The sequence below is a fragment of the Heptranchias perlo genome, chromosome 13 (genome assembly GCF_035084215.1).
Source record: "Heptranchias perlo isolate sHepPer1 chromosome 13, sHepPer1.hap1, whole genome shotgun sequence".
In the NCBI taxonomy this organism is placed as follows: Eukaryota; Metazoa; Chordata; class Chondrichthyes; order Hexanchiformes; family Hexanchidae; genus Heptranchias; species Heptranchias perlo.
In genome coordinates, this window is record NC_090337.1 from 64,514,772 (window position 1) to 64,658,950 (window position 144,179).

The 144,179-nt window shown below is 45.5% G+C and overlaps 3 protein-coding genes and 1 long non-coding RNA gene across 5 annotated transcripts in view; 1 reads left to right on the plus strand and 3 right to left on the minus strand.

Annotated features, from left to right (window-relative positions):
- The window catches only part of ubxn7 (UBX domain protein 7), a 106,618-nt gene extending 81,441 nt beyond the window's left edge, over window positions 1-25,177 (minus strand). The window contains exons 1-2 of the mRNA XM_067995598.1: window positions 25,060-25,177; window positions 15,584-15,731 (exon numbers count right to left, since the gene is read on the minus strand). Coding sequence (XP_067851699.1) covers window positions 15,584-15,731; window positions 25,060-25,138 — 227 coding nt within the window. The 5' untranslated portion in view covers window positions 25,139-25,177. The remainder of the gene's footprint in view (window positions 1-15,583; window positions 15,732-25,059) is intronic.
- An 8,740-nt stretch (window positions 25,178-33,917) lies between these two features.
- LOC137331657 (E3 ubiquitin-protein ligase rnf168-like) lies at window positions 33,918-61,350 on the minus strand. Its single transcript, XM_067995599.1, has 6 exons — window positions 60,835-61,350; window positions 60,227-60,303; window positions 51,973-52,149; window positions 47,560-47,696; window positions 38,662-38,734; window positions 33,918-35,561 (listed from the first exon to the last, which is right to left on the minus strand). Exons 1-6 carry the CDS (start codon window positions 61,157-61,159, stop codon window positions 34,389-34,391), a joined length of 1,962 nt encoding a protein of 653 aa, XP_067851700.1. The 5' UTR covers window positions 61,160-61,350; the 3' UTR covers window positions 33,918-34,388.
- A 4,585-nt stretch (window positions 61,351-65,935) lies between these two features.
- On the minus strand, window positions 65,936-85,608 carry LOC137331658 (single-pass membrane and coiled-coil domain-containing protein 1-like). Its single transcript, XM_067995600.1, has 3 exons — window positions 85,250-85,608; window positions 76,221-76,370; window positions 65,936-66,693 (listed from the first exon to the last, which is right to left on the minus strand). The coding sequence occupies exons 1-3, from the start codon at window positions 85,381-85,383 to the stop codon at window positions 66,246-66,248; spliced, it is 732 nt and encodes a 243-aa protein (XP_067851701.1). The 5' UTR covers window positions 85,384-85,608; the 3' UTR covers window positions 65,936-66,245.
- Window positions 85,609-86,978: 1,370 nt separating this feature from the next.
- LOC137331660 (uncharacterized) lies at window positions 86,979-93,665 on the plus strand. 2 transcript variants are annotated; one of them, XR_010965531.1, is made up of 2 exons: window positions 86,979-88,427; window positions 89,017-93,665. It is a non-coding gene; the product is annotated as an uncharacterized lncRNA (long non-coding RNA). The 2 variants fall into 2 exon arrangements; XR_010965532.1 differs by having other exon boundaries at window positions 86,979-88,341.
- Window positions 93,666-144,179: the final 50,514 nt, after the last annotated feature.

Genomic DNA, 144,179 nt, shown 5'->3' on the forward strand with positions numbered 1-144,179 from the left:
GTCTTCCTATAGCGGATACAAGTACCCCTACAGTGGTGCAGTAAGCGGCTCACGGTCCAGAGAAGTGTTCTTGTTCCCCAGAACAGCAAGAGCCAGCCTGGTTCAGTTGGTAGCACTCTCGCCCAAGTCAGAAGGTTGGGGGTTCAAACCCTACTCCAGAACTTGAGCACATCATCTAGGCTAACACTCCAGTGCAGTACTGAGGAAGTGCTGCATTGTCGGTAGTCCGAACAACAAGGAGCTACAAAACAAAGTTAGCAAAACAACACCACTAGTTCAATCTTTTACTTTTTGAAGTGATGTTTAATTTTTCCACACACATGAACACTTTGGTAGAAAATCATTCAGCAGCAAGGAATTACACCAAACACACTGGCAGGTTACCTAACCAGCAAGGAAACTAAATAAATCGCAGGGGTACCAATCTCTCTTTAGACAGATGTGAGAGATCGTCTCAGTCTCACACTATGCAAAGAGCGCCCCCATGTGCAAATTTTCAGTTCTCTTCTACGAGTGAAGGACAAAGGGGGCAGCAGGTTTGGGGTGGGAGTCATACAGCACTACATGTGTAATTGTGGAGGGTGGTGTGGGATCAGTCAGTGGGTCTGGGAGGGTTTTTGGGGTGGCTGGGCTCTAGCACCATTCATGGGGGGTGTGAGAGAGAGAGGTAGGAGCATTCAAAGGAGATCTGAAAACTTGGAGAACCCAGGAAGAGGAGGGGGTGTGGGAGAACTGGTAGACACTGGAATCTGTGGATAGTCAAGGAGGGGATGGGAGCAAAAAGCAGTAGTGCTGGAAGATGCAGTGTGGGGAATAGTAGGAGTATGGGACCAGGTGGGGTGTTGGAGAAGTGGGTTGGACTAGAGCTGGGATATAATGGGGGTGGCATAAGAACATAAGAAATAGGAGCAGGAGTAGGCCATACGGCCCCTCAAGCCTGCTCCGCCATTCAATAAGATCATGGCTGATCTTCAACCTCAATTCCACTTTACTGCCCAATTCCCATATCCCTTGATTTCCCTAGAGTCCATAAATCTATCTATCTATCTCAGCCTTGAATATACTAAACGACTCAGCATCCACAGCCCTCTAGGGTAGAAAATTCCAAAGATTCACAACCTTCTGAGTGAAGAAATTCCTCATCTCAGTCTTAAATGGCCAACCCCTTATCCTGAGACTACGCCTTCTAGTTCTAGACTCTCTAGCCAGGGGAAACAACCTCTCAGCCTCTACCTTGTCAAGCCCCCTCAGAATCTTATATGTTTCACCTCTCATTCTAAACTCTGGAGTGTATAGGCCCATTCTAGTCAATCTCTCCTCATTGGACAACCCTCTCACCCCAGGAATTAATCTGGTGAACCTTTATTGCATATTGTATATCTTTCCTTAGATAAGGAGACCAAAACTGTACTCCAGGTGAGGTCTCACCGAAGTCTTGTAGAATTGTTGTAAGACTTCCTTACTCTTGTACTCCAAGCCCTTGCAATAAAGGCCAACATGTCATTTGCAGCACCAAGAGTAATGGTGATATGAAGAGTTAGGTATGAAGCTGGAAACAGACCAGGATTATAAGTCCAGGTCTGGGAGCAGACTCTGGCTGGGATTACAACTGAGGTGCTGTGGCGGGAAGCAGAAACGACAGACAGCAGGCAAGAAGCGCCAGAGAAGGCACGGCTGAAAAAGCTTTGAAGATTTTTTTTATTGGGAAGCGGGCTGGAGCCGATTAAAGTGAGGCCATTACATCTCCGGAGTGGTAGGGATGGTCACACCTAATTTTGTTGGAAGAGTGGAACAAAATATATAATAACCCAGCTCTCTCCTCCTATTACACTCTCTCTCAAGTTACACTGCAGCAACTCGCCAAAGTTTCTTCGACAGCGCCACCCAAACCCGCAACATCTACCAACTAGAAGGACAAGGGCAGCAGGCACATGGGAACAACAGCACCTGCATGTTCCCCTCCAAGTCACACACCATCCCAACTTGGAAATATATCGCCGTTCCTTCATCGTCGCTGGGTCAAAATCCTGGAACTCCCTACCTAATAGCACTGTGGGAGAACCTTCACCACACGGACTGCAGCGGTTCAAGGCGGCAGCTCACCACCACCTTCTCAACGGCAATTAGGGATGGGCAATAAATCCTGGCCTTGCCAGCGATGCCCACATCCCATAAATTAATTTTAAAAATTCTTTTCCGCTGTAACTTTTAAAAAAGTTTTTCTGTTTTTTCTCTTTCTGTATGGCTATCACAACTTTTCACATTATATCACTTGGTCAAACTCTTTGCTCATTGTTTCTAGTTCTTTTGTCAATTATCTTAAATCTGTGTCCCCTGGTTACCAAGCCTCCTGCCAGTGGAAATGGTTTCTACTTATTTACTCTATCAAAACCCATCATAATTTTGAACACCTCTATTAAATCTCCCTTAACCTTTTTTTTTTAAAAAGGAGAACAACCCCTGTATCTCTCATCTCTCCATATAACTGAAGTCCTTCATCCCTGGTATCATTCTGATAAATCTCCCCTGCACCCTCTCTAAGGCTGTGATAGCCATTCCAAAGTGTGGTGCCCAGAATTGGAAGCCTAATTAGTGATTTATATAAGTTTAGCATAACTTCTTTGTTTTTGTATTCTGCCTCTACTTATAAAGCTATAGATTCCACATGTTTATTTTTTAAGTAGCTTTATCAGCTTGTCCTGCTACCTTTGAAAAATTATGTATGTGAACCCCCAGGTCGGTCTCTTCCTGCACGTCTTTTAAAATTGTACCATTTAGTTTATATTGCCTCTCTTCATTCTTCCTCCCAAAAATTTATCACTTCACACTTCTCTGCATTAAATTGCATCTGCCATGTGTCTGCCCATTTCACCAGTCTATATATGTCCTCCTAAACTCTGCTACAATGGTCCTCACTGTTTACTACATTTACAAATTTTGTGTCATCTGCAAACTTTGAAATTGTGCTCTATATATCCAAGTCCAGGTCATTAATATATATATCAAGAAGATACCAGATTAAATGTAAGAGATTTAGGATTGAGAGCAGAAGAAACTTTTTTTAAAAAAAGAGGGTTGTGAAGTTGTGGAATGCACTACTGGAGTTAGTGACTGAAGCCGAGACTATGTCAAGTTTTAAGAATAGGTTAGATAGGTGGTTGAAAGGAAGGTTAAGGCACACGGGATTAGGACGACTGCTCGCACGGAGGATAAATACCAGCACGGACTGGTTGGGCAAAAAGGCCTGTTTCTGTGTTGTAACTTCTATGTAATTCCTGAGGTGGTGGGGGGGGGTGCGCAAGAAGAGAGACGGGAATACGGGGAGTCTGCTTTGAACAGTAAATAAACGCAAGTTGGCTTTCATGAACATAAATTTCACCAATAAGCAACCCAACTTTCTGACTGGGTGAACTGTGTACAATGGCCTAACAAATTGAAGTTTGAGCTTTATATTGATTAGTTGTTTTTTTTATACAAAAAAACTTTTATCTTCAAAGCCTCAAAAATGTGTTTCCTATTGTTGTGCTGCCAGTAATTTTTCAACACTTGGAAAGGGAAGAATTTGAGGGGACAGGACTTAAAACAGTCAGATAAACAAATCTATAAGTTGTAGGCACAAATGCATGCTAGAGCTCTGGTCTGCTACCTTGTTGGGTCTCTTCAGATGATTTGTGTTGTCTTTTTGAACTCCGATGAACTCAAGACTCAGGCTTGGAACTCAAGACTCAAGTTGAAAACAAGCCTCCAGTGGAAAGCAAAGTGGAAGACTTTTCCAACTGGAAAAATATTTAGGTAAGTGTAATAATTTATACTGTAAATTTTAATTTTTAAATATATTTATGTTACAAGCTTTATTCCAGGCAGTAGGTGCTCATCCTAGTGGAGAAGTCAAGATGAAAGTGACTTTCAAAAAATATTGAGCGATTTGATTTCTTCTCCTTTCTTTTATTGGTAGATTTTGCTGACTACCAGTTGGACGCTTATCTACCTATAATCCTCACATTTGATTTGTACATTCTCTAACACTTGTGAGTTGCTTCTGTTTTATGAAAATTAAGTTTGAGCAAATCAGGCACAAGTGTGATAACAGAACCTTTTATAAAAATTTATATTTATTCATTTCCCGTGGCATTGCTCATGGTAAGTCAGAGGATATGATGCTTTATAATGACAAAAGTGTTATACCATGAAACTTGCATAGAAACGTAGGAACAGGAGTAGGCCATTCGGCCACTTGAGCCTTTTCCGCCATTCAAATTAGATCATGGCTAATCTGTATTTTATCTCCATCTACCCGCCGTGGTTCCGTAACCCTTAATACCCTTGCTTAACAAAAATCTATCAATCTAAGTTATGAAATTTCAATTTGAAACTTAAGTAAGAATCAGCAATAGGTTTCAAAGTGCTTGCGTTTTGCCCTTCTTAACTTTCCTAACTTTGAAAGAAGTTTCATGCTGATTTTTAACAGCTGCTCATACAGTCTGCATACCTGCACTTACCAGTTGTTATAGTAACCAGCGAGAGATTTCCTTTAAGTATTAGGTGGGCTGAGCGAGGGATTGAAGGAGGCATAGTGGTAGAGGGTGGGGAGTTGAAAGGAGGCAAAGCTGAATGAGATGAGAATGAAAGAGCTGTGCAAGGCCTGAAAATGACCAAAAGGATAAGAACACAAGCATTTTCAAACTGGGAAGTACTTGGTACAAAGCACTTGGGAAAGGCAGCCCAAGAAGCACTCAGGTTGGACAGATGAGCAAACAGATTAAACCAGTAAGGACTCGAGTCCTGGGTGAGTGAGCAATCAGATGGGCCAGCTGCCAGTTGGGATGAGGTGTGGTGGAGCAAGGCCTTTACAGCATGGCCCACTGTTGCTCAAGTTGATCCTATCTTAAGTCCTTCTTGGCGACCGGGCAATGAAAGGCTTTGAGTAGGTCAGGGAGCTACAGAGCACACAAGGAGCAGGTCAGGTCATCAGAACTTCAGCAGAGTTGCTGGATGGGAGCCTAAATTAAGAGGGGTGTGCCATGAATATCTTTGGCTGCAGCAAAATAGAAGGAACAAAAGCATTCGCAAGAACAACTTGCATTTATATAGCAGCTTTAATGTAGTAAAACGTCCCAAGGTGCTTCACAGGAGCATTATCAAACAAAATTTGACACCAAGCCACATAAGGAGGTATTGGGATAGGTGACCAAAAGCTTGGCCAAAGAGGTTGGTTTTAAGGAATGTCTTAAAGGAGGGTAGAGAAGTAGAGAGGCGGTTTAGGGAGGGAATTGCAGAGCTCAGGGCCTAGGCAGCTAAAGGCATGGCCGCCAATGGTGGAGCGAAGGAAATTGGGGATGCGCAAGAGGCCAGAATTGGGGGAGCGCAGAGATCTTGTAGGGCATGAGGAGGTTACAGAGATAGGGAGGGGCGAGGCCACGGAGGGATTTGAAAACAAGGATGAGAATTTGAAAATCGAGGCATTGCCGGACCAGGAGCCAATGTAGGTCAGCGAGCACAGAGGTGATGGGTGATCGGGCCTTGGTGAGTGTTAGGATATGGTAGCACAGTTTTGGATGAGCTCAAGCTTACAGAAAGTGCAAGGTGGGAACCTGGCAAGGAGAGCATTGGAATAGTCAAGTCTAGAGGTAACAAAGGCATGGATGAGGGTTTTAGCAGCAGATAAGCTGAGGCAGGGACAGAGATGGGCGATGTTACAGAGGTGATGGAGAGGATATGGATTTGGAAGCTCAGCTCAGGGTCAAATAGGACGCCAAGGTTGCAAACAGTCTGGTTCAGCCTCAGGTAGTGACCAGGGAGAGGGATGAAATCAATGGCGAGGGAACGGAGTTTATGGCAGGGACTGACAACAATGGCTTCAGTCTTCCCAATATTTAATTGGAGAAAATTTCTGCTCATCCAATACTGGATATCGGACAAGCAGCATGACAAATCAGAGGCAGTGGAGGTTCTGAAAGAGGCGGTGGTGAGTTGGAGCTGGGGGTAATCAGCATACATGTGGGACCTCACAAAAGCATTTGCAAGAACAACTTGCATTTATAAAGTGGCTTTAACGTAGTAAAACGTCCCAAGGTGCTTCACAGAAGATGTGGGAGTCAGACGTCTGAGAGTGGCGGTGACGGCGGAGGAGGAGGAGGAGGAGAGCGGCCTATAAAAGAGGCGAGAGTCAGAGGCCCAAGAGCAGCAGCAGCGGAGGAGAGCAGGAGAGCGGACTATAAAAGAGGTGGGAGTCAGAGGCTCAGAGAGCAGCAGCGACAGTGGAGGAGCGCAGGACGGCGCGAGAGTCAGGGAGAAAAAACACAAAGTAACGTCGGCTCAAGGGAAACAGCTGATTGGTGAGTAACTGGTGATTGTTTTTTCTAAGTCTTTAGTTTATTTTTGTTAAGTTTAGTTACTAATCTAATAAATAGAGGCACGGCAGGGCACCTCGGTCCCATCGAGCTCACATCCTATGCCATGTGGGAACCCCAGGACACATCATGCATCCTGAACAACCATAGGTGCAGGAAGTGTCGTCAGCTGAAGGAGCTCGAGTTCCAGAGCTTGAGCAGCAGCTGGCGTCACTACAGTGCATCCGTGAGGCTGAGAGCGACATGGATAGCACGTTTCAGGAGATGGTCACCTGCAGCTTAAGAGAGTGCAGGCAGAGGGAGATTGGGTTACTACTAGACAGATAAGAAGGACCAGCAGGTAGTGCAGGAGTCCCCTGAGTGCATTTCACTCTCTAACCGGTATTGAATTCTGCTGAGGGAGAGGGTTCCTCTGGGGAGTGCAGCCAGAGCCAAGTCCATAGCACCATGGGTGGCTCAGCTGTACCGGAGGGGGGAGGAGGAAGGTCAGGAGAGCAATAGTGATAGGGGATTCTATAGTTGGAGGAACAGACAGGCGTTTCTGCGCCTGCAGACATGATCCCGGGATGGTTTGTTGCCTCCTTGTTGCCAGGGTCAAGGATGTCACTGAGCGGCTGCAGAACATTCTGAAAGGGGAGGGTGAACAGCCAGAGGTTGTGGTCCATATTGGTATAGGTAGAAAGAGGGATGAGGTACTGCAGGCAGATTTGAAGGAGCTAGGAAAGAGATTAAAAAGCAGGACCTCAAAAGGTAGTAATCTCCGGATTACTTCCAGTGCCATGCTCTAGTATCGAAATAGGAGGATACAGCAGATGAATGCGTGGCTGGAGAGATGGTGCAGGAGGGAGGGCTTTAGATTCCTGGGGCATTGAGACCTATTCTGGGGGAGGTGGGACCTATTCTGGGGGAGGTGGGACCTATTCTGGGGGAGGTGGGACCTATTCTGGGGGAGGTGGGACCTATTCAGGTTGCACCTCAACACAGCTGGGAGAAAGGTTTGCTAGTGCTGCGGGGGAGGGTTTAAACTAATTTGACAGGAGGATGGGCACCAGGATGTAGCATGAGAAAGGAGAAACAAGGTGCACAAAGGATTGGGAGAGAGATAGCACTAGAGTAAGAAATTGTGCGGTATTAGATAGGAACAGTCTAAGAGAGAATACAAGAAGGTCGAAGATAGGTTTACAGTGCATGTGTGTTAATTGTGTACTAAATATTCCTGGATACAAGAGTTCAGGAAAGATAGGGAAGAAAGGGGGGGTGGTGGCAGTATTGATTAAGGAGAATATTGCAATGTTGGAGAGAGAGGATTCCTGGAGGGGTCAAGGACAGAATCTGTTTGGTTAGAGTTAAGAAACAACAGAGGTGCCATCACACTACTGGGTGTATTCTATAGGCCACCAACTAGTGTGAAGGATATAGAGGAACAAATCTGCAGGGAAATTACAGAGAGGTGCAAGAGCTATAGAGTAGTGATAATGGGGGACTTCAACTATCCTAATATAGACTGGGATAGTAATAGTGTAAAGGGCAAAGAGGGAGAGGAATTTTTGAAGTATGTTCAGGAGAACTTTCTTGACCAGCACTCACTGCATAAAAAAATGTTTCCTCATATTGCCTCTGGTTCTTTTGCCAATCACCTTAAATCTGTGTCATTTGGTTACTGACCCTTCTGCCACGGGAAACAGTTTCTTCTTATTTACTCCATCAAAACCGTTAATGATTTTGAACATTATCAAATCTCCTCTTAATCGTCTCTGTTCTAAGGAGAACAATCACAGCTTCTCTACTCTCTCCACATAACTGAAGTCCTTCATCCCCAGTACCCTTCTAGTAAATCTCTTCTGTACCTTCTCTAAGACCTTGACATCCTTCCTAAAATGTGGAGCCCAGAACTGAACACAATATTCCAGCAGAAGCCCAATACCCCCGGGGAGGAGCGGGAGCCGGGCGCCCCGGGGAGGAGCGGGAGCCGGGCGCCCCGGGGAGGAGCGGGAGCCGGGCGCCCCGGGGAGGAGCGGGAGCCGGGCGCCCCGGGGAGGAGCGGGAGCCGGGCGCCCCGGGGAGGAGCGGGAGCCGGGCGCCCCGGGGAGGAGCGGGAGCCGGGCGCCCCGGGGAGGAGCGGGAGCCGGGCGCCCCGGGGAGGAGCGGGAGCCGGGCGCCCCGGGGAGGAGCGGGAGCCGGGCGCCCCGGGGAGGAGCGGGAGCCGGGCGCCCCGGGGAGGAGCGGGAGCCGGGCGCCATGAAATCAAAAACAAAAAAAAAATCAAGGAGCAACGTCACAGGACAACAGGTAAGTGATTGGTTGGTGACTATTACCTTTTTTTTGCTCTTTAAGCTAGAGCAGTGGTTTAAACTAAGAGCTGGGAAACTTTAACCTATTACTTTATTAAATTAATAACTTAAATTAGATAAACTAATTAGTTAATAAAAACTAAAAGTAATTGAGTGAATAAAAACGTACCTAATTAAATAAATAAAAGTTAGATTGGGATGGCAGGGCAGATGCTGTGCCATAAATGCAGCATGTGGGAATTGGTGGAGGCCAGAGAGATCCCGAGCAACCATATTTGCAGTAAACATCTACAGCTCAGAGTTGTTGAGCTAGAGTCCGAGCTGCAGACATTGCGATGCATCAGAGAGAGGGAAAGAGTTATCTGGACGCTTCGATCCAGGAGGCAGCCACACCCCTTAGATTAGGTAGTAGTTTAGAGTTGGTCAGCGGCCAGGGACAGGAGGATGTGACTGTGAGTCAGGCAGGTATGGGGATGCAATGATGGAGGTGCCTCAGCCTTTGACCTTGTCCAAAAGGTACGTGGTACTTGCTACCTGTATGGATGAGATCAAAGACTGCAGGGAGGATGGGCAAAGTGACCACAGCACTGTGGCACAGAACGCCATTCAAGTGGGGGGAGTAAAAAGGAATGTGGTAGCGGTAGGGGACAGGGGGACAGATACTGTTCTCTGCAGCCACCACCAGGAATCCCGAAGTCAGTGTTGCCTGCCGGGTGCCAGAGTTAAGGATATCTCCTCGCAGCTGGAAAAGAACTTGGAGCACGAAGGGGAGGATCCAGTTGTCATGGTCCACATAGGAACAAACGACATAGGTAGAACTAAGAATGAGATTCTGCTGAGGGAATTTGAGCAAGGGTCTAAATTAATAAGCAGAAACTCAAAAGTAATAATCTCTAGATTACTACCTGAGCCACGCACACATTGGCATAGGGTCAAACAGATCAGAGTGTTAAATGCATGGCTCAAAGAGTGGAGTGGGAGACAGGGGTTTTGATTTATGGGGCACTGGCACCAATACTGGGGAAAGAGGGAGCTGTTTCGTTGGGACGGGCTTCACTTAAACTGGGCTGGGACCAGTGTCCCGGTGAATCGAATAACTAGCGCTGTGGATAGGATATTAAACTAAAAAAAAGGTGGTGGGTGGGTTCTGGTGAGGGGAAATTTAGAAATCTAAAGAGAAAAGTTAAGGCAATAGAGCAGTGTAGCAATTTGGGTAAAGATAAGCAGACTGTGACAGGAAGGGACAGGGAGTTTAACTGTAATAGTGCATCAGCGAATAAGGTCAAATCAGGGAAAAATGGTAACAAGTTAAAATTAAAGATGCTTTATCTGAATGCACGAAGCATTCATAACAAGATTAGAAGAACTAATGGCACAAATAGAGATAAATGGATTTGATCTAGTAGCCATTACAGAGACGTGATTTCAAAGTGACCAAGGTTGGGAACTAAATATTCCAGGGTACTTGATGTTTCGAAAAGACAGACAAAATGGAAAAGGAGGGTGGGTAGCCCTGATAATAAAGGATGACATAAGGATGGTAGTGAGAAAGGACCCTGGCTCAGAAGATCAGGAAGTAGAATCAGTATGGGTGGAGATAAGAAATAACAAGGGGCAGAAGACATTGGTAGGAGTAGTTTATAAGCCCCCTAACAGTAGCAAGACTGTTGGATAGAGTATTAATCAAGAAATAATAGGAGCTTGTAACAAAGGTAATGCAGTAATCGTGGGGGACTTTAATCTTCATATAGACTGGACAAATCAAATTGGCAAAGGCAGTTTGGAGGACGAGTCCATGGAATGTATTTGAGACAGTTTCCTAGAACAATGCGTTGTGGAGCCAATCAGGGAACAGGTTATTTTAGACCTTGTCTTTTGTAATGAGACGGGGTTAATTAGTAATCTCATAGTAAGGGATCCTCTGGGGGAAGAGTGATCACAATACAATTGAATTTCAGTTGAGTTTGAGAGTGACATACTTGCGTCCGAAACTAGAGTCTTAAACTTCAATAAAGCCAATTACATAGGTATGAGAGGCGAGCTAGCTAAGGTAGATTGGGAAATTAGATTAAAAGGTAGATAAGTAATGGCAAACATTTAAAGAAATATTTCAATATTCTTAACGAATATACATTCCATTGAGCAATAAAAACTTCACGGGAAAAGTTATCCATTTTATGAAAGGGAAATCATGTTTGACAAATCTAATAGAGTTTTTTGAAGATGTAACTAGCAGGGTAGATAAAGGTGAACCAGTGGATGTAGCGTATTTGGATTTTCAAAACACATTCGATAAGGTACCACACAAAAGGTTGTTACACAAGATAAGGGCTCATGGGGTTGGGGTAATATATTAGCATGGATAGAGGATTGGTTAACAGACAGGAAACAGAGAGTAGGAATAAACAGGTCATTTTCGGTTGGCAGGCTGTAACTAGTGGGGTGCTGCAAGGATCAGTGCTTGGGCACTGTTTACAATCCATATTAACGATTTAGATGAAGGGACCGAGTGTAACGTGTCCAAGATTGTTGGCGATACAAAGCTAAGTGGTAAAGTAAGCTGTGAGGAGGACACAGATTCTGCAAGGCGATAAAGACAGATTAAGTGATGGGCAAGGTGGTGGCAGGTGGAGTATATTGTGGGGAAATGTGAGGTTATTTACTTTGGTGGAAGAATAGAAAAACAGAATATTTTTAAAATGGTAATAAACTATTAAATGTTGGTGTTCAGAGAGATTTGGGTGTCCTTGTACATGAAACACAGAAAGTTAACATGCAGGTACAGCAAGTAATTAGGAAGGCAAATGGTATGTTCGCCTTTATTGCAAGGGGGTTGGAGTATAACAGTAAGGAAGTCTTTCTACAATTGTACAGGGCTTTGGCAAGACCATACTTGGAGTACTGTGTACAGTTTTGGTCTCCTTATCTAAGGAAGGATATACTTGCCTTTGGGGTGGTGCAACAAAGGTTCACTGGATTGATTCCTGGGATGAGAGGGTTGTCCTATGAGGAGAAATTAAGTAAAATGGGCCTATATTCTCTAGAGTTTAGAAGAATCTCATTGAATCACATAAAATTCTTTGAGGGCTTGACAGGTTAGATGATGTGAGGATGTTTCCCCTGGCTGGAGGGTCTAGAACTAGAGGCCATATTTTCAGGATAAGAGGTCGGCCATTTAAGACTGAAATAAGGAGGAATTTCTTCACTCAGAGGGTTGTGAATCTTTGGAATTCTCTACTCCAGAGGGCTGTGGGTGCTCAGTAATTGAGTATATTCAAGACTGAAATCGATATATTTTTGGACTCTAAGGGAATCAAGGGATATGGGGTTTGGGCGGGAAAGTGGAGTTGAAAATGGAGTTAAAAAATCAGCCATGATCTTATTGAATGGCGGAGTACGCTTGAGGGGCCTTATGGCCTACTCCTGCTCCTATTTCTTATAAACTTATAATTTAGCATAACTGCCTTGCTTTTGTACTGTTAATAAAACCCAGGATCCCATATACTTTTTTTTTTAAAAAGCAGCCTTCTCAACTTGTCCTGCCACTTTCAAAGATTTGTGTACATATACCCCAGGTCTCTCTGTTCCTGTACCCCCTTTAAAATTGTACCATTTAATGTCCACCTCAATGTTTGCCAAACCTCCTCCTTTTGTGCAGTCATCAAATTTGGAGATTGCACTCTCTGTCGCCAAGTCTAAATTTTCGATCTATACACTGGAAACAAAAAAATTAACCCAGTATTGATTCCTGAGATACACCACTTCCAACCCTTCTTCAGTCCAAGCAACATCCATTTACCCTAACTCTGTTTCTATTATCATTTCACTCCACAGTTATTAATGAATCTAACTTTCCAATTTTGTTTTAAATGCTTTGTGCATTCACATACATAACACTCAATCCCGACTCCAATTTTTTTGGAAAGTTGACCTGTATTCTTTTTCCTGGTTTTCCAGTTACATTTTTTCATAATCTTTGCCCCTTCCAATAACAATGTTTTTAATCTCTTTTTACCTCATAGCTCGTTTCTTTCCCTTTCTCCTCTCCTAATATTTTCTCAATTTATTCAGCTACTCCTTTTGCTTCTACTCCAATAACTATTAATCCAGCTCTCCCTTTTGAGTCTCAAACTTAGACTTGCCCCACTATATCTATTTAAATCCTCCTCCACTGCTCTATTTACCCTCTCTACAAGGACATTGGTGCCATTTCGGTCCAGGTGAAGGTCATTCCTTATTCTAGAAATTGCTCCAATGCCTGAAGAATCTGAAACCTTTGCTCCTGCTCAAGCCATGCAGCCACATTGACCTTCTTAATTCTCCTCTCCTTAACCTTCTATCATGTAGCACATGAAAGTCTGAAGATGTACCACTGTTGAGGTTTTGTTTCTCAATCTAGTTACTAACTCCTTAAACTGTCATTGTTTCTAACATGGATTACGACTCTGGCTACTTCTCCTCCTTTCCAGAAGCTTTTTTCACACACTCCCTGATGCTCTTCACTCTGGCACAAGGAAGCCAACATACCATTGGGATCTTATGGTCATAACTGAAAAAAAGGACTGCCAATATCTCACTACCATCGCTCTCCTAATCATATTGCTCCAGTGTCACAATGCTGCTCAGGATCATACTCCTGAGTCGCTGTCACTGTCCAACACTGTTGGACAGTTCCAGTAACTTAGGGGTTCCATACACCAGTGTCTCCCTCTGCGATCCCTGTGGATAATCACCCACTTCTTCCTTTCAGCATTATCCCAGTGTCCTGAACTGTCTAGCATTGCCTCTTGGATGACCACATTCTGCAGAGCATTATCTGGAAACTATTCATCTTCTCTGATGCTGCAGTGCGTGGCCAATTATTCCTCGAGGACAAAGATGCTCTGCTCCAATTTTCTTACACAAGTACAAATGGGCTGCCCCAGAATACTCTGAGAATCCATGATGGTCCACAGACATCACAAGGGTTCCCTGCACTGCCATGCCTTTCTGCCTACCTTAAAAGAAATGCAGATAGTGTTGGCCTAAACTCCCACTAGCACCAAAGTCTCGCAAGATCATAGGAACATTGGAACAGGAATAGGCCAATCAGCCCCTCGTGCCTGCTCCGCCATTTGATAAGATCATGGCTGATCTGTGATCTAACTCCATATACCTGCCTTTGGCCCATATCCCTTAATACCTTTGGTTGCCAAAAAGCTATCTATCTCAGATTTAAATTTAGCAATTGAGCTAGTATCAATTGCCGTTTGCGGAAGAGAGTTCCAAACTTCTATCACCCTGTGTGTGTAGAAATGTTTTCTAATCTCACTCCTGAAAGGTCTGGCTCTAATTTTTAGACCGTGCCCCCTACTCCTAAAATCCCCAACCAGCGGAAATAGTTTCTCTCTATCCACCCTATCTGTTCCCCTTAATATCTTATTAACTTCGATCAGATCACCCCTTAACCTTCTAAACTCTAGAGAATACAACCCCAATTTGTGTAATCTCTCCTCGTAACTTAACCCTTGAAGTCCGGGTATCATTCTAATAAACCTATGCTGCACTCCCTCCAAGGCCAATATGTCCTTCTGAAGGTACGGTGCCCAGAACTGCTCACAGTACTCCAGGTGCGGTCTAACCAGGGTTTTGTGTAGCTGCAGCATAACTTCTGGCCCCTTGTACTCCAGTCCTCTAGATATAAAGGCCAGCATTCCATTAGCCTTATTGATTATTTTCTGCACCTGTTCATGACACTTCAATGATCTATGTACCTGAATCCCTAAGTCCCTTTGGACATCTACTATTTTTAACTTTTTACCATTTAGAAAGTACCCTGTTCTATCCTTTTTTGATCCAAAGTGGATGACCTCACATTTGTCTACATTGAATTCCATTTGCCATAGTTTTGCCCATTCACCTAATCTATCAATATCGCTTTGTAATTTTATGTTTTCATCTACACTGCTTACAATGCCACCAATCTTTGTGTCATCGGCAAACTTAGATATGAGACTTTCTATGCTTTCATCTAAGTCGTTAATAAATATTGTGAATAATTGAGGCACCAAGACAGATCCCTGCGGGACTCCACTAGTCACATCTTGCCAATGTGAGTACCTACCCATTATCCCTACTCTCTGTCACCTTTCGCTCAGCCAACTTCCTAACCAAGTCCGTACTTTTCCCTCAATTCCATGGGCTTCTCTTACTCAATCTCCTCTTACTCACTTCACACAAGTACTAATTTTGGGGGGGGGGGGGGGCAATCTTGTTCAATGGCACCTCACGGGTGAACTCTCAGTGGCTAAATTCCATACTCTTCTGGTCTCTCGCAGCTCAATTCAAACTTATAACGTCTTAATGTACAGGATAGCCCAATTGCCACAGGAAAATAAATTGCCAGAGGACAGCTAATCAAATATCTTTTGTCATGGTGGCATGATATCATAATATCTGAGATTAAATGTCACAGTCTTCAGGCCTGTCTCGCTCCATTGTCGGCAGTGCAGTCTTTCAAGTGAGTCCTTAAACTGAGGCCCCACCTGCTTGTTCAGGCGAACATAAAAAGTTCCAACAACAGTATTCTAAGAGCCTCATAGTTCTGGTATCCTGGCCAACAATCTTTCCTCAACCAACACCACCAAAAACAGTTGAACTGGTCATTTATCTCATTTGTGGGACTTTTCTGTGTGCAAGTTGGCTGCTGCATTTGCCTACATATCAGTGACAACACTTAAAAAAAAAAGTACTTTATTGCATGTGAAGTGTCCCAAGGATGTGATTAAAGCATCATATAAATGCAAGTTCATTCTTTCTTATGGCCCAGAGTTGTATATATGGCCTGTGAGGTGCAGGGGTGGGTGGGGGAGTAACTCTGCATGCCAGGCCTAAGAATCTAAACCTGCACAATAATTTAACTAAACAGATTATACTGTATTAAAAAAAAACAGCAGAACATACTGTGGAGGCGGTCTACTCGCTGATGTTCCTGCTGTACTGGTACTGGGCTCTTCAGCTATTCCACCACCATCCAAGTACATCGTGACAGCCATCTCCAGATTGTTGCTGCATGCTTCTAATATGTGCTTCCCCACACTTTCACTGGCTCCTAAATCACATAAAAACTTATTAGAGAACTCAAAGTATCTGCCACATACATGCCGTTTAACTGCTTAAAAGTATACAGGCTGTTGAACCTATACAAATGTAATCCACTTCATTTTAGTGTTGCCACTATGTCAAGTGTGCAATTGTTACAAATACACTATCGAGGAAGAATACAAACCGATGACATTCTTGATGAACTATGAGTATCACACATCTCAAATTGCCACCAGGAGACCTGTAAGCACCAGTACTCACCCCAACATTATGTACAGTTGAATCTTCATATCAAATCTTGCCAAGGACCCTGAACCTAAATTGCACTGAATTTTATTCTGATGTATCAAAGTCTCCTCAATCCTGCTATCAGGCTGCCTACTTTTGCCACAGGTCGAGCACAATTTTCTGTATTCAGAAATCTGGCCCAACATTATTGAAATCAGATTCTATGGTGCTGACTCCAGTGCCAGTACCTAGCTCTTCTCTAACTCCCACAATGCGAAACCGGGAGTCAGATCAGTCGGAGTTCTTCCTAGGATGCGTTTGTCAGTTTGAGTTTGGCACATCCAATGGCATAACATGCTAAATCCAATCACTGTTAGCCATGCCAAATTCAGGCAAGTTAACCCAGTAGCACTGGAATAGCAACCGTTTCCACTCTTGGCCTCACACTGACTGGAGGTCAAAAAGAGAAGAGCAGGAGATTGACACTGGAGTTAAGAGTCTTGCAGGAAGCTACCACATTATTGATGTAAGGGTACATTTAGGAATATAGGTACGGTATTGTAACTGTAGAAAATGCAGGCAGCCTGACAGAATGCGGCACTGGAGCTGGGCTGTGCAGAAGAAATCTCCTTACACCGTAGCCTCGATATATTGAAAGTTTTGCCAGTTCCCTTGGCCTTTGATATAGATAGGCTTCACTGGTACCACTGTACATTTAAAAAAAAACTAGTCCACACTTGTAACTTCCCCATCCCTAGGTCTCCTTGCAGAATTCCCCATTTGAGAAAACAAACGTGTGATCTACTCCTGTCACATCTCCCATGAATAATATTGATCTGCGTTGATTCAGCCATAGATTTCCCCCCCTCTACTGTGGGGAAGCACTTGGCATCTTCAACAAACGCCACAGTCACGATTAGCAAACCTGCCCTAAAGGGAAGAGCCTATCCTGTCTGTCTCCACGCAGCCAAAGTATGCACGACTCCCACATCACATGCAACATTCATAAGCCACACAGCATTCGTGAAGACAGGCCACACGCATGCCCATTGTAGATGAATGCACTCGGCATACACAAAATGCTGCATTCTGTGTGGCTAGCATGTACAAGTACTGCACACCAATGACAAATATACCTCTCACAGGACATAGCAGTTGCATTCATGTACACTTCCACTCTACGAATATATCAGTCTACATATGCATGCTAGAACATACACATCCTTAGCATCAGTGAATGCGACTCTAGACATACACAGAAGATACAATTGGCAAATCTGACAAGCACAACATACACAAGTACCGCAAGACGCACACACAGATACTGAGGTGCATATACATTGGGTACATAGTACACTTCAATATACTGGCAAATGATACTCAATTAAACAGTATAATGATATATTATTATAGCAATTTAAAAATGGTAACGCTTGGTGGATGTCTGAGAGTAGCCTCTTGCAAGGGGGATGGGGGGGGGGGGGGGGGGGGGGGGGGGGGGGAGAACCAGAGCAAATCCACATCTCTGTCTAGTAGGTAGATACCGCTTCAAAGGGAGTTGCCTGAACTCTCGACATGGATTGCTTAACAAGTGTTCAAGACAAGAAGCACTATCCATATTGGCTGTTTTACCCAAGGTGGAGGGCTCTCAGCCATTGTAGCAGTGCTGCTTTGCTCGAAGGGGAAGCATTGTGATGTTGAATTGGGTTCATGCTCATAGGATAAATCTGATAGTACATTAACTCATTAGAGACACTCAACACAATTTCAGGAAAGGAAGGTAGTGTCTTATGAACTTCATTGAGTTTTTGAAGAAGTTACTAAGTTAGTGGATGAGGGCATTCCTTTGATAAGGTACCTCACACTAGGTTACTTCATAAAATAGAATCTTGTTGTATCAGTGGGAATTTGATACGCTGGATTAGGAATTAGCTCCAATCCCACAGCCAAAAGATTGGAGTCAATGGTTGTGGATCAGCCTGGAGGCAGGTTACTAATGGTGTCCTCCAGGGATTAGGGAAGGATACTGAAAGTGATTGCAAGAGAAAAGGATCTAGGTGTTATTGTGCACAGATCACTGAAGATTCATGACAATGCAGAGAAGCTGTAGCTAAAGTAAACAGGTTATCATAGAAAGTTACAGAGGCCATTCAGCCCATCCTGTCCGTGCTGGCTGAAAGAGCTATCCAGCTTAATCCCACTTTCCAGCACTTGGTCCGTAGCCCTGTAGATTACGGCACTTCAAGTGCACATCCAAATACTTTTTAAATGAGTTGAGGGTTTCTGCCTCTACCACCCTTTCAGGCAGTGAGTTCCAGACCCCCACCACCCTCGGTGAAAAAAATTCTCCTCAGAAACCCTCTAATCCTTCTACCAATTACTTTAAATCCAAGCCCCCTGGTCACTGACCCTTCTGCTAAGGGAAACAGGTCCTCCATATCCACTCTATCTAGTCCAGTCATAATTTTATATACCTCAATGAAATCTCCCCTCAGCCTCCTTTGTTTCAAAGAAAACAACCCCAGCCTATTCAATCTTTTCTCGCAGCTAAAATTCTCCAGCCCTGGCAACATCCTTGTAAATCTCCTCTGTACCCTCTCTAGTGCAATCACATCTTTCCTGTAATGTGGTGACCAGAACTGTACGCAGTACTCAAGCTGCAGCCTAACCAATGTTTTGTACAATTCTAGCATAACCTCCCTGCTCTTATATTCTATGCCTCAGCTAATAAAGGAAAGTATCCTGTATGCTTTTTCAACATGTCCTGCTACCTTCAGGGATCTGTGGACATGCACTCCAAGGTCCCTCTGTTTCTCTACACCTCTCGCATCCTCCTATTTATTGTGTACTCCCTTGCCTTGTTTGCCCTCCCCAAATGCATTACCTCACGCTTCTCTGGATTGAATTCCATTTGCCACTTTTCTGCCCACCTGACCAGTCCACTGATATCTTCCTGCAGTCTACAGCTTTCCTCCTCATATGAACCACTCAGCCAACTTTTGTATCATCTACAAACTCCTTGATCAAGCCCCCCTACATTCAAGTCCAAATTATTAAAATATACCACAAAAAGCAAGGGACCTAATACTGAGCCTTGCAGAACCCCACTGGAAACACCCGACCATTAGCCTTTGCTTCCTGCCACTGAGCCAATTTTGGATCCAAATAGCCACTCTCCCTTGGATCCCATGGCCTTTTACTTTTTTGACCAGTCTGCCATGTGGGACCTTGTCAAAAGCCTTGTTAAAATCCATGTACATTACATAAAGCGCATTATCCTCATCAACCCTCCTTGTTACCTACTCAAAAAATTCAATCAAGTTAGTCAGACACGACCTTCCCTTAACAAATCTATGATTAGTCCTTGATTAACCCGTGCCTTTCCAAATGACGATTTATGCTGTCCCTCAGAATTGATTCCAATAATTTAATTCCAATGCAAGGAATCTAGTGAATAAGGCAGATGAGCTGAGGGCACAGATAGACATGTGGAAGTTTGATATCTTAGCTATTACTGAAACATGTCTTAAAGAGGGGCAGGAATGGCAGCTCAACAGGGTTTTCAGACGAGATAGAGTGGGGGATAAAAAAAAGAGGGAGGGATGGCAATATTGGTTAAAGAAATAATTACAGCTGTGAGGAGGAATGATATGTTAAGACGGATCAAATGAGGCCATATGGGTTGAGCTTAAGAACAAAAAAGGGACAATCACGCTGCTGGGAGTGTACTATAGACCTCCAGTCAGAGGGAGATAGAAGAGCAAATATGGAGGAAAATTTCTGAGAAGTGCAAAAACAACAGGGCAGTAATAGTAGGGGATTTCAACTACCCTAATATTAACTGAGATACAAGCAGTGTAAAAGGTATAGAGGGCGCAGAATTCTTAAATTGCATTTAGGAGAACTTTTTTAGCCAGTACGCAGCAAGCCCAACAAGAGGGGGAGCAGTTCTGGACATGGTTTTAGGGAATGAAACTGGGCAGATGGATGGACTATCAGTGGGAGAGCATTTTGGTGGTAGTGATCATAATTCATTTAGATTTAGCATTGTTATGGAAAAGGACAAAGATAGAAACAGGAGTAAAAGTTCTCAATTGGGGAAAGGCCAATTTTACTAAGCTGAGAAGTGATTTAGCAAGAGATAACTGGAAACAGCTACTTCAAGGTAAATTAGTGTCAGCAGTGGGAGGCTTTCAAGGGAGATTGTGAGGGTTCAGAACAAACATGTCCCCACAAAGAAAAAGGATGAGACTACCAAATCAAGAGCCCCCAAATGACAAGGAGCATACAGGGTAGGATACAGCAAAAAGGGGAAGCTTACGTCAGATATTGAGAGCTCAATACTGCAGAAAACCTAGAGAAGTATAGAAAGTGCAGGGGTGAAATTAGAAAGGTAATTAGGAAAGCAAAGAGAGGGCATGAAAAAATACTGGCAAGTAAAATCAAGGAAAACCCAAAGATGTTTTATAAATACATTAAGGGTATTGGATTGAATGAATAGAACCACTCAGTACAAATCAAAGGAAAAATCTGTTGTTCTATAGGTAGTTGGTTAGACCGCATCTAGCGTATTGCATCCAGTTTTGGTCCCCTCACATGGTGGATAATATAGTGGCCTTGGAAAATGTTCAGAGGAGAGCCACAAGAATTATTGCTAGCTTAAAGAATCGTAGTTACTCAGAAAGGCTTAAAGAGCTGGGTCAATTTACTTTAGAGCAGTGCAGACTTAAGAGGCAACTTAATAGAGGTATATGAAATAACGAAAGGGCTGGATTGCGTGCATATTAACAGATTATCTCAGTTTGGCAGATTGGGGAGGACCAGGGGACGTGCATTTAAACCATGCAAAAGTAGGAATAGGTTAGATATTAGGCGGTTCTTCTTTTCCCAGAGAGTCGCAAGCTTCTGGAATATACTGTCAGCTGGTGTGATGGGTGCTGATTCTCTGTATGCCTTCAAGAGGGAGCTGGACCAGTTCTTGACTGGGGCAGAGATCACGTCAGATAGAAGGTAATTAGATTAACAGATATTGTACACGTGGTCAATATGATCTCCTGGACAGGTTTCAATCGCCTGAGGGGGGGGGGGGGTAGTCGGAGAGGAATTTTCCAGTTTGTTTTCTCTAATTGGCCCTGGGTTTTTTGCCTCTCCCAGAAGATTACATGGCTGTGGGAGGTAGGAAGTGTTGTCATGATGCTCCTGCCATCAAGTGTGGGGCAGGCTTGATGGACCAGCTGGTCTTTTCCTGCTTGTCATTTTCATATGCTCGTATGTAGGATAAGGGTTGTTGCACCAGAGGGAATTGGGGGATTGAACTTGGCAGGCTTTTGATGACTGTAATTTAGGAGGCAGCACTAACACCACACTGGGGTAACTACTAGGGTTCTGAGCTAGGAAGTTGCACTACTGCACTAGCCCCACAATGGTGATGTTAAGGGTGTGGGGCAGGAGGCGAAATAAATCCCACACTCAATCAAATGCTGCACCAATTCCCTGGGTGGGGAGGATTAAGACTACACCTCTCATAGTGGGGGGAGGGGAACTGCAGTAGCCCCACACTGAGGGAGTGGGTTCCACTAATGCCAGAGTCTAGGGGGATGGCCTTCAGTAACCCCAGAGGCTATACTAACTCCACACTGTGGCTTTGTAGGGGAGGGGGGGAGGGGGTGCTGTTAAAACCGCACTCTGTCAGGGAGGGAAGTGGAGGGGCTGTGATAATCCTACACTGGATCACCGAAGGGGGGTGGAGGGCAGTACTAACACCACACTGCGTTGGGTGGGGAGGGGAGGAGGGGCGCACAGTACTAACCCCACACTGCATCTCGTGGGGGGGCTGTACTCACCCCACACCGGGTCGGGGGGGCTGTACTCACCCCACACCGGGTCGGAGTGGGGGGGCTGTACTCACCCCACACCCGGGTCGGGGGGGAGGCTGTACTCACCCCACACCGGGTCGGAGGGGGGGGGGGGGCTCTACTCACCCCACACCGGGTCGGGGGGGGGGGGGGGGGCTCTACTCACCCCACACCGGGTCGGAGGGGGGGGGGGGGGCTCTACTCACCCCACACCGGGTCGGAGGTTGGGGGGGGGGGGGGGTGCTGTACTCACCCCACACTGGAGGAGGGGGGGGGCTGTACTCACCCCACAACGGGTCGGAGCTGTACTCACCACACACCGGGTCGGGGGGCTGTACTCACCCCACACCGGGTCGGGGGGCTGTACTCACCCCACACCGGGTCGGGGGGCTGTACTCACCCCACACCGGGTCGGGGGGCTGTACTCACCCCACACCGGGTCGGGGGGCTGTACTCACCCCACACCGGGTCGGGGGGCTGTACTCACCCCACACCGGGTCGGGGGGCTGTACTCACCCCACACCGGGTCGGGGGGCTGTACTCACCCCACACCGGGTCGGGGGGCTGTACTCACCCCACACCGGGTCGGGGGGCTGTACTCACCCCACACCGGGTCGGGGGGCTGTACTCACCCCACACCGGGTCGGGGGGCTGTACTCACCCCACACCGGGTCGGGGGGCTGTACTCACCCCACACCGGGTCGGGGGGCTGTACTCACCCCACACCGGGTCGGGGGGCTGTACTCACCCCACACCGGGTCGGGGGGCTGTACTCACCCCACACCGGGTCGGGGGGCTGTACTCACCCCACACCGGGTCGGGGGGCTGTACTCACCCCACACCGGGTCGGGGGGCTGTACTCACCCCACACCGGGTCGGGGGGCTGTACTCACCCCACACCGGGTCGGGGGGCTGTACTCACCCCACACCGGGTCGGGGGGCTGTACTCACCCCACACCGGGTCGGGGGGCTGTACTCACCCCACACCGGGTCGGGGGGCTGTACTCACCCCACACCGGGTCGGGGGGCTGTACTCACCCCACACCGGGTCGGGGGGCTGTACTCACCCCACACCGGGTCGGGGGGCTGTACTCACCCCACACCGGGTCGGGGGGCTGTACTCACCCCACACCGGGTCGGGGGGCTGTACTCACCCCACACCGGGTCGGGGGGCTGTACTCACCCCACACCGGGTCGGGGGGCTGTACTCACCCCACACCGGGTCGGGGGGCTGTACTCACCCCACACCGGGTCGGGGGGCTGTACTCACCCCACACCGGGTCGGGGGGCTGTACTCACCCCACACCGGGTCGGGGGGCTGTACTCACCCCACACCGGGTCGGGGGGCTGTACTCACCCCACACCGGGTCGGGGGGCTGTACTCACCCCACACCGGGTCGGGGGGCTGTACTCACCCCACACCGGGTCGGGGGGCTGTACTCACCCCACACCGGGTCGGGGGGCTGTACTCACCCCACACCGGGTCGGGGGGCTGTACTCACCCCACACCGGGTCGGGGGGCTGTACTCACCCCACACCGGGTCGGGGGGCTGTACTCACCCCACACCGGGTCGGGGGGCTGTACTCACCCCACACCGGGTCGGGGGGCTGTACTCACCCCACACCGGGTCGGGGGGCTGTACTCACCCCACACCGGGTCGGGGGGCTGTACTCACCCCACACCGGGTCGGGGGGCTGTACTCACCCCACACCGGGTCGGGGGGCTGTACTCACCCCACACCGGGTCGGGGGGCTGTACTCACCCCACACCGGGTCGGGGGGCTGTACTCACCCCACACCGGGTCGGGGGGCTGTACTCACCCCACACCGGGTCGGGGGGCTGTACTCACCCCACACCGGGTCGGGGGGCTGTACTCACCCCACACCGGGTCGGGGGGCTGTACTCACCCCACACCGGGTCGGGGGGCTGTACTCACCCCACACCGGGTCGGGGGGCTGTACTCACCCCACACCGGGTCGGGGGGCTGTACTCACCCCACACCGGGTCGGGGGGGGGGGGCTGTACTCACCCCACACCGGGTCGGGGGGGGGGGGCTGTACTCACCCCACACCGGGTCGGGGGGGGGGGGCTGTACTCACCCCACACCGGGTCGGGGGGGGGGGGGCTGTACTCACCCCACACCGGGTCGGGGGGGGGGGGGCTGTACTCACCCCACACCGGGTCGGGGGGGGGGGGCTGTACTCACCCCACACCGGGTCGGGGGGGGGGGGGCTGTACTCACCCCACACCGGGTCGGGGGGGGGGGGGCTGTACTCACCCCACACCGGGTCGGGGGGGGGGGCTGTACTCACCCCACACCGGGTCGGGGGGGGGGGCTGTACTCACCCCACACCGGGTCGGGGGGGGGGGCTGTACTCACCCCACACCGAGTCGGGGGGGGGGGGGCTGTACTCACCCCACACCGAGTCGGGGGGGGGGTTGTACTCACCCCACACCGGGTCGGGGGGGGGGGGGGGGGGGCTGTACTCACCCCACACCGGGTCGGGGGGGGGGGCTGTACTCACCCCACACCGGGTCGGGGGGGGGGCTGTACTCACCCCACACCGGGTCGGGGGGGCTGTACTCACCCCACACCGGGTCGGGGGGGGGGGGGGCTGTACACACCCCACACCGGGTCAGGGGGGGGGGGGGGGGGGCTGTACTCACCCCACACCGGGTCGGGGGGGCTGTACTCACCCCACACCGGGTCGGGGGGGGGGGGGGCTGTACTCACCCCACACCGGGTCGGGGGGGGCTGTACTCACCCCACACCGGGTCGGGGGGGGGGGGGGGCTGTACTCACCCCACACCGGGTCGGGGGGGAATGTACTAACCCCACACTGGAGATGGGGGGGGAATGTACTAACCTCACACTGGAGGAGGGGGGGAATGTACTAACCCCACACTGGAGGAGGGGGGGGGGGTTTATGTACCAATCCTGAGCAAAGGGAGGCGGGGACATTGGCCCCACACAGGGTTCGTCGGGACAGGCCGTTTCCGAATACCCCCTCGGCCCGCACTCCATCTAAAAGCAGCAGCAATACTTGCGGCCCGTGATACTCCTCTCCTCCCCTCACCCCACCCACAGGGCAGATCAGGCGTGCCCCGGTCCCCCGGCAATGCCCTCCTCCCGCCTACTCTCTGGCCCAGGCACCCAGCCCCATCCCTCCGGGCTTGATTCGTCTCTCCCCTCTCAGGGCGGTCCCGCGATCCCCAGCCCGGCCGCTCCCGCCGGTCCCTCAGGTGTTTACCTGTAATGGCCGTAAACTGCCGAATTAACCCCTGCAGCGCCGACCCGGCCGACCCCGCTCCATCACCAATCGCCGCCATCTTACACCGAGCGCCCACGCAGGCGCACTCCCTGCAACAAACACAACCTCTCACCTCGGCTCCTGCCGTGACATCAGCCGCTCGCAGCCGATTGGCCGATAGCGAGCGGCAACCGACATCAAGCTCAGGAGAGCCGGCCGCAATGTACCTCGGGAGTCATAGGCCAGTACAGGCCTGCGCTTGCGCACTTGCAATGTGTGCTGATTTGAGCCCTTCCGGCGACATATTTAGTCAAGGCATGTAAACCTTAGCTGCTATCCATTTAAAGAAGCGCTCTCTCATTGTTTGCAAATCAGCAACGATTATCGGTATCGTGATTTTTGGCGAGGTGTTCGCGATGACGTTAGCACGTAAAATCCTTTTTGCGTGATGTTAAGAGCAATTTAAAACTCCCGTTACTTTAGCAGCCAATCAGGGTGTTTTACTTTCGATTTGCAACATACAAAGTGTTGGAAATTGACCAAAGTGTCAGGGAATGTTGGGCCCAACCTAGTGTCTTGCACAGTATTTAATACTTTGGCCTGGACATTTGAAGCAATTAATTTCAATATTTAGGACTTTCTTTGGAGAAGAGCGAAACATGAGTTTGAAAAGTATACAGGCATTTTGGTCAACTCTCATTCAATTTTGGTCCAACCCCATTGCGATGTTTAAGAGTCTCCAAAGCAAGTTACTGAGAAATTCACACCGATGGCATTTGTTTCCCCACTGGAAAGCCCAATCTCCAGGCACGCTAACTCAGGAATCTAGTAAAAGTTGACGAACAGCTTCACAAATGCTGATAACTCAAAAAAAATCTGACAAGACAAACAGCAGTGAAAGAGGATTATGACCCGGGCCACTGATTTACAGTGATCAAATAAGTCCTGCTGTTATCAGTGTTTTGCGGGTCACATTCTGCAAAGTTTTTCTGTGAAAACTGAAACTCAATAGCCTAGCTTATGACATGAAAATAAGAAGTTACTATGAGAGTGCAGCGGGACATAAATGTGTTATAATTTAAGCTGTAGATGTAGCCTCACTTGTAAGGAAATACTAAATGAATTTAGATATTTCTGAAGAGAGGCGTGAGCACTGAAGGGAGATTTGTTTTCTGGAGAAGTCTGAGGGAATGCACGTCCAGGAAATGCAAGACAGATAAATAGTGTCCACCATAATGATTATCTTTTGCACAAGAATTAAAATGTGCTCTTTTGTTTATCTGCTCCTACCTTTAGTTTAATTTTTTTAAATTAGACTCTTATAGCAGTGCCCCTAATGTGTTATATCATGCAATGCAAAGTGTACCAACTGTTTAATACAGATCCTTATTTGAGGGGCTTTGACAAAGAAGTATGCCCCATCTAGGCTAGACACCTCACAGCTTGATCCTGGATTTTGGATATGTGCCAGAGGAAGCCTTCAATAGTATGCCTAGAAGTTCTGAACCATGGAGAACAGTTTGAATGTAAAAGCTTAATCTGCATTGAGACTTTGAAGAAAGACAAAGACAAAAGTGCCCCTCGCTGCCTTCTCATTTTGATCCCCAAGAGCTGAGTTCAACTGAAGTTTGCATCCACCAGGACTGCCAACTATCAATATGGAACAGATGGCCTTTCCACCTTCTAACCAATATTTTTGTGTTCACTTTCTGACAATCATACTACTGTAACACCACTATATCCCACTGGTTAGCCCATTGTTCAAGATGGTGAGTAGATCACACTGGATCTCCAGTTGAAGCCAGCAACACATTATCATCAGGAAAGAGGAGCATGCAACTATTTCAGGAACATAAGAAATGGCAGGAGTAGGCCATACAGCCCCTCAAGCCTGTTCTGCCATTCAGTCAGATCATGGCTGATCTTCAACCTCAACTCCACTTCCCTACCCGATCCCCATATCCCTTGCTGCCCCTAGAATCCAAAAATCTATCTCAGCCTTGAATATACTCAATGACTCAGCATCCGATATGCTGGAATACCCAGAACAGATAGTCCAAGGCTAAGATCCCATTCAAGACATCAATGTTGAAGACATCGAATAAGATAGGTGCCAGTGGGTAACTTTACCTCACTCCTCTTTAAAGGAACAATAGGTTCAGTGACTCTTCCAGAGACCCTGACACAGATTTTGAAGTTGACAGAACCTCGCTAAAGCCCAAGATCTGGTCATATAATCCCATAACTTCCAGCTTCTTCATGAAGGCTGATGAGGTACTTGATTGAGAAGGCTAAAAGATTTAGTAGAGATTTTTTAAATTATAAAAGGGTTTTGATAGAATGAATAGGGAAAGATTATTTTCTCTGGTTGGAGGAGTCATCAATTCAAAAGCAAGGAGAGGGGTTGGGAAAAATTTCTTTACCCAGAGGGTTGTTGGAGCACAGAATGCTTGACCACAGGGAGTGTTCGAGGTAGGGACCATTTCATCTTTTAAGGAAACTTTGAATAGATTTGAAGCAGAGGACTATGGGGAAAAAAGCAGGGCAATGGGTTTACTCTAGATTTAGATTGCTCTAGCGAAAGGTCAGCGGCCATAATGGTTTGTTTGGGCTCATGTTATAAACCTCTGATTCTTCTAAAAAAAAGTTTAAAATAAGCAAAAGATAAAGCTGCTCCTCGCAAAAAAGCTCCATTTAATAAAACTGCCTTTTCAATAAATGGAAAAAATAGCATCAACCATTTCTTTAAATGGCTATTATGGGGCAATAGAAGTGTTTAAAGTTATGAAAGGATGGGTCACAGTAGATAGAAGCAAACTGTTTCCAAGTAGTTGAGGGGTCAAGAACAAGGAGTCTTAAATACAAGTTTAATTGTGACATTTAGAACAGTGGGCAGGAGAAACTTCTTCACACACAGATTGTTAAGCCTGGAATTCTCTTCGGGGCTAGTGATTGAGGCAGAAAGTATAACATTCAAAATTGGATTGGATAGGTGTACGAAGGAAGAGGTTGAAAAGAGATGGGAACAGGGTGGGTGAATGTGATTAGAATTATTTGCTCACATGAAGGGTTATCGTTAACAGACTAGTTGGGCTGAATAGCCTGTTTATCACTTCAATGTGAGTGCAATGCCACCAGCCTCCTGCTCATGGACACACCATATTCCATGGAACAGTGGTTCCAGCAGTTAGGAGGTGCAGAACTTCAGCAGCTGCTGCTTGCCTCTCTGCAATCCAATGATGATAGACACCAAGCCCCAGGTACGAGTGTGCGCTCTCACACTCAGTCCTCAGGTAACTGCTTCCAGCAGCTCTCAAGTCTGACTGTCCTCAGCAGCTTGGCAATGAATATCTGCTTTCAAGGTGGTGGAAGGGCATTTCCAGGACAGCCTCCCCACTCTCTTCCCCAGAGCCCTGCAAATTGTTCCTTTTCAAGTATTCATCCAATTCCCTTTTGAAAGTTATTATTCAATCTGCTTCCACCACCCTTGCAGGCATTGCATTCCAGATCCTAACAACTCGCTGTGTAAAAATCTCATCTCCCCTCATTTACCCAATTATTTTAAATCAATCAGTGTCCTCTGCTTACCAACCCACCTGCCAGTGGAAAGTTTCTCTTCATTTATCTTTTAAAATCCCTAGTTGTTAGGCATTTAATTGGAAGTTGTTTTTGCAGAACATTAAACTTCTTGTAAAAACTGGCAGCTATGCAGTGGCATTGCTCATGCTAATCTAGTTGAGCTCAAAATAAGATGCTTCAACTTATATTTCAAAATTAAATCCCAGTTAGGAAATAATGTAGGAGAACCTGAATTTCAAAATCCTATGGCCTCAAATTGAGAAACAGCAAATATTGAAAAAAGTTAATTTATATCTATAATATTAAAATTCATATATGGTCCACTGAAAACTGCTATGTATACATTTCCTCTATTAACTTACCTACTGACAATACAGGGAAATGTGACATTTTAATAGGAGCTCCAGTGTTAATTTAATAACTTAACTATATGGTTCTCTGTAACATCCATTAGAGCCTGCTGATCCAGAGGTAGGTGGTAATCAGCAAGGAAACCTCCTGCTGATTACCACCTACCGTCCTCCCTCAGCTGATGAATCAGTCCTCCTCCATGTTGAACACCACTTGGAGGAAGCACTGAGGGTAGCAAGGGCACAGAATGTACTCTGGGTGGGGGACTTCAATGTCCATCACCAAGAGTGGCTCGGTAGCACCACTACTGACCGAGCTGGCCGAGTCCTGAAGGACATAGCTGCTAGACTGGGCCTGCGGCAGGTGGTGAGCGAACCAACACAAGGGAAAAACTTACTTGACCTCGTCCTCACCAATCTACCTGTCGCAAATGCATCTGTCCATGACAGTATTGGGAGGAGTGACCACCGCACAGTCCTCGTGGAGATGAAATCCCGTCTTCGCACTGAGGACACCATCCAACGTGTTGTGTGGCACTACCACCGTGCTAAATGGGATAGATTCAGAACAGATCTAGCAGCTCAAAACTGGGCATCCATGAGGCGCTGTGGGCCATCAGCAGCAGCAGAATTGTATTCCAGCACAATCTGTAACCTCATGGCCCGGCATATTCCTCACTCTACCATTACCAACAAGCCAGGGGATCAACCCTGGTTCAATGAGGAGTGCAGAAGAGCATGCCAGGAGCAGCACCAGGCGTACCTAAAAATGAGGTACTAACCTGGTGAAGCTACAACTCAGGACTACATGCATGCTAAACAGCGGAAGCAACATGCTATAGACAGAGCTAAGCGATTCCACAACCAACGGATCAGATCAAAGCTCTGCAGTCCTGCCACATCCAGTCGTGAATGGTGGTGGACAATTAAACAACTAACGGGAGGAGGAGGCTCTGCAAACATTCCCATTCTCAATGATGGCGGAGTCCAGCACGTGAGTGCAAAAGACAAGGCTGAAGCGTTTGCAACCATCTTCAGCCAGAAGTGCCGAGTGGATAATCCATCTCAGCCTCCTCCCGATATCCCCACCATCACGGAAGCCAGTCTTCGGCCAATTCGATTCACTCCACGTGATATCAGGAAACGGCTGAGTGCACTGGATACAGCAAAGGCTATGGGCCCTGACAACATCCCGGCTGTAGTGCTGAAGACTTGTGCTCCAGAACTAGCTGCGCCTCTAGCCAAGCTGTTCCAGCACAGCTACAACACTGGCATCCACCCGACAATGTGGAAAATTGCCCAGGCATGTCCTGTCCACAAAAAGCAGGACAAATCCAATCCGGCCAATTACCGCCCCATCAGTCTACTCTCAATCATCAGCAAAGTGATGGAAGGTGTCGTCGACAGTGCTATCAAGCGGCACTTACTCACCAATAACCTGCTCACCGATGCTCAGTTTGGGTTCCGCCAGGACCACTCTGCTCCAGACCTCATTACAGCCTTGGTCCAAACATGGACAAAAGAGCTGAATTCCAGAGGTGAGGTGAGAGTGACTGCCCTTGACATCAAGGCAGCATTTGACCGAGTGTGGCACCAAGGAGCCCTAGTAAAATTGAAGTCAATGGGAATCAGGGGGAAAACTCTCCAGTGGCTGGAGTCATACCTAGCACAAAGGAAGATGGTAGTGGTTGTTGGAGGCCAATCATCTCAGCCCCAGGGCATTGCTGCAGGAGTTCCTCAGGGCAGTGTCCAAGGCCCAACCATCTTCAGCTGCTTCATCAATGACCTTCCCTCCATCATAAGGTCAGAAATGGGGATGTTCGCTGATGACTGCACAGTGTTCAGTTCCATTCGCAACCCCTCAGATAATGAAGCAGTCCGAGCCTGCATGCAGCAAGACCTGGACAACATCCAGGCTTGGGCTGATAAGTGGCAAGTAACATTCGCACCAGATAAGTGCCAGGCAATGACCATCTCCAACAAGAGAGAGTCTAACCACCTCCCCTTGACATTCAACGGCATTACCATCGCCGAATCCCCCACCATCAACATCCTGGGGGTCACCATTGACCAGAAACTTAACTGGACCAGCCATATAAATACTGTGGCTACAAGAGCAGGTCAGAGGCTGGGTATTCTGTGGCGAGTGACTCACCTCCTGACTCCCCAAAGCCTTTCCACCATCGACAAGGCACAAGTCAGGAGTGTGATGGAATACTCTCCACTCGCCTGGATGAGTGCAGCTCCAACAACACTCAAGAAGTTCGACACCATCCAAGATAAAGCAGCCCACTTGATTGGCACCCCATCCACCACCCTAAACATTCACTCCCTTCACCACCGGCGCACTGTGGCTGCAGTGTGCACCATCCACAGGATGCACTGCAGCAACTCGCCAAGGCTTCTTCGACAGCACCTCCCAAACCCGCGACCTCTACCACCTAGAAGGACAAGAGCAGCAGGCGCATGGGAACAACACCACCTGCACGTTCCCCTCCAAGTCACACACCATCCCGACTTGGAAATATATCGCCGTTCCTTCATTGTCGCTGGGTCAAAATCCTGGAACTCCCTTCCTAACAGCACTGTGGGAGAACCGTCACCACACGGACTGCAGCGGTTCAAGAAGGCGGCTCACCACCACCTTCTCGAGGGCAATTATGGATGGGCAATAAATGCTGGCCTTGCCAGCGACGCCCACATCCCGTGAACGAATATATTAAAAAAAAAATCTGTTGCTGTGAGCATTAGAACTTAAGTTCTTAAATTGAAAAGTTCATTAATATAACCTACCTGTGTCAGTGAGAGCACCAGCCATGACTTATCATCTGCACTAGGCCCTAGCCCTTCTACTGGCTCCGGTAATTGCAGGCTGCTCCACTGGTCATTTCCGACGGCCTGTCCTTGCTTCCTTTCTGACCGAGCATGGCCCAGCCCCAAGTCTTTGTGTGCCCCGCATTGCTCCATTGGCCATTTTGCAGGCCCAATACCAATCTATTCCTCTGTGTGGCCTGATCCCAAAAACTGTGGCCCACCCACTGCCAGCCAGTTCTGCAGCTCTCCTAACTTTTCGTGAACACAATGGCCCCTCTGTGTGCGACAAATGGTGTCAAAATAGCTACAGATGAAATGGAAAGAGACCAGTCTTAGCAGACTCTACGCTAAATACATCCAACCAATACACAGCAATCAACAAAGCTAAATGAATGTTGAACTACATAGTTAAAACAGTTCAATACAATTCAGAGAAAGTCATGACAAGCACTGGAAGCAGTGTGGAGAACGACCATGAGGCTGTTCCCTGGTGTCAGAAGTCTCAGATATAAGACTTGGACTAAGGCTTTTCAGCCTGGAAAGGTATATGAGAAGTTCATTAATTTAACCTACCTTTGTCAGTAGAGGTACACAAAATAGTAAAAGGTAAATCTCCAACATTACTTTAAATTAAATTGTGGAAGTAGGACAAGGTGACCAGTTCAAACTAGTAAAAGATAACTTTAGGGCTGATATCAGGAAGTTCTTCTTCACACAGTGATCAACATATGGAATAGACTCCCAGATAAGAGTGGAGGTGAAACCCCCTAGATGCATTTAAGAAACAATTAGATACTGCAATGTGAGCATTGTCGGGTTTTTTCTGGATGGATTAACTAATATGGGCCAAATGGTCTTCTATAATTATCTTATGAAAGTTCATTTGAAAAGCTGCTTCCTGACTTTCACTGGGAGCCAAGTTTTGAAATGAGCAGGCAGGATTCCCTAAAAGGCTTCCCCATGACATGGGAAATCCCTGTTATCTAATATGGTTCCAGTTTTAACAGGGCATCCACCTGAGAACACCACACGATCCCACTTCAAAACCAGGTTCCTGCTGAGGGCCAGAAACAAGCTTTTGAATTACAAACCTCAAATTCCCTTACCTACTGGGGCAGCACATTATTTAAACTACTGTTCCCCAAGTCTGAAACTGCAAAGGCAATTTAATGTTCCCAATTCCCCACCTTGGGCACGCGCTCCTTTACACCCCTCACACTTGTCCTGCTACCACCTTTGTCCCAAGCACTTGTGCCTTCCCACCTCTTGCCCTTTCATTCTTTCTCCTACTGCCACCTGCCCCAGGTGCCCAACCCTCACCCTTTCACTCCCCACCTATCTAGCTGAGCACGCAGACAGAGCCTTGGTGTTAACATCTCATCTGAAAGATAGCGCCCGAGAGCACAACACTCCCTCAGTACTGAACTGAAGTATCACCCTCGATTACGTGTTCAAGTATCTTGAGTGGAACTTGAATCCACAATCTTCTGATTCAGGAGAAAGTTCTACCAGAGCCAAGGCTAACACTTCAGTTGTGGCAGGGAGTCCACATATGGGATGTTGATCAGCCTTTCCTCTCTTTGGGTGCCAACAAGCCTGTGTTTCTCCAGCAGTTTGTATTTCAGATTTCCATCATTTCCAGTTTTTCTCACCCATCCACTCCCAATTTTTCACCTTGTTCTGGCTTTTTCAAAACAAAAAAACTGTTTGGGCATTAAACCAATTACCTTTTTTTCCTCCTTCCCCTCCAGTGTTTGTTTTGTTCGGTTCCAGGATCTACACCGTTAATATTAACCTGTTCTCGTCACTAAAGCTGACAGAGCTATTGTGTAATTCCAGCAATTGTCTTTATTTAAGAATTCCAGAAGGTGTAGTTTTTTCCTTTTCTTTATTATTCAAACTACTTTTTTTTCCCCACCCCAAAAACAAACATCTCCATAGGAATAAGCCCATCCACTTAAAAACAGAAGGCACAAGTTACAGATGGAGGCAGTCAAGCTACATTAAATTTCAGCTTCTTTTAAACGATGGAATATAATACAAATATAAAGTACTGAACAAGAGTATACTGAACTAAGTTGTTTAGGTTCTGTAATGAAACAGAATATTTCTCCATTTTTAATATAATTGGATTTATTAGATTACATGAACCAAATCATATGTTAAACTGCATTAAATTCTGGACACAAGTAAATCAGAGCCATTACTGCATGTTTTCATTTCGCTATTGCAGTGCCCTGAAGACAGACCACTCGGCTTAAAAAGGAATTAGGAATCCCAACAGAAATTTATCTTCGTTTACAAGTGTTTATAGAGAAAAGCTAGTGTAAACATGAAGGTCACAAATCTTCTCAATTGTACAACCTTGTTATAACATTAACAGAAACGACTGCTCCAATAAATTTAAAGGAGGATTTGAAGCTCGATGTAGTCTACAGCAAAGCTTCAGAATGTTGGATAACTGCATTTAGACAAACAGGGTGAGAATCTGGCAAAGAAGAGGCTTATGAAGAACTCTAAGCCACATCAAACAAACCAATGAAGCACTAACAGTCTAAATGGTGGATGAATTTTGGCCCAAGCCTGTTATTTAGTGGCATGTTTCTGGAACATTTCAACGATAGTCTGTTGTTTATTACTGTTTGTCAGTTCATCGACAGGAATCAATGCTGCAGAGTTGCCGTCTGTGCAATTAAGTGGTCTCTGACGTAGGGCCATTCGATTTTTAGCTTCGCTTGCTGGGTGTTGCCTGATTCTACTTTTCCGTCTGCTTGTTGTAGGTGAAGAATCTGTGAGCGTTGTTTGCTTCTTACCTAGTTTGGAGGGGTTGCACTGTGATCGCCACAAGCTTTTAGAAGTTCGACGGCCCTTTCGTGTCTCCAATGGGTTTTGGTTTTTAGCTAGAACCCTTTTCTCACAATTTGTGGGAGGTGATTTGTTGGTCCGAAGCAGATATGCATCAGGTGATCCTCTTGTTCTGTTAACAGTCTGCATCTCCTTGTCAAGTTCTTTCTGTATTTGTAATGCTAACAGTCTGTCCTGCTCTTCCATCCTCTGCTTTTCAAATTGTTTTTTCTCCCATTCTGAGAGTTGATCTTCATGAAAGATTCCATGAGAAAGTGGAGTGGTTTCACTGGGCTCATTATGGACATTAGGACAAACTTTTTTCTTTTTAACAGTGAAGCAAGTTTCTCCGTCTACTTCAGAGGAAGTCCACATTTTTCTTTTCACAACCGTTTTCAATTTAATGGGAATTTGGTTCACAATCTTGTGTTTTGTGCCTTGATCTTGGATTGGCTTTTGCAATGCAACTCCCTCATCACAGTGTACTTCTGCGCAGTCTATACTACGAGAACCACAATGGCTTGTACTAGTGTGCGCATAATCAAGTTTATGACTTAAAATTGGCACTATCGCAGAATCCAACAAATCATTTTCACCATTACTATTAATGGAATTTACCTTCAATTCTGTAAGTGGTACATCTTCCTTGCACCTCTCTCTGCCCTTCCGCACACTGCTGCAAACTCCCGCCATCTCATTTTCGTTGTCCTCTGGGTTGTGCTCGCCTATTTGCTGACAATCTGTGATGGCTGCAGTGGGAGTTCCTTCAATACATTGGGCTAACACTGACTCGGCTGAACTGGAGACTGGCTCCTGCTCCTCTTCATCTTCACAACGAAAAGCACAAGTATTTGCAAATGAACCACTGTTTTCTTGAAACGAAATTATGCCATCTGCATCAGTACATTTGCTCTCCTGAATAAAAAAAATTAGAACTTGAGTTAATACAGTACAATATTTTAACACAATTGTACACAATATCTTATTCTATGCCTCAGCTGAATGTTCTCACTGGTTTTGTTTTAACATCTGATCTTAAGTTGTGTATATAGACTTTCAAAGGCATTTGATAAAGTACCACATAATAGACTTGTTAGCAAAATTGAAGTCTGTGGTGTTAAAGGGGCAGTGGCAGCATGCATACTAAATTGGCTAAGGGACAGAATGCAGAGTAGTGGTGAACGGTTGTTTTTCAGACTGGAGCGGTCCTAATACGGATCCCTGATGTTCTCCAGGGATCCGTATTAGGACCGCTGCTCTTTTTGATTAATATATGGATGAGCTGGACTTGGGTATACAGTGCAGTTTGCAGATGACACAAAACTCGGAAATGTAGTGAACAGTGAGGAGGCTAGTAACAGAGTTTAGGAGAACATAGACTGGTGATGCAATTTTTAAAAAATTATTCGTTCATGGGATGTGGGCGTCGCTGGCGAGGCCGGCATTTGTTGCCCATCCCTAATTGCCCTTGAGAAGATGGTGGTGAGCCGCCGCCTTGAACTGCTGCAGTCCGTATGGTGACGGTTCTCCCACAGTGCTGTTAGGAAGGGAGTTCCAGGATTTTGACCCAGCGACGATATATTTCCAAGTCGGGATGGTGTGTGACTTGGAGGGGAACATGCAGGTGGTGTTGTTCCCATGTGCCTGCTGCTCTTGTCCTTCTAGGTGGTAGAGGTCGCAGGTTTGGGAGGTGCTGTCGAAGAACACTTGGCAAGTTGCTGCAGTGCATCCTGTGGATGGTGCACACTGCAGCCACTGTGCGCCGGTGAAGGAGTGAATGTTTAGGGTGGTGGATGGGGTCCCAATCAAGCGGGCTGCTTTGTCTTGGATGGTATCAAGCTTCTTGAGTGTTGTTGGAGCTGCACTCATCCAGGCAAGTGGAGAGTATTCCATCACACTCCTGACTTGTGCCTTGTAGATGGGGGAAAAGGCTTTGGGGAGACAGGAGGTGAGTCACTCGCCACAGAATACCCAACCTCTGACCTGCTCTTGTAGCCACAGTATTTATATGGCTGGTCCAGTTAAGTTTCTGGTCAATGGTGACCCTCAGGATGTTGATGGTGGGGGATTCAGCGATGGTAATGCTGTTGAATGTCATGATGTTGAATGTCAAGGGGAGGTAGTTAGACTCTCTCTCGTTGGAGATGGTCATTGCCTGGCACGAATGTTGCTGGTCACTTATCAGCCCAAGCCTGGATGTTGACCAGGTCTTGCTGCATGTGGGCTCGGACTGATTCATTATTTGAGGGGTTGCGAATGGAACTGAACACTGTGCAATCATCAGCGAACAGCCCCATTTCTGACCTTATGATGGAGGGAAGGTCATTGATGAAGCAGCTGAAGGTGGTTGGGCCTTGGACACTGCCCTGAGGAACTCCTGCAGCAATGTCCTGGGGCTGAGATGATTGACCTCCAACAACCACTACCAACTTCCTTTGTGCTAGGTACGACTCCAGCCCTGGAGAGTTTTCCTCGATTCCCATTGACTTCAATTTTACTAGGGCTCCTTGGTGCCACACTCAATCAAATGCTGCCTTGATGTCAAGGGTAGTCACTCTCACCTCTGGAATTCAGCTCTTTTGTCCACGTTCGGATCAAGGCTGTAATGAGGTCTGGAGCAGAGTGGTCCTGGCGGAACCCAAACTGAGCATCGGTGAGCAGGTTATTAGTAAGTGCCGCTTGATGGAAGGTGTCATCGACACCTTCCATCACTTTGCTGATGATTGAGAGTAGACTGATGGGGCGGTAATTGGCCGGATTGGATTTGTCCTGCTTTTTGTGGACAGGACATACCTGGGCAATTTTCCACATTGGTCGGGTAGATGCAGTATTGTAACTGTACTGGAACAGTTTGGCTAGAGGCGCAGCTAGTTCTGGAGCACAAGTCTTCAGCACTACAGCCGGGATCTTGTTGGGGCCCATAGCCTTTGCTGTATCCAGTGCACTCAGCCATTTCTTGATATCACGTGGAGTGAATTGAATTGGCTGAAGACTGGCTTCTGTGATGGTGGGTATATCGGGAGGAGGCAGAGATGGATCATCCACTCGGCACTTCTGGCTGAAAATGGTTGCAAACGCCTTGGCTTTTGCACTCACGTGCTGGACTCCGCCATCATTGAGGATGGGGATGTTTACAGAAGCTCCTCCTCCCGTTAATTGTCCACCACCATTTCTACCACAAACCAAAAAAAAGTAACGCTTTAGAAAGATAACACTGGGACATGGAGTTTGAAGGCACTCAAACTACTGTTACGCTACCTATTTTTATTGTTCCACTTTAGGAAAAGTAACCCTCATTGTCATTCTCCTTTTACTTTTCAATCTGGAGGCAGTTTTACTGGGCTACATTGTGCAATATGGAGATCAAATTGTAATTAGAGCACAAACGTTGGAGACCGACTCCCCATGTTCACTCTTCAGGAATTGATGGCCTTAACCCGAAGTCAGCTTTGTAGAACCACATTTTTGAGAGTTTGTTGGTCCCACAAAGAGACAATAGAGCGGTGCCATTGGCTGCACTTAAACGTACAAGATCCTCTTTAGACACCTGCTTTTCTCCCCTTACTATCTTGAACTCAGGAGTGAAAACTTCCCTGCTGTGAAAGGAACTCTGCCATCCCCTAGTAGGTGGCCTCCTGACCATGCACAAGGCAAGATGTGCCATCTTAGAAGTTACACCTAGTATTGCTTTCAGGTTTTGCTAGCATTTCTAGAAATGTTTCAGCATCATCTCCATTTACTTACTAGACACTTTCCCAATCAAGGGGATAGGTTATCACGTTGGTGGCAACCCACTGAGAAATCAGATACCAACTCATAACAGTAAGGCACTCAGACCTGCCACCACTAAACCAGAGAAGGTAACTGCAATAGACCCGAATTTGCAACAGGAAACTATTGCAATTCTAGGGCCCACATATAATATGGGAGTTTGCCCCCTCCATTAAATTAAAATTGCATGCAAAAGCTACACTGCATAAGAATTGTTAAACTAATCTATCTCAAAAACACTTACTGTAGCAGAAGCACTGCTCCTCTGTCTACTGGTTTCAGCTATTTGATACTTTTGTGAAATGGGAGATAAGTACCTAAAGAGGAAAAAAAATTAAAATGAAATAATATTTCTAGTAACTCAAGCTGGTACTGTAAGAGTACTAGTTTTAGAACAAATAGCAGCAATGTAAACTTGCAGCAGAATTAATGCCAGTGTAAACACCCCACTTAACTAGCAGAAGGTACTGTTACCAGAGCAAGATTTCTTAAATAAACTTATAAGCTTAAACGTATAAATTTGTGGTCATAAATGTGGCATCTACATACGACAACAAACTTGAGAAATAAGCAATGTCATTCTCTCTAATAAGAATCTTACTACATCTTGCACTTATCTAGCACTCTTATTGTAGGAAAACATCCCGAGGCACTTACAGAAGCGAAATCACACAAAAATCAACGCTCATCCAAAGGAGATACTAGAAGGGACAAGTAAAAGCTGGATAAAAGAGGTGCGTTTAAGGAGTCTTAAAGGAGGAGATTGAAATGAAGAGGCAGAGGGGCTTAGGGAAGGAATTCCAGAGCTACGGGCCTAGACAGCTGAAGGCACGGTCACCAATGGTTTGGCAACAGGAGTGGTAGATGACCAAGAGGTCAGAGTTGGAGGAATGCAAAATTCTCAAAAGGTTGTAGAGCTGGTGGAGTTTAGGGATTGGGAGGGGCGAGGCCATAAAGGATTTGAACGAGGATGAGAATTTTAAATTGGATAGTTTGGGGTTCGGGACTTGGTGCGTTAGCATACAGGCAGCAGAGTTTTAAATGATCTGAAGTTTTTGGAGTGGAGGATGGGAGGCCTGCCCGAAGAGCACTGGAATAGTCGAGTCCGGAGGTGACAAAGGCATAGATGAGGCTTTGACAGCCGAGGGGCAGAGGCATGGCCAGAGACGGGCAATGTTAGAGGTGGAAGTAGGCAGTCTTTCTGATGGAAGGGATATGGGGTCAGAAGCTCAGCTCTGGGTCAAATAGGACACCAATGTTGTGAACAATCGGCTTCAACCTAAGACAGTGGCCGGGGAGCCGGATAGAATCGGTGGCAAGCGCCGTAGACAATGGCGTTGGTCTTGCTAATGTTTAACCGGAAATAGTGTCTCATTCAGGACTGGACGTTAGACAAGCAACGTGACAACAAGCAGTTGAGAGAGGTGGTGGGGCAGTCGAGAGGTGTTGCAGAGGATGAGAGCTAGGTGTCGTCAGTGTATAAATGGAACTGGATGCCATGCCTTCGGATGATGTCACCAAGGGGAAGTACATTGATGAGAAATAGGAGAGGTCTAAGGATAGATTCTTGGAGGAGGTAACTGTGCTGGAGATGCACTGGCTACAATTCAATAGGTAAGAGTGAAACCAAGCAAGGGCAATCCCATTCAGCTGGACATATTAAAGTCAACAAATAAGCATTTCTTTTCACAAGCTTAGAGATTACATTAAGGAAGTCAAAATTGAATTGTGCTTTTTTTTAAAAAAAAAATTACAACTAATTTTTAGTCAAATCGAAAGCAGATTAAGTCACACCACCAGGTGCACTTTTTGGCTTTAATCTTTGTTCAGTTCCACACAAGTACCAGGCAATGACCATCTCCAAGAGAAAGCCTAACCAACTCCCCATGACTTTCAATGGCATTACCATAGCTTAATCTCTCATCAACATTCTGGGGATCGCCATGGACCAGCCACAAACGATATAGCTATTAGAGCAGGTGAGAAGCTGGGTATTCTACAGTGAGTAGCTCATCTCTTGACTCCCCAGAGTCTTTCCACCATCCACAAATCAGGAATGTGATGCAATACTCTCCACTTGCCTGGATGGGTGCAGCTGCAACACTCAAACTCAAAACCATCCTGGACAAAGTAGACCACTTGAACGGCATTTCATCCACTAGCCTAAATATCCACCACTGACGTACTGCGATTGCAATGTGTCCTAAAGGATGCACTGCAGCAACTTGCCATGGCTTCTTCAGAAGTACCTCCCAAACCCATTACCTCCAACACAGAGGACAAGGGCAGCAGGTGCAAGGGAACACCATCACCTCCAAGTTCCCTTTCAAGTCACACACCATCCTGACTTGGACATATATCGCATATCATCGTCACTAGGTCAAAATACCGAAACTCCATACCTAACAGCATTGTGGGGGCACCTTCACCACATTGACTGCAGCGGTGCAAGGCAGCAGCTCACCACCTTCTCAAGAGCAACTAGCGATAGGCAATAAATACCAGCCTTGCCAGTGACACTGCCACCCCAAGAATGAATTTAAAAATTACAAATGACATCCTGCAGATAGGACACACTGCAAACGCAGTGTTGGATGTTTAGGCTAGTGGATGAAGTGCCGATCAAGCGGACTACTTTATCCTAGATGGTGTTGAATTTGAGACATCCTTCTCAACCTCTCTGCAGCCTTTGACAAAGTCAACCACACCATCCTCCTCCAATGCTTCTCCTCCGTTGCCCAGCTCAATGGCACTATCCTCGCATGGTTCCTCTCTTACTTATCTACTCATAGCCAGGTCATCTCCAGCAATGGCTTCTTTTCCCACCCCTCAAACCATGACCTCAGGAGTCCCCCAAGGATCTACCCTTGGCCTCCTCCTCATTTACATGCTTCCCCTTGGCAACTTCACCCAAAGACATGGGTCCAGATTCCACAGGTACACTGATACCCAGCTCTACCTCCCAACTATCTCTCAATCCCTCCACTGTCTATCATCCTTGTTCAACATCCAGTCTTCGATGGGAGGCATAATTTCCACCAGTTGAATATTGTCAAGACTAACACCATTATCTTTGGGCCCTGCCACAAACCCCATACCCTCGTCACTGATTCCACCCCCCTCCCCGGCAAGTCTTTGGTTGAAAGCGACTGTTCACAACCTTGGCGTCCTTTTTGACTCCAAGCTTCCAACTCCATATTCTCTCCATCACAAGGACCATCCACTTCCACCTCCGTAACACTGCCCACCTCAGTACAGCTGCTACTGGAATTCACATTCATGCCATTGTCACCTCTAGACCTGAATATTCCAATGCTCTCCTAAGCAGCCTTCTATCCTCCATAAACTTCAGTTCATTCAAAACTCTGCTGCATGTACCCTATCTCTTGCTCACACCTCATCTCTCTGCTTGATGACCTATTTTGGCTCCCGACCCCACCAGCACCTCCAATTTAAAATTCTCATTTTTAAATCCCTTCACTGCCTTACCTCCCAATCGCTGTAACCTTCTCCAGCCCTACAGCTCTGCATCCCTCTAACTTTGACCTCTTGTTGCAAAAGGAATGGAGGGGTGCACACCATTGGTGGCCGTGCTTTCAGCCTTCTAGGCAATAAGCTCCAGAATGCACTCCCTAAACCTCTGCGCCTCACTTTCCTCCTTTAAGATCCTTCTTAAAGACCAATTCTATGACCAAGATTTATCACCCCTCCTAATATCTCCTTCTGGGCTCGGCATAGATTTTTGTCTGATTACGCTTCTATGAAGCGCCTTGATACTATTTTCTACATTAAAGGCACTATATAAGCACGAGTTGTTGATTCTAGTTCCAATTTATAGTTACAGATACGAACAAAATTCTGTCCAGATGGTGCTGTCTTCTATGGATCAACCACTGTTCAGGCAAAAGGAGGTGGAGCCCAAACAAGTCGTCGACTTCTATGTTGATCTTCAATTCCTGGACAGTGCACACACACTGTTCATTGCTGCTTAGAACAAGTTACCCATCCTATTCCTAAACTTAGTCCTGTGGCATATGTTGGCTTCCCACCTCATGTGTCTTTTCTGATCACACTGTGCTCACAAGTCAGATTTTTAAAAAAGTCTATGTTGGAGCAGGATAAGCATCAGTAGACACACTGCACTGCATCTGCCATGACCTCAACGTTTCATACAACCTAACAGGTTTGAACATTACTATAAATTTGAGGAAACAAACTGCTCATAAATCTCACTTGAGCAAAAGAAAAATGAGAAACGCTTTATGGAACCGGCAGCCACATCTTTAAAAAAAACAGTACCCAAAATGATTTTCCCTCATTCGCAACCCAAGCTTACTTTAGTTTTATGTTGAAGGTGCAGGAATGAAAACAAGAACTTAAGAAACAGGAGTAGGCCATATGACCACTCGAGCCTGCTCCGCCATTCAAGATCGTGGCTGATCTACCTCAACTCCACCAATCCCATATCCCTTGATTCCCTTAGTGTCCAAAAATCTACTGATCTCAATCTTGAATATACTCAACAACTAAGTATCAACAGCCCTCTGGGGTAGCGTTCCAAAGATTCACAACCCTGAGTGAAGAAATTTTTCCTCATCTCAGTCCTAAGTGGCCAACCTCTTATCTTGAGGACTATGACCCCTGGTTCTAGACTCTCCAGCCAGGGGAAACAGCCTCTCAGCATCGACCCTGTCAAACCCTCTAAGAATTTTATGTTTCAATGAGATCACCTCTCATTCTTCTAAACTCCAGAGAATAAAGGCCCATTCTATTCAATTTCTCCTCATAAGACAACCCTCTCATTCCAGGAATCAATCTTTTTGTTTTAATTCGTTAATGGGATGTGGGTGTTGCTGACAAGGCTAGCGTTTATTGCCCATCCCTAATTGCTCGAGAAAGTGGTGGTGAGCCACCTTCTTGAACCGTTGCAGTCCGTGTGGTGAAGGTTCTCCCACAGTGCTGTTAGGTACGGAGTTCCAGGATGTTGACCCAGGGACGATGAAGGACCGGCGATATTTCCAAGTCGGGATAGTGTGTGACTTGGAGGGGAACGTGCAGGCGGTGTTCCCATTTGCCTGCTGCCCTTGTCCTTCCAGGTGGTAGAGGTCGCAGGTTTGGGAGGTGCTGTCAAAGAAGCCTCGGCGAGTTGCTGCAGTGCGTCCTGCAAATGGTACACACTGCATCCACGGTGCACCGGTGGTGAAGGGAGTGAATGTTTAGGGTGGTGGATGGGGTGCCAATCAAGCGGGCTGCTTTGTCCTGGATGGTGTCGAGCTTCAAGTGTTGTTGGAGCTGCACTCATCCAGGCAAGTGGAGAGTATTCCATCACACTCCTGACTTGTGCCTTGTAGATGGTGGAAAGGCTTTGGGGAGTCAGGTGAGTCACAGCCACAGAATACCCAGCCTCTGACCTGCTCTTACAGCCACAGTATTTATGTGGCTGGTCCAGTTAAGTTTCTGGTCAATGGTGACCCCAGGGATGTTGATGGTGGGGGATTCGGCGATGGTAATGCAATTAAATGTCACGGGGAGGTGGTTAGACACTTGCTTATTGGAGCTGGTCATTGCCTGGCACGAATGTTACTTGCCACATATCAGCCCAAGCCTGGATGTTGTCCAGGTCTTGCTGCATACGGGTACGGACTGCTTTATTATCTGAAGGCTTGCGAATGGAACTGAAAACTCTGCAATCATCAGCGAACATCCCCATTTCTGACCTTATGATGGAGGGAAGGTCATTGAAGAAGCAGCTGAAATGGTTGAGCCAAGGACACTGCCCTGAGGAAATCCTGGGGCTGAGATAATTGGCCTCCAACCACTACCATCTTCCTTTGTGCTAGGTATGACTCCAGCCACTGGAGAGTTTTCCCCCTGATTCCCATTGACTTCAATTTTACTAGGGCTCCTTGGTGCCACACTCGGTCAAATGCTGCCTTGATGTCAAGGGCAGTCACTCTCACCTCTGGAATTCAGCTCTTCTGTCTATGTTTGGACCAAGACTGTAATGAGGTCTGGAGTCGAGTGGTCCTGACGGAACCCAAATTAAGCATCGGTGAGCAGGTTATTGGTTAGTGCCGCTTGATAGCACTGTCGACGACACCTTCCATCACTTTGCTGATGATCGAGAGTAGACTGATGGGGCGGTAATTGGCCGGATTGGATTTGTCCTGCTTTTTGTGGACAGGACATACCTGGGCAATTTTCCACATTGTCGGGTAGATGCCAGTGTTGTAACTGTACTGGAACAGTTTGGCTAGTTCTGGAGCACAAGTCTTCAGCACTACAGCCAGGATGTTGTCAGGGCCCATAGCCTTTGTTGTATCCAGTGCACTCAGCCGTTTCTTGATATCACGTGGAGTGAATCGAATCGGCTGAAGACTGGCTTCTATGATGGTGGGTATATCGGGAGGAGGCCGAGATGGATCATCCACTCGACACTTCTAGCTGAAGATGGTTGCAAACGCTTTAGCCTTGTCTTTTGCACTCACGTGCTGGGCTCTGCCATCATTGAGGAGGGGGATGTTTACAGAGCCTCCTCCTCCTGTTATGACTGGATGTGGCAGGACTGCAGAACTTTGATCTGATCCGTTGGCTGTGGAATCGCTTAGCTCTGTCTATAGCATGTTGCTTCCGCTGTTTAGCATGCACGTTGTCCTGTGTTGTAGCTTCACCAGGTTAGCACCTCATTTTTAGGTACGCCTGGTGCTGCTCCTAGCATGCTCTTCTACACTCCTCGTTGAATCCCTGGCTTATTGGTAATGGTAGAGTGAGGAATATGCCGGGCCACGAGGTTAGAGATTGTGCTGGAATACAATTCTGTTGCTGCTGATGGCCCACAACATTTCATGGATGCCCAGTTTTGAGCTGCTAGATCTGTTCTGAATCTATCCCATTTAGCACGGTGATAGTGCCACACAACACATTGGATGGTGTCCTCAGTACGAAGATGGGACTCCATCTCCATGAGGACTGTACGGTGGTCACTCCTACCAATACTGCCATGGACAGATGCATTTGCAACAGGTAGATTGGTGAGGACGAGGTCAAGTAGGTTTTTCCCTCGTGTTGGTTCGCTCACCACCTGTCGCAGGCCCAATCTGGCAGCTATGTCCTTCAGGACTCGGCCAGCTCAGTCAGTACTCTTGGTGATGGACATTGTACATTCTGTACCCTTGCTACCCTCAGTGCTTCCTCCAAGTGGTGCTCAACATGGAGGAGGACTGATTCATCAGCTGAGGGAAGACGGTAGGTGGTGATCAGCAGGAGGTTTCCTTGCCCATGTTTGACCTGTGCCATGAGATTTCATGGGTTCGGAGTCAATGTTGAGGACTCCCAGGGCCACTCCCTCCTGACTGTATATCACTGTACCGACACCTCTGGTTGCTCTGTCCTGCCGGTGGGACAGGACATACCCAGGGATGGTGATGGAAGAGTCTGGGATGTTGGCTGAAAGGTATGATTCTGTGAGTATGGCTATGTCAGGCTGTTGCTTAACTAGTCTGTGGGACAACTCTCCCAATTTTGGCACAAGTCCCCAGATGTTCGCGAGGAGGACTTGCAGGGTCGACTGGGCTTGGTTTGCCTTTGTCGTGTCCGGTGCCTAGTGGTCCGATGCCAGGTGGTCCGTCCGGTTTTATTCTTATTATGACTTTTCGTAGCGAGATTTTACAACCGAGTGGCTTGCTCGGCCATTTCAGAGGGCAATTAAGAATCAACCACATCGTTTTGGGTCAGGAGTCACATATCGGCCAGACTGGGTAAGGGCAGCAGGTTTCCTTCCCTAAAAGGACATTAGTGAACCAAATGGGTTCACTAATATTACCCCCAACCCCATGAGCCCTTACCTTTTGTAACAACTTTTTATCTGGCACCTTATCAAATGCCTTTTGAAAATCCAAATATAGTACATCCACTGGCTCCCCCTTTATCTACCCTGTTAGCTACACCCTCAAAAAACTAAATTTGTCAAACACGACATCCCTTTCATAAAACCGTGTTGACTCTGCCTAATCATATTATGATTTTCTAAGTGCCCTGTTACTACATCCTTATTAGATTCTAGCATTTTCCCTACTACTGATGTCAGGCTAACTGGCCTATAATTCCCCCTTTTCCCTCTCCCTCCTTTCTTGAATAGCAGGGTTATATTTGCTACCATCCAATCCACAGGGACCGTTCTAGAATCTAGGGAATTCTGGAAGATCAAAATCAATGCATCCACCTCTTTTAGAACCCTAGGATGTAGGCCTTCAGGTCCAGAGGATGTGTCGTCTTTTAGTCCCATTATTTTCTCCAGTACTTTTTCTTTACTAGTCTAAGTTCCTCACTCATTAGACCCTTGGCTCCCCGCTATTTCCGATATGTTTTTTGTGTCTTCAACTGGGAAGACAGATGCAAAATACTTGTTTAATGTCTCTGCCATTTGCTTATTCCACATTATAATTTCTCCTGTTCCTGCTTCTAAGGGACCCATTTTTACTTTCGCTAATCTCTTCCTTTTTACATACTTGTAGAAGCTCTTACAATCTATTTACATATTTCTTGCTAGTTTACTCTAATATTCTATTTTCTCCCTCTATCAATTTGCCAATTTCTAAAACCCTCCTAATCCTCAGGCTTTTTTTCTCTATTTGGCAACATTGTAAGCATCTTCTTTTAATCCAATACTAGCCTTAACTTCTCTAGTTAGCCACGGTTGGATCATTTTCCCTGTGGAGTTTTTATTCCTCAAGGGAATGTATATTCGTTGAGAATTATGAATGATTTCTTTAAATGTTCACCGTTGCTTTTCTACAGTCATATCTTTCAATATAATTTCCCAATCTACTGTAGCCAACTCACCCCTCATAGCTACATAATTGGCCTTGTTCAAATTTAAGACCTTAGTTTTGGACTTAGCTACATCACTCCCAAACTCATTATGATCACTCTGCCCCAGAGAACCCTTAACTACAAGATTACTGATTAACCCTGTCTCATTGCACGATACTAGATCTAAAATAGCCTGTTCCCTAGTTGATTCCTTTACATGTTCTAGAAAACTGTCTTGAATGAGTTCCATGAACTCGTCCTCCAAACTACTGAATGAAGAAGAATGATCCCGATGTAGTTGGGTTAGTGATCCCTTTGTACCTCTATTTACCTTTGTATATCTCCTGTATGGCTGGGGTTGTGTGCAGTCAATTTGATTCCCTTGGTGACTGATGAAGAATTGGGTTTTGAGGAAATTTGTCTTGTACGACTGCTCAAGCTTTCTGGAAGCGTCTTAGATAGTGAAATCTGCAGAGAAACAACAGACATCTATAAAGGAAATATAAAATCACAAAAATGTTTACAGCTGCACACTTCATTTCATCAGTGGTTGGGAATAATTCCCTTCCTACTTATTTATATAGCTCATGTTGCAGATTTAGACTTTAAACAGCAGCTAGCCACACTGTTTGAAGGTCAAACTTGACTGTGTCATGAAAATGTTTCTGGGTCCATGTCCCTTGGGCTCATACACTAAGAATCATCAATGTGGACAGTTCTGGAGTTTGCAAATGCAATTCACTCAATAAGTTAGCCTTAACACTACCACTTGAGACAGTTATATACTGGTGCAAAAGTAGAGCAGCTCAAGAACAACATTGCAAGAGATTTAGCTGCAACTGTCTCAAAGAATTTTGTATCAAGCACCGCAGATATGACTGCTGACAATCAGCCCTAGGATACATGCATAATGTTGAGGCTGTATCTTCACCGCTATAAGAGCGAGCATTTGAGGCTGCTGGTTTTGAAACAGTCTAGTGGTAGTGAAACAATGGCCAGAAGTGTCTGGAATCAAGCAACAAAAAGACCCTGCAGCAGCTAAGTTGGGATTCCCCCCCTCCCCAAAACTGATTAGGAACCCTAGAAAATCTAGGACCTTCTGGACCATTGGTCTGAGGGTGCTTAGAGAAGCACCCAGTCTAAATATGCACAGATGTGAAGTGACACAGTTGAAGAAAGGTTCCACTTTGCAAATGTTAGACCATACAATAGAGCAGTGGTTATGGCACTGGGCTAGCAACCCAAAAGGTCAGGAGTTCTGAGCCAACCATGACAAGTTGTGAAGCTAGCAGCAGAAAAATCATTCACTGAAATCTTGAGGTTTCATGTATGAGTTTACCCTGTAGGCTTAGTAAATTGCAATCTTCAATTTGCAGAATATACTAGAGAAAAAACTGCTTCCTTCCTGAAAAGAATTTATTTAATTTATCTAAGGTAAGCTGACTTACAATTTCTCAAACAGCTTTAGTGGAGAATCACATAAGTAGTGGAAGAGTAAAACATGGGAAAATGGCAGAGGTTGACAAATCCAATTAATCGAGGGCACAGTTCTGGTTCAAAGGATGAATCTCGGGGAGAACACTTGTGGCGCAGTCATGGAGACTGCAGATGATCGTGATTTGAGACTGCCAATTGTGTTGTGACTGCAGACGTAGACATGATCTCTCATTACCTAAGCCTGATCGTAGTGAATGGAACCCAAAGGGGCTACACCACAAAGGATGTTTCTCATTATAGTGCATCCATGCCCGATACAAGATTAGCAGCACAAAGGCAGAATTGCTCGCATGGAGGGACTGGGGGAGGGGAACCAGAGTTTGGCTACAATACTTTACATATGGGGTGCAAGTGAGCATGTCATTGACCATGCCCTTCTAGGCTTTTAATGGGAATGGTGTAGATACCAAGAGAGTTATGGCCAAATCTTAGCGAAGAGGATGCCAGGGCTGGACAAAGAGGTGCAAGTTTAATTAATTCAGCACAGGTAGCCGCTGACTACATGGGCTTCTTCCACCAAACAGGAGTCAGGAAGCCAACACGGTTTCAGGCAGAGGTTTTGCAGGGTCTGCTCTGAACACAGTGGAGGTGTGCAGAGTGGTGGCAAGTTAAGGGCCAAATGACTTTAGCGATTTGACTGTCCAAGGGAGCCTGGATATTACAAGCCAAGTGGGAACATAAGAGGTACCAGTAGCTGACCTCAGCACAGCTACTGGAGATAGTCAGAGAGAAAGCTCATACTTCACTGCCCAGTCCAAATTTAAAAAGACACTTTTTCTAGAGAACAAGTTTTTGGCCATACAGGGATGCACGATGTGGCCTGATTAAAGAATATCTCCAGCCTGGGACAGTGACTTTGATTGAGAGTTGTTTGAGTTCTTTTGAGAAGAGGGGAGGTTCACTAATTGGTTGGAGCTCTATGTGATGGATAGTTTGTGGTCCAAGACTTTTAACAATATTATATAACAGGCTACAACCAGCACCAGTTTTCAGTGAATAGTCAGCGAGAACCTCGCAGCCAATACAGAGTTGTTGGCATTTTAGAGTGAGTTCAAGATTAGCAACGGGAATTTAGTCTAGATTGTGGCTCCAGCAAGTAAACTTCTGATCAGAGACTATATTTAGAGAGAAAGCAAATTGCATCTTCACTATGTCAGGGGACATTAAGAAATATATATTTCACTGTTTCCTATTTGTTCCTCTATTAAAACCACTCATTGGTCCAAAGTATATAGAAAGAACGTGCATCAAGTCCACTTTCAAGGAGAATCATGTAGTGGTGTATAAGCAAGAATTCTCTTGTTATGATGCCTGGGTCTCACTTGTATGAGAAAAAGTGTGCTCCAGGTCATAGAGGATGCAAGGTCTACTTACACGAGTGGCTAGTGCAGCTATAATTGAGAAAATATCTAGTGTAATAACCTAAAAACACAACAGAGCTTCTGAGGGAATGTTCTTGGCCAGCGATCCCTCCTGTAGTAGGCTGAAGCCAAGCCTGCAACTCTAGAAATTGACACGTCCTGCTGCTTAACATAGAACAGATTACGCAAGACAACAAGTTGCATTTATACACCATCTTTAATGTAGAAAACATTCCAAGGTGTTTTAGAGAAGTGAGAAAAAATGGGCACCAAGCCAAAGAAGCAAATATTAGGAAGGGTGACCAAAAGCATGGTTTTAATGGAAAAGAGGGAGGTGGAGAGGCATAGCAGTTTGGAAAGGGACTTCCAGAGTGTTAGGCCTAGGCATCTGAAGGCATAGCCACCAGTGGGAGGTGTGCCTTTTCTACCTCCAGCAGAGATCCTCTGCTACACTTAGATAGGTGTTAGAGGAGGATCGTGGGGTCGACTGTGTCAGAAGCCTCAGAAGTAGAGGGGGGATAATGCACCAGTCACAGAAAATGTATTGCAACTTTGGTTAGAGCTGTTTTGGTGCTGTGGGAGAGGGGAAAACCTAATGATTGGAGAGATTGAAACAGGGAATTGAGACAGAAATGGGCACAGATCTGATTGGCAACACATTCAAGGACTTTGAACATCTAAATATTTTACCTCTTCAATCATCGAAACTGGCAATGACCACGGACAAATCAACCAGAATGTTATCCACTGAGGCACCAGTGCTATTAACACAGGCGCAAATCCTGAACTTTAAAAATAAAACGAATTTCAGTTTGAAAGCTATGTACTTGAAGGTTGTGAGTTCAAGTCCCACTCCAGGGACTGAGTTTAAAAAAAAAATCTAGGCTGACACTTGCAGTCGGAGGTGCCATCTTTCGGATGAGACGTTAAACCGAGGCCCTGTCTGCCCTCTCAGGTGGGTGTAAAAGATCCCATGGCACTATCTCAAAGAAAAGCCAGGGAGTTCTCCCTGGTGTCCTGGCCAATATTTATCCCTCAACCAACATCACTAAAACAAATTAGCTGGTCATTATCACAGTGCTGTTTGTGGGATCTTGCAGTGTGCATATTGGTTCCTTACATTACAACAGTGACTACACTTCAAAAAGTACTTCATTGGATTGTAAAGTGCTTTGGGACATCCTGAAAGGCACTATATAAATGCAAGTTTTTTTAAAAACTCTGCCCAAAGTTAAAATGTTTATGAAAATTGCACTCCATGCTGGGACAGTCGCTTCTCTTTCAGGTTCCCTGTGATCTAACAAATACATTCACTTCAACATACAAAAATGACAAGAGCAGCTGGCCCATCGAGTCTGCCTCATACACTCAATGCAACGAAGCATCATGATCTCCAATGGACCCCATCCATCAGTAGCCATGCAATTTCCTGGCAGAAGCAAAATGATTATTAAAAAAAAACCTAGGTCAATTGAGGGGGGAAAAAAATTCAGGGAATTCCTCTCCAACCCTTGAAAGCAATCAAAACGAGTTCCAGGAGACCAATACTCCACATATCTTTTGCATGCTGTGATATTAGCCTCAGACAGGCACTCGTCCAGCTTTCTTCTGAATGTTTGCAGCAAATCTGCACTTCGTGCATAAGGCGGCAACTTCTTCCAAAGGTTGATGACCCTCTGCGAAAAGATAAACTTCCTGACTTCTAACCCACTTCTATGCTTATGCAACATTCTGAACATTGACCTTGAAATGCATTATGGAGGCACTTCTAAATCAATCTCTTTTCTTAAGTAACAATGTATTCCTTTAGCTTAATGAAAATCCGTGAACTAATTGAGACTTATCAGCACACACCATGAAAGCAGACAAGCGCATCTGTTACTTACTATTTCCTCACTCAGCATCTTAGCTAGTTTTTCATCTCTTTTCAACTGTTCATCCATTTCTTTCCTCTGCTGTTCCATATGCACTTCTTGCTCCTGTTCCTCTGCCAATAGCTTCTGAATGAATTCTTCACTGGCTCGGTGTTCCTCCTCTTCACGAGCATGACGTTCTGCCTTCAACTGTGAAGTAAATCCAGTGTTTAGCATATCTCATTATCTACAGCTGAAGAAACTGTATCCAGATTCTAATCTTGCCATTATGGATCTACCACAAGCAATTATGAACCCTTTCATAAACTCTCTCATTGGTGCTGGTTACTAAGAGGGCAAATACCTATCAGTGCACCTTTAGTAATCTGCACCAATTAATATCCCAGAAATTTTAAATAACCTTACAAAAGCAGATTCAACCATGTTCATTAAGAGAGTTTAATAACTTATTGGTCATTTAAAAAAGTGTATTAGATGGAAAAAAGGCAAAACATTTTTTTTTAAATGGTGGAAAAGTAGAAATCCTCAAGAAAGCTCAGCCCTACTTGACAAATTAGCATCCTGTCTTCGACAAAGGCTAAACAGTAGAATTTGCTTTTAGTAAGTCACCACTTAGAGTGATCGGGCACATATATGGATTAAATCCTATTAAACAAAACCCATTTGTATTTAGGAGGTCTTTCCCTCCCCCGCCCCCTATCCATTATACTGATCAGTATAAGACAATTATGCTGATCGGTTTCTGCTGGGATGAATTCTTTGTAAAAGGGAAGGAGATAAAACACCTAGATTAAATTCAAATGTAATGGGATTGCCTGTTCTCAGTTCTCTTCACTGGCATTTAAGCAACACTCAGAGCAAGCAATTCAGTTAGATTTAAATTGAACTTTTAGGCATCTTTCCCTTCATCAATTTTTAATATTATTCCAGCTTTAATTAAATGAATTTGATCTTTTGCACAAGAAAACATATTGGATGGTGTACCCGCAGTTCCTGCAGTGCAACAGCAGTTTGAATTCCTGATGCGCTGCTCAAACTGTGCAGCTGCCACCTTCAGATGTAATGATCACTTGGGGCCTGTCCAAAATCAATTGGTAATGAAAAAGTGTTTAAATATTTTTAACATAATAGTATTAGATGGAAAAAAGGCTAAACATTTTTTTTTTAAATGATGGAAAAGTAGAAATCCTCAAGAAAGCTCAGCCCTAGTCAACAAATTAGAATCATGTCTTCGACAAAGGCTAAACAGCAGAATTTGCTTTTAACAAGTCACTGCTTATTTTTTTTAATATTCATTCACGGGATGTGGGCGTCGCTGGCAAGGCCGGCATTTATTGCCCATCCCTAATTGCCCTTGAGAAGGTGGTGGTGAGCCGCCTTCTTGAACCGCTGCAGTCCGTGTGGTGACGGTTCTCCCACAGTGCTGTTAGGAAGGGAGTTCCAGGATTTTGACCCAGTGACAATGAAGGAACGGCGATATATTTCCAAGTCGGGATAGTGTGTGACTTGGAGGGGAACGTGCAGGTGGTGTTGTTATAGTGATTGGGCACATGTACCACTGTATCTATCCAGCAATGAAGTACTGTACCCCTATTCTTTTGTTCTTGAACTTCTATATATAGTTGAAGGCAATGCAGAAGGGTGGCCATTTCTCCCCTCTTCTTCTGATGGCATTAACTCCTTACTGAGATACAGTTTCACAATACTGGGCACTCATCTAAATAACCATTCTCTATGTGAACCAAGAAAGTGGGTATTGCAGGTACTCAACTCAGGTGACATGACAGCCAAGTGATCCTGACCCCACACAGGCATGCTCAAGGGACACTGGATAGCGATTAAGAGCAGCAATTCTGACTGATTTTTTAAACTCCCCTGCTACTGCTACAATGGAGATTAGCTATCACAGCACAGATTGAGAGTTGAATCTAGGACCACTGGTGTCCACTGTGGCTCAGTGGATAACACTCGCCTCCGAGTCAGAAAGACACGGGTTCAAGCTCCACTCCAGAGATTTGAGCACAAAATCTAGGCTGACATTCCAAGTGCAGCACTGAGGGAGTGCTGCACCGTCGGAAGTGCTGTCTTTCGGATGAGACGTTAAACCGAGGCCCTGTCTGCCCTTTCAGGTGGACGTAAACGATCCCACGGCTCTATTTCGAAGATCAGGAGTTACCCCCAGTATCCTGGCCAATATTTATCCCTCAACCAACATTAAAAAGATTATCTGGTCATTGTCACACTTTGTGGGAGCTTGCTGTGTGCAAATTGACTGCCGCGTTTCCTACATTACAATGACTACACTTCAACAAGTACTTCATTGGCTGTAAAGAGCTTCAGGACATCCTGAGATTGTGAAAACCACTATATACACATGCAAGTCTTTCGTCCTTTCCGGTCTGTATAGCTCAGCTACTCACTGCCTTAAACAGCTAAGTCATTGGGAGGAGTAGACTGGCTGATGAGGATATTTGTTAACGTTCACCTTCTGACTGGGCTTTCCAATTTTCATGCCTTTTAAATGCAGACGAAGTGTCAAGAGTTAATGCCCAGCACAAAACCAGAACATCAACAGAACTGCTCCATTTCTCTACCATAAGATAAAGCAGAAGTTTGCACCAAAATCAAACTGGTAACCCGACACCAGGCTTTTGTGACGCAAATGGTACAAAAGATTCTCACGTGATATGGCATCCACAAGATTTGACAACAAGCGGCAGTAATTAGTCTTCAATTGACTTTGATCTTCTCGAAGATAAACACAGTGCTATGTTCCAGAGATGCCCCCGTACCAGATAACTGGCATTAAAAAAGCCTGCTGGTTTGTCAACTTTTCCCAAGATCAAGCTTTTGAAGGAAAGGTACAACATCCTGCACCCAATCTTGATTCAGCTAATTATGTAAAGTTTTAAACAATTTTACAACACCAAGTTATAGTCCAGCAATTTTATTTTAAATTCACAAGCTTTCGGAGATTTTCTCCTTCCTCAGGCAAATGTTTCAAGATCTCCTTGAAGCCTACGCATTTATACATATTGAACAATAAAACATGGTGTTTACAGACTGCCCCTGCAACTGCCCGTTGCCAAGGCAATCACCGTGTTCAGACAGAGAGGTGTTACCTGCAGAACCTCCGAATACACATTCAACAAAAAAACAAACAGGGAAAAAAAACAGAGAAAAAAAAAACACAGAGAGAGGCAGAAACATCCGGAAGGCAGAGAGAGCCAGCAAATGACCCATTATATTAAAAACAGATAACATTTGTTCGCTGGTGGGGTAACGTGTAGCGTGACATGAACCCAAGATCCCGGTTGAGGCCGTCCTCATGGGTGCGGAACTTGGCTATCAATTTCTGCTCGACAATTTTGCGTTGTCGTGTGTCTCGAAGGCCGCCTTGGAGTACGCTTACCCGAAGGTCGGTGGATGAATGTCCATGACTGCTGAAGTGTTCCCCGACTGGGAGGGAACCCTCCTGTTTGGCGATTGTTGCGCGGTGTCCGTTCATCCGTTGTCGCAGCGTCTGCATGGTCTCGCCAATGTACCATGCTCTGGGGCATCCTTTCCTGCAACGTATGAGGTAGACAACGTTGGCTGAGTCACAGGAGTATGAACCATGCACCTGGTGGGTGGTGTCATCTCGTGTGATGGTGGTATCTGTGTCGATGATCTGGCATGTCTTGCAGAGGTTACCGTGGCAGGGTTGTGTGGCGTCGTGGACGCTGTTCTCTTGAAAGCTAGGTAGTTTGCTGCGAACGATGGTCTGTTTGAGGTTGGGTGGCTGTTTAAAGGCGAGTAGTGGAGGTGTGGGGATGGCCATAGCGAGGTGTTTGTCCTCATTGATGACATGTTGAAGGCTGCGGAGAACATGGCGTAGTTTCTCCGCTCCGGGGAAGTACTGGACGACAAAGGGTACTCTGTTGGTTGCGTCCCGTGTTAGTCTCCTGAGGAGGTCTATGCGATTTTTTGCTGTGGCCCGTCGGAACTGTCGATCGATGAGTCGAGCGTCATATCCCGTTCTTACTAGGGCGTCTTTCAGCGTCTGTAGGTGTCCATCGCGTTCCTCCTCGTCTGAGCAGACCCTGTGTATTCGCAGGGCCTGTCCATAGGGGATGGCCTCTTTGACGTGGTTAGGGTGGAAGCTGGAAAAGTGGAGCATCGTGAGGTTGTCCGTGGGCTTGCGGTAGAGTGAGGTGCTGAGGTGCCCGTCTTTGATGGAGATTCGTGTGTCCAAGAAAGAAACTGATTCTGAGGAGTAGTCCATGGTGAGCTTGATGGTGGGATGGAACTTGTTGATGTTATCGTGTAGTCTCTTTAGTGATTCCTTGCCGTGGGTCCATAGAAAGAAAATGTCGTCGATGTATCTGGTGTATAGTGTTGGTTGGAGGTCTTGTGCAGTGAAGAAGTCCTGCTCGAACTTGTGCATGAAAATGTTGGCGTATTGGGGTGCGAATTTGGTCCCCATGGCTGTTCCGTGTGTTTGGGTAAAGAACTGGTTATCGAAGGTGAAGACATTGTGATCCATAGGCAACGGAACTACGCTGCCTACATGAAAACCAAGAGCAGGAAGCTTGAGAAACTCGGCATCACCACCAGCAACGACCAAGCTTCCCCTGGTACCACGGTTGCAACCACAGGGAAGTCTATTGTCAATTTATCCGACCACACCCTTCAACCAGACGAAATCGAAGTTCTCAGCCGAGGGCTCAATTTCTGCCCCACTACCAAAATGGACCCCACTAGTCTCGCGGCGGACACAGAGGAATTCATCAGGAGAATGAGGCTCCGGGAATTCTACCACAAACCCCAAGATTTCAGCAGCGAACCCAATGAGACAATCGACGATCCGGAACAGCAGACAGAGGGATCCGCGGTACAGCAACCGAAGAGGAAAGAGTCAAACTGGACTCCTCCGGAGGGTCGCTGCCCTCAGCTGGACATGTATGCTCAAGCTGTCAGGAAATGCGTCAATGCCAGATTCATCAGCCGCACTCAGAAGACAGTCCAGAATGTCACCCGAGCACAACGCAACGCCATCAACGCTCTCAAGACCAACCGCAACATCGTCATCAAACCAGCGGACAAAGGAGGAGCCATAGTCATACAGAACAGAACAGACTATTGCAAAGAAGCATACCGACAACTGGACAACCAGGAACACTACAGACGGTTACCCGCAGATCCGACCAAAGAACACACCCACCAGCTCAACAAACTGATCAAGACCTTCGATCCAGACCTTCAAAGCATCCTACGCATTCTCATCCCACGTAATCCCCGCGTGGGAGACTTCTACTGCCTCCCAAAGATACACAAAGCCAACACACCCGGACGTCCCATCGTATCAGGCAACGGAACCCTGTGTGAGAACCTCTCTGGATACATCGAGGGCATCCTGAAACCCATCGTACAGGGAACCCCCAGCTTCTGTCGTGACACTACAGACTTCCTACAAAAACTCAGTACCCACGGACCAGTTGAACCAGGAACACTTCTCACCACGATGGACGTCTCGGCACTATACACCAGTATCCCCCACGATGACGGCATCGCTGCGACAGCATCAATACTCAACACCAACAACAGCCAATCTCCGGAAGCCATCCTACAACTCATCCGCTTCATCCTGGATCACAATGTCTTCACCTTCGATAACCAGTTCTTTACCCAAACACACGGAACAGCCATGGGGACCAAATTCGCACCCCAATACGCCAACATTTTCATGCACAAGTTCGAGCAGGACTTCTTCACTGCACAAGACCTCCAACCAACACTATACACCAGATACATCGACGACATTTTCTTTCTATGGACCCACGGCAAGGAATCACTAAAGAGACTACACGATAACATCAACAAGTTCCATCCCACCATCAAGCTCACCATGGACTACTCCTCAGAATCAGTTTCTTTCTTGGACACACGAATCTCCATCAAAGACGGGCACCTCAGCACCTCACTCTACCGCAAGCCCACGGACAACCTCACGATGCTCCACTTTTCCAGCTTCCACCCTAACCACGTCAAAGAGGCCATCCCCTATGGACAGGCCCTGCGAATACACAGGGTCTGCTCAGACGAGGAGGAACGCGATGGACACCTACAGACGCTGAAAGACGCCCTAGTAAGAACGGGATATGACGCTCGACTCATCGATCGACAGTTCCGACGGGCCACAGCAAAAAATCGCATAGACCTCCTCAGGAGACTAACACGGGACGCAACCAACAGAGTACCCTTTGTCGTCCAGTACTTCCCCGGAGCGGAGAAACTACGCCATGTTCTCCGCAGCCTTCAACATGTCATCAATGAGGACAAACACCTCGCTATGGCCATCCCCACACCTCCACTACTCGCCTTTAAACAGCCACCCAACCTCAAACAGACCATCGTTCGCAGCAAACTACCTAGCTTTCAAGAGAACAGCGTCCACGACGCCACACAACCCTGCCACGGTAACCTCTGCAAGACATGCCAGATCATCGACACAGATACCACCATCACACGAGATGACACCACCCACCAGGTGCATGGTTCATACTCCTGTGACTCAGCCAACGTTGTCTACCTCATACGTTGCAGGAAAGGATGCCCCAGAGCATGGTACATTGGCGAGACCATGCAGACGCTGCGACAACGGATGAACGGACACCGCGCAACAATCGCCAAACAGGAGGGTTCCCTCCCAGTCGGGGAACACTTCAGCAGTCATGGACATTCATCCACCGACCTTCGGGTAAGCGTACTCCAAGGCGGCCTTCGAGACACACGACAACGCAAAATTGTCGAGCAGAAATTGATAGCCAAGTTCCGCACCCATGAGGACGGCCTCAACCGGGATCTTGGGTTCATGTCACGCTACACGTTACCCCACCAGCGAACAAATGTTATCTGTTTTTAATATAATGGGTCATTTGCTGGCTCTCTCTGCCTTCCGGATGTTTCTGCCTCTCTCTGTGTTTTTTTTTTCTCTGTTTTTTTTCCCTGTTTGTTTTTTTGTTGAATGTGTATTCGGAGGTTCTGCAGGTAACACCTCTCTGTCTGAACACGGTGATTGCCTTGGCAACGGGCAGTTGCAGGGGCAGTCTGTAAACACCATGTTTTATTGTTCAATATGTATAAATGCGTAGGCTTCAAGGAGATCTTGAAACATTTGCCTGAGGAAGGAGAAAATCTCCGAAAGCTTGTGAATTTAAAATAAAATTGCTGGACTATAACTTGGTGTTGTAAAATTGTTTACAATTGTCAACCCCAGTCCATCACCGGCATCTCCACATTATGTAAAGTTTGGCCTCGGATTTCAGATGACTTTTCAACAAGTGTAGTTAACATCACTACTTATCTAGGAGGTATAGCTTGATGGCACGTTTCTGGATTTTTGAAGGTTTCCCAACACAGAATAGACTTGGGAATTGTTTTAAGTGTCATGTTTTATAACAGTGAATTTTCTCATGTTTTAATAACAAAACATAGGCTGCCGGTTTTGAAGATGTGAATTAAACAAGCCAGTTTGGGAATGTCATGGCTCCCTGTATTTCAAACAAAGAAAATGAAAGTTAATTGTCTCATTAGTCAGGATGGTCACTATTTATTGAGAACAGGAGATAGTTTCTTTAAACCCATACCCACAAAAGTACGGGGCGTGAACAAGTAGCCAGGTTTATTTATAGGCCTACTGGCGAATCATTGAATGGGGAAGTCGGAGGGACAGCCCTCCCACTTGCTGGGAAGACAGCAGAAAAAGACGTACAGCCAGCTATATAGATGTGGGGAGGAAGCCTGGCCTAGCAATGGGAACCTCACTCATCTCAAGCCCATAGCCAGTCACTTAAGTGAGCCCGCTAACAGAGAAAGTGTGGCGTATTTTTATTATTCTCCTAAGAGGTGAAAAAACAATTGATAAAACCAGAGAATTTTTTCCCTGAATTTAAAAGATAGGATACTATGGATTTTTTGCTCATCTAAACACTACAATCAACAATATTCAATCCACAGATATTTCCACAATCAAAACAGGATTGTAGCCGTAGGATACTGAGAGCATTTGCTGATTCTATCTACATGTAGCTGTATCCTTCAGCTCCCCTAACAGAGTCTGATGAGGTTTCTATATACCAGTGGTCAGTAGAGACCATGCAAGGACGATTCACACTAATGCATACAAATTTTCCAGTCTTCCACTCAACTGCACAAACATAGAACTATATTTCTCTAGGTAGATTTGTTCTGCACAGAATAGAAATCTACAGGTTCTACTTCTCACCTTACTGATCTGTTCTTCAAACTCCTGTCGAACTTCACCAGGTTTGCATAGTTGAGGTGGTGGGCACAATCTGACAACTTAGAAAAGAATGGGTGGGTCAATTTTCCAGTGCATTACTGATTGATGCAAACATTTCCACCAATCCCCGGGATTCTTGTTCATTATTACAGCTGTGACCATGCTATAAAGTCTACATCAAAAACCAATGGGTTTTTAGTTTGAAAAATGAGCAAGTGGCACCAACTGTCTGTTATAGGTTTGACAAATTAAGAGGGAAGAACTGGTTACTATCCATAAAGCATTAATTCTCAACTATATTATCCAATGTCTATACACTAAACTTAAAAAAAAAATTAAGTTTGGCCAAATTTATTGTTTAGGTGGGGGGGAGAGGGGAGGGGGGGAGAGGGGAGGGGAGGGGGGGGGGGGAGAGAGGGGAGGGGGGGGGGAGGGGAGAAAGGGGGGGGTAGGAGAAAGGGGAGGGGGGAGAAAGAGGCCTCGTTCCCACTGCCGATGATACCTGTCACTCAAAGCTCTCCCTCCTCTCCACACACCCCGCCTGCAGCTCCGCGCTGATTTTACTTCCATTCTTTCCGGCTCTCACTCACCCTCGCTCGGCTCCTCGCTCCTGTGGTGGGGGAACTGCCGCCGGATTCGCTCCTCCAGCCGTGTGTCGACCAGGCTGCCGGCTCGGGCCTGCGCCCGCGCCCAGTTGGACAGTCGGCGGCGGCAGAGCGGGCAGCTCAGGTTGCTGATCTCCACCGTCTGCTGGAAGCAGCCCCGGCACAGCGAGTGTCCGCACGGCGGCGTCACCGGCTCCACCAGCAGCTCCTGGCAAATCGGGCACAAGCACTCGGCCAGGCAGAGCGGTGGATCCGGATCCGAGGCCGGTGCTTTGGGCTCCGCTAGGCCGCTCCGTTTCTTTCGCCCCATTGCGGCGGTTCGAGCTCCGGTTTAGTCTCGTTTGGGAGCGGCTTCACGCCACAGTTGTTGCCATCCCGCCGGACCCCATTTGATTTCCCCCTTCACTTTGCTCAGCCCAGCTGAGGGGCGAGGTCCCCGCGGGCTTTCTTTGAACTACCAAGTTCTCCCGCTCTCGAGCGCAAATGAACTCTGCGCCTGCGCATTCCTGAACTGCGCTCGCCCGCACTGCGCCTGCGCGCGCTCGACCCCAGCAATTCGCACTGCGCCTGCGCGCGCTCGACCCCAGCAATTCACACTGCGCCTGCGCGCCGATAACCGGCGCCCTCCAGCAACCACTCGCAGTGCGGCTGCGCGCTCCGAACGTGCAGCCGTTCATCGACGTTTTTTTAAATGGTCTCCAAACCAACCGACTCGAAAATTATCTTTGCTCAAAATGGAATAGTTGCCAACTTTCTGCTTTTTGAGCAGATGTCAGATATTTTAGGGCCCGTTTGTGCTGTTGGCTCCTAAAATAGCGCTCCTGCCTGAATTTGCCCCATAAAGCATAGTGAGAGGCTTCTTTCTTTCATTCAATCTCGAGATGTGGGCGTAGCTGGCAAGGCCTGCATTTAGTACCCATCCCTAGTGGAGCTCCAGAAGGTGGTGTGGTCCTTCTTGAACCGCTGCAGTCCGTGAGGTGAAGGCACTCCCATAGTGCTGTTAGGTCGGGAGTTCCAGGATTTTGAGGAATCTTACAACACCAGGTTATAGTCCAACAGTTTTATTTGAAAATCACAAGCTTTCGGAGATTATCTCCTTCGTCAGGTGAGTGAGTGAAAGAGAGGTTCTCAAATCGCATATCTTATATTAGGCTGGGACACCATCACACCAATCAAAGGTGTCGTTGGTGTTCAGACAGGTTAGCCACAGAAAACAGTAGGTCCCAGTATACTGAATACACATTGGGTCAAATTACACAGAGAAAGAGACCCGAAAGGCAGAGAGAGAATTTCCAGTTGTATTAAAAACAGATAACTTTTTTTTCTGCTGGTGGGTTTACGTGTAGCGTGACATGAACCCAAGATCCTGGTTGAGGCCGTCCTCATGGGTGCGGAACTTGGCTATCAATTTCTGCTCGCCGATTTTGCGTTGTCGTGTGTCTCGAAGGCCGCCTTGGAGAATGCTTACCCAAAGATCGGTGGCTGAATGTCCTTGACTGCTAAAGTGTTCCCCGACTGGGAGGGAACCCTCCTGTCTGGCGATTGTTGCGCGGTGTCCGTTCATCCGTTGTCGCAGTGTCTGCATGGTCTCGCCAATGTACCATGCTCTGGGGTATCCTTTCCTGCAACGTATGAGTTAGACAATGTTGGCCGAGTCACAGGAGTATGAACCACGTACCTGGTGGGTGGTGTCCTCTCATGTGATGGTGGTATCTGTGTCGATGATCTGGCATGTCTTGCAGAGGTTGCCGTGGCAGGGTTGTGTGGTGTCGTGGACGCTGTTCTCCTGAAAGCTGGGTAATTTGCTGCGAACGATAGTCTGTTTGAGGTTGGGTGGCTGTTTGAAGGCGAGTAGTGGAGGCATGGGGATGGCCTTAGCGAGGTATTCGTCGTCATCGATGACATGTTGAAGGCTGCGGAGAACATGGCATAGTTTCTCCGCTCCGGGGAAGTACTGGACGACGAAGGGTACTCTGTTGGTTGCGTCCCGTGATTGTCTTCTGAGGAGGTCTATGCGATTCTTCGCTGTGGCCCGTCGGAACTGCCGATCGACAAGTCGAGCGTCATATCCCGTTCTTACGAGGGCGTCTTTCAGCGTCTGTAGGTGTCCATCGCGTTCCTCCTCGTCTGAGCAGATCCTGTGTATTCGCAGGGCCTGTCCATAGGGGATGGCCTCTTTGACGTGGTTAGGGTGGAAGCTGGAAAAGTGGAGCATCGTGTAGTTGCCCGTGGGCTTGCGGTAGAGTGAGGTGCTGAGGTGCCCGTCTTTGATGGAGATTTGTGTGTCCAAGAAAGAAACCGATTCTGAGGAGTAGTCCATGGTGAGTTTGATGGTGGGATGGAACTTGTTGATGTTATCGTGTAGTCTCGTCAGTGATTCTTCGCCGTGGGTCCATAGGAAGAAAATGTCGTCGATGTATCTGGTGTATAGCGTTGGTTGGAGGTCCTGTGCAGTGAAGACTCAGCGACGACGAAGGAATGGCGATATATGTTCAAGTCAGGATGTTGTATGTCTTGGAAATGATGGCGTTCCCCTGCAACTGCTGCCCTTGCCCTTGCCCTTCTCAGTATTGATGGTCACGAATTTGGGAGATGCTGCTGAAGAAGCTGCTGCAGTGCATCCTATAGAGATGATACACTGAAGCCACAGTACATCGGTGGTGGAGGGAGTGGACGTTTAAGCTAATTCTTCTGCACATAATGCAGGAGGCGAGTCACTATGCTTTCTAGGAAGAATTCCGCGAGAAGCCAGGAAAGTTATTTTAGGACCAGTCCACAAACAGCACAAACTGGCAGGCCTGTGAGCCCATAGCACTGGTGTACAGAGGCAAACTGGTGCTCCAATTTAATCTCTGCTGCACAATGAGTTCAGGGGATGTGTCAGGCTGCAGGCAGACCACGGAACTGAAGCAAATTAACAGCTCAGCTGTTTAGGTCTATTGGCGCGAAGTTCATGAGCAATTTATTGTGTCATGAATTTGCTTTCAAGAGTAATCTATTGAGCACATTACAATGTAGAGAATTTTAAAAATAAATGACTTCTTAGAGCATGGTTTGCAAGGCAAAAGATGCAGCATGATCTTGGGTAGTTGGGACACACTGCACCAAAATTAGTTCTTTCCACTACACTTGTCAGCATCCAAACCAGCACCTTCTTTCCCAACTCAGACCATTTTGCTTCTGGATCATGTTGAGTCTAGCTTCTGGAAGGACATATGAGGATTTTGTTGTTCTTAGTTGACTTCATCCAGCTGTAATAAGCACCTTTAATGTTTCTAGTCCAGGGAGCCTTCAATTGCATGACTCACCATAACTTTTTAACTCTTCCCCTTCCCTGACTCAGAGTGCTGGATAATTAAGGATGTAGGTAAAAGTTTTTTGTCAAAACACAAGAAATGTAAGTATTTCACCAGGTCATATGCTGCGGATCACTCAGAAGCATCATGTCGTGCATCTCCGATAATTCCAGCAATTTGCTGATCCCTATTATGCTCGATCCTAACCTGTTAGACCCATTTACATGTTGCTGCGTTAAACAGGAAATCTATCATTTTGAAAGAACTCCACTGTGGCTCTTATATATAATATTCACTCTCTACTGGTGTCAGCCATGGTTCAGTGGGAGCTCTCCCTTTGAGTCAGAGGGTTGTGGGTTCAAGCCCCATTCTAGAGACTTGAGCACAAAATCTAGACTCATACTGAGGGAATGGTGCACTGTCAGAGGTGCCGTCTTTCAGATAAGATTTTAAACTGAGGCCCCCTCTGTCCTCTCAGGTGGACGTTAAAGATCCTGTACCACTGTTCAAAGAAAAGGAGGTGAGTTCTCCCCAATGTCCTGGCCAACATTTATCCCTCAACCAACACCTAAAACAGATAATCTGGTCATTTATTTCATCGCTGTTTGTGGGACCTTCTGTGCAAATTGGCTGCCGCGTTTCCAACTGTGATTCATTGGCTATAAAGTGCTTTGGGATGTCCTGAAGTTGTGAAATAGTCTATAAATGCAAGTTCATTCTTTATTTAATAAGTTAAACCAGTATAGGGACTGCTGCAGCCTGCATTGTGGAGTACCTGTGCTATGAGAGGGGTCCTGGATGCTTCATGTGTCTGAGATAACCACATTTGCAGCAAGTCTCTCCAATCTCTTGCACTCAAAGCTTGTTTCTTTCTGAGTTTTAGGTGCAGCTGGTGACATTTCATCACATTTGGGAGGCTGAAGGCTTCCACAAATGTACATTCCAGGAGGTGTTCACCCCACAGGCAGAGTGAGTTAGTGAAGAAGGGAAATAGGGTGAGGAGAGTAGACAGGAGCTCTTCAAAGATCTCCCTCAACCGTGCTGAATTGACAAACAAGACATTCAATACCCAATACCAGTGATATGACAACAACTTGGAGGAGGAATTCCAGCAGAAAACCCACAGCACTACAGAGTAAGGGGTTGCCAAAAAAAGGCAAGTGAAGTACAGAAACACAGTAGTAACAAAGGATTCCATAGTCAGGGGAATAGACAGGCACTTTTGCATTCACAACCAAGAGTCCCAAATGTTCATCTGTAATACCTTCCAGTTCTGAGGGGTCCTGTACCTAAAACATTTCATGGTCTCTCAACAAAAGCTGCCTGACCTGGTGAGCATTGCCAGCATTTTCTGTTTTTGCTTCAGACTTCTAGCATCTGCAGTATTTTTATTTCTGTAATAAAGTTGAGCCTGCTGAGACTCACCTGAAAATGTGCAGTGTATAAATCTATGTCAGGTGTGGTCTATCTAAACGGGTGTCAGCACAGCGTGTGATTGGTGCTGAGTACCCGTGAATAATCAGCTTGCCTTCTGCTTTCGATAAGCACTTTCATTTGTGTTACAACCGAGGCCTGCAAGAATTTAGAAAAGGGGGAGGGCTTATCCAACACAGTAGTGTCATTGACCTGAAACATTAACTCTTTCTTTTTCCACAGATGCTGCCTGACTTGCTCAGTATTTCCAGCATTTTCTGTTTTTCTTTCAGATTTCCAGCATCTGCAGTATTTTGCTTTTGACAATAGTGTGGCGAATCTGCCCTGAACCAGAGAGAAAGCGAGAGAAAGAAAGATTAAATACCAGATTTTTACTGCCTCACTTGAAATCAAAACTGGATTCATAAGTCTGAAGCGCAGAGAATCCTTAGATTAGATTAATCTACGGTACAAAGCAAACAAAATAACACGATTAGCTTCCCAATCCTGGTTATGAGATTCCAGAGGGAGTTTCACTTTTATATCTTATACAGGCCAATCTTGCCTATTTTGCAAAGAATCAGTGACTTGATTTTATTAACACAAAGCAAAGCTTGATATTACAATGTGGAACAATGAAGCCAATCCCATAACAGGGAGGTTTGAGTTGTGCATGTACCCTGATCTTCACTTTGGTCCAGACTCCCTCTGTGTGTTTGCTGTAGTAGCACTTTGTTGCTCAGTTGCCACCATACCACTTTCCTTCTCTGCCAACTGCACAATATGGAGGAGACAGTGCTGTAGAATGCGGCTGGACACGGCTCTGTTTAACACCTCTTGGACGTTCTGATTGTACCTCTTTCTTTCCAGGGGTGGGTAATACTCAGCCTCATTGCAGTGAGTCACAAAGAATGCGCAGAGAGCCTTTACATCGGAGTCGCTCAGACCGAACTCCGGGAGCACACTCGTCCACGTGGCCTCAAGCTCCGTATCCCAAATTTTCCTTCTCAGGATAGAAGACAGAGTGGGCAGAATGCTGGCAAAACCTGGCTGTTTCTCCAACACACGAGAATGCAAAGACTGAAGCATGTCAACAACATAACTGAAGAATAAGTTGACTTCCACAAGTGTGAACCTATTAGGTGCAGAACAAAGAAGAGTAAGCTGTGTACCGGTGGATATCAAGGAGTTTAGAACACCAACACTGTTAAATAGACTGAAAACTGGGTTAAAAGTACTGACCCTCACCTTTGGAGACCCAGGTTCAAGTCTAGCTCAAGGAAAATTAAACACATGGGCCTAGAAATTTGATCGCGCAGCGCCCGTTTTTTGGGTGCTAACCGGCCTCCTAAGCCTCCAAGATGGCGGGCAGGGACACTCATTACTAGACGGAAGTGCACCGCCCGCCATATTGGTGTAGGCACCTCCACTGGCGTCAGGAGCACCCGTTGCAACTATGTCAAAAGGTGAACAGGTTATTTAAATTAAGTCCTGCGCTTCTTACGGTACTCATTTGCGATTTTGGTCTGCCCCTGCTCTTGACTCGACACACGCCGGACTCGCCCAGCAACACGTGGCGTAAACGGGCACGTTGTTGGTTTGTTATTTCAGGTTGCTGGTTAACTTCTGGCTGTTTCTTGGTGTGTTTTATCACTCTAGAAAGTTCACTTTGTCTAAAGAGAGCAAGATTTTGCTGCCTCATTGGTAGTTTCACTGCAGTCATGGGTGGTCTGGTAGGGCTGCCTTCGGGACTGGAGGATGAGGGGGAGCAGCAAGGTAGACAGGAGAGAACAGGAGCAGCTGCTGCAATGGAGGGGGAGGGGGGGCTCAGCGCAGGAGGCCACACCCACAGCGGATATTCATGGAGCACTTCTCCTACATTAACTTCACTGAGGAGCAATGACTGAGGTGACTTTGCTTCACCAAGGAGGCTGTCACCGAGCTATGTCACCTGCTGCAGCCACAACTCGAGCCTCGCACCAGGGCCTGGACAGCACTGCCTGTGGCCGTCAAGGTCAAAGTGGCCCTTACTTTTATGCCATGCGCTCCTTTCAGGCTGAAACAGATGACATCAGCAATATCTCACAGTTTGCAGTCCACCGCTGTACCAGGGAGGTCACCGAGGCTCTCAACACCAGGAGGAACAGCTACATCACTTTCCCCATGGACAAAGCGAAGCAGGACAAGAGAGCACTAGGCTTCACCCGCATGGCAGTTTTCCCCATGGTGCAAGGTCTCATAGACTGCACCCACGTTGCCTTAAGCGCTCCCTATCGCCAGCTTGGCATCTTTATCAATCGACAAGGATTCCACTCCCTTGACATACAGCTGGTTTGCGACCGTCCTGCACGTCTGTGCCCGGTATCCTGGCAGCAGTCACGACTCTTTCATCCTGTACCAGTCCTCCGTGCCACCTTAGTTCTAACCGGGCCACCTACTAGGTGACAATGGCTATCGCCTCCAGACATTGCTCATGAGTCCTGTCAGGAACCCGGGCACAGCTGCAGAGCAGGCCTACAACCAGAGCCTTGCCAACACATGAAACGTGATCGAGCAGACAGTCAGCCTGCCCAAACAACGCTTCCGCTACCTGGACCATTCCTGAGGAGTTTTGCAGTGAACCCCTGAGCGGGTATCCAGATTTGTGGTCGTCTGCTGCTTAACTTTGCCATCATGAGGGACCTGCCCTTACCAACAACTGGGCAGTAAGAAGTCCAGTATGAAAACGAGAAGCAGGAGGAGGGACAGGAGCAGCATTGACTGCCAGTGCCAGAGGTCTGAGAGAGCAGCTCAGTGAAGAGTGCTTCACCTAAACCATCCCTCCCACCCCTTATACACCAACAGTCTCACAGCCCTTATCACCACCATCCTTACTACCACCATCCCATTGCTATCCTTCAGTCCAGCCTTAATGGCCTTACCATCGCTTCATTAGAAAGATAAACACTGACACCAAATCAGGATTAAAAAACAAATTTATCAAACAAATATTGTCACAGTATATGTCTTCATTAAAAAAATAATTATGAATCACTCTTGGGAAAGCCCTTAATGCCTGTCTTGTGTGCTCGTTTATCTATCCTGGTGCTCTATGAAATGTTTCCCCAGTAGCTACAGCTTGGGAGGTGGGAGGCTGCTCAGCTTCCATTGAGGATGCTTCAGATGGCCGCAGTGGACGACTTCGAGCAGCTCTGGGCCGAGAGGATCCTCCTCTAACATTGCCTCTAAAGTCCCTGTGGTGCCAGTATCTAAGTTGGTGCTTGTGAGATTGAGTCATGGTTCAACTTCAGGAAGGCTGGCCTCCTTTTCCTGCACTGGCACAGGGGCTTCCACATCTTCAGCACCAAGGGTCAGCTTGTGGTGTGAAGGGAGAGCGGAGAGAGAGAAGTAGCTGCTGAAAGCATTTGCAGTTTGTCATGAAGAGTGTGTACGGTGAGTTAGAAGTAATAATGGAAAAAGAGGATACGGTGTGAAGAAACCCTGTGTGACATCTCCTCCAGCGTTGCCAGTCACCATGGCCATGATTCTTCCCCTGTCCGTGATGGCCAGCAGTTTATCTTTGAGGGGGGAAGAGTGTGTGGCAGACGGGCTTGGCCTCCTTCCCTGGCAGCTTCCTGACACTTACTCCAAAGCTCTTGATGCCTTGCAGAAGGACCCCGCACGTGCAGCTGGTGGACTCCTCCACAGTTGCCACCATGTCAGAAATGACTCCAACAATCTTTCATGCTCTGAAAGCAGCCATCATTTAAACGCTGCCCCCCCCCCAAAGATCTGGACCCCTGTTGCCAGTAGCTACAAAAGGAGGTGGCATCACCCTCCGACAAGAGACCCCTCTGCCTCCTCCATCACCTGCCCTTGCTCACTTGTGCATCTATAGTGCTACCTTCAAACTCATGATCTAGATCCTCTGGGGTGGATCGACCTGGGCTGGTGCTTGCCAAATCACAAGGGTGTGATGTGACATGTGATGCTTGGTTGGTGTGTGGACTTTGGAGGGCCCCACTCTTGGTTCATCTGCCATACCTGCAGAGACATGAATACCTTTGCAGGCAGCAACACTGGACGAGCAGATTGCTGTTTGCTCTTTGGATTGGGTGATCCCATGAACTGATCCTGCCGCCTCCCCGCCTCTGTTGCAGCCATCTGGCTCCTGTGTGGAGCCTTCTCCAGCCATTGTTTAGCTGTCAATGTCTATATACACCAAGTGAGACCCCCCCCCACTCCATTCCACTCTCAGATTTTAAGGGGTTTCCTATGGAAGGGTGAAAGGTTCATTCAGGTGATGCTTTTGGAAGGTGCTGACAATGGGTTGTCTTGGTCATTGCTATGCATTAAAAAAAGAGAGATATTGAAGGGTCTCAATGCTGAGTGAGCAGGGGGCTGTGATGAGCACCCATGTGGGGAAGGTGAAGATACACATTTAGTGGATGTACCATATAATGCTGCTTTCAGTTGTGTCATAGTATAATCATTAGGTTTATGCGACTGCCCAACTTTCCCTCCTGGTGGGGTCACTGAATTTCTCGTGTCACTGCAGCCAAGTCCTTTGCACTCTGCTGACCTCCTTAATGGCTGCTGCCACCTGCTGCCAACCTGTTCTCCCCACAGTTTATTCACTTCCCTCCTCTGCACCACTTCCTGGAGCAGGTGTCCTGTACTTTTATTGTCAAAGGAGGGAGCATGGATTCGAGATCTACCCCTGCCAGACATCAGTATTATCTGGCCTACTCCTTTAGGGTAAATAAAATCTTACAGTCACAAATGAACCATTGTGATGGAATTCAGAATTTCAATGCAACAGCACTCCTGACTCACCCCTCCTCACCAAACGCCACATCCGTTTAAGGTCGGAGTTTCTCAGCGATCTCCTAATCCTAGGGTTGCCAACTCTGGTTGGACATATTCCGGGATGTGTCATCACATGACTTCCTGCAGCCCGACGCCCTGCCCCCACACTCCTGCCATTGGTTGCCCAACGTGTCCATTCTCGCTGTGCACCGCCTTCTCACGGCCAATTGGAAAGTGAATAGACTCTTCATTACCCGATTGGATGATTCTTGACCGTCGGTCAAACAGCCTTTCTTCCCCATGTCCAATATTTTTATAACCAGTAATCAAAAGTGTTCAAAGAAATTTTTTTTAAAACATACTTTTTTATTGCCCCCTGATTTTTCTCCCGTGTTGCTCGCGGCAGTGTCCTGGGAATGAATCTTTAATTCCTGGAGACTCCAGGGTAATCTGGAGGGTTGGCAACCCTAAATCTAACGCTAATCCTAACCCTTGTCCTCACCTTCACCCTAACTCCTAGACCAACTCTAACCCTCAATTCAAATCATAAACCAAACCCTAGCTATTATCCCAACTCTAACTTTCAGTCCAACTCTAACCCTAACCCCAAACTTAATCCTAATCCCTGTGCTACATCAGAATATTTCATTCTGGGGTAGATTTATTTCGTGGCATAGGTGAAAACAAAGTGGGAGGGTTCAACAGCAAGGTCAACAGGGACAGAGAGACCTGAATAAAGGCTAACATAGTAAACTATCTTGGGCCTTTAGCTGGACTGGCAGCTCATGGCTGTAGGATAGCGTGTAATATAATAGGTCAACAGCTAGGCATAAGTAAAAAGCATCATGGGTTAGTTAGTATAAGGAGCTACAGTGACTGCATAGAGAGAGAAAGAGTATATACAGACCAGCAAGAGAGACTAACTAAATTCTGCTGAATATACAGAACAGGCTGCTTCAGCAGGAATAAATATAACTGAACCATAAGCAACTGGGACAGATGTAATTAACTGTAGTACTGGCTAAAGATACTTATAGATAAGTGAAGTGCTTAACTTAGAATCATAGAAAGGTTACAGCACGGAAGGAGGCCATTCGGCCCATCGAGTCCGTGCTGGCTCTGTGCAAAAGCAATCCAGCTAGTCCCACTCCCCCGCTCTTTCCCTGTAGCCCTGCAAATTTTTTCCTTTCAGGTACTTATCCAATTCCCTGTTGAAAGCCATGACTGAATCCGCCTCCACCACCCCCCCCGGCAGTGCATTCCAGATCCTAACCACTCGCTCCGTAAAAAAGTTTTTCCTCATCGATGAATATATCACACGACTTTGCTAATGAAAGGGTTAAAGTATTGATCTGTGCAGACAAGCCCAGGCCTGTTGGAAAAGGATTGAAATGAGCTCAAGTAGAAAGCAGGATGCAGCAACCTTGAGAACTGGAATTATCTGCTAGAGATAAGAGCTGGAGCCTCATAACTGCGAACAGTTACACACTGAAAACCAGTCTTGTGATATTCTGCAAGACTGGACGGAACAGGTTTAAGTCAGATTCAGACAAAGGAATAGCACATGGTGCTCGGGTTACATCATATCCTGTGACCAAAAGTAGGCGTGTTATAGTTAAAGTATAAATGTATAATGCAATGTATCTTTGGAGGGGGGGGATAATTCTGACCAAGATTTGGCTTGGATTGGTGATGCTCTTGATCCCTGATGGGTATCCCACTGGTGAGTATAATAGGCACATTTGCTTGCTCGTGATCATGTATATGTTCAATTAATCTTGAAATTTAACTCGTCACTAGAGACTGAGCCTTTCTTAGGACTGCAATGGAAGTCCTATATGGTATCAGTTAAACAGTGGTAACAAGTCTTAAAGAACTGGGAATGAAACCTTTTCCAAATCTTGTAGCATCTAGCAGCCAATGAAAAAGTTTTTAAAATTGTGCAAGATAATCAAGAACTGATATATATGTACACATATACCCAGAAATTCCTGGGAGCCTGCTCCCTCGGTGTAAGTGCAGCAGAATGCAATCCTTGCATGCCCTAGCCCCAAGCCAGAGACCCTATCCTGTAACCTTGGAGATGGGGTCATCAGCATAGTCGGTGCAGGTCAGAGGTGCCTGTCCTGGCCTGACCTGATCCACCCTTTTGTGGTGCAGTGGTGTAAGAACATAAGAAATAATAGCAGGACTAGGCCATACGGCCCCCGAGCCTGCTCCGCCATTCATAAGAACATAAGAACATAAGAAATAGGAGCAGGAGTAGGCCAATCGGCCCCTCGAGCCTGCTCCGCCATTCAATAAGATCATGGCTGATCTGGTCCTAACCTCAAATCTAAAATCATGTCCAATTTCCTGCCCACTCCCCGTAACCCCTAATTCCCTTTACTTCTAGGAAACTGTCTATTTCTGTTTTAAATTTATTCAATGATGTAGCTTCCACAGCTTCCTGGGGCAGCAAATTCCACAGACCCACCACCCTCTGAGTGAAGAAGTTTCTCCTCATCTCAGTTTTGAAAGAGCAGCCCCTTATCCTAAGATTATGCCCCCTCGTTCTAGTTTCACCCATCCTTGGGAACATCCTGACCGCATCCACCCGATCAAGCCCCTTCACAATCTTATATGTTTCAATAAGATCGCCTCTCATTCTTCTGAACTCCAATGAGTAGAGTCCCAATCTACTCAACCTCTCCTCATATGTCCGCCCCCTCATCCCCGGGATTAACCGAGTGAACCTTCTTTGTACTGCCTCGAGAGCAAGTATGTCTTTTCTTAAGTATGGACACCAAAACTGTACGCAGCATTCCAGGTGCGGTCTCACTAATACCTTATATAACTGCAGCAATACCTCCCTGTTTTTATATTCTATCCCCCGAGCAATAAAAGCCAACATTCCGTTGGCCTTCTTGATCACCTGCTGCACCTGCAAACTAACCTTTTGATTTTCTTGCACTAGGACCCCCAGATCCCTTTGTACTGCAGTACTTTCCAGTTTCTCGCCATTGAGATAATAACTTGCTCTCCGATTTTTCCTGCCAAAGTGCATAACCTCACATTTTCCAACATTGTATTGCATCTGCCAAATCTCCGCCCACTCACCCAGCCTGTCTATATCCCCTTGTAGGTTTTTTATGTCCTCCTCACTCTCTACTTTCCCTCCCATCTTTGTATCATCTGCAAACTTTGATATGTTACACTCAGTCCCCTCCTCTAAATCGTTAATATAGATTGTAAAGAGTTGGGGACCCAGCACCGACCCCTGCGGAACACCACTGGCTGCTGGTTGCCAGTCCGAGAATGTACCATTTATCCCAACTCTCTGCTTCCTGTTAGATAACCAATCCTCCACCCATGCCAGAATATTACCCCCAATCCAGTGATTCTTTATCTTGAGCAATAATCTTTTATGTGGCACCTTGTCGAATGCCTTCTGGAAGTCCAAATACACTACGTCCACTGGTTCCCCTTTATCCACTCTTTACGTTATATCCTCAAAGAACTCAAGCAAATTTGTCAGACATGACTTCCCCTTCGTAAAGCCATGCTGACTTTGTCCTATTAAATTATGTTTATCCAAATGTTCCGCTACTGTCTCCTTAATAATAGACTCCAAAATTTTACCCACCTACCCTTTTTAAATAACGGTGTTACATTAGCAGTTTTCCAATCTGCCGGGACCTTTGCCGAGTCCAGAGAATTTTGGAAAATTATTACCAAAGCATCCACAATCCCTTCAATCAGATCATGGCTGATCTTCTTTCTGTTCTGCCTGAAGTCACCATGAGGCCCAAATGGGCTGAAGAAAAAATATGTTTTCTTTTATATATGTTTTTGGCTCCTACTGGGGCCATTCCAACACTAGAGAAGGGAATTCCTATGAGATCAATTATCTTAGTCTAGCAAATGATTGGAACCTTCGGAAGGCCTCAAACTGACTCATGTCTGATCTGAACTGGTATGAGTTCTGCTGAGACCTTTCAAGGGCATAAAGGGAGGAATTTCCTGGGGACCTCCGAGAAAACCCCGGAACACTCCCCTTTGACGTATGGAGGAGATTGGCAGAAGATCCACAAACGGCTCTCTCTTCCCGACTGGAATTTAAAGATTCAGTCTAAACAGGGTGGAATCCCAGAGGAACCAGGTCCAGCCCATAGTCTGGGTGGAAATGGGACTTGCGCCTTCTCCCAAGCCAGGAATTTTGGGGCCTTAGTTACTAGCCCTGTAATGTATGCTGTAAATAGATAGGTAAGAGCCCAGTAATATATCATAGTAGGTACAGCACTGGAGGAGCCATTCGGCCCATCGTGCCTGTTCCGGCTCTTTGAAAGAGCTATCCAATTAGTCCCATTCCCCTGCTTTTTCCCCATAGAGCAGTAAATTTTTTCCTTTCAAGTATTTATCCAATTCCCTTTTGAAAGTTACTATTGAATCTGCTTCCACCACCCTTTCAGGCAGTGCATTCCAGATCACAACAACTCGCTGTGTAAAAAAATGTTTCCTCATGTTGCTTCTGGCTCTTTTGCCAATCACCTTAAATCTGTGTCCTCTGATTACCGACCCTTCTGCCACAGTTTCTCCTTATTTACTCTATTAAAACCGTTCATGATTTTGAACACCTCTATCAAATCTCCCCTTAACCATTTCTGTTCTAAGGAGAACAATCCCAGCTTCTCCAGTCTCTCCACATAACTGAAGTCCTTCATTCCTGGTACTATTTCTAGAAAATCTCTTCTGCATTCTCCCAAAGGCCTTGACATCTTTTCTAAAGTGTGGTGCCCAGAATTGGACACAATACTCCAGCTGAGGCCTAACCTCAGTTATAAAGGTGTTTTATAAAGGTTTAGCATAACTTCCTTGCTTTTGTACTCTATGCCTCTATTAATAAAGCCCAGGATCCCATATGCTTTTTTAACAGCCTTATCAACTTGTCCTGCCATCTTCAAAGATTTGTGTATATACACCCCCAGGTCTTTCTGTTCCTGCACTCCCTTTAAAATTGTACCATATAGTTTATATTGCCTCTCCTCATTCTTCCTACAAAATGCATTACTTCACATTTCTCTGTGTTAAATTTCATCTGCCATGTGTCTGCCCATTTCACCAGTCTGTCTTTGTTCTCCTGAAGTCTGTTACTATCCTCCACATTGTTTACTACATTTCCGAGTTTCGTATCATCTGCAAACTTTGAAATTATACCCTGTATACCCAAGTCCAGGTCATTAATATATATCAAAAAGATATGCTATATGCTACAAACACACATCTATTATCCTTGCATAGTAATATACATGGCTTCTTTAGGAATGAAACACTAGTCTGGAAATTCCTTGGGCCCTCCTCTGATGCCATAAGTGCAGTGGAGCGGAACTCCCCCTCCCCTCAAGGCCAGAGGCCCCAGTCCAGATTCCGGGAATAGGGTCACGTGCATGGCCTGAGTTGTCCTCCGGTGCCTGCAAGGGTGCATTTGTGGCAGCCTCCCCAGCCCAAGCTGATCCGCCCTGCCAAGGCAGAGCGGAATCCGCCAGAGGTCCAAGTGGGCCAAAGACAAAAATGTTCTTTTTTAAGAAGTCTTTGGCTCCAACAGGATGGATTATTTTGTTCAGGTCAAGGTTTGGGGCCTTAGTAAGGCTCCAAAGGGTCTCACACCGGGAATCAACCTGTTAAAGGGAAGAATTTCCCAGGGAAGCTTGAGAACTCTGCCCAACTTGTCCCCTTGTCATAGGGGGTGGGCAGAACTTCACCTCACAGCCCCCCCCCCCCCCCCCCCCCACCTTCCTCCCAACCTGAATTTAAAGTCAGGTTCAAATGGAGTGGAATCTTTACATCCCGCAGAGTCACACAGTCCTTACACAGCTTTGCCTAGCCGCACATCACCTGTCTTCCAGGAGCGATGACCACATCTCATCCTGTCCAGCTTGCTTCGCAATGTTCGCACAGAGGGGTTCAAACCTTTGAATGAGATTCTTTGCATTCTGGTGCAGTTCCTGGTATTCAGCTCTCAATTCTTCTATTCTCTTCTCCAACCTAGAAGTTAATGCAAAGGAACTGCAGTTTTGAAAGTGCACAGAATTCTCAGTCGTACATTCACCATTAAACCAGTGAAAACCTGTGGTTAAGAACTGGTGCCAGTCCGGCCAGAATGGCAAAGTGCCAACAACATCCAGATTTCGAGGGACAGCCCATTTCCATGTTTATTCACAGACCCAGGTGCAAATTTGGGCAGGTGCTGGGGTCACATTAGTGATGACAGTGAAAAATTGTGTGTAAGTGAACTTTAAAGGGACAGGGACAATTAAAGGGAAGTTACACAATAGGGGGAGAAAAATTCTGCATTTCAACTCATTGGCAGCCTTTGCCAAGGGGCAGGACATTAAGACATGACAGGCAGAAATGAAGGGAAAGGAATCTCCAGGCAAGCGATGGAGAAGACCAGCACCTGACCCCCTGTTTGATGGCTGCTTAAGTGGAGGTAGTGTTGCATGAGGTGGCTGCAAGGAGGGTGGTCCTCTCTGGCACCCCAGGGCACCATCCCCCTTAGTCTGTATTGCAGCATCGTTGGAAGGAGGTGGAGATCAGACTTGAGGCTACAACTGGCCAGCACTGTTAGTGGCTGTGCCAGCCCTATGGTGCATGTCAGCAGTAGGTGTCTTTACTGCAGCTGGAACAGCACTACATCTGACTCTCTGCTGACCCAGAACCTTTGAAGACAGTTACCCACAGTCATTGCCAAGTAGGTGTAAACATGGTTGGTGGCATCTTGGCAGGTATAGCCAATGAGGCTTTGCTGACTGGTGATCACACTGACATACCTTCTTTCATGCAGTGCCACGTAAAGCATGGCATGATGTGTTTGGGGTGCATCCAAGAGGCATCCAGCACAATGGTTAGTTAATCCTTTGCATGTATCTGTGCCATCAGGCCTGCTGTCACCTCCTATCTTTTGAGAGCTGGAGCCTCCACAGGCACTATTCAAAGTGAGGTATGTTCACCTCAGTCTGCAGATGTCGGTGTGCAGGTATATCGTGGGTTTGAGCAGAACACTTCCTGCACCCTCACCTGCCTGACATCCATCCATTGGTCCTCCTCTTCTGAACACATCCAATAGAAAGATTCCCATTTGGAAACCCATTGGTGCCAGCAATTTTACTGGGAGCAAAAAAAACAAATCTACAAGAATCGGCACAAAGGCTGGTGAGAACCTAAGGACAAAATGAAGCAAAACAATCAATGGCCTCAGACCTGTTGAATGAATCGTCTTACTGGGCCCTTTAAGCTCAAAATACAGCTCGGTGCCTAACAACCATGGATGCCCATTGATATGGGTATGATTTGGAAGTAGCATGGACTGAGCTGCAAAAAGATGTGGGAGGTGTTATTCCACATCATTTGAATATTATAATGAAGACTCATCTGTTTCCTCCACCTGCCCTGTGGCCCAGCAGAAACGAGTGTCAGGTGCAAAAGGGGCGGAGATCCAGCGGACTCAGGCCGCCGCCATTTTCCCTAGTCCATAATCTGCCCCACCTGCACCTGTTGTTTACGGGACACTATGGACCCTTTAAAGTCTGTCACTTCCACAGTGGACACTGCCCATCACACTGACCCAACAGTCACAGTCCATTAGGATCAGCTGATTACAACCCCAAGGATGGGTCAAGGTCATTATTCCAATGATATCCCAGCTGGTTATTGTAATGGCCGAATTTGCTTACTACAGTGAATTTCAGTGCAGTCTTAAATGACTCCTGCGGTACATTCTCATTGAGCCACTGGATCCGTCTAATTACTGCAGTGATAATCCAATAGATCAAGTTCATTGCTGCAGTGATCGAGCCAATTTATAAAAATTCATTCTCGGGATGTGGGCGTCGCTGGCATTTATTTAGTTGCCTTTGACAAGGTGGTGGCCCTTCTTCTTGAACCGCTGGTAGTGGTTTGATAGAATTGAGTGGCTTGCAAGGACACTTCAGAGGGCAGTTAAGAGTTAACCACGTTGGTGGGCACTGGGGTCACATACCGGGTAATAACAGCAGGTTTCCTTCCCTAAAGGGCATTAGTGAACCACTTGGGCTTTTACGACAATCCAACAGCTTCATGGTCACATTTACTGATACCAGCTTTCTGTTAAAAATGTAGTTCAAATTCTCAAAATGCCATGGTGGGATTTGAACTCATAGTCTCTGGATGAGTAGTTTAGGTCTCTGGATTACTAGTCTAGTAACATAACCACTACTCTACTGCACCCTAATTAGTGTAATAGTATTCCAAAAGATTTGGCTGATTACTGCAGTGATCTAACCAATTACTCCAATTGTATCCCAATGGATCTAGCTGATTATTGCAGTGATCTAACCAATTACTCCAATTGTATCCCAGTTGATCTAGCTGATTACTGCAGTGATCTAACCAATTACTCCAACTGTATCCCAGTAGATCTAGCTGATTACTGCAGTGATCCAGCCAATTACTCCAATTGTATCCCAGTAGATCCAGCCAGTTATTCCAATTGTTATACCAATAGACCTGCTAGTTACGGCAAGTGATCTAGCCAATTATTGATAATGTTATCCCAGTAGATCTGTTGGTTGCCACGTTTCTCGTCTGTTGCTGGCAGGAAACTACAGTTTTATGATTTATATTATTATTATCCACCTGCTGTCAGAGCTCTGAATCCTATCTCTGTATGACTTGACTTCAGAAGAAACAGCCTCATAACAGTCATTGGAGCTATTCGAAAGTTCTTGCATGCTCTGATTGGTCAGAAAAGAAGTAGCCTTTAGCTGGAAATGTATCCATCTCATTCAGTGATTACATCACTCCGTGATTGTGACATCTCCTCACTAACCTGACAGTATTTACCACACAGGCTCATCTAGGACAGTAGATGAGTACAAGTCCCATCATGTTGGGGGAGTAACTGGGTCTAACTTCAGTCAGTAAATGAGTATAAGTCCCATCATGGGTGGGGGAATAACTGGGACTAAAAGTGACCATGAAGTTGCCAGATTGTCGTAAAAACCCAACTGGTTCACTGATGTCTTTCAAGGAGGGAAACCTGCCGTCCTTACCCGGTCTGGTCTATATGTGACTCCAGAGCCACACCAGTGTGGTTGACTCTTAAATTTCCCTTTGAAATGGCCTAGCAAGCCACTCAGTTGTATCAAACTGCCACACAAAAGGAAAACAAGAATAAAACCGATGGAGCAACTTTCAACGACCTAGGTATCGGATTCAGTCACAACAAAGGTACACCCAGCCCAGTCGACTCTCCAAAGTCCTCCTCACTAACATCTGGGGATTTTACCAAAGTTAGGAGAGTTGTCCCACAGACTAGTCAAGCAACAGCCTGACATAGTCATACTCACAGAATCATACCTTTCAGTCAACGTCTCAGACTCCTCCATCACCATCCCCAGGTATGTCCTGTCCCACCGGCAGGACAGACCCACTAGAGGTGGGGGGCACAGTGGAATACAGTTGAGTCGGAGTGACCCTGGGAATCCTCAATATTAACTCCGGACCCCATGAAGTCTCATGGCTTCAGGTCAAACATGGGCAAGGAAACCTCCTGCTGATTACCTCCTATCGCCCTCCCTCAGTTGATGAATCAGTCCTCCTCCATGTTGAGCACCATTTGGAGGAAGCACTGAGGGTAGCAAGGGCACAGAATGTACTCTGGGTGGGGGAACATCAATGTCCATCATCAAGAGTAGCTCGGTGGCACCACGACTGACCGAGCTGGCCGAGCCCTGAAGGACATAGCTGCCAGACTGAGCTTGCGGCAGGTGGTGAGAGAACCAACACGAGGGAATAACCATCTTCACCTCATCCTCACCAATCTACCTATCGCAGATGTGTCTGTCCATGACAGTATTGGTAGGAGTGACCACCATGCAGTTCTTGTGGGGACGAAGTCCCGTCTTCACACTGAGGACACCATCCATCGTGTTGTATGACACTACCACCGTGCTAAGTGAGATAGATTAAGAACAGATCTCGTAGCTGAAAACTGGGCATCCACGAGGCACTGTGGGCCATCAGCAGCAGCAGAATTGTATTCCACCACAATCTGTAACCTTATGACCTACATATCCCTCACTCCTCCATCACCATCAAGCCAGATGATCAACCCTGGTTCGACGAGGAGTGTAGAAGAGTATGCCAGGAGCAGCACCAGGTGTACCTAAAAATGAGGTGCCAACCTGGTGAAGCTACAACACAGGACTACATGCATGCTAAACAGCAGAAGCAACATGCTATAGACAGAGCTAAGCAACTCCACAACCAACGGATCAGCTCAAAGCTCTGCAGTCCTGCCACATCCAGTCGCGAATGGTGGTGGACAGTTAAGCAACTAAAAGGAGAGAGCAGGCTCCGTGAACATCCCCATCCTCAATGATGGCAGAGGCCAGCACATGAGTGCAAAAGACAAGGCTGAAGCGTTCGCAACCATCTTCAGCCAGAAGTGCCGAGTGGATGATCCATCTTGGTCTCCTCCCGATATCCCCATCATCACAGAAGCCAGTCTTCAGCCAATTCGATTCACTCCACGTGATATCAAGAAAAGGCTACGGGTCCCGACAACATCTCGGCTGTAGTGCTGAAGATCTGTGTTCCAGAACTAGCCGTGCCTCTAGTCAAGCTGTTCCAACACTGGCATCTATCTGACAAAGTGGAAAATTGCCCAGGTATGTCCTGTCCACGAAAACCTGGCCAATTACTGCCCCATCAGTCTACTCCCTATCATCAGCAAAGTGATTGAAGGAGTCATTGACAGTGCTATCAAGCGACACTTACTCACCAATAACCTGCTTACTGATGCTCAGCTTCGGTTCAACCAGGACCACTTGGCTCCAGACCTCATTATAGCCTTGATCCAAACATGGACAAAGGAGCTGAATTCCAGAGGTGAGGTGAGAGTGACTGCCCTTGACATCAAGGCAGCATTTGACCAAGTGTGGCACCAAGGAGCCCTAGTAAAATTGAAGTCAATGGGAATCAGGGGGAAAACTCTCCAGTGCTGGAGTCATACCTAGCACAAAGAAAGATGGTAGTGGTTGTTGGAGTCCAATCATCTCAGCCCCAGGACATCGCTGCAGGAGTGCCTCAGGGCAGCATCCTAGGCCCAACCATCTTCAGCTGCTTCATTAATGACCTTCCCTCTATCAGCCTAACATCTGTTGTGGGGAAAATGCTGGAGTCTATAATTAAGGATAGGGTGACTGAACACCTAGAGAATTTTCAGTTAATCAGGGACAGCCAGCATGGATTTGTGAAAGGTAGGTTGTGCCTGACAAACCTGATTGAATTTTTTGAAGAGGTGACTAAAGTAGTGGACAGGGGAATGTCAATGGATGTTATTTATATGGACTTCCAGAAGGCATTTGATAAGGTCCCACATAAGAGACTGTTAGCTAAGTTAGAAGCCCATGGAATCGAGGGAAAAGTACGGACTTGGTTAGGAAATTGGCTGAGCGAAAGGCGACAGAGAGTGGGGATAATGGATAGGTACTCACATTGGCAGGATGTGACTAATGGAGTCCCACAGGGATCTGTCTTGGGGCCTCAATTATTCACAATATTTATTAACGACTTAGATGAAGGCATAGAAAGTCTCATATCTAAGTTTGCCGATGACACAAAGATTGGTGGCATTGTAAGCAGTGTAGATGAAAACATAAAATTACAAAGGGATATTGATAGATTAGGTGAATGGGCAAAATTGTGGCAAATGGTATTCAATGTAGACAAATGTGAGGTCATCCACTTTGGGTCAAAAAAGGATAGAACAAGGTACTTTCTAAATGGTAAAAAGTTAAAAACAGTGGATGTCCAAAGGGACTTAGGGGTTCAGGTACATAGATCATTGAAGTGTCATGAACAGGTGCAGAAAATAATCAAGAAGGCAAATGGAATGTTGGCCTTTATATCTAGAGGACTAGAGTACAAGGGGGCAGAGGTTATGCTGCAGCTATACAAAACCCTGGTTAGACCACACCTGGAGTACGGTGAGCAGTTCTGGGCACCGCACCTTCGGAAGGATATATTGGCCTTGGAGGAGTGCAGCGTAGGTTTACTAGAATGATACCCGGACTTCAAGGGTTAAGTTACGAGGAGAGATTACACAAATTGGGGTTGTATTCTCTGGAGTTTCGAAGGTTAAGGGGTGATCTGATCGAAGTTTATAAGATATTAAGGGGAACGGATAGGGTGGATAGAGAGAAACTATTTCCGCTGGTTGGGGATTTTAGGAGTAGGGGGCACGGTCTAAAAATTAGAGCCAGACCTTTCAGGAGCGAGATTAGAAAACATTTCTACACACAATGGGTGGTAGAAGTTTGGAACTCTCTTCCGCAAATGGCAATTGATACTAGCTCAATTGCTAAATTTAAATGTGAGATAGATAGCTTTTTGGCAACCAAAGGTATTAAGGGATATGGGCCAAAGGCAGGTATATGGAGTTAGATCACAGATCAGCCATGATCTTATCAAATGGCGGAGCAGGCACGAGGGGCTGAATGGCCTACTCCTGTTCCTATGTTCCTATAAAGTCAGAAATGGGGATGTTCGCTGATGATTGCACAGTGTTCAGTTCCATTCGCAACCCCTCAGATAATGAAGCAATCCGTGACTGCATGCAGCAAGACCTGGACAACATCTAGGCTTGGGCTGATAAGTGGCAAGTAACATTCATGCCACACAGGTGCCAGGCAATGACCATCTCCAATAGTCTGATTAGAGGTGGCGAAGGAAGTCAGTAGTAGGAGCATCACCCCAAGGAGCCGGATTCAGTCTAGAAAGAGGTTCAATGGCTTCACTAGATCATCAAAGATGAGTACAGCTTTTCCTTTCCCCATCTCTTGTATCGCAACTGGTCGCATTCCCTCCCCTCCCTTCTTCAGCATTCAAAGCAATGACCGTCCCTGCATCATGACCCTCACCATCAATCACAAGGGCACACTGTACCACCTCTCATACTCACTCCTAACACACAATCACCTCTTGCTTGTTGCCTTCACTCATTCCACTTACGACATGCTCTTCTCATCAGCTGTCAATTGCTGAAGCTGCACCTCCTCTCACGACTCCTTCCTCGATTCATTCAGGCTACTTACTTCCCACTCAAGACATCCCCATTTTCCTAGCATCTTGCTTCATTCCCCTCTCAGCTTATGTACTACATGCAGAAGGCCCACACATGTGCTCTTGCCTTCTTGTAACTCTCTCCTTATCCTTCTGCAAGAGAAGACAGCACTCAACATGAGGGAGAGAAATAAGACCGGTGAAGTAACAGCCGAGATTGTGGCCCATATCTAGTTGGAGCAGGAGGTGATGGAAATCAGTGGGACACCCAGAGCGATCGGCATTGGAGGCAGCAAGGCTGGCAGCTCCGTTGAACATGTTCTTCACTTGTACCCTTTCATGTACCACAAGCAATTACAGCCTCAGCCAACTTCAAAACCTCAACCAGTATGGTTAAGCCTTTCATAGGAACATAGGGACAGGAGAAGGTTATGTCCCCTTGACCTAAACTCCGCCACCAGCAGAATAAGTTTCTCTCTATCTACCCTATCAATTCCTTTCAAAATCCTAAAAACCTCAATCAAATCACCCCACAACCGTCTATATTCCAGGGAATACAAGCCTAGTTTATGTAATTTCTCCTCATATTCTAACCCTTGGAGCTCTGGTAACATTCTGGTGAATCTGTGCTGCACTCCTTCCAAGGCCAATATATCATTTCTAAGATGCGGTGCCCAGAACTGTACATCGTAATCCAGATGTGGTCTAACTAGGGCTTTCTTTAGCTGCAGCAAAACTTCCTCCCCTTTATATTCTAGCCTTCCAGTTATAAAGGCTAACATTCCATTAGCCATTTTGATTAGTTTTTGTACCTGAGCATTACATTTTATTGATCTGTGTACTTGGACCGTAAATCTCTTTGGACCTCCACTGTTTCTAGCTTTTCACCCTTTAAAAAATACTCGGATCGATCCTTTTTTGATCCAAAATGGATGACCTCACATTTGCCTGTGTTGAAATCCATCTGCCACGGTTTTGCCCACTCACTTAATCTATCAATGTCTCTGTGTAATTCTATGCTCCCGTCAATACTACTAACTATCACCAAACTTTGTGTTATTGGCAAACTTGGATATATGGCTACCTATTCACGTGAAAATGTCCAACCTCTGGTTGCCATCTTAACTCTTGTCTCTTTCCTCTAGGTCCTTCTCAGCAGCAACAAACTCCTCAAGAAGCTCCTGAAGAGGACACCTCGCAGGAGGACATCCCTCCTGAGGAAGCACCGTCACGCGCTCCACTCCTCCCAAGCACCATCGCAGAGATTCCCACCGCGGGTGGGATAGGTAACGAGTTCGAGAGACCTGCACCTGGTGAGCAGGAGCAGGTGCTGGTGGCAGGGACAGTCCAGGGGACGCCTCGCCGGAGGGTGAGGCGTCCTCTCCTAACTCTGCTGAGGGGGGGTGGGGCAAGGAAGTATCACAAATAAGCAATTTCCAAAGTCAAAGCTCACTCCGACTCCAACAAGCTCAGCAACACATACTTGCGACTGATCCGAGTGCCTGCAGCTCCTGAACTCTTCAAATCCCGCAGGCTGCTGACTCCAGGTTTTCCCGCTAGGTTTTACCGAGCAGGCCGGGCTATTGGTGGGATTTCCGTTTATCGCGGTTAAAATCACATCGGGGTCCTGATTGAACCACAGGCCCTCAATTCACGAGGCTCCTGCCTGCTTGTAGCGGGAGTCTCAGCTGCGTGGAAAGGCCGCACAGTTGAAATAGCACCAGGCGAGAACAGAGTGGCATCCAGACAGAAAGTACACTTGCCATATTTTAACCCATCGCTCCCATCCGGCAAAGCAGCTGTCACAACTTGTACCTTACCTGCCAATCCTGTGACTGAGAAGCTCCATGGACACTTTCTCAGAGGAAGCCTTTAACTCTCGTCTCTCGTTCTTCAGCTCCTGTTTCTCCATCTTCAACTCCCGCCTCTCTGATTTCACGGCCCTTCTCTTCATCTTCACCTCCAGCCGATCCTCAGCCACACTGCTGCGTCGCAGCACGCAGACGATTCAGTGAGCAGACTGGATGAAACAGCTGTGTTAGCGATGAGCTGACCATGGCACAAGCCAGTGACTCAATGGCATCTATTTTAAACCATGGCAAAAAATAGAAAGGGTAGCTTGGGCACAGAGATCAGTTCAGTGACTGCGACTCACCGTCAAACCACATTCTGTGCAAAAATTTTGAACTGGAGGTGGTTAGTGTAGCAATTTGATGGACATTATTTCAGGAAGTGCCAGCAAGCAATTAATGATGGTAATTTTAAAGTTGGGTGGTGACCAGCAACAGCCATTCCTGAAACCTGAGCCTGCTGTTTATCAAGTTTAAATAATTCTAAAAATAAAAGTGATTACATCTGACAAATACCGATAGATTTTCAGCTAGAGGTGGTTTCAGCAGCAACTCAGTGACTGGGATCAGTGTGATCGATTCTATATCAATCTACAGTCTGTTTATATTTCACTCGGTGATTGGGATCAGTGTGATCGATTCTATATCAATCTACAGTCTGTTTATAACATCACTCGGTGATTGGGATCAGTGCGATCGATTCTGTATCAATCTACAGTCTGTTTATAACATCACTCGGTGATTGGGATCAGTGTGATCGATTCTATATCAATCTACAGACTGTTTATATTTCACTCGGTGACTGGGATCAGTGTGATTGATTCTATATCAATCTACAGACTGTTTATAACATCACTCAGTGACTGGGATCAATGTGATCGATTCTATATCAATCTACAGTCTGTTTATATTTCACTCGGTGATTGGGATCAGTGTGATCGATTCTATATCAATCTACAGTCTGTTTATAACATCACTCGGTGATTGGGATCAGTGCGATCGATTCTATATCAATCTAGAGACTGTTTATATTTCACTCGGTGACTGGGATCAGTGTGATCGATTCTATATCAATCTACAGACTGTTTATAACATCACTCAGTGACTGGGATCAGTCGGATTGATTCTATATCAATCTACAGACTGTTTATAACATCACTCGGTGATTGGGATCAGTGCAATCGATTCTATATCAATCTACAGACTGTTTATATTTCACTCGGTGACTGGGATCAGTGTGATCGATTCTATATCAAACTACAGACTGTTTATATTTCACTCGGTGATTGGGATCAGTGTGATCGATTCTATATCAATCTAGAGACTGTTTATATTTCACTCGGTGACTGGGATCAATGTGATCGATTCTATATCAATCTACAGTCTGTTTATATTTCACTCGGTGACTGGGATCAGTGTGATCGATTCTATATCAATCTACAGTCTGTTTATATTTCACTCGGTGATTGGGATCAGTGCGATCGATTCTATATCAATCTACAGTCTGTTTATATTTCACTCGGTGATTGGGATCAGTGTGATCGATTCTATATCAATCTACAGTCTGTTTATATTTCACTCGGTGATTGGGATCAGTGTGATCGATTCTATATCAATCTACAGTCTGTTTATATTTCACTCGGTGATTGGGATCAGTGTGATCGATTCTATATCAATCTACAGTCTGTTTATAACATCACTCGGTGATTGGGATCAGTCGGATCGATTCTATATCAATCTACAGTCTGTTTATATTTCACTCGGTGACTGGGATCAATGTGATCGATTCTATATCAATCTACAGTCTGTTTATATTTCACTCGGTGACTGGGATCAGTGTGATCGATTCTGTATCAATCTAGAGACTGTTTATATTTCACTCGGTGACTGGGATCAATGTGATCGATTCTATATCAATCTACAGTCTGTTTATAACATCACTCGGTGATTGGGATCAGTGTGATCGATTCTATATCAATCTAGAGACTGTTTATATTTCACTCGGTGACTGGGATCAGTGTGATCGATTCTATATCAATCTACAGTCTGTTTATATTTCACTCGGTGACTGGGATCAGTGTGATCGATTCTATATCAATCTACAGTCTGTTTATAACATCACTCGGTGATTGGGATCAGTGTGATCGATTCTATATCAATCTACAGTCTGTTTATATTTCACTCGGTGATTGGGATCAGTGCGATCAATTCTATATCAATCTACAGTCTGTTTATATTTCACTCGGTGACTGGGATCAGTGTGATCGATTCTATATCAATCTAGAGACTGTTTATATTTCACTCGGTGACTGGGATCAGTGTGATCGATTCTATATCAATCTAGAGACTGTTTATATTTCACTCGGTGACTGGGATCAGTGTGATCGATTCTATATCAATCTAGAGACTGTTTATATTTCACTCGGTGACTGGGATCAGTGTGATCGATTCTATATCAATCTACAGACTGTTTATAACATCACTCAGTGACTGGGATCAGTGCGATCGATTCTATATCAATCTACAGTCTGTTTATATTTCACTCGGTGACTGGGATCAGTGTGATCGATTCTATATCAATCTACAGTCTGTTTATAACATCACTCGGTGATTGGGATCAGTGTGATCGATTCTATATCAAACTACAGACTGTTTATATTTCACTCGGTGATTGGGATCAGTGCGATCGATTCTATATCAATCTAGAGACTGTTTATATTATCACTCGGTGATTGGGATCAATGTGATCGATTCTATATCAATCTACAGTCTGTTTATAACATCACTCAGTGACTGGGATCAGTGCGATCAATTCTATATCAATCTACAGTCTGTTTATATTTCACTCGGTGACTGGGATCAGTGTGATCGATTCTATATCAATCTACAGTCTGTTTATAACATCACTTGGTGATCAGCAGTAACCTGTTACAAGCAGTAACCTTGCATTAGATTGTATATTGACAGTAGACAGTATACTGTATCTACTGCACACAATGCAGTCTCCTCTACATTGATTGCCTTGACAACGGGCAGTTGGAAAGATTATCTGTAATCACCAGGTATTGTTCTCTGAATATAAATGCGGTAACCTTCCATGGAATCCCACACTCGCTCACCTGACGAAGGAGAAAGCCTCCGAAAGCTTGTGATTTTTAAATAAAACAGTTGGTATAACCTGGTGTTGTAAGATTCCTTACATTCCTTTACATTGAGGAGACCAAACTCAGACTGGGTGATCACTTTGCTGAACACCTCCGCTCTGTTCACAAGTGTGACCCTGACCTGCCGGTCGCTTGCCATTTTAATTCCCCTTCCCACTCCCACTCTGACCTCTCTGTCCTCAGCCTCTTACACTGTTCCAATGAAGCTCAAGGAACAGCACCTCACCTTTCATTTAGGCACTTTACAACCTTCCAGACTCAACACTGATTTCAATAACTTCAGATCATAACCACTGCTCCCATTTTTTCAGTCAGCCAGTGCTGGTAATTGTTCTGCTGCTGCCATTTACAGCTACTCCTGATCAATCTTTTGTTTCTTAACCTGTCCCATTACCACATTCCTTGCCTTGCACCATCATCCCTTTTTGTCATTTAATCACTCGTGCCCTCTGCCCTTTCTTCCCCTCCGCTCCCTGGCTCTGTACTTGCTCAAAAACTGTAACTCTTGTAACATCTTCCAGTTCTGCGAAAGGACTTCGACCTGAAACGTTAACTCTGTTTCTTTCTCCACAGATGCTGCCTGACCTGCTGAGTATTTCCAGCATATTTCAGATTTCCAGCATCCTCAGTATTTTGCTTTTGACTTTGTATTAGATTACCTGTCATTGGGTGCAGAATGATTTTCAGGAACATGTTCTGTGTTTGTAAGCGTTCTGAGGGCTATCATGTGATTGTGGGCAACACACGTCCTGTGGATAACGTTATTCAAACAACTCAGACTAACGTCATTAGCACCAATATACACTTTGCTCAGAATCTTGTCGCAACAGACGAGAAACGTGTATTGGCCAGGAGCTGTGACCCTGTCTATAACGCTATTCACGATTCTGGGAGCAATGTGATTGACTATAAAATATGTCCTGTTCATAAATTCATTCAGGAAACTTATAAAATCATTTGTACTAATGTAGGGCCGGATTATGATGCTGGGAACTGTGTGATAATAAGTTCTAAGTAGAGTGTGCATGCTAAAATTGTAGGTAATGTGACAAACGTTTGTAGATTTCTAATATGTGACCAGAGGGATTCTTGGAATTGAACAGATTAAACACTGACTGGTGGAGAGAATCCAGAGTTTATTCTGACTTCAGACTTGATACCTTTTTGTTTTAGCAAGTGGCTTTCTTTAGTGTCAGCTTGTAGGCACAACACAGAGGCAGGCGGGACGTACAAGAGCAGCCTGCTCGTATTGTCTCCGCCTGAAGTTATTAAATTCGATCCATAGAAAGGTTACAGCATGGAAGGAGGCCATTCGGCCCATCGAGTCCGAGCTGGCTCAATGCAAGGGTAATCCAGCTGGTCCCACTCCCCCGCCCTGCAAATTTTTTGCCTTTCAAGTACTTATCCAGTTTCCTTTTGAAGGCCATGATTGAATCCGCCTCCACCACCCCCTCGGGCAGTGCATTCCCGATCCTAACCACTCGCTGTGTAAAAAGGTTTTCCTCATGTCGCCTTTGGTTCTTTTGCCAATCACCTTAAATCTAGGTCCTCTGGTCCTTGACCGCTCTGCCAATGGGAACAGTTTCTCTCTATCTGCTCTGTCTGGATCCTTCATGATTTTGAATACCTCTATCAAATCTCCTCGCAACCATCTTTGTTCCAAGGAGAACAACCCCAGCTTCTCCAGTTTATTCACATAACTAAAGTCCCTCATCCCTGGAATCATTCTAGCAAATCTCTCCTGCACCCTCTCAAAGGCCTTCACGTCTTTCCTGAAGTGCAGTACCCAGAACTGGACTCAATACTCCAGTTGTGGCCGAACCAGTGTTTTATAAAGGTTCATCATGACTTCCATACTTTTGTACTCTATGCCTCTATTTATAAAGCCCAGGATCCCGTATGCTTATTTAACCGCTTTCTCAAGCATTGGTTATTCCTGGAAGTAGTTCCAGGAATGTAATCTGACACAGACACCATGGGCCAAATTGCCTCCTTCTGCACTGTATCATTCTCTGATTCTATGTTTTCTGACAGCTATTCTGGTGATGAGCTGTAGGGGGAGGAACACAGGAACAGGAGTAGGCCATTCAGCCCCTCGAGCCTGTTCCGCCATTCTATGAGATCATGGCTGATCTGTATCCTAACTCCATCCACCCGCCTGGGCTCCATATCCCTTAATACCCTTGGCTAGCAAAAAAGCTATCGATCTCAGATTTAAAATTATTAATTGAGCTAGCAGCTACTGCTTTTAGTGGGAGAGAGTTCCACACTTATACCACCCTTTGTGTGAAGAAGTGTTTCTTAACTTCTCTCCTGAATGGCCTGGCTCTGATTTTAAGATTATGTCCCCTTGTCCTAGACACCCCCACCAGCAGAAAAAGTTTCTATTTAGCCTATCAATTCCTTTCAAAATCCTAAAAACCTCAATCAAATCACCCCTATCCTTCTATATTCCAGGAAATACAAGCCTAGTTTATGTAATCTCTCCTCCTAATTTAACTCTTGGAGCCCTGGTAACATTTTGGTTAATCTGCCCTGCGCTCCTTCCAAAGCCAATATATCCTTTCTAAGGTTCAGTGCCCAGGACTGTACACAGTATTCCAGATGTGGACTAATCAGGGCTGTGTGTAGCTGTAGTAAAACGCCCTCTCCTTTATAGTCAAGCCCTCTAGTTATAACATTTCATTAGCCTTTTTGATTTTTTTTGTACCTGAACACTATATTTTAGTGATCTGTGTACATGCACCTCTAAATCTCTTTGGACCTCCACCGTTCCCAACATTTCACCATTTAAAAAATACTTGGATCTATCCTTTTTTGGTCCAAAATGGATGACCTCACACTTGCCTGCGTTTAAATCTATCTGCCACAGTTTTGCCCACTCACTTAATCTATCAAAGTCTCTGTGTAATTTTATGCTCCCATCCACACTACTTACTATGCCACCAATCTTTGTGTCATCGGCAAACTTGGATATATGGTTATCTAAGTCATTAATAAATATGGTGAATAGATGAGGCCCCAGCACAGATCCTTGTGGGACACCACTAGTCACTTCCTTCCAATTCGAGTACATACTCATTATCCCTAGTCTCTGTCTTCTACCGCCTAACCCATCTCCTAACCAGGTCAATAATTTGACTTCAATTCCATGAGCTTTAATTTTACCTAACAGTCTCTTTTGTGGAAGCTTACTGATTGCCTTCTGGAAGTCCATAGAAATTACATCCACAGACATTCCCCAGTCTACTACTTTAGTTACTGACTCAAAAAATTCAATTAGGTTCGTTAGACATGACCTACCCTTTACAAATCCATGTTTGCTCTCTTTAATCAGCTCAAATTTCTATTTTTCACACTGTCCCTAATATAGATTTCAATAACATCCCCACAACAGATGTTAGACTAATAGGTCTCACCTTTCTTAAGTGATAGAGTTACATTTACAATTTTAACAGGTGGGAATGGCCTCTCTGGAAATGTTTGATTGGCAGACTAAGCAGAGAGACATTAGTCTCCGTTCTGAGAACCAAAAAGAATATACATTTCACACTCACCTCCTGCGCTTATACTTTAGTCATGGGAGGTTTCACTCTGCTATTTTTCTGGGGCCCTTGGCCTGTAGCCTGGACCAGGGGCCCAGGAAGCTGAATGGTTATAATTCAGAGGCTTTGTGTGACGTACACGAGTAGCAACATGTGTATAGAGCATCGTACATCCATGACAATAATGAAGCATTTTTGTCTATGTTTGATTATTTAATGGATCCTTTCTTGCTGGATACAGCAGACACAGGGTGAAACTCGATTACTGCTAGCTGTTTCTGCAAGCTGTAAAGAACATACCTCAGGATATGGCAAAGACATAGCATGGATCAAGAAGGCCTTGATGAGTGTGCGTTGACTGCTGCCACTATCCTTGGATGGGGACCCGCCAAACTGGTCTTTGAAGTGGGAGCATCATGTGGGCTGTTCCTGGGAAATTTATTAAGGTTGCTGTATTGTGTGGGTAAACATGTGTGTTTGTGACACCTGTAACCAGCTAATCTAGTTATGAAAGTTGCAAGAGTAGATTTTCCTGTCTTCTCCTGCCAGTACCCTAGTCGGATAGAGAAGAAAAATGAGGCAGGAAGCCATTCACCTGATGCCACGTCTGGGATTTCCCTTTGGATGCGACTTTAGATGAATAATACATCTACCCAAAAATGGGTGCATGCATTATATTAGGATGCAAATAACTTCATATGATGCACTCCCAAACCAGCGATGCTGGGTGCAAGGGATGCAAGGCGGGATTTACAATTTAAATGGCCATTTGGCCCATTGCAGTCAGTCACAGAGCAACCAATTACATGATGCAACATGCGAATTACGAAACATAGCTTTAACTAATTCTTTCTATTCTTCAGCCTTTGCTGCTGGGGTGGGGGGCGGAGGGGTGAGGTGAGGTGAGGGGGAGGGAGGAGCCATAGGAATTCTTTTCTCTCCTTCCCCCTGCCTGAGGTGATTGCATTATTACTCAGATATTGGGGCAGGTAAAGGCTCACTCTGGTTCACATGGGAAGTGAGGTCCACTAACAGGAGTAGCTGGTCACACTGAGTCCAAAGACAGCGTGCAGTGTAAAAAGCCCAAAATGTGACAACGCCTGATAAGAGAAGAGCAGGGAGCTCTCTGTTTAGTGTGTACTGTTGCATTAAATCCCCACGTTTACCCTTGCATAATAAGACTGCTAAATAAGAAGCTGTAAGTTGTGGCTGTGTAAAGTCTTGCACCCTCTGACAGGCTTATTCCTCATGAACTGAAGTGACAAATTTTTCCCTTGTTAACCAAGACCTAAAATGTAGAGATCAGACTGATTTTAACTGAGGTTTTAAATGTAGAGCTTGGAGCGATTTTACACATGTGTTGAATGTAGAGCTTGGAGTGATTTTACACGTATGTTAAATGTAGAGCTTGGAGTGATTTTACACATGTGTTAAATGTAGAGCTTGGAGTGATTTTACATGCGTGTATTAACCAAGGCATTAAAATGTACCACTTGGAGTAATTTTGCATATGCGTTAACCAGGGATTAAATGTAACGGAGTGATTTTGCTCATGTGTGTAGAGCTTAGAGTGATCTTGTAAAAGCCTGTTAGCCCAGGCATTAAATGTCATTCTCAGAGTGACATTTCTCAAAGTTTTCCTTACATTTCAATAAAGTGTTTTTGTTTGGGCCAACAGTTTCTGGTGCTCTGTCTGAATTTATAACTGAAGGAAGTAGAGGTTCCATCAAGGTTAAAGGTGTCTTATGTAAAAGGTTCTGATTCATACCTCTGAACTCTTAACTTCCTTTTGTCACACTTGCTGGTCAAAGATTTACTGTTAATTAAAATCAACCAGTTTTTCTCCACTTCATCATCTACAAAACTTGTGCATTCATGCATGATTTTTTGATTATTGTTTTAATGTGCATGATTCAATGGGATGGAGAGAGGAAAATGGTATCTATCAGTTGGCCTCAGTGCGAGTCGCTCTCTGACTCTCTGTTGCTCTCGTCTGTCTCTCTGTCTGTCTCTCTGTACCCCTGTCTCAGTCCCCATCTGTCTTTTTCTATATCTTTGACTCTCTCTGTCCTCTCTGTACCCCTGTCTCAGTCACTCTCTTTGTGTCTCTCCATCTTTAACTCTGTCTGTCACTCTGTACCCCGTCTCAGTCCCTCTCTGTCTGTTGTTCTATCTTTGACTCTCTCTATACCACTCTCTCAGTCCCTCTGCCTGTCTCTCTATCTTTGACTCTCTCTGTACCCCTGTTTCAGTCCCTCTCTGTCTGTGTCTCTATCTTTGACTCTCTCTATACCCCTGTTTCAGTCCCTCTCTCTCTGTCTCTCTATCTTTGACTCTCTCTATACCCGTGTCTCAGTCCCTCTCTCTCTGTCTCTCTATCTTTGACTCTGTCTCTCCCTCTATCTTTGACTCTCTCTATACCCCTGTTTCAGTCCCTCTCTCTCTGTCTCTCTATCTTTGACTCTCTCTATACCCGTGTCTCAGTCCCTCTCTCTCTGTCTCTCTATCTTTGACTCTGTCTCTCTCTCTATCTTTGACTCTCTCTATACCCCTGTTTCAGTCCCTTGCTGTCTTGTCTCTCTATCTTTGACTCTCTCTATACCCCTGTCTCAGTCCCTCTGTCTGTCTCTCTATCTTTGACTCTCTCTTTTCCTCTGTTTCAGTCCTTCTCTGTCTGTCTCTCTATCTTTGACTGACTGTCTCTCTATCTTTGACTCTCTCTATACCCCTGTCTCAGTCCCTCTCTGTCTGTCTCTCTATCTTTGTCTCTCTCTTTTCCCCTGTTTCAGTCCTTCTCTGTCTGTCTCTCTATCTTTGACTGACTGTCTCTCTATCTTTGACTCTGTCTCTCTCTATCTTTGACTCTCTCTATACCCCGTCTCAGTCCCTCACTGTCTTGTCTCTCTATCTTTGACTCTATCTGTCTCTCTATACCCCTGTTTCAGTCCCTCTCTGTCTCTGTCTCTCTCTCTCTCTCTCTATCTTTGACTCTCTCTATACCCCTGTCTCAGTCCCTCTCTGTCTGTCTCTCTATCTTTGACTCTCTCTATACCCCTGTTTCAGTCCCTCTCTGTCTGCCTCTCTATCTTTGACTCTGTCTCTCTCTCTATCTTTGACTCTCTCTATACCCCTGTCTCAGTCCCTCTCTATCTTTGACTCTCTTTTCCCCTGTCTCAGTCCCTCTCTGTCTGTCTCTCTATCTTTGACTCTGTCTCTCTCTCTATCTTTGACTCTCTCTATACCCCTGTCTCAGCCCCTCGCTGTCTGTCTCTCCATCTTTGACTCTCTCTATACCCCTGTTTCAGTCCCTCTCTGTCTGTCTCTCTATCTTTGACTCTGTCTCTCCCCTATTTTTGACTCTCTCTATACCCCTGTCTCAGTCCCTCTCTGTCTGTCTCTCTATCTTTGTCTCTCTCTTTTCCCCTGTTTCAGTCCTTCTCTGTCTGTCTCTCTATCTTTGACTGACTGTCTCTCTATCTTTGACTCTGTCTCTCTCTATCTTTGACTCTCTCTATACCCCGTCTCAGTCCCTCACTGTCTTGTCTCTCTATCTTTGACTCTATCTGTCTCTCTATACCCCTGTTTCAGTCCCTCTCTGTCTCTGTCTCTCTCTCTCTCTCTCTATCTTTGACTCTCTCTATACCCCTGTCTCAGTCCCTCTCTGTCTGTCTCTCTATCTTTGACTCTCTCTATACCCCTGTTTCAGTCCCTCTCTGTCTGCCTCTCTATCTTTGACTCTGTCTCTCTCTCTATCTTTGACTCTCTCTATACCCGTGTCTCAGTCCCTCTCTGTCTGTCTCTCTATCTTTGACTCTCTCTATACCCCTGTCTCAGTCCCTCTGCCTGTCTCTCTATCTTTGACTCTCTCTATACCCCTGTCTCAGTCCCACTGCCTGTCTCTCTATCTTTGACTCTCTCTATATACCCCTGTTTCAGTCCCTCTCTGTCTCTCTATCTTTGACTCTGTCTCTCTATCTTTGACTCTCTCTATACCCCTGTCTCAGTCCCTCTCTGTCTGTCTCTCTATCTTTGACTCTGTCTCTCTCTCTATCTTTGACTCTCTCTATACCCCTGTCTCAGCCCCTCGCTGTCTGTCTCTCCATCTTTGACTCTCTCTATACCCCTGTTTCAGTCCCTCTCTGTCTGTCTCTCTATCTTTGACTCTGTCTCTCCCCCTATTTTTGACTCTCTCTATGCCCCTGTCTCAGTCTCTCGCTGTCTTGTCTCTCTATCTTTGACTCTGCCTGTCTCTCTATCTTGACTCTCTCTATACCCCTGTCTCAGTCCCTCTCTGTCTGTCTCTCTATCTTTGACTCTCTCTTTTCCCCTGTTTCAGTCCTTCTCTGTCTGTCTCTCTATCTTTGACTGACTGTCTCTCTATCTTTGACTCTCTCTATACCCCCGTCTCAGTCCCTCTCTGTCTGTCTCTCTATCTTTGACTGACTTTCTCTCTATCTTTGACTCTCTCTATACCCGTGTCTCAGTCCCTCTCTGTCTGTCTCTCTATCTTTGACTGACTTTCTCTCTATCTTTGACTCTCTCTATACCCCCGTCTCAGTCCCACTCTGTCTGTCTCTCTATCTTTGACTGACTGTCTCTCTATCTTTGACTCTCTCTATACCCCTGTTTCAGTCCCTCCCTGTCTATCTCTCTATCTTTGAGTCTGTCTCTCTCTCTCTATCTTTGACTCTCTCTATACCTCTGTTTCAGTCCCTCACTGTCTTGTCTCTCTATCTTTGACTCTCTCTTTTCCCCTGTTTCAGTCCTTCTCTGTCTGTCTCTCTATCTTTGACTGACTGTCTCTCTATCTTTGACTCTCTCTATACCCGTGTCTCAGTCCCTCTCTGCCTGTCTCTCTATCTTTGACTCTCTCTATACCCCGTCTCAGTCCCTCGCTGTCTTGTCTCTCTATCTTTGACTCTCTGTCTCTCTATCTTTGACTCTCTCTATACCCCTGTTTCAGTCCCTCTCTGTCTGTCTCTCTACCTTTGACTCTGTCTCTCTCTATCTTTGACTCTCTCTATACCCCTGTCTCAGTCCCTCCCTGTCTTGTCTCTCTATCTTTGACTCTGTCTGTCCTCTTTCTTTGACTCTCTCTATTCCCCTGTCTCAGTCCCTCTCTGCCTGTCTCTCTCTCCCTCGCTCAATCTCTCTATCTCAATCTCTCTATCCCAGTGAATCCTACCTATTAAACAATTGTATAAAATCAATAAATCATTAATGAAATACTAAGTGTTAGCATACAGCTAATGAATGAAAAATGTGAAGTTATTTGTTTTTAAAATTGTTCTCAGGATGCGGGTGACACTGGCAAACGGTATTTATGCCCATCCCGTAAGCAATTGTTTTACAACTGAGTGGCCGAAGAGTAAATCACATAGTGTGGGACTGGAATCACATATAGGCCAGGCCAGGCAGGGATGGCAGGTTCACTTCCCTGAAGGACATTCGTGAACAAGTTGAGTTCTTGCAACAATCGGTAGATTTCATGGTCATTTAATCTGGTGCCAGCCCACAAATCACCAGATATATTGAATTCAATTTGAACGCACGACCTCTGGGTTCTGTCTTCTGTACTTGGGCAATGTGTGTGTTGGAGCTCACATTTTTACCGATATTTGGGTGAGCTGTGTACTGGGAGGATTAGTGGGGAGCTGGGTGGGTTTACAATCCATTAAAAGCTTTTAGTAATTGGCAACCTTCAATCACTTTAAAAAGCATGGAAAATTGACCTCGGTATTTCCTGAGCTAGGGAAGACAAACATAAACCCAGCTGACCTCTGACCAATGACCCCAGCCTGTTGTGTGTGAGCGGCTGTCAAGTGAGGGCTGAATTGGGCTCATCTGTGGGCCCTCTACGGCCAATGAAGCTGTTGACGCTCAGGCCTAAATTTTCCGCTCTGTGGCTTAATGGGACTTCCCTCTGCCACAACGACACGTGCTGGCCCTAGCCTCGGAGTTATTAACATATTATAACATAGGCAGGTTCCCTGCCCTCTGCTTCCGGGGGGTCAGGCTGGAGTGTTGGTGGGGGAGGGAGTGGGGGGCGGTGGGAAAGAGACGTTTAGCAGCAGCAGGCCTCAGATTCCCTACGGTGCCAGGAGCCTCTGAGCTGCTGGTTACATTTTTTTAAAACATTAATTCCCGTCTCTGGCCTGTGCGATCCAAGGACCCCCCAAAAAATTAATTTGGAGCCCTTCTTCCACCGCCATAGCAATGGTCAATTCCAGGGACCAACAGGAATCCTCATCGTCCAGCACTCCTAGAGCACAAATGACAGGAAATATGTTGGCGGACATGGAATCATACACCACAGAAGGTGGCCATTCGGCCCATCATGCCTGTGCCGGCTATTTGAAAGAGCTATCCAATTAGTCCCACTCCCCTGCTCTTTCCCCATATCCCTGAAAATTGTTCCTTATCAAATATATATCCTTTTGAAAGTTACTATTGAATCTGCTTCCACCATCCTTTCAGGCAATGCATTCCAGATCATAACAACTCGCTGCGTAAAGAAAATTCTCCTCAATTCCCCTCTGGTTCTTTTGCCAATTATCTTAAATCTGTGTCCTCTGTTTACCAACCCTCCTGCCAGTGGAAACCGTTTTTCATTCAAAACCCCTTATAATTTTGAACACCTCTAGTAAATCTCCCTTTAAACTTCTCTGTCCTAAGGAGAACAATCCCAGCTTTTCCAGTCTCTCCACATAACTGAATTACTTTGTTCCTGGTATAATTCTGGTAAATCTCCTCTGAACCCTCTCTAAGGCCTTGACATCCTTCCTAAAGTGTGGCGCCACAGAATTGGACTTAATACTCCAGCTAAGGCCTATACAGTGTTTTATAAAGGTTTGGCATAACTTCCTTGCTTTTCTTTATTTGCATCTGCTTATATCTGAGCAGGAGTATTGTATGACACTGCACCCGACCCAAAGGAAATCAGGAGCATGTAAAAGTAGTGCATCCCCAGCCCGTTTACCTCCTGCCCTAGGTTCACCTAAAAATTGGTGGGTAGACTACGGAAATCCCAGCCTCCAAGTCTAGGCTCACAAATGGAGAATGCCCACTTAGTTTAGGCACGAGAGTGACCTTCAAGTGCGATGGGCTGCCACCAGCATACTTCGGCACCATTACAGTCACTGCTTTCCAGTTTGCTGAGCAAGAGCCCTCAGCCACATCTTTCCAAAGATGCCTTTGTGCACAAACTGCAGGGCTCAGCATGCCCCTTGTTGCCAGCCTTCACCAGCAGCCACTCTTACTTGGTTCAATCCGTCGGCCAAGGCGGTTTACCAGGGCGCCAGTTCTGCCCTACATTCAGCGACTTGGCGCAGTGAGTGGGAACAGAGTTGGCATTAATCAGCGGAAGAAGCTGGCAGAGGTCCAGCCTGGAGCAGAGCAGGAGACCGTGAGTGGCACTTGGCACTGCTGCCGTTCCATTGTGGAGCACATGGCCCCTTTTCCTATTTGGCACAGGTAGCATTTCATCTTCACACAGTGCCAATGATGTAGAGTGTAAGGATAGGCACGTATAGATTATTAAATAGAATGCATTATATAGCATTATATTATATTGAGCTAGGTTAAAACATGCTTCAGTAAGACAGACAGGCTTTTAGCACATTAGGTGGGGGTGGGGGGCATATACACAGAACATGATGACATATGGTACCCACATTTGTTTTACATAATGAAACATATAAAAATTACAACATACTGGAGCTCCTGGGAAACTTGCTGAGGCTCGTGTAAGCAGTCAAGACTACATGCTCGAGATCTCCTGAAGGAGTCCTCGGTATGTGAGCATAATTGATACCTAGATCTCATATACACTGCGTGAAAGGGTTGTATTTTATTGTCTCATTGACTTGATTTAACCAGATGTTTTTAGTGTTTCCTACTCCTACTTGCATTAGGGGTAAAGGATATATGACAATATCCTATAATACCTCCACATAAGGGCATTAGGGATATATGACAATATCCTATATAAACCCAATAATATTGGTGACCCGCAGCAGAAGCAGGAGACAATTGAATGCTTTAAGTTGAGCGTCCAATTGCAGACTGGCCATCTCCAGGTTAGATAGACCCATTACATAGCAGATTCAAGAAATATGGAGGATCTGGGTGAATCTATCAATGTGCACTCGGTGTGACATGGCAGGACATCGTTAAAGGTTAGTGATCTGTGAGTGAATTAATCCAGATCCTTAAAACTGACTTTCTGCAGATCCTGAAGGAGGGTACAAGGATTGCTCTTAATGGCCAAGGTTGTTCAGGGTCTCAGGAAGGAGTGTAAAAGATTAAAGGAATGAGGTAAACAGCATTGAGAGTTAAAGGAAAAAGCAAAGAATGAGAAATTGATGGCAGCACAGGAGAATGAAATCTAAGAATTTAAGTATAAGATTGTTGAGCAACGAGCAGGAGTAGCTTGCTCAGAAGCACTGAAAAGTTTCCAAAGAAAGGGCCTGTCTCAAAACTGAGAATAAGATTTTACTCTAAGGGAATGATGAATGGGAGTTGTAGGGCTGAGACCGGGAGTTGAAATGATTCAGGAACTGAGAAAGGGTCTGGGACTCTCGACTGCTTCTCCAGTGCCCCCTTCCCCCTGAACTCTATGTCATTACACCCCTTCCTTTGAGAACAGGGAAGAAGGAAAGAAATTATGCAGGAGGACGCAAAGTTAATATCAGACAGAGGCTGTGAAAGAGTTGGGTAAAAGCCCCTTGGTTTGACAAGCAAAGAATAACAAAAGGATTAGAAAAAGAGAGAGAAATTAAAAGCCCACAGCAGACATCAGAAATTGAAAGATAAAACTGAAATGAGGGAAAAAGACAGAATTTCTTTTCTTTTCGGTGTATTGTCTCTTTAAATGTGTGCTGCTTTTTGCAGCTTCATACTGCAGCCCTTTTCTTTTCACAGAACTAATGCAGCTGAACCCTCAGTAGTCCCTGGCATTGATATTAGGTGTAATATAAGCATTTTAATCACTGTATTTTCTGTAAGCATATGCTGTCTTAATTTTGTTAATTTTTTTCTCTATACATGTAAACATACAACAACTTGCATTTATATAGCGCCTTTAACATAGTAAAATGTTCCAAGGCGCTTCACAGGAGCGTCATCAAACAAAATTTGACACCGAGCCACAGAAGGAGGTATTGGGACAGATGATCAAAAGCTTGGACAAAGAGGTAGGTTTTAAGGAGCATCTTAAAGGAGGAGAGAGAGGTAGTGAGGCGGAGAGGTTTAGGGAGAGAATTCCAAAGCTTAGGGCCTAGGCAGCTGAAGACACGGCCGCCAATGGTGGAGCGATTAAAATCGGAGATGCTCAAGCGGCAAGAATTAGAGGAGTGCAGAGATCTCGGAGGGTTGTAGGGCTGGAGGAGGTTACAGGGATAGGGAGGGGCGAGACCATGGAGGGATTTGAACACAAGAAAGAGAATTTTAAAAATCGAGGTGTTCCCGGACCGGGAGCCAATGCAGGTCAGCGATGGGTGAACGGGACTTGGCGTGAGTTAGGATACAGGCAGCAGAGTTTTGGATGAGCTCAAGTTTATGGAAGGTGGAAGATGAGAAGCCGGCCAGGAGAGCATTGGAATAGTCAAGTCTGGAGGTAACAAAGGCATGGACAAGGGTTTAAGCAGCAGATGAGCTGAGGCCGGGGCGGAGACGGGCAATATGTTATTTTGAGATATTGGGGTAGAAATTAGTCTGGGACCCTAGTGCAACACGGAGGATCTGGCACAGGCCACCTGTCATAGGCCCAGCTCCATATTCCAGTTCTAATGAAGTCAATGGGACCGAATTTCCGGCCGGACCTATAGCAGGCGGCCAATGGGATACCGCCTGTTCTGCGCTGCTGCCCAGACAAATTTCTCCCACATTGACTCCTTCTGTTTTTGGGCTGCACTGTATTCTACCACCTAGAAGGACAAGGGCAGCAGGCGCATGGGAACAACACCACCTGCACGTTCCCCTCCAAGTCACACACCATCCCGACTTGGAAATATATCGCCGTTCCTTCATTGTCGCTGGGTCAAAATCCTGGAACTCCCTTCCTAACAGCACTGTGGGAGAACCATCACCACACGGACTGCAGCGGTTCAAGAAGGCGGCTCACCACCACCTTCTCGAGGGCAATTAGGGATGGGCAATAAATGCCGGCCTTGCCAGCGACGCCCACATCCCGTGAACGAATAAAAAAAAAAAATTGAGATTAATTAACCTGAGTTGACAGACTGAGTGTCTGGGCAAATTATTAAATTATGAATACTGATTTTATATTGGTGGCCACTTTAGAAAACTGCTTATGTAAATTATGTGACTAGCCTCTAGTTTGCGACACAGGACTGTCATGTGACAATTGACACTAAAGAGTTCATGACCCATAACGGGGAATCAATAATTTAAGCTTCATCAGCAATAATTGTTGAGTATAAATAAGGTAACTGGAGTTGTTATGTTGAACATTGGAGAACATGACTACAGTTTGATAGCTAAGAAAGCTAAGTTAAATACAAGGCATTAATGACATCCAATTTAAGATTGTGCTTGGGAGATTTGTTTTGTTCTATTGTTAAAGAAATTACAACAGTTAATTCAGTATGGATGTACTGGGTTAAGTTTAGTAATGAATAGTTATCAGGAAGCTGACAGCACCCCTTTGATGTGCGTCAAGATTTCATTTGAGTGGATATTTACCATCTGTACTCCCCATAGCGACAGAAGGAAATCAGAAAATTGACAAATGCATGTTATGCGATTAGCCCTTTCCAGGGCTCTTTAGAAGAGCCACAATGGATTTTCTATTCTTTTTTTTAACAAGTGATCATGATTTTCGGGACTGGGTCAATGGTGGTGGTCACAGTGGAAAGACAGCATCAAGGCCCACCTTGATAATTGTCTCCCCCTGTGCACATTACAATCCTCCCTCCCAAATGAAGCAAGCCTCGGTCCTTAGTTAATCCCCTAAGGGACGTTGGAAACAATTACAAATTGACTACACAGGCAAGCTGCCTCAGACTGCAAGGGAAAATAAATATCTTCCAGTTATGGTTGATTCTTTCACTATGTGGGTCGAAGCTATTCCTATTTGTCACTGTACTGCTTTAGTGACTGCGAAAGTACTTGTTGAGCATGTTTTCTCGAAGTGGGGTATGCCACAGGTGATAGACAGCAACAATGCATTTTACTAGTGGAGCCTGTGGTCTTAACCTGCAAACTAATGTTGACTCAATTAAAACTGCGATCTGGGAGACTCGAGAGAAAAGTAGACTCAGTGCCTTGATCTTCTGGAAGGACCTGTAAACGGACTTGTCGTGATGCATACACATGAAGCTTTACACAATGAATTGTGATTATTTGTACTCTTCTATATCTTTGCCTTCCAATTTATGTAATCGAACGTATATAGATTTTTATCATGCAGTGCTAAGAGAAATGGTACACGATTTTACAAAGCGCAATTCGGGAAGAAATTTAGATGAACTGCTAGACAATGTGGGAACATGATGAAACAATGTGCAAGCAATTAAAGGGATTTCTTAAAGGGATAAATAGGCAGATGGGAGAATAGATCAGAACCAGGAGAGTCCCTGGTTTCAATAAAAGAACTGGCAGAAGGGTTAGGACAGGTTAGGGATAAAGTTAATACGGTGATTGTTCAGAACAGCAAAGACTATAAGGAACAAATGATCTTGAAGGCAATCACTTGCAGTATGTGAGGATGTGTGCTGAATCAGGTTCAAACGGATTAAATGATATAGAAAACAATCGTATCCCAAATTTTATATTAGACAAACAAATGAACATCTGGAAATCAGATGAGAACATGGATTGGTGTACATTGTGAAGGTATAGATCAGTGTATTATGCCAGGGAGCCTTGCAAGCTGAGTGGCAGATTCCTGTGATAGTGGCAATGTCTTTGCTATCTGTTGATGTAAGACTGATGGAAGTACTTAACGTGGAGTGTATAGGCTTGTTGTGTTAATTGTATCTGTGTGATTTATATCAATTAGTGTTAATTGTATTCAGGTGGTGTATTAATTGAGAACTCTCGTCTCCATTTATAATAGAGCGCTGATCTAGAGTGTGGTGTGTGTGTAATGTGGGTCTCTATGAATAAAGGCTTGGAAGCAACTGAAGACCAGGCTCTAGTGTTCTATCTTTCACCACTGGGCTATCCAGCTTGTAACATGTTGGAGGATGGTATTCACAAGGAATTTGTGAATTATATGAAGATATTAGAAAGGGGAAAAGAGGGGTTCTGGAGTGCACCAGACACTTCATGCTGTTCCAGGAGAAGTGGGGCCTGGTGGTGCAAATGTGACGTTTTACAAAGTGCACTGCCAGCCTGTGGCTTCACCCTGGATGAAGAATCCCCTAATTCAAATTGCACGGTGGAATTCTAAAAGGACCAAGTTTGTTTATTCGAAGAGAGAAAGGTGTTCTGTTACAACTAATGAGAAGCAGGACACAAACAGGGACACCTCCTGTCCAGTTTGGCCATCAACATTTTTGCCGTACACCAACCAAAAGTGACTAAAACTGGTGATAAGATATTGGTGCCCGTTAGGGTCCACAATGTCACAGAAATTCAAGTAAACGTTACCCTCCGGACGGAAGTGGTTATAAATTTTGGCCATCCAGTTCTGCCCCTTTCTTAAGTCTTAAATCTATATTGCAATGTATCAACACTTCTCAGAAACAATATTATGCAGCAACAAAGTGTTGATATTGAACAATCCATTGCGACCCTAGGTAATCATGAATGGTGGGAGATGGTGTTTAATGCAAGGCAACATCCTTGGATCAGAATGACTTCTGCCTTCCTGCTAATTTTGCAGTTGATTGTACTGGTCATTCCAATTGTCATGGTTGTTTTAGTAAAGAGGAGACTAAGATCAAGGTGAGAAAGAATACCATGGAAATCTTAGCTTTGGTAAAGTAAATTTCGAGGCCATAAAAAGGAGGTCCATCTCTGCCCTTGAGGTGGGGGTATGTAAGGATAGGCAGCTGCAGATTATTAAATAGAATAAGTTCGTTGGCTTTATAGTAGAATTATATAATATTGAGCTAGGTTAAAACACTCTTCAGAAGGACACACAATGTACCAGACCGACTTTTAGCCCAGGAGGGGGGTGGAGTGTGAGAAAGGATTGTCAATCGCTGAATGGACTCCAGTGTAGATCGGTCTTTAGCAATAAAGATTGGAAGAGATAAGACATCAAAGGCATGCACAAGAAATGGTAACAGCTAACCTTAACAGTAAATGACAGCAGCTGCATCAACAGCGTACACACAAAGCGATACCCACATTTGTTTTACATAAAGAAACACATAAAAGTTACAACACACTGGAACTCCTGACGAACTTCCATCTAATCTTGCTGAGGCTAGGGTAAGCAGTCAAGAGGACACTTGGGATCTGCTGAAAGAGTCCTCGGTATGTGAGTTTAATTGTAACCTATATATCCTAAACACTGCATGTAAGGGGTTGTATTTTATGATCTCATTGACTTGATTTAATAAAGAGTGTTAACCAGACATTTTCAGCGTTTTCTACTCCTCAAACTTGTATTAGAGGTAAAAGATATATGACAATATCCAATAATACCAGTATAAAGTGATCAATTCTTACAGTATAAAGTGATCAAATCTTGCAGTATAAAATGATCAATTCTTACAGTATAAAGTGATCAATTCTTGCTGTATGACATAATAAATTCTTGCAGTAAAAAGAGCTTAATTCATGTTGTATAAAGTGATCAATTTTTGCAGTAAAGAGTGATAACTTCTTGCAGTATCAAGTGATACATTCTTGCAATATAAAGTTATCAGTTCTTGCAGTAAAAGCGATCAATTCTTGCAGTATAAAGTAATAAATGCTCACAGTATAAAGTGATCAATTGTCACAATATAACATAATCAACTCACTCTGTAAAAAGTGATCAGTTCTTTCAGTATGAAGTAATACATTCTAGCAATATAAAGAGATCAATTATTGCAGTATAAAGTGATCAATTCTTACAGTAAAAAGTGATTAATACTGGCTGTATAAAGTGATCAATTCTTACAGTTTAAAGTGATCAAAAGTTGCAGTATAAAGTAATCAATTCTTTCAGTATAAAGTGATCAATTCTTACAATATAGTGATAATATCTTGCTGTATCAAGTGATCAAATGTTTCAGCATAAAGTCATCAATTCTTACAGTATAAAGTGATCAACTGTTACAATACAAAGTAATCAACCACACAGTATAACAAAGTATCACAAAGTGATCAATTCTTTAAGTATAAAGTGATCAATACTTACAAGAAAAAGTGATCAATTCCTGCTGTATACAGTGATCAATTCTTACCGTGTAAAGTAATCAATTCTTGCTGTATAAAGTGATCAATTCTTACAGTGTAAGGTGATAAATTGAAACATATAAAATTCTGACAGGGCTAGACAGACTGGAATGCAGGAGGATGATTCCCCTGGCTGAGGGGTCCAGAACGAGGGGTCACAGTCTCAGGATACGGGGTAGGACATTTAGGACTGAGATGAGGAGAAATTTCTTCACTCAGAGGGTGGTGAACCTGTGGAATTCTCTACCACAGAAGGCAGTGGAGACCAAGTCATTGAATATATTTAAGAAGGAGCTAGATAGATTTCTAGACACAAAAGGCATCAAGGGGTATGGGGAGAGAGCGGGAATATGGTATTGAGATAGAGGATCAGCCATGATCCTATTGAATGGCGGAACAGGCTCGAAGGGCCGAATGGCCTACTCCTGCTCCTATTTTCTATGTTTCTATAAATTCCTGCCGCATAGAGTGATAAATTCATACAGTATAAAGTGATCAATTCTTATAGTATGAAGTGACCAATTCTAACAGTATAAAGTGATCAATTCTTACAGAATAAAGTGATCAATTCTCACAGCATGTGATTAATTCTCACAACATGAAGTGATCAATCATTAGAATATAAAGTAATCAACTCACACTGTTTAAATGATCAATTCTTGCTGTATAAAATGATCAATTCTTGCAATATAAATTGATACATTCTTACAATATAAAGTAATAAATGCTCACAGTATAAAGCGATCAACTGTTACAATATAATCAGTTCACACAGTATAAAGTGATAAATTCTTTCAGTATAAGTTCCTGCAGTATAGGGTGATCAATTCATGCTGTATAAAGTGATCAATTCTTACAATATAAAGTAATAAATGCTCACAGTATAAAGCGATCAATTCTTACAATATCAAATAATCAATTCTCACAGTATGAAGTCATCAATTCTCACAGCATGAAGTCATCAATTCTTACAATATAATGTAATAAATGCTTGCAGTATAAAGTGATCAATTGTTACAATATAAAGTAATCAACTCACACTGTATAAAGTGATCAATTCTTGCCATATGAAGTGATACATTCTTGCAATTTAAAGTGACCAACTCTTGCAGTATAAAGAGATCAATTCTTGCTGCACAAAATGATCAACACTTACAGTAAAAAGTGATCAAATCTTGCAGTATGAAGTGATCAATTCATAAAGTATAAAGTGATAAGTTCCTGCAGTATAGAGTGATCAATTTGTACAGTAAAAAGTGATCAATTCATGCTGTATAAAGTGATCGATTCTTAGGATATAAAGTGAGCTATTCTTACAGTGAAACGTGATCAATTCTCACAGTATAAAGTAAGCAATTTTCTCAATGTGAAGTGATCGATTCTTGCTGTAGAAAGTGATAAAGTCTTGCTGTGTGAAGTGATCAATTACTGCTTTATAAAATGATGAATTCTTATATTACAACGTGCTCAATTCTTGCAGTAAAAGTGATCAATTCTTACAGTATAGTGAAAATTCTTGCTGTATAAAGTGATCAAATGTTTCAGTATAAAGTAATCAATTCTTTCATTATAAAGTGATCAATTCTTATAGTTTGAAATGACCTATTCCTGCTGTATAAAGTGATCAATTCTTACACTACAGAGTGATCAATCCTTTCAGCATAAAGTGATCCATTCTACGGTAGCATAGTGGTTATGTTACTGGACGAGTAATCCAGAGGCCTGGACTAAAATCCAGAGTCATGAGTTCAAATCCCGCCACGGCAGCTGGCGAATTTAAATTCAATTAATTAAATAAAAATCTGGAATTAAAATACTAGTATTAGTAATGATGGCCATGAAACTACCGGATTCAGGGAAGGAAACCATTCTCAATGATGGCGGAGTCCAGCACGTGAGTGCAAAAGACAAGGCTGAAGCGTTTGCAACCATCTTCAGCCAGAAGTGCCGAGTGGATGATCCATCTCGGCCTCCTCCCGATATCCCCACCATCACAGAAGCCAGTCTTCAGCCAATTCAATTCACTCCACGTGATATCAAGAAACGGCTGAGTGCACTGGACACAGCAAAGGCTATGGGCCCCGACAACATCCCAGCTGTAGTGCTGAAGATTTGTGCTCCAGAACTAGCCGCGCCTCTAGCCAAGCTGTTCCAGTACAGCTACAACACTGGCATCTACCCGACAATGTGGAAAATTGCCCAGGTATGTCCTGTCCACAAAAAGCAGGACAAATCCAATCCGGCCAATTACCGCCCCATCAGTCTACTCTCAATCATCAGCAAAGTGATGGAAGGTGTCATCGACAGTGCTATCAAGCGGCACTTACTCACCAATAACCTGCTCACCGATGCTCAGTTTGGGTTCCGCCAGGACCACTCGGCTCCAGACCTCATTACAGCGTTGGTCCAAACATGGACAAAAGAGCTGAATTCCAGAGGTGAGGTGAGAGTGACTGCCCTTGACATCAAGGCAGCATTTGACCGAGTGTGGCACCAAGGAGCCCTAGTAAAATTGAAGTCAATGGGAATCAGGGGGAAAACTCTCCAGTGGCTGGAGTCATACCTAGCACAAAGGACGATGGTAGTGGTTGTTGGAGGCCAATCATCTCAGCCCCAGGACATTGCTGCAGGAGTTCCTCAGGGCAGTGTCCTAGGCCCAACCATCTTCCGCTGCTTCATCAATGACCTTCCCTCCATCATAAGGTCAGAAATGGGGATGTTCGCTGATGACTGCACAGTGTTCAGTTCCATTCGCAACCCCTCAAATAATGAAGCAGTCCGAGCCCGCATGCAGCAAGACCTGGACAACATCCAGGCTTGGGCTCATAAGTGGCAAGTAACATTCGCGCCAGATAAGTGCCAGGCAATGACCATCTCCAACAAGAGAGAGTCTAACCACCTCCCCCTGACATTCAACGGCATTACCATCACCGAATCCCCCACCATCAACATCCTGGGGGTCACCATTGACCAGAAACTTAACTGGACCAGCCATATAAATACTGTGGCTACGAGAGCAGGTCAGAGGCTGGGTATTCTGCGGCGAGTGACTCACCTCCTGACTCCCCAAAGACTTTCCACCATCTACAAGGCACAAGTCAGGAGTGTGATGGAATACTCTCCACTTGCCTGGATGAGTGCAGCTCCAACAACACTCAAGAAGCTCGACACCATCCAAGATAAAGCAGCCCGCTTGATTGGCACACCATCCACCACACTAAACATTCACTCCCTTCACCACCGGCGCACTGCGGCTGCAGTGTGTACCATCCACAGGATGCACTGCAGCAACTCGCCAAGGCTTCTTCGACAGCACCTCCCAAACCCGCAACCTCTACCACCTAGAAGGATAAGAGCAGCAGGCACATGGGAACAACACCACCTGCACGTTCCCCTCCAAGTCACACACCATCCCGACTTGGAAATATATCACCGTTCCTTCATTGTCGCTGGGTCAAAATCCTGGAACTCCCTTCCTAACAGCACTGTGGGAGAACCGTCACCACACGGACTGCAGCGGTTCAAGATGGCAGCTCATCACCACCTTCTCGAGGGCAATTAGAGATGGGCAATAAATGCTGGTCTCGCCAGCGATGCCCACATCCCCTGAACGAATATAAAAAAAATAGAAAGTGATTAATTCTCAGTATAAAGTGATCAATTCTTACAGTAAAAAATGATCAATTCTTTCAGTATAAAGTGATCAATTCTCTCAGTATAAAATGATAATTTCTTAGTGTGAAATGACCAATTCATGCTGTATAAAGTGATCATTTTTTACAGAATAAAGTGATCAATTCTCACAATATAAAGTAATCAATTTTAATAGTATGAAGTGATCAATTCTTACAGCATGAAGTGATCAATTCAGAGTGTAAAGTGATCATTTCTTTCTAGGCAAAGTGATCAGTTCTTGCTGTAGAAAGTGGTGAGGTCTTGTTGTATAAAGTGATCAATTCATCAATTTTTACATTATAAAGAAATCAATTATTGCAGTGTGAAGTGATCAATTCTTGCAAGATAAAGTGATAAATTCTTGCAATATAAAGTGATCAAGTCCTCCAGTAAAAAATGATCAATTCTCACAGTATGAACTGATCAATCCTTACAATATAAAGTAATAAATGCTCATAGTTTAAAGTGAGCAATTGTTACAAAATAAAGTAATCAACACAAACAGTATAATGTGATAAATTCTCAGTATAAAGTTATACATTCTTTCAGTATAAAGTGATAAGATCTTGCAAGATAAAGTGATCAAGCCCTCCAGTGACAAGTGATCAATTCTTGCAGTACAAAGTGATCAATTCTTGCTCTATAAAGTGATCAATTCTTACTGTACAAAGTGATCAATTCTCACAGTATAAAGTGATCAATCCTTACTGTATGAAGTGATCAATTCTCACAGTATAAAGTGATCAATCCTTACTGTATGAAGTGATCAATTCTTGCAGTATAAAGTGATCAATTATTACTATATGAAGTGATCAATTCTTAATGTATAAAGTGATCAATTCTTGCAGTATAAAGTGATCAATTCTTACCATATGACGTGATCAATTCTTGCAGTATAGAGTGATCAATTCTCACTATATGAAGTGATCAATTCTTACTGTATGAAATGATCAATTCTTACCATATGACGTAATCAATTCTTGCAGTATAGAGTGATCAATTCTTGCAGTATAGAGTGATCAATTCTCACTATATGAAGTGATCAATTCTTGCAGTATAAAGTGATCAATCCTTACAGTATGAAGTGATCAATTCTTGCAGTATAGAGTGATCAATTCTCACTATATGAAGTGATCAATTCTTGCAGTATAAAGTGATCAATCCTTACTGTGTGAAGTGATCAATTCTTGCAGTATAAAGTGATCAATTCTTGCAGTATAAAGTGATCAATTCTTGCAGTATAGAGTGATCAATTCTCACTATATGAAGTGATCAATTCTTGCAGTATAAAGTGATCAATCCTTACAGTATGAATTGATCAATTCTTGCAGTATAGAGTGATCAATTCTCACTATATGAAGTGATCAATTCTTGCAGTATAAAGTGATCAATCCTTACTGTGTGAAGTGATCAATTCTTGCAGTATAAAGTGATCAATCCTTACTGTATGAAGTGATCAACTCTTGCTCTATAAAGTAGTCAATTCTTACTATATGAAGTGATCAATTCTTGCAGTATAAAGTGATCAATCCTTACTGTATGAAGTGATCAACTCTTGCTCTATAAAGTAGTCAATTCTTACTATATGAAGTGATCAATTCTTGCAGTATAAAGTGATCAATCCTTACTGTATGACATGATCAATTCTTGCAGTATAAAGTGATCAATTCTTACCACATGACGTGATCAATTCTTGCAGTATAAAGTGATCAATTCTTACCACATGACATGATCAATTCTTGCAGTATAAAGTGATCAATTCTTACTGAATGAAGTGATCAATTCTTGCAGTATAAAGTGATCAATCCTTACTGAATGAAGTGATCAATTCTTGCAGTATAAAGTGATCAATTCTTACTGTATGAAGTGACCAATTCTTGCAGTATAAAGTCAATCTCCCATTCCGTTCCACACAAACAGTCTAGGCCAAGTACAGTCTTCGTGAAGCACCCTTCGAGAGTTGGGGGCTATTTGGAACAGGGCGCACAGATAAAGTTCAGTCCCCACTTTAAAGTCATACATTCTGTCCTTATTTTTATAGTCCCATTATAAATTCCTATTCCCACACATGGAATGGGAAATGCCTATGAAAGCAGCACCACCACTGGTGGCGAGGTGTAATTACATAGAAACATAGACATAGAAACATAGAAAATAGGAGCAGGAGTAAGCCATTCGGCCCTTCGAGCCTGCTCCGCCATTCAATATGATCATGGCTCATCCTCTATCTCAATACCATATTCCCGCTCTCTCCCCATACCCCTTGATGCCTTTTGTGTCTAGAAATCTATCCAGCTCCTTCTTAAATATATTCAGTGACTTGGCCTCCGCAGCCTTCTGTGGTAGAGAATTCCACGGGTTCATCACCCTCTGAGTGAAGAAATTTCTCCTCATCTCAATCCTAAATGTCCTGCCCCATATCCTAAGACTGTGACCCCTCGTTCTGGACCCCCCAGCCAGGGGAAACATCCTCCCTGCATCCAGTCTGTCTAGCCCTATCAGAATTTTATATGTTTCAATGAGATCCCCTCTCATTCTTCTAAACTCGAGTGAATACAGGCCGAGTCGACCCAATCTCTCCTCATACGACAGTCCTGCCATCCCAGGGATCAGTATGGTGAACCTTCGCTGCACTCCCTCTATGGCAAGTATATCCTTTCTTAGGTAAGGAGACCAAAACTGCACACAATACTCCAGGTGTGGTCTCACCAAGGCACTGTATAACTGCAGTAAGACATCCTTGCTCCTGTACTCAAATCCTCTTGCAATGAAGGCCAACACACCATTTGCCTTCCTAACTGCTTGCTGCACCGTCTGTTTGCTTTCAGTGACTGGTGTACAAGGACACCCAGGTCCCTTTGTACATCAACATTTCCCAATCTATCACCATTTAAATAATACCCTGCTTTTCTATTTTTCCTTCCGAAGTGGATAACTTCACATTTATCCACATTATACTGCATCTGCCATGTATTTGCCCACTCACTCAACTTGTCTAAATCGCCTTGAAGCCTCTTTACATCTTCCTCACAACTCACAATCCCATCTAGTTTTGTGTCGCCAGCAAACCTGGAAATATTACATTTGGTTCCCTCATCCAAATCATTGATATATATTGTGAATAGCTGGAGCCCAAGCACTGATCCCTGCGGTACCCCACTAGTCACTGCCTGTCACCCTGAAAAAGACCCATTTATTCCTACTCTCTGTTTCCTGTCTGTTCACCAATTTTCAATCCATGCCAGTATATTGCCACCAATCCCATGTGCTTTAATTTTGCACACTAACCTCTTATGAGGGACTTTATCAAAGGCCTTCTGAAAATCCAAATAAACCACATCCACTGGTTCTCCCTTATCTATTCTACCAGTTAAATCCTCAAAAAACTCTAGTGGGTTTGTCAAACATGATTTCCCTTTCATAAATCCATGTTTACTTTGTCTAATCCCATTGATATTTTCTAAGTCCTTTATAATAGACTCTAGCATTTTCGCTACTACTGATGTTAGGCTAACTGGTCTGTAGTTCCCTGTTTTCTCTCTCCCTCCTTTTTTAAATAGTGGGGTTACATTTGCCACCCTCCAATCTGCAGGAACTGTTCCATAATCTATAGAGTTTTGGAAGATGACAACTAATGCATCCACTATTTCCATGGCTACCTCTTTTAGTACTCTGGGATGCAGATTATCAGGCCCTAGGGACTTATCGGCTTTCAGTCCCATTAATTTCTCCAGCACTACAGCTTAACAATTTTACATAGGCAGTTACCATTATAAATGGGATGTAGAAATTTAAAATGCAAAGGTGGCACAAGAAGTGTCACAAAAACATGGCAACAGGAAGTCAAGTGGCACGCACAAGAAGTGCATGCAGACACAAAATGTTTGATTCAGGAGAAGAGACCGAGCGGAGGGGAAAGCTCGGGAGAAGAGACCGAGCGGAGAGGAAAGCTCGGGAGAAGAGACCGAGCGGAGAGGAAAGCTCGGGAGAAGAGACCGAGCGGAGCGTAAAGCTCGGGAGAAGAGACCGAGCGGAGAGGAAAGCTCGGGAGAAGAGACCGAGCGGAGCATAAAGCTCGGGAGAGGAAACCGAGCGGAGGGGAAAGCTCGGGAGAAGAGACCGAGCGGAGGGGAAAGCTCGGGAGAAGAGACGGAGCGGAGGGGAAAGCTCGGGAGAAGAGACCGAGCGGAGGGGTAAGCTCGGGAGAGGAAACCGAGCGGAGAGGAAAGCTCGGGAGAAGAGACCGAGCGGAGGGGAAAGCTCGGGAGAAGAGACCGAGCGGAGAGGAAAGCTCGGGAGAAGAGACCGAGCGGAGCATAAAGCTCGGGAGAAGAGACCGAGCGGAGAGGAAAGCTCGGGAGAAGAGACCGAGCGGAGCATAAAGCTCGGGAGAGGAAACCGAGCGGAGAGGAAAGCTCGGGAGAAGAGACCGAGCGGAGGGGAAAGCTCGGGAGAAGAGACCAAGCGGAGGGGAAAGCTCGGGAGAAGAGACCGAGCGGAGGGGAAAGCTCGGGAGAAGAGACCGAGCGGAGAGGAAAGCTCGGGAGAAGAGACCGAGCGGAGGGGAAGGCTCGGGAGAAGAGACCGAGCGGAGAGGAAAGCTCGGGAGAAGAGACCGAGCGGAGGGGAAAGCTCGGGAGAAGAGACCGAGCGGAGAGGAAAGCTCGGGAGAAGAGACCGAGCGGAGCATAAAGCTCGGGAGAGGAAACCGAGCGGAGAGGAAAGCTCGGGAGAAGAGACCGAGCGGAGGGGAAAGCTCGGGAGAAGAGACCGAGCGGAGGGGAAAGCTCGGGAGAAGAGACCGAGCGGAGCATAAAGCTCGGGAGAGGAAACCGAGCGGAGAGGAAAGCTCGGGAGAAGAGACCGAGCGGAGGGGAAAGCTCGGGAGAAGAGACCGAGCGGAGGGGAAAGCTCGGGAGAAGAGACCGAGCGGAGCATAAAGCTCGGGAGAGGAAACCGAGCGGAGAGGAAAGCTCGGGAGAAGAGACCGAGCGGAGGGGAAAGCTCGGGAGAAGAGACCGAGCGGAGGGGAAAGCTCGGGAGAAGAGACCGAGCGGAGCATAAAGCTCGGGAGAGGAAACCGAGCGGAGAGGAAAGCTCGGGAGAAGAGACCGAGCGGAGGGGAAAGCTCGGGAGAAGAGACCGAGCGGAGGGGAAAGCTCGGGAGAAGAGACCGAGCGGAGGGGAAAGCTCGGGAGAAGAGACCGAGCGGAGGGGAAAGCTCGGGAGAAGAGACCGAGCGGAGGGGAAAGCTCGGGAGAAGAGACCGAGTGGAGGGGAAAGCTCGGGAGAAGAGAGACCGAGCGGAGGGGAAAGCTCGGGAGAAGAGACCGAGCGGAGGGGAAAGCTCGGGAGAAGAGACCGAGCGGAGGGGAAAGCTCGGGAGAAGAGACCGAGCGGAGGGGAAAGCTCGGGAGAAGAGACCGAGCGGAGGGGAAAGCTCGGGAGAAGCGGCCGAGCGGAGGGGAAAGCTCGGGAGAAGAGACCGAGTGGAGAGGAAAGCTCGGGAGAGGAGACCGAGCGGAGGGGAAAGCTCGGGAGAAGCGGCCGAGCGGAGGGGAAAGCTCGGGAGAGGAGACCGAGCGGAGGGGAAAGCTCGGGAGAAGAGACCGAGCGGAGGGGAAAGCTCGGGAGGAGAGACCGAGCGGAGGGGAAAGCTCGGGAGAAGAGACCGAGCGGAGCATAAAGCTCGGGAGAAGAGACCGAGCGGAGCATAAAGCTCGGGAGAGGAAACCGAGCGGAGGGGAAAGCTCGGGAGAAGAGACCGAGCGGAGGGGAAAGCTCGGGAGAAGAGACCAAGCGGAGCATAAAGCTCGGGAGAGGAAACCGAGCGGAGGGGAAAGCTCGGGAGAAGAGACCGAGCGGAGGGGAAAGCTCGGGAGAAGAGACCAAGCGGAGGGGAAAGCTCGGGAGAAGAGACCGAGCGGAGGGGAAAGCTCGGGAGAAGAGACCAAGCGGAGGGGAAAGCTCGGGAGAAGAGACCGAGCGGAGCATAAAGCTCGGGAGGAGAGACCGAGCGGAGGGGAAAGCTCGGGAGAAGAGACCGAGCGGAGAGGAAAGCTCGGGAGAGGAGACCGAGCGGAGGGGAAAGCTCGGGAGAAGAGACCGAGCGGAGGGGAAAGCTCGGGAGAGGAGACCGAGCGGAGGGGAAAGCTCGGGAGAAGAGACCGAGCGGAGGGGAAAGCTCGGGAGAGGAGACCGAGCGGAGGGGAAAGCTCGGGAGAAGAGACCGAGCGGAGGGGAAAGCTCGGGAGAAGAGACCGAGCGGAGGGGAAAGCTCGGGAGAAGAGACCGAGCGGAGGGGAAAGCTCGGGAGAAGAGACCGAGCGGAGGGGAAGGCTCGGGAGAAGAGACCGAGAGGAGAGGAAAGCTCGGGAGAAGAGACCGAGCGGAGGGGAAAGCTCGGGAGAAGAGACCGAGCGGAGGGGAAAGCTCGGGAGAAGAGACCGAGTGGAGGGGAAAGCTCGGGAGAGGAGACCGAGTGGAGGGGAAAGCTCGGGAGGAGAGACCGAGCGGAGGGGAAAGCTCGGGAGAGGAGACCGAGCGGAGGGGAAAGCGCGGGAGGAGAGACCGAGTGGAGGGGAAAGCTCGGGAGAAGAGACCGAGCGGAGGGGAAAGCTCGGGAGAAGAGACCGAGCGGAGGGGAAAGCTCGGGAGAAGAGACCGAGCGGAGGGGAAAGCTCGGGAGGAGAGACCGAGCGGAGGGGAAAGCTCGGGACAAGAGACCAAGCGGAGGGGAAAGCGCGGGAGGAGAGACCAAGCGGAGCAGTACGGTGCGAGGATTGAAAAAAAAAATCAAGAAGAAGTCCAAAAGTGACAACACAAGACAAGGAGGAGCGCCGTTATTACATGGTTATTGTTCTTACTGGTCGGTAAGTGTTTTTTAGTGGTTAGTGTTTTAGTGTTAAATAAACAGAAAATAGCCTTAAAGCTAAACAAACAGTTTAAATAACTGTAGCTAACTTGGCAGGACTGGGGCCCATCTCATGCACATCCTGAGCCATGTGGGAACTCGAGAACACTTTGCCTGTCCTGGAAAACCACATGTGCAGGAAGTGCCACCAACTGCTCGAGCTTGAGCTCAGAGTTTCTGAGCTTGAGGGGAGGTTGGCGTCACTACAGTGCATACGGGAAGCTGAGAGTTTCATGGACAGCACGTTTCAGGAGGTGGTCACCCCGCAGTTACAGAGAGATCAGGCGGGGAGGGAGTGGGTGACCACCAGACAGACAAGGAGGAACAGGCAGGAAGTGCAGGAGTCCCCTGGGAGTGTGGCACTCACAAACCAGTATTCAGTGTTGAATATCAATGAGAATGATGACACCTTGGGGGAGTGCAGTCAGGAGCAAATCCACGGCACTGTGGGGGACTCGGCTGCACAGGGGGACAAAAGAAATGCAGTTGTTATAGGGGATTCGATAGACAGGGGGATAGACAGGTGTTTCTGCAACCACAGACGTGAGTCCCGAATGGTGTGTTGCCTCCCTGGTGCCAGGGTAAAGGACATTACTGAGAGGGTGCAGAACATTTTGAGGGGGGAAAGGAACAGCCAGAAGTCGTGGTCCATGTGGGAACCAATGACACGGGAAGGAAAAGGGTTGAGGTCCTGCAGTCAGAGTTCCAGGAACTAGGGAGGAAGTTAAAAAGCAGGACCTCAAAGGTAGTAATCTCTGGGTTACTCCCAGTGCCATGCGCTAGTGAGTATAGGAATATAGGATAAGACAGGTAAATGCGTGGCTGGAGAACCTTAACCCTAACCCTAAAGCAGGAGGGATGGCTTCAGATTTCTGGGGCATTGGGACCAGTTCTGGGGCAGAAGGGATGTGTTCAAGATGGACGGGTTGTGCCTCAACAGAGCTGAGGGAGGTTAACTAGTGCTGTGGGGAAGGGTTTAAGCTAATTTAGCAGGGGGATGGGCACCAGGATGAAACATTAGAGAGGAGAAACAAGGTGCACAGAGGACCGCGAGAGGCAAGTAGCGCTACAGTAAGGAGGAGTTCAGAAATAGGAGAGATCGGACAGGGGGCAAATGCAAAGCAGATTAAGATGAATGTGGAGTGCACGTGCGTAAATATACAGAGCGTGGTAAATAAGGCTGGTGAGCTGCAGCCTCAAGTCGCCAAATGGGACTATGATATAGTGGCAGTAACTGAGACCTGGCTCAAAGAAGGGGAGGATTGAGTACTTAATATTCCTGGTTACAAGGTATTGAGGAAAGAAAGGGAAGGAAAGAAAGGAGTGGGTGGTGGCAGTATTGATCAAATAAACTATTATAGCACTGGAAAGGGATGATGTAGTTGAGGGGTCAAAGACAGAACCTATTTGGTTAGAATTCAGGAATAATAGAGGAGTTATTACGCTACTGGGTGTATACTATAGGCCAAATAGTGGGAAGGAGACAGAGGAGAAAATTTACAGACAAATTACAGAAAGATGCAAGACCTATAGAGTAGTGATAATGGGGGACTTCAATTATCCCAATATAGACTGGGATAGTAACAGTGTAAAGGGCAAAGAGGGGGGAGGAATTCCTGAAATGCGTACAAGAGAACTTTCTGGAACAGTGTATTTCCAACCCAATGAGGCAGGAAACAGCACTGAATCAAGTTCTGGGGAATGAAGTAGGGCAGGTGGAGTATTTGGGGAACAGTGATCATAATATCATTGGTTTTAGTTATGGAAAAGGACAAGGAACAATCAAAAGTGAAAATACTTAACTGGAGGAGGGCTAATTTCAGTGAGTTAAAAAGGGATCTTGCCCAGGTGGATTGGAATCAAAAATTGACAGGCAAAACAGTAATTGAACAATGGGAGGCCTTCAAGGGGGAGTTGGTTCGGGTACAGGGTAAACACAAGAGGTAAAGGAAGGGCATCCAAAGCTAGAGCTGAATGGATAACTAAAGATATAGAGATTAAAATTAAACAGAAAAAGGAGGCTTATGATGAATGTAAGGTTCATAATACAGTAGAGAACCAGGCTGAACACAGAAAGTACAGAGGAGATCTAAAAAAGGGAATAAGAAGGACAAAGAGAGAGTGTGAGAATAGATTAGCGGCTAACATAAAAAGAAACCCAAAAGTCTTTTATTAACATATAAATCGTAAAAGGATGGTCAAAGGAATCATGGGACCAATTAGGGACAAAAAAGATCACCTTGTGAAGGCTGAGGTACTAAATGAATACTTCGCATCCGTCTTTACTGGAGAAGAGGATGCCGCCATTATAGCAGTAATGGGGGAGATAGTAGTGATAGGATAAAAATAGATAAAGAGGAGGTTCTTAAAAGATTGGCAGTACTCAAAGTTGAAAAGTCACCCGGTCTAGATGAGTTGCATCCTAGGTTACTGGGCAAGTAAGAAATTGCAGAGGCTCTGGCCGCAATCTTTCAATCCTCCTTAGATATGGGGATGGTGCCAGAGGACTGGAGGATTGCAAATGTCACACCCCTGTTCAAAAAAGGAGAAAGGGATAAACCCAGCAATTATAGACAGTCAGCCTAACGTCAGTGGTGGGGAAACTTTTAGAGTCAATAATGCAGAACACGTAGGGTACGGTAGCGTAGTGGTTATGTTACTGGGCTAGTAATCCAGAGGCCTGGACTAAAATCCAGAGTCACAAGTTCAAATCCCGCCACGGCGGCTGGCGAATTTAAATTCAATTAATTAAATAAAAAATCTGGAATTAAAATATTAGTATCAGTAATGATAGCCATGAAACTACCAGATTGTCATAAAAACCCATCTGGTTCACTAATGTCCTTTAGGGAAGGAAACCTGCCGTCCTTACCCGGTCTGGCCTATATGTGACTCCAGACCCACAGCACTGTGGTTGATTCTTAATTGCCCTCTTAGGGATGGGCAATAAATGCTGGCCTTGCCAGCGACGCCCGCATCCCGTGAACGAATAAAAAAATAAAAATAAAAAATTAATTGGCACTTGGAAAAGTATGAAAGTCAGAGTGGATTTGTTAAAGGAAAATCGTGTTAGACTAACTTGATTGAGTTCTTTGATGAAGTAATGGAGAGGGTCGATGAGGGTAGTGTGGTTGATGTATATATGGACTTCATTTGATAAAGTACCACATAATAGCAAAATTGAAGCCCACGGGATTAAAGGGACAGCGGCAGCATGGATACAAAATTGGCTAAGGAACAGAAAGCAGAGAGTAGTGGCGAACGGTTGTTTTTCAGACTGGAGGGAAATATACAGTGGTGTTCCCCAGGGGGTCAGTATTAGGACCACTGCTCTTTTTGATATATATTAATGACCTGGACTTGGGTATAGACGGTATAATTTCAAAGTTTGCAGATGACACGAAACTCAGAAATGTAAACAATGTGGAGGATAGTAACAGACTTCAGGAGGACATGAAATGGGCAGACACATGGCAGATGATATTTAACGCAGAGAAATGTGAAGTAATGCATTTTGGTATGATGAATGAGGAGAGCAATATAAACTAAAAGGTACAATTTTAAAGGGGGTGCAGGAACAGAGAGACCTGGGGGTTTACGTACACAAATCTTTGAAGGTGGCAGAACAAGTTGATAAGGCTGTTAAAAAAGCATATATGATCCTGGGCTTTATTAATAGAGGCATAGAGTACAAAAGCAAGGAAGTTATGCTAAATACAGTGTTTATAAAACACTGGTTAGGCCTCAGCTGGAGTAATGTGTTCAATTCTGGGCACCACACTTTAGGAAGGATGTCAAGGCCTTGGAAAGGGTGCGGAGGAGATTTACTAGAATGGTCTCAGGGATGAGGGACTTCAGTTATGTGGAGAGACTGGAGAAGCTGGGATTGTTCTCCTTAGATCAGAGAAGGTTAAGGGGAGATTTGATAGAGGTGTTCAAAATCATGAATGGTTTTGATGGAGTAAATAAGGAGAGACTGTTTCCAGTGGCAGACGGGTTGGTAATCAGAGGACACAGATTTAGGATGATTGGCAAAAGAGCCAGAGGCGACATGAGGGAACATTTTTTTATGCATGTTTCAATGAAGCTCAACGCAAGTTCAAGGAACAGCACCCCATCTTTCGATTGGACAGCCTTGTGGCCTCAACATTGTGTTCAACAACTTTAGATCAAAACCACCGGTCCCATTTTCTCGGACAGCAGGTGCTGGTAATGTTACTGCTGGAATCATTTACATCTTCTCTGGACCCATCTTTTGTTTCTTTATTGTCCCATTACCACCACCTTGCACCATCATCCCCTTTATCATTTAATCACTCGTGCCCTCCATTCTATCACAGACCTTCCCCTTTGTTCTTTCTTCCCCCTCCCCCTTTCCCTGGCTCTGTACTTGCTTAAAAAACTGTTAAATCTTTAACTTCTTCCAGTTCTGGTGAAAGGTCATCGACCTGAAACGTTAACTCTGTTTCTTTCTCCACCGATGCTGCCTGACCTGCTGAGTATTTCCAGCATTTTCGGTTTTTATTTCAGATTTCCAGCATCCGCAGTGTTTTGCTTTTGTCCAAATACTGTGAGCATTTTGTATTGTACTTATGCTCTTTTGTACAGTCCCCAAATGTACTTAGCCTCTGGCATAAGGGGCTAGCTAATGTTGAGTTAACAAAAGATTCAGTTCAAAGGATATAGCTAACGAGAAAAAAATGGACTTTGGCAGAACTGAGAGTAGCACAATTGACTTTAATGAGCAAAGAACTGATGCATCTTCTGACTCGTTGATTCTGGTAAGCTTTGCACATTTCATAAGCTTTAATAATGCACTTGTTATAGTACGATCAGATTTTCTAACATGCATCATATCCATTTAGAATTCAAGCCCGTTAAAGCATATGCAATATTCTTGGTTCTTAACCAGTTATTTTTTAAGAAGTTCAACTCAGCCCATCTGCAAAGTTCATTCCCCTTATTTACTGTATAGTTTCAAACTTTATGTAAGGCCAATGAGGAATTTAGCAAAATTGGGTTCTTTTGTCTCCCCAGATGAACCATCCCTGACTCCAGCCTCAGGATACGAACAGTTTTAAAAGGAGGAGGAAGTTTCATCAGTTGACGTGCCTGAAGAAGGTTTGGCGGCAGAACAAAGCCCCTTGTGAGGAACACATACTGGAATATATCATCAAGGCTGGAGACAAGGAGTTGTGAGGAAAGACCGGAGAGGGTTAGGCTTTTCAGTCTGGAAAGGAGGCGTTTTATCGAGGAATACAAGATGGTTAAGAGAATGGAAAAAGCAAACTGAGAATGTAGAATATATTTAAGAAACAATTGGATGCCACAATAGGAGGACATCAGGACCTCTCTAAATGGATGAACGAAGATGGACCGTATGGTCTTCCTCATCTGTAATCATCTCACGCATCTCTTCTATGGCTCATTTGACTTTCACAGATGAGGAATCCTCTGCCTTAACCCAGAGATGGTGTCCCTTTATTTCCCCCATTGTCTTAGAGTAAGAGGGTGCCAGTAGCCCCTTATGTCCGAAGCTATGTACATTTGAGCACTGTCTAATATGGCTTCACCCAAGTACAAGAGAGCATAAGCATGATATAAAATGCGCACTGTATTTGGAGTCTGGGTCTCATGTGCTCCTCTGAGGCCTTAAGGAGGAGAGGCAGATGCTAATCAGAAGAAGTAGCTTCAAGATGGAACTACAGCATGACAGTTAGAGATAGAATTTGAAAAAATTAAGCCTCCAAACTTAACTCTGAGGACTAACTTTCCAATGTGACTTACAAACTAGAGTAACAATGGGTAATGGGTCACAGGGATGTCTAGGGAACAACTTGTGCCTCAGGTCTCACGGAAATCTTGACCATCTTCATCTTACCTCATATTAGTTTCTGAAGACTGTAACAAAATATGAATCTGAGCCAAAGGCAATTTCTCTATTGCTATAGTTTCAGCGTTGAGTCGAATTGCTCGTACCAGATGTAACCAGGCACCTTGTTTCTTCCTACTTCTAACTTTAGAGATCCATTGATCATTTGACGTGTTAGCCAACTAATTGTCCTTGTGAAAATTTTTTTAAACTCCTGTGGGCTCTTGTAGTTGTGCATTAAATGAAAGTTAGCTCATTCTCCTGTTATTAAGCGCGCTCATGAACACACAACTGTACTCACAGCCAATGCACAATTGAGCTGCCAACCAGGAAGAAACGCAATAATGGTGTTGATGTGCCCTTACTAGACAGATAAGTGCTTTAAGTAACACTCAGAGTGTGGAAAGCACAAATTTTAGCATTGTAGTAAGGACAATGGAATTCGTCATATTTATACCAATAGGGAACCAACTCCTGACAGACTTCCATTCATGCCAGTGAGTTACATGAATCCCACTCTTAGCTATCCTGAAGATCATTACATTCTGTTCCTTGCGTTGTTCAGCTGCTCATCTTTTCTCTCTTAGTACTTTTCATTACTCCTAAACTAGCTTACCTCCAAAGACAAAATAATATTTATACAGGACCTCCGAAAGTGCTTTACAACCAATTTAGTAGTTTTGAAGTGTAGTCACTGTTGTAATGTAGGGAACACGGCAGCCAATCTACGCACAGCAAGCAATGAGATAAATGACCAGATCATCTGCTAACTATCCCATCATCCTTTGTGAACCACTTAAGTTACCATAAGATCTAACCTAACACAAAAAGATATTTAGCAATATAGTATAAAATATTAGCATGTAAAGCACTATTCAACAATATCCAGTTAGCCATTCCTGAGATGGGGGAGGGACTGCCCTGTGACCCATTCACTCACCCACAGGATCAGCTTTGTGCCTCCACTATGGGATTTTCTTTCACTTCATTTTTGCCTCAACAACAACAACTTGCATTTATATAGCGCCTTTAATGTAGTAAACCCCCCCCCCCCCGCCCCGCCCCCCCACCAAGGCATTTCACAGGAGCGTTATAAAACAAGAAAACTGACACCGTGCCAAAGAGTGAGGCATTAGGGCAGGTGACCTTAAGCTTGGTCAAAGAGGTAGGTTTTAAGGAACGTCTTAAAGGAGGAAAGAGAGGTCGAGAGGTTGAGAGGTTTAGGGAGCGAATTCCAGAGCTTAGGGCCCAGGCAGCAGAAGTCACGGTCGACAATGGTGCGGTGAAGGGAGTGGGGGATGCACAAGAGGGCAGAATTGATGGGATGCCCTCCCATCCCCATCACCCCCAGCCTTAACCAAGACTCACAAATATGGAAAATTGGTTTCAAAGCTTGATGAAGCTGAAATAAATATTTGTCCCAAAATGCAGACACTCACCTTTAAGGGTGCACTCATCATTAAGGGTACCCACTCCTTTAATTTAGACTGGATAGCCAGAAGTTGTGCTGCCAAAGTTGCTCAATCATAACTTCATAATTAGTCATAATTATTCTAATGAGGTGAGAGGCTGCAGGGAGCAGGAAACTGGGAGCTCCTGCTAAGGTTAATGATGCAGGGAGCAGGAAACTGGGAGCTCCTGCTAAGGTTAATGATGCAGGGAGCAGGAAACTGGGAGCCCCTGCTAAGGTTAATGATGCAGGGAGCAGGAAACTGGGAGCCCCTGCTAAGGTTAAGGACGGAGGGAGCAGGAAACTTGGAGCCCCTGCAAAAGTTAAGGATGCAGGGAGCAGGAAACTGGGAGCCCCTGCTAAGGTTAATGATGCAGGGAGCAGGAAACTGGGAGCCCCTGCTAAGGTTAATGATGCAGGGAGCAGGAAATTGGGAGCCCCTGCTAAGGTTAATGATGCAGGGAGCAGGAAACTGGGAGCCCCCGCTAAGGTTAATGATGCAGGGAGCAGGAAACTGGGAGCCCCCGCTAAGGTTAATGATGCAGGGAGCAGGAAACTGGGAGCCCCTGCTAAGGTTAATGATGCAGGGAGCAGGAAACTGGGAGCCCCCTCTAAGGTTAATGATGCAGGGAGCAGGAAATTGGGAGCCCCTGCTAAGGTTAATGATGCAGGGAGCAGGAAACTGGGAGCCCCCGCTAAGGTTAATGATGCAGGGAGCAGGAAACTGGGAGCCCCCGCTAAGGTTAATGATGCAGGGAGCAGGAAACTGGGAGCCCCCGCTAAGGTTAATGATGCAGGGAGCAGGAAACTGGGAGCCCCTGCTAAGGTTAAGGACGGAGGGAGCAGGAAACTTGGAGCCCCTGCAAAAGTTAAGGATGCAGGGAGCAGGAAACTGGGAACCCTGCTGAGGTTAAGGATGCAGGGAGCAGGAGAAGATTGGGAGCAGCCACCTGACTGAGTGTGAAGGCTGCAGGTTGTGAGAGGCTGGGGCCTGAAGACTCTAAATAAAATCTACTCTCAACTCCAACTCCTAAAAATCCATTTCTGAGACTACCAGAGACATGTCAAAGAGAGGAAAGAAAGGGGAAAGAAAGAAAGACTTGCATTTATCTAGCGCCTTTCACAACCTCAGGACGTCCCAAAGCGCTTCACAGCCAGTTAAATACTTTTGAAGTGTAGTCACTGTTGTAATGTAGGAAACGCGGCAGCCAATTTGTGCAAAGAGAGTTATCACAAACAGCAATGAAATAAATGACCAGATAATCAGTTTTAGGTGTTGGTTGCAGAATAAATATTGGCCAGGACGCCGGAGAGATCTCCCCTGCTCTTGTTGGTGTAAGTTTAAAGAACTGTGTATGTAAAATCGGTCAATGCCCCGCACTCACCTCATGTACTTTGCTTTTTTAATTACACAGTGTACCTTTGCATTGTTCATACTAAGAAATATTTACTTAAAGAAATAAAACGGAATGATGTTAGACCATGGGCTAGGTCAGTACTCCGCCTAATTTGAATTGTGGCGTTATTTGTGCAGCTCATTTACCAAAGGTGTTCCAAATCAGTGCAAATCTATTACTCACTTATTCTCAGGAAATACTGCTCCCTGAGATCTTGCGTGAATACACAGACACAACTTTCTTCCAGAAGTTGACAAGCTCTTACCTCAGCTGAGCAACCAAGACTCGAGGAGGGCAAGACCCCGGCTGCTGCTTCTTTGCACAGTTTGCACCTCCTGTAACTGGTCAAACCCGTGAACTTGAGTCAGGCACATCACAGAGAATTACTAAATGACCTATCCGAGCCAGAATCAGAAGGATCAACTTCTATTGCTGGGAGTTTGAAGGGATCCCGTGTTTTGCTGAAACTGAATTCCTTTTCAATTTCACTCTTCAGTAAGTATCGCTCATTTATCATTTTTTTTAAATCTACCTTTTGTGTCAATATTTCTGTCTAATATACACAGCAGAAGTATATCCAGTTGTGTATAACATAATATAAGGACACCATTTCTGCATGCCTTGTCTTGATTATTTCTCTCTGCTGCCACTTGGGTTTTCAGGGATCTGTGCTGATTGCCAGCTGAATGACAACAGAAGTTTCTTCATCAGAGACAGACTCCTGAGCCTGTGCAACTCAGGGGATTCTTGGTTGTGTCAGCAATTCTCAAGCGTTTTTGCAGGGCCCACCATTTGTGGTAGCCTCTGTCGATGGATACTGGGACTGGGACCAAACGATGGCGTCTCTCTCCCTCTCCACTTTCCCTCTCTCCGCCTTCTGCCCATCTCTTTTTCAACAGAAGTTTAATTTCGCCCTCTTTGAATTTATATCTCTCGCACAGTCTCCATTATTTTTGCCTCTTGTGGTAATTATTTTTACATTTCTCTTTCATTATTTTTTCTTTCCTCTTCAGTATTTTCTTTCTCCTCTATAAGAGGGTAATATTGGATAACCTGCGAAACCGGGCGTGGGGGTCACAGTGTGCAATTAACCTGCGCCCGGTCGTTGAGATGCAGACCGCACACTCGTGCTGCCTGGTGATTTACATGATTGCTGCGAGCAGCCAGGCCTAGCTGCACTGTTGAGTGACTGCTCACCAGCAAGGGGGCCCAGATATCGCGAGTGGCTCGCACCACGTAAAGGCAGCCTGCACCTCTTATTTGCAAAATATAAGATATGGGTCCGCACGAAGTCGGAACGGAGATCAGACATCGCGCACGTAAAACACAGATGCAGGTCCGTCCCTATGTTTACAAACTGTTGAATTATGTTAAAACATTGAATAAAGGTTGCGCACTACTAAATCCCACATCCTCCAATCTGCACGCCAAACCTCACCAATCTGCCAATCTGAGTTTATATCAGGCCAGCGAGAGAGTGTGCACCAAGGTTCTCTGCTGATGCACTAGAGGCATTGGTGCAAGAGGTGTACAGACAAGGGGCATCCTATATCCACGGGGGGCAAGAGGCCCTCCAGACAAATGCTCCCAAGGCAGTGGGAGGCAGTAGGGGACGAAGTCAATGCCAGGCGCATAGCACCATGGCATGGATGCAGTGCAGGAAGTTCAAGTGGTCAAGGTGAGTGAGGTCAACTGTCAAGTGGCATCTCCTACCAACTGCACCATGCACTACACCCCCATCACCCACATACCAACAAACTCTTTCCATCAGTACTCAACTCTTCCAATCAGATGCTTCATCTCACCCTCACACGTAACCATTGTTGCAAGCTGCACACTCACAATGCATAGGTCACACACACTGGTAGCTATTCAACCATGACAGGCACATCACCCAAACATCTTGCAGGACACTCACCGACACACGTCCCACTTTCTTGCAGGAGAAGGTGGCGCATAACAGGAGGCAGCGAGTGGCAGTGGCTCCATGGAACATGAACCTGCTGTCCTCTCTCAGGATGACAGCATTCCTGTCCCACCTCCTCCACTCTGCCAGTGCCCTTGCTGTTGCCTGTCAGCTGGCCAGCCCACTCCCTGTAGAGTATTGAAACTTTATTATACGAACATAGGAACAGGAGTATACCATTTAGCCCCTGGAGCCTGTTCCGCATTCAATGAGATCATGGTTGACCTGTGACCTAACTCCATATACCCACCTTAGCCCCATATCCCTCAATACCTTTGGTTAACAAAAATCTATCAATCTCAGATTTAAAATTAACAATTGAGCTAGCACCAACTGCCATTTGATGAATTAACAGCACAAATAGATGTAAACGGATACGATATAATTGCGATTACGGAGACATGGCTGCAGGGTGACCAAGGCTGGGAGCTGAATATCCAAGGGTATTCGATATTTAGGAAGGACAGGCAAAAAGGAAAAGGAGGTGGGGTGGTTTTGTTAGTAAAGGATGAAATCAGAGCAATAGTGAGAAAGGATATTGGCTCAGAAAATCAAGATGTAGAATCAGTCTGGGTGGAGTTAAGAAGCACCAAGGGGCAGAAAACACTGGTGGGAGTTGTCTATAGGCCTCCAAACAGTAGTGGTAATGTAGGGGATGGGATCAAACAGGAAATTAGAGATGCATGTAACAAGGGTACTACAGTAATCATGGGTGACTTTAATCTACATATAGACTGGCCAAACCAAATTAGCAATAATACTGTGGAGGATGAATTCCTGGAGTGTGTACGAGATGGTTTTTTAGACCAGTACGTTGAGGAGCCAACCAGGGAAGAGGCTATCCTAGATTGAGTATTGTGCAATGAGAAGGGGTGAATTAATAATCTTGTTGTGCAGGGTCCTTTGGGGAAGAGTGACCATAACATGATAGAATTCTTCATTAAGATGGAAAGTGAAGTAGTCCAATCCGAAACTAGGGTCCTAAATCTAAACAAAGGAAACTACGAAGGTATGAGGAGTGAGTTGGCTATGATAGATTGGGAAGCTTCATTAAAAGGCATGACGGTGGATAGGCAATGGCTAACATTTAAGGAACGAATGCATGAATTGCAACAATTATACATTCCTTTCTGGCACAAAATCACAAAAGGAAAAGCAAACCAACCATGGCTAACAAAAGAAATTAAGGATAGTATTAGATCCAAAGAGGAGTCATATAAAGTTGCCAGAAAAAGTAGCAAGCCTGAAGATTGGGAGCAGTTTAGAATTCAGCAAAAAAGGACCAAGAGATTGATTAAGAGGGGAAAAATAGAGTATGAGAGTAAACTTGCAAGGAACATAAAAGTGGACTGTAAAAGCTTCTACAAGTACGTTAAAAAGACAAAGATTAGTGAAGACAAATGTAAGTCCCTTACTGTCAGAAACGGGAGAATTTATAATGGGGAACAAAGAAATGGCAGAGCAATTAAACAAATACTTTGGTTCTGTCTTCACAGAAGAGGACACAAATAACTTCCCAGAAATGCTAAGGAACCAAGGGACTAGTGAGAAGGAGTAATTAAAGGAAATTAGTAAAAAAATAGTGCTGGAGAAATTAATGGGACTGAAAGCCAATAAATCCTCAGGGCCTGATAATCTGCATCCCAGAGTACTAAAAGAGGTAGCCATGGAAATAGTGGATGCATTAGTTGTCATCTTCCAAAATTCTATAGATTATGGAACAGTTCCTGCAGATTGGAGGATGGCAAATGTACCCCACTATTTAAAAAAGGAGGGAGAGAGAAAACAGAGAACTACAGACCGGTTAGCCTAACATCAGTAGTAGGGAAAATGCTAGAGTCTATTATGAAGGATGTGCTAACAGGTCACTTAGAAAATATCAACAGGATTAGACAAAGTCAATGTGGATTTATGAAAGGGAAATCATGTTTGACAAACTTACTGGAGTTTTTTGAGGATGTAACTGGTAGAATAGATAAGGGAGAACCAGTGGATGTGATTTATTTGGATTTTTAGTAGGCCTTTGATAAAGTCCCTCATAAGAGGTTAGTGTGCAAAATTAAAGCACATGGGATTGGTGGTAATATACTGGCATGGATTGAAAATTGGTTAACAGACAGGAAACAGAGAGTAGGAATAAATGGGTCTTTTTCAGGGTGGCAGGCAGTGACTAGTGGGGTACCGCAGGGATCAGTGCTTGGGCCCCAGCTATTCACAATATATATCATGAGTTGCGAGGAGGATGTAAAGAGGCTCCAAGGCGATTTAGACAAGTTGAGTGAGTGGGCAAATACATGGCAGATGCAGTATAATGTGGATAAATGTGAAGTTATCCACTTCGGAAGGAAGAACAGAAAGGCAGAGTATTATTTAAATGTAATAGATTGGGGAATGTTAATGTACAAAGGGACCTGGGTGTCCTTGTGCACCAGTCACTGAAAGCAAACATGCAAGTGCAGCAAGCAGTTAGGAAGGCAAATGGTATGTTGGCCTTCATTCCAAGAGGATTTGAGTACAGGAGCAAGGATGTTTTACTGCAGTTATACAGGGCCTTGGTGAAACCACCCCTGGAGTATTGTGTGCAGTTTTGGTCTCCTTACCCAAGAAAGGATATACTTGCCATAGAGGGAGTGCAGCGAAGGTTCACCAGACTGATTCCTGGGATGGCAGGACTGTCGTATGAGGAGAGATTGGGTCGACTCGGCCTGTATTCACTCGAGTTTAGAAGAATGAGAGGGATCTCATTGAAACATATAAAATTCTGACAGGGCTAGACAGAATGGATGCAGGGAGAATGTTTCCCCTGGCTGGGGGGTCCAGAACGAGGGATCACAGTCTCAGGATATGGTGTAGAACATTTAAGACTGGGATGAGGAGAAATTTCTTCACTCAGAGGGTGGTGAACCTGTGGAATTCCCTACCACAGAAGGCTGTGGAGGCCAAGTCACTGAATATATTTAAGAAGGAACTAGATAGATTTCTAGACATAAAAGGCATCAAGGGGTATGGGGAGAGAGCGGGAATATTGTATTGAGATAGAGGATCAGCCATGATCATATTGAATGGCGGAGCAGGCTCGAAGGGCCGAATGGCCTACTCCTGCTCCTATTTTCTATGTTTCTATGTTTGCAGAAGAACGTTCCAAACTTCTACCACCCTTTGCGTGTAGAAGCATTTCCTAACTTCACTCCTGCATGTTCTGGCTCTAATTTTTAGGCTATGTCCCCTAGTCCTACTATTCAAGTATAGGAAACCTCCAAAAACAGGTATAAATGCATCAGCAGCCAGAAGCAATAATCTAGCAACTAACCTGTAACTTCAGCATGATCCCTTTAAATAGCACTTGTCCGGGGTGGGGGGGGGGGGGGGTCCTCTATGCTGTTTACGATCTGTTCAGCTGTGTGAGGTTAAGACAGTGCATTGGCTGGAGTGTTGAGTTCCAAAATCACATCTGTCCCTTTAAATCAGCGTTGCACACTGATCTACCGCATATTCTTTCTACTTTGCATGCTTACGGCATTCGTTATCTGCACCTGCACAAACGCCTTTACCAAGATGGCGTTCAGTACACATCATGCTAGAAGTGTGCGCGTGCATTCTGGATGCCATTTTGGGTCCTTAGGAGGCCGCGTAGTGCCGACAAAATGGGCGCTACGTGGCTCAATTTATAGCCCAATATCATTTCCTCTTTTGTAGCATTAACTTTGTCTCAGTATTTTCCTCTCTCAGTACATCCCCCTCCTTCAATATTTGTTCCTTTCTCTTTATATGTAGCTCTTTGCCACTCTCTTCTGCTCTCTGTATCTCCTTCGCTCAGTACTTTCCTCTGCTGCTGCCACAGTTTCTTTGCTCTCTGGAATCACGTTGCCGAGAGACAGTTTCTGCTCCGGCTAAAGTCTCTGCTTCTTGTATCAGTCGCTCTTGCTGTCAGTGTCAATGTGGACTTGGACACGCTGACTGACCGAGGCAGTTAACGGAGTTTCAGTGAGACCGAACTGAGCCCCAGTCTGACACACCAACATGTGTATCCACAACAAACAATGACACGGCCAAAACATGTGGACTGCTTACACGTTCAGACCTCTCCTTTTCACTCTGATCTTGCCTCGACCAAGGTTTCGTCTCCCAGTCCCACTGATCCTCTGTTTGGCGTCTAATGTGGTTGTTGTGCAATGCAGACTATGATCTGGAATGCACTGCCTGAATGGGCGGTGGAAGCAGATTCAGTAGTAACTTTCAAAAGGGAATTGGCTAAATATACTTGAAAAGGAAAAATTTACAGGACTTTACAGGATAGGGTGGGAGGGAAGGAGGCTGTACCTTGAGTCCAAGATTTTCAAGAGCAGGGGAGTGGGACTAATTGGATAGCTATTTCAAAGAGCTGGCACAGGCACAATGGGCTGAATGGCCTCCCTCTTACGCTGTATGATTCTATAGGTGGGGTTCATGGGAATTGGAGATCCCCCCACCTTCACTGCTGTACACCACACCTTTTGTTTAAATCAGGCACCTTACCTTAACCTTGCAATGTGAGGTCAGGTGGCAATCAGGGAGGGAGGGAGGGAGGGAGATGGGGAGATAGGGAGGGAGATGGGGAGTTAGGGAGGGAGGGAAGGAGGGAGAGATAAGGTGAGAGGGAGATAGGGAGGGAGGGAAAGAGGGAGGGAGGGAGATAGGGAGGGAGGGAGATCATGTGGGAGGGAGATAGGGAGGGAGGGAGATCGGGAGGGAGTGAGATCGGGAGGGAAGGAGATCGGGAGGGAAGGAGATCGGGAGGGAAGGAGATAGGGAGGGAGAGAGGTCAGGTGGGAGGGAGATAGGGAGGGAGGGAGATAGGGTGGGAGGGAGATACGGTGGGAGGGAGATAAGGAGGGAGGGCAGGAGGCTGTACCCGGAGTCCAAGATTTTCAGCGGCCTCACAAGGTATGTTGTGCAGATTGTGAGGAGAGATGTGATGGAGCCAGGTTTATGAGTATGCTTGTGATTTATGATTTCTTTTAAATAGTTTTATTATGTTATAAATTTTATGGAAATATGGTGCGGTGAGCCAAGGAATTTCTTTGGTCAAATGGCAGAAAATTGAAATTGTACAGAAAGGAACATAGGAGCAGGAAGTGGCCATTCGGCCCCTTGACCTTGTTCCGACATTTTTGGTAGTCGTGACGGCTCTCTCTCTTTAATCCCAACGCCCGCCCTTTCTCATTTCCCTTATTAGCCTGACTTCCCAATTATCTATCTCCCTTTTAAACACATCAATTGAGTTTGCATCTATGGAGCAGTCCATTCCGCATTCTGGTAAACCTGTGGGTGAAGCAATTGTCTTTCCTGGATTTGCTGTTAACTGGGATGGTTGAGTTCTAAGATTTTGTCCCCTTTTTCTGTATTCCACGACGAGATGAAGAGTTGTACCCTACATATCCTCTCAATACCATCCTCCCCTCCACAGAATATAACCCACGATAGCCAGTCTCACCGTAACATATATTTATTCCATTATTGGGAAGGATTTGGAAAGGCGGTTTGTATTATGGGGGATGAGTTTGTGGCAGTGATTTGTGTTATGGGGAGGGGTCTGGAGGTGATTTGTGTTATGGGGGATGGAGTCTGGGAGGGTGGTTTGTGTTAAATGGGGTCTGGGAGCATGGTTTGTGTTATGTGGGACGGGACTGGGGGGTGGATTGAGTTATGGGGGGAGGGGTTTGGGGGTTGCTTGTGTTATAGGGGACTGGTCTGGGGGGTGGTTTGTGTTATGGGGGATGAGTCTGGGGGGTGGTTTGTGTTACGGGGGATGGGTCTGGGGGATGGTTTGTGTTATGGTAGCAGGTCTGGGGGGTGGTTTGCATTCTGGGGGATGGGTCTGGGGGTGGTTTGTGTTACGGGGGACGGGTCTGGTGGATGGTTTGTGTTATGGGGGATGGGTCTGGGGGGTGGTTTGTGTTATGGGGGCGGGTGTGGGGGGTGGTTTGTGTTATGGGGGATGGGTCTGGGGGGTGGTTTGTGTTATGGGGGATGGGTCTGGGGGGTGGTTTGTGTTATGGGGGACGGGTCTGGGGGATGGTTTGTGTTATGGGGGATGGGTCTGGGGGATGGTTTGTGTTATGGGGGATGTGTCGGGGTGTGATTTGTGTTATGGGGGATGGGTCTGGGGGATGGTTTGTTTTATGGGGGATGGGTCTGGGGTGTGGTTTGTGTTATGGGGGATGGGTCGGGGGTGGTTTGTGTTACAGGGGACGGGTCTGGGGTGTGGTTTGTGTTATGGGGGATGGGTCTGGGGGATGGTTTGTGTTATGGGGGATGGGTCTGGGGGGTGGTTTGTGTTACAGGGGACGGGTCTGGGGGGTGGTTTGTGTTATGGGGGATGGGTCTGGGGATGGTTTGTGTTATGGGGGATGGGTCTGGGGGATGGTTTGTGTTATGGGGGATGGGTCAGTGCTTTTGACTTGGTTTCCCATGAACAACTCAACAAATATCCACCAAACCTTCTGCATTTAGGGAATAGTCTTATGGCAGCTTGACTGATTGACAGGGTCTTATTCTGCAGGTGGAAAAGGATCATGTTGTACGGTCGGATGTATGGGATGTGGCTATTTTTAACCATCCTCGCTGTCATCTGTTTCACAATCCAGATCATTGGCGTGTCCAAACACTACAGGTAACCTCTGCATTCTCACTCAACCAAAACGCGCAATGCACTATTTACCAATGACGTAGAGGGGGGACCTATTCCCATTGTAGAAGTTTCTGATGACACAAAGCCATGTGGCCAGGTGACAGGTAGAAGAGATCTAGATTAACAAATGGAAGAGGGATTTTAGGGTGTCGTTACACTGAGAATGGTAGCTGTAGTTTGGGTACCGGCCAGGCGGGAGTGGGGTAACAGTCTTGCCCAAGAGAATCTTGAACAAGAGAACAGGCAAGAATGGAAATGTTTAGATAGCAGGCAGGGGAGAATTCCTGCTGCCTGAATATTTAAATTAGGTTAGGTGGGTTTAGGTACCAGCAGTGTCTCAGTGGGTAGCACTCTCGCCTCTGAGTCAGAAGGTCATGGGTTCAAGTCCCACTCCAGAGACTTGAGCACAAAATCTAGGCTGACAATTCAGCACAGTACTGAGGAAGTGCTGCACTCTCAGAGGAGCTGTCTTTGTCTGCCCTCTTGGGTGGCTATAAAAGATCCTATAGCACTATTCAAAGAGCGGGGGAGTTTTTTCTTGGTGTCCTGGCCAATATCTGTCCCTCAACAAAGACCACTAAAGAAAATTATCTGATCATTTATCTTATTGCTGTCTGTGGGACTTTGCTGTGCACAAATTGTTTGTTTTTCCTTCCTTTCTTCATTCCTTCTCTTTCCTTCCTTCTTTCTACGTGTACTTGAACTGTGAGCACAGCCAGCTATACAGTTACAGATTTTGCCATGGATTGTGTCTGCAGAGTGCAGTACTTTGAACTGTAAAACACTGGGGTGAAGTACTGATGGTCACACGACTATTGATAGTGGTGTGAGTATTTAAGCTGATGAATTAAGAATATCACACACCAAGCAAATTGGCACAATGTCAAGGACAATTGGCTTAAGTGCAATCTTTCTGTGGGATAGGCATTATGAACTAGCCCTCCAGATAGGAAGACATAATGTGAATTCAGGCGCAGAGGTTAGTGTAGCCTGCACTATTATCCATCTATTTAAAGCTCTGTACTGGGAGTGTTAATTCATAAAATCCACCCCTACTGTGCACTGGTACAAATGAAATATAATGCAAGTTGTCTTTAGCAAAGATGGGAAAAGGATTTGGCTCCAATTACTGATCATTCACTAAAAGTATTCAACCAATAATAAAAAAAACTATCAACAAAGTTCATCAAGAACTTGGAATCATCTTACAGATATTTGATTCTTTGACTATTCCAATGCTCTCCTGGCCGGCCTCAAACTTGAGCTCAGCCAAAGCTCTGCTGCCCGTATCCTAACTCACACCAAGTCCCTGTGCTCGTTGATCTACGTTGGCTCCCGGTCTTGATTTTAAAATTCTTATCCTTATTTTCAAATCCCTCCATGGCCTCACCCCTCCCTATCTCTGTAACCTCCTCCAATCCTACAACCTCTGCGCTCCTCCAATTCTGACCTCATGTGCATCCCCGATTTTCTTCGCTCCACCATTGGTGACCGTGCCTTCGGCTGCCTAGACCCTAAACTCTGAAATTCCCTCTCTAAACCTCTCCACCTCTCTCTCTCCTCCTTTAAGGTGCTCCTGAAAACCTACCTCTTTGTCCAAGCTTTTGGTCACCTAATACCTCCTTATGTGGCTCGGTGTCAAATGTTTGTCTGATGACGCTCCTGTGAAGAGCTTTGGAATGTTTTACTACGTTGAAGGCGCTATATAAATGCAAGTTGTTGATTATAACTCAAAACGGGCTATTTTAATCCTGTATAACTCATTCAGAATGCTGCATGCACAGCCTTCGAGTGGGTTCAGAAAACAGTAAAAGGATCACTCCAGAACCATGGCCTTTGATTTATTTAAAGTCAGGCAATTTAATTGATTTTACCGGAGAAACAAAGACTGAGGGGACATAATCCTGGTCTTTAAAGTAAAAAGCATGATTAAATTAAGGTTAACCAGGTTATTTAACCTAGACTGTGAACCTAGAGCCAAGAGAGAAGTCTAAAATAAACAGCCTCATGTGAGACCAGACCTTGGAAGATTTATTTTTCACACAGACTATATGTGCAATTGGGTCCCACACTAAGCAGTTAATCCTCTTTGGATTTACTCCTTTTATGTACAAAAAACAAAGCAGGAAAAATATTTGTTGAATAACAGGATGGAAGAACAAGGATAGAGAGACAGTTTATAGAACATGGCAGTTCCTTTGTTGCTAGGATGATAGATGAGTCACCTGTTGGATGTGCTTGGTTGGAGCTGTAAGGTTAGACCCATAGCTATAGAATTACACCTTATTAGAATTCGGGGCTTGATCTTGGAGGCTTTGGCTGGTTACTTCACTCCGAAGACTGAATCTAGGATATTTTCCATGGCTGGCATCGGTTCCAATGCATTACCCTCTTTACTTTATGGGTTACGTTCTCATGTAATGCTTTGGATTTACAGGAAGATCTACAAAGTATTTTAACAGAGTGACTCCCTCCTTACAACAGTGTCCATCTAATTACAGTATTGATATATCCCACACCAATTCCTCCTCCCACTATAAACACCAGCAAACATCATTCTCATCATACCATAAAACAGCTCCTACAGCACTGTGGGACATCTCTTCACTGTAACACAGAAATAAAGCCCCTTACTATAACAGGATATCACAATTGACATATCCCACACCTCATTCCACTATAATTCTAATACATTCCTGATATAAGACAATGTCCAGGCCCTTAAGTGATATAATGAGGGTGCATATCAATGTGATAATGGCCCATGTCTTTTGCTGTACCATTTCCTTTCACAATATGCCCCATTGTCACACTGATATAATGTCCAATATAACACTGCTGTACCTCTAGAAAACACTGATATATACATGCCTCTTACTATCGTTCTATAACACCAATAGTTCGCCATCACTAACAGGCTCCTTACTCAACGTTGATAGACCCTCCTCTTACTCTAATAACATAAGTCTAGAGCATTAACAGACCCCCACTACAATGCTGCTATGAACAGCTCAGTATAGTGTTCGACTGATAAGTTCTCACTGTTAACACCAGTACAGTGAAACACCACTACCTTTCCCACTATACCACTGATATATCTAAATTTAACCAATACTGCCCATACTCCTCGTCTTAATGCCTTGATATACCCAGCATTCCTCGTCATGACACCCTTTCCCTTATTGCAGGTCAACAACAACAACAACAACTTGCATTTATATAGTGCCTTTAACATAGTAAAACGTCCCAAGGCGCTTCACAGGACTAATTATCAAACAAAATTTGACACTGAGCCACATGAGGAGATATTAGGACTAGTGATCAAAAGCTTGGTCAAAGAGGTAGGTTTTAAGGAGTGTCTTAAAGTAGGAGAGAGAGATAGAGAGACCGAGAGGTTTAGGGAGGGAATTCCAGAGCTTAGGGTCTAGGCAGCTGAAGGCACGGCCGCTAATGGTGGAGAGCAATTAAAATCGAGGATGCACAAGAGGCCAGAAATGGAGGAGCATAGAGAACTCGGAGGGTTGCAGGGCTGGAGGAGGTTACAGAGATAGGGAGGATTTGAAACCAAGAATGAGAAAGGCACGGACTAATCAAGGACAATCAGCAAGTATTTGTTAAGGGGAGGTTGCGTCTGACTAACTTGATTGAATTTTTCGAGGCGGTGACAAGGAGGATCGATGAGGGTAGCGCAATTGATGTCATCTACATGGATTTTAGCAAGGCTTTTGACAAGGTCCCACATGGCAGATTAGTCAAAAAGGTAAAGGCCCATGGGATCCAAGGGAATGTGGCAAATTGGATTCAAAACTGGCTCAGTGGCAGGAAGCAAAGGATAATGGTCGACAGGTGTTTTTGCGACTGGAAGGCTGTTTCCAGTGGGTTGCCGCAGGGCTCGGAACTAGGTCATTTGCTTTTTGTGGTATACATTAATGATTTGGACTTAAACGTAGGGGGCATGATTAAGAAATTTGCAGATGACAAAAGATAGGCCGTGTGGTTGATAGTGAGGAGAAAATTGTAGATTGCAGGGAGATATCAATGGACTGGTCAGATGAGCAGAAAAGTGGCAAATGGAGTTCAATCCGGAGAAGTGTGAGGTGATGCATTTGGGGAGAGCAAACAAGGCAACGAAATACACAATAAATGGGAGGGTACTGAGAGGTGTAGAGGGAGTGAGGGACCTTGGAGTGCATGTCCACAGATCCCTGAAGGTAGCAGGACAGGTAGATAAGGTGGTTAAGAAGGCATATGGAATGCTTTCCTTTATTAGCCGAGGCATAGAATATAAAAGCAGGGATGTTATGCTGGAACCATACAAAACACTAGTGAGGCCACAGTTTGAGTACTGCGTACAGTTCTGGTCACCATATTACAGGAAAGATGTAATTGTACTACAGAGGGTGCAGAGGAGATTTACGAGGATGTTGCCAGGACTGGAGAATTTTAGTTATAATGACAGATTGGATAGGCTGGGGTTGTTTTCCTTGGAACAGAGGAGGCTGAGGGGTGATTTAATTGAGGTGTACAAAATTATGAGGGGCCTAGATAGAGTGGATAGGAAGGGCCTATTTCCCTTAGCAGGGTGGGGGGGTCAATAACCAGGGGGCATAGATTTAAACTGATTGGAGAAGGATTAGAGCAGAAATGAGGAAAAACATTTTCACCCGGAGGGTGGTGGGGGTCTGGAACTCACTGCCTGAGAGGGTGGTAGAGGCAGAAACCCTCAACACATTTAAAAAATACCTGGATGTGCACCTGAAGAGCCGTGACCTGCAGTGCTACAGACCAAATGCGGGAAAGTGGGATTAGGCTGGGTGGCTCATTTCTCAGCCGGCGCGGACACGATGGGCCGAATGGCCTCCTTCTGTGCTGTAAATTTTCTATGATTCTATGAATGAGAATTTTAAAATTGAGGTGTTCCCGGACCGGGAACCAATATAGGTCAGCGAGCACAGGGGTGATGGGTCAGCAATACCCTTATGCTTTAGTTATATCTATCTACATAAAACAGACCAACATAGATAGAGAACAAGAGCAAGGGGAGATCAGTTCTACCCATGTTGCTATTTCTATATTCCTGTCCCCCAGTGTAACTGTATTTTTATATTTCTGTTCTCCTGTTGCTGTATACATGTCCCCAGTGTTGCTGTATATTTTTTCCCCGGTGTTGCTGTATATTTTTTCCCCGGTGTTGCTGTATATCTTTTCCCCAGTGTTGCTGTATATCTGCTCCCCGGTGTTGCTGTATATTTTTTCCCCGGTGTTGCTGTATATCTGCTCCCCGGTGTTGCTGTATATCTTTTCCCCGGTGTTGCTGTATATCTGCTCCCCGGTGTTGCTGTATATTTTTTCCCCGGTGTTGCTGTATATCTGCTCCCCGGTGTTGCTGTATATCTGCTCCCCGGTGTTGCTGTATATCTGCTCCCCAGTGTTGCTGTATATCTGCTCCCCGATGTTGCTGTATATTTTTCCCCCAGTGTTGCTGTATATCTGCTCCCCGGTGTTGCTGTATATCTATTCCCCAGTGTTGCTGTATATCTGCTCCCCGGTGTTGCTGTATATCTGCTCCCCGGTGTTGCTGTATATTTTTTCCCCGGTGTTGCTGTATATCTGCTCCCCGGTGTTGCTGTATATTTTTTCCCCGGTGTTGCTGTATATCTTTTCCCCAGTGTTGCTGTATATCTGCTCCCCGGTGTTGCTGTATATCTATTCCCCAGTGTTGCTGTATATCTATTCCCCAGTGTTGCTGTATATCTATTCCCCAGTGTTGCTGTATATCTGCTCCCCGGTGTTGCTGTATATTTTTTCCCCGGTGTTGCTGTATATTTTTTCCCTGGTGTTGCTGTATATCTGCTCCCCGGTGTTGCTGTATATCTTTTCCCCAGTGTTGCTGTATATCTGCTCCCCGGTGTTGCTGTATATCTGCTCCCCGGTGTTGCTGTATATCTATTCCCCAGTGTTGCTGTATATCTTTTCCCCGGTGTTGCTGTATATCTATTCCCCGGTGTTGCTGTATATCTTTTCCCCGGTGTTGCTGTATATCTTTTCCCCGGTGTTGCTGTATATCTGCTCCCCGGTGTTGCTGTATATTTTTTCCCCGGTGTTGCTGTATATCTTTTCCCCAGTGTTGCTGTATATCTGCTCCCCGGTGTTGCTGTATATCTATTCCCCAGTGTTGCTGTATATCTGCTCCCCGGTGTTGCTGTCGTTCTATATTTTATTATGCCGTCTGTTCCTGAGACTACAGTTTGTTCTGAATGTCTGGTTATTCTTTTAGGAAATCCTTTGTTGTGAAACTCTTTCCTTTGGATGCAACTAATATACCTGTTCTCAAGGCTAAAGCCCAGATGAAAGTAGCTCACTTGATGCCGGTAGACAACCTCTCATTGGAGCTCCAAGCCTCTTCACCTGGGACAATAACGACTGCTTCCATGACCATACCCAAATATTTGAGCCCTGAGATGCCTCCCTATACTGAGAATGAACAACATGCAGAACCACAAGGCAAAAATGCCTTGAAGGAACCAATCTCCTCCCAGGAAAAACAAAATTGGACAGCAGCAACATCAGACTCCACGAACAGTCAGGGGCTGCAGTATGTAGCCTCTCTAACCCCAGTCACCAGGCATGCTGCTACCAATACACTTAAAGCACAGAGAAGGATGAGCAATGGGTTAGCAGTGTCTGCCAGTGACCCAGTGAAAAATAACGAAGTGCCAGAGACCAATATAAACACGCCTATTGCCGACACACCGAATGACGCACCAGTGAAGCTGCCGCCGTCCTGCCAACCAAAGACTCACATAATGTTCTTAAAAACACACAAAACTGCCAGCAGCACCGTCCTAAATATTCTGTACCGGTTTGGAGACGCCAAGAATCTGAGCTTCGCGTTGCCGCGCAACTCAAAATTCCAGCTCGGCTATCCCAAACAATTCTCGGCAAAGCAGGTTGAAGGTTTCCTGGATACCGGCACTCAGTACGACATCATGTGTAATCACTTGAGGTTCTACTCACCGGAGGTAAGTCAGTGAGCCTGTTAATAAAGAGATAGTGGGGCCCACCGTGGTGGGGTTGAGGGGAGCAGGGAGGAGCAGGACTGCCAATAGAACAGGCCAACCCCACCCATTTCATCGAGTGAGATTAGAAGATGTTGGGATTAAGCCATCCCATGTGGAGAAGTGCAAAGGTTAGTTGACAGAATGTTACCGAAACTGGCAGAATAGGATTGTGCCAAAAATATTCCCAGAGCATCCAAAAACATTCTCATGGCCTCAACAATCACATTCTCAGCGATAACATTCTCACCAACTCACCAATCACATTGGCACCATCTCACCAATCAAATTCTAACCGTCTCACCAATCACATTCTGACATTCTCACCGATCACATGATCACATTCTCACCAATCACATGATCACATTCTCACCAATCACATGATCACATTCTCACTGATCACATTCTCACTGATCACATTCTCACATTCTCACTGATCACATTCTCACTGATCACATTCTCACCGATCACATTCTCACCAATCACATTCCCAGCGATCACATTCTCACCGATCACATTCTCACTGATCACATTCTCACATTCTCACTGATCACATTCTCACATTCTCACTGATCACATTCTCACCGATCACATTCTCACATTCTCACCGATCACATTCTCACCGATCACATTCTCACCGATCACATTCTCACCGATCACATTCTCACCGATCACATTCTCACTGATCACATTCTCACCGATCACATTCTCACATTCTCACCGATCACATTCTCACCGATCACATTCTCACCGATCACATTCTCACATTCTCACATTCTCACTGATCACATTCTCACATTCTCACTGATCACATTCTCACCGATCACATTCTCACATTCTCACCGATCACATTCTCACCAATCACATTCTCACCAATCACATTCTCACCAATCACATTCTCACCAATCACATTCTCAACAATCACATTCTCACATTCTCACCAATCACATTCTTACATTCTCACCAATCACATTCTCACTGATCACATTCTTACCAATCACATTCTCACCAATCATTATCATTCATCACATTCTCACATTCTCACCGATCACATTCTCACTGATCACATTCTCACATTCTCACCAATCACATTCTTACATTCTCACCAATCACATTCTCACTGATCACATTCTCACCAATCACATTCTTACATTCTCATTGATCGCATTCTCACATTCTCACTGATCACATTCTCACTGATCACATTCTCACCAATCACATTCTTACATTCTCATTGATCACATTCTCACATTCTCACCGATCACATTCTCACATTCTCACCAATCACATTCTCACTGATCACATTCTCACCAATCACATTCTCACATTCTCACCTATCACATTCTCACCAATCACTTTCTCATTGATCACATTCTCGCATTCTCACCAATCACATTCTCGCATTCTCACCAATCACATTCTCACATTCTCATTGATCACATTCTTACATTCTCACCAATCACATTCTCATTGATCACTTTCTTACATTCTCACCAATCACATTCTCACCGATCACATTCTCACCGATCACATTCTCACATTCTCACCGATCACATTCTCACCGATCACATTCTCACATTCTCACCGATCACATTCTCACATTCTGACCAATCACATTCTTACATTCTCACCGATCACATTCTCACATTCTCACCGATCACATTCTCACTGATCACATTCTCACATTCTCACCAATCACATTCTTACATTCTCACCAATCACATTCTCACTGATCACATTCTCACCAATCACATTCTTACATTCTCATTGATCGCATTCTCACATTCTCACCAATCACATTCTTACATTCTCACCAATCACATTCTCACTGATCACATTCTCACCAATCACATTCTTACATTCTCACTGATCACATTCTCACATTCTCACCAATCACATTCTTACATTCTCACCAATCACATTCTCACTGATCACATTCTCACCAATCACATTCTTACATTCTCATTGATCGCATTCTCACATTCTCACTGATCACATTCTCACTGATCACATTCTCACCAATCACATTCTTACATTCTCACCGATCACATTCTCACATTCTCACCAATCACATTCTCACTGATCACATTCTCACATTCTCACCAATCACATTCTCACCAATCACATTCTCACATTCTCACCTATCACATTCTCACCAATCACTTTCTCATTGATCACATTCTCGCATTCTCACCAATCACATTCTCGCATTCTCACCAATCACATTCTCATATTCTCACCAATCACATTCTCATTGATCACTTTCTCACCGATCACATTTTCACATTCTCACCAATCACATTCTCACATTCTCACCAATCACATTCTCATTGATCACTTTCTCACCGATCACTTTCACATTCTCACCAATCACATTCTCACATTCTCACCAATCACATTCTCATTGATCACTTTCTCACCGATCACATTTTCACATTCTCACCGATCACATTCTCACATTCTCACCAATCACATTCTCATTGATCACTTTCTCACCGATCACATTCTCACCGATCACATTCTCACATTCTCACCGATCACATTCTCACCGATCACATTCTCACCGATCACATTCTCACATTCTCACCAATCACATTCTCACCGATCACATTCTCACCGATCACATTCTCACCGATCACATTCTCACATTCTCACCAATCACATTCTCACCAATCACATTCTCACCGATCACATTCTCACCGATCACATTCTCACCGATCACATTCTCACATTCTGACCAATCACATTCTTACATTCTCATTGATCGCATTCTCACATTCTCACCGATCACATTGTCACTGATCACATTCTCACATTCTCACCAATCACATT

Excerpts from the sequence above, each read along its gene's own strand:
- LOC137331657 (XM_067995599.1), bottom strand. The coding sequence starts at position 61,159 with ATGGGGCGAAAGAAACGGAGCGGCCTAGCGGAGCCCAAAGCACCGGCC. Across the intron at positions 38,735-47,559 it reads CATACAGGAGATATACAAAG|GTACTTATCTCCCATTTCAC; the intron begins GTAAATAGAGGT and ends TTTCCTCTTTAG. Across the intron at positions 35,562-38,661 it reads GGAGCAGTGCTTCTGCTACA|GAGAGCAAATGTACTGATGC; the intron begins GTAAGTGTTTTT and ends TTTTTTATTCAG.
- LOC137331658 (XM_067995600.1), bottom strand. The coding sequence starts at position 85,383 with ATGAAGAGAAGGGCCGTGAAATCAGAGAGGCGGGAGTTGAAGATGGAG. Across the intron at positions 76,371-85,249 it reads CTCAGTCACAGGATTGGCAG|GTTGGAGAAGAGAATAGAAG; the intron begins GTAAGGTACAAG and ends ATTAACTTCTAG. Across the intron at positions 66,694-76,220 it reads TCATCGCTCCTGGAAGACAG|GTTCACACTTGTGGAAGTCA; the intron begins GTGATGTGCGGC and ends TGCACCTAATAG.